The sequence below is a fragment of the Lytechinus pictus genome, chromosome 2, assembly GCF_037042905.1.
Source record: "Lytechinus pictus isolate F3 Inbred chromosome 2, Lp3.0, whole genome shotgun sequence".
NCBI lineage: Eukaryota > Metazoa > Echinodermata > Echinoidea > Temnopleuroida > Toxopneustidae > Lytechinus > Lytechinus pictus.
In genome coordinates, this window is record NC_087246.1 from 39,781,779 (window position 1) to 39,925,957 (window position 144,179).

Consider the following 144,179-nt stretch of genomic DNA (forward strand, 5'->3'; position numbering starts at 1 on the left):
TCTTGATCATCGTTTACACGTAAGATCATGACAGAGACATTGTTCGCCAGCTCACCTCTGGCGTACGCTTGCTGCGACTAGGGATTGTTCCGCTCAGCGGACATCCATCGCAGCCTAGCCTTACGGGCCCTCTCGGCGATGGTGGCTTCAGCCAAACCACCGCCCACCTCTCCCGCCGCGGGCACTGCACCCTCAGGCGGGTGTTTTATTTAGTACGGGAGAAAAGGGATCCGCTGTCTATCACACTTATTATGTCGTGATGCGTGCCGCGTATTTCTCCGACACGCCCGTTTGAGCTGCTTTGACCAGACTGTTCTATTCTACATAGACAGCAGGTCCGTGGCATTTTCTTATTAACAGGATGGCACTCAGTCGCTTTTCTCGACACATCGACTGCCTTACGAGTGGTTTACTTCAACCTTACTCTCTGTCGTTCCATGTCCTTATCGGACTGCTGGAAAAGTCCTGCCACAGCTCTCTATCAGAATTCTGCAGATGTTCTGCCCTCACGCATTTGAGACAGATATCAAATTCTGGGCGCCTTCTCCCACGCGGGGGCTTCTGAGATATCTCGCATTCCTTACGTTTGCATGGTTGCGGCTTGGCTTAAATTATTAAGCCGGTGACTTGACCGTGGCTTTTATTAGCCCCGCTGTCGCCTTCTCAGATTGATTGATTGATCACTTACTGAACCGTACAAGTTTCAGTCTTCCGATCACGATTCTTGTCTAAATTTTCAACAAAATCGGATCGTTTTTTGATCATCGGCAATTATCATCCCTCCGGTTACGGATGATTAATACCTTCAATCCGAATCTTACAACCTCTTAAGTTCTTCTCAAACGTTGAGCTTGTATGGCTTAGTCCGTCATGGCACCTGTCGGTCGTTCTTGACGCTTGACTACATGTAACTCCCTCTTGGGTCGGTATTCAGGGTATCTTTTGTCTGTCTATCAGTCGAGATCCCTCCTGTATCTGTTTATATATAACCATTTACAGTACAAAGCTTTGCATACTTATGCATCGCTCCCGGACCGTTGCCGGGATTGGCTTAGATTAGGTGTGACTTCTAACCCTCGTCTTTGTTTGCCATTCTTCAGACAATTCCCAATTATGTGAAGTTGGTTGTTTTGTTGCGCGAGCCGTTTGCGGCAGCTTCTCGAGACATCTTTTCACGCTGGATTGTTGAAACGATCAAGTCAGTTGGTGATGATGTTCTCCTTCTGACACTAGGCCGAGGGCCGATGATACTTTAGTATCTTTCTTCTTGGGCTCTTTCTATCTTGAGGACCGCCTTTTTGGTGGCAACATGTCTTGCGTGCAGGCTCATGAGAGGAAATGGACGCCAAACTGCGCGATGATCTTGGGATAGTGCGTTCATAGGGAGATGCAGCGCGCGCGCAGGAAAATTGTGTACTGTATATTCGGCGTGCTGGTTCATCGTAATCAACAAGCAAATCAAATGAGTATATCCAGTTATCTCGTAAATAAGAAAATAAACCTAAGTATTTTCATAATTTTATCTCGGTATAAATTTTTTCTTGCGTAACTATAGATGAAACGCAACAGAACAGTGCCTGCGTAGACATACCCATCGCGTATCTGGGTATTGCAACGCAGATGATGTGCTTGCGCCCAAGTTACTTTAAGGAAAAAATAAAATAAACTTAAAAGAGGGTAGGGGCTATTTTATCTCCGCGACGTTGATTTCACCAATATTTCTAGGTGAATTAACCCCAAATGTTGACATGAAAATGAAGAAAAATTATATATTTATTGAGAATAACACCTTAACTTTATTCCTGTACAATCAGAGAGTATTTCATAAGACTTGTCTTGACTAATATTGTCTTTGAAATGATGCGATATATACTTCGAAAAAAGATGAGAGTATTGTCCATTTTGTTAAAAAGAAATCTCTGTAAAGATGCGCAAGCGTATTTGAAGTCAGTATATTGACACAATCTCACCCTTTTGCCCGGCTCCTGGCGGAATAGATTTCAATTGGTTGAGTGACACGAGAGAGCTATAAAAGCGCGTTTCTAATTGGATATTGATTAAAAAGTAGGTGTGTCTTACAAAGATAAAATGAAGATAAAATTGTTCTCAGAATACCAATTCGGAGAGATTTTAAAGGTATTTTATCTCACTGATTTTAACGGAGATAAAATATTTCATTTTATCTCAGATAAAATGGATCTCAGAATACCACCCCTGATCATCTTTGCCTCAACACAAAGCAAATTTGTATAGCTAATATGCTCTCATCCAATCAGAATCACAATTTCAGTAGCCTATGATAGTATCTTGTAACTAAACCACTTACAGGTTTTCTTAATCTACTCTCATTATATTTCTTGTGTTTTAAAGCTACTTGTAAGATTGATTACTTTTACCCTAGACCATTGATATATGATTTGGGCTCATCAGAATCTGCTCTCATCATGTCTAATATCCAATTGTTAAGTTGTAAAGCTAGCGTCAATCACTTTCTCACAGTCCTTAATATAGGTGATTAAGGCTTTTTTAAAGAATCTATTCTATTCTCATTATGTTTCATATGTTTTCTCCTCAGGTTGTAAAGCTTATGACTGCCCTCCACATCAAGCTAGCATCAATCACGTTCCCACAGACCCGTACAGGAACAATGAGAGCCATTAGAACACTAGCCTCTACACATCTAGAACCTGTCCTTAATACACTTATCAGATTCCCACTTCCATATGACCAGTAAGTAGAGATAGACACCATTCTCATTACGCTTTCTAAAACTAGTTTACTGGAAACCGGTTCAGGAAACCAGTTTTGGAAGATCGCTTTGCTGGCGTTTTCATTTGATCACCCGAAAGTGGTTTTCAAAATCACTTCACGTAAAGCGATCTTGTTGCTATGGAAATGCTCTCATTGGGGTGACACGTTTCACGTGAAATTCGAAACCGCAGCGTAGGCATTCTACTCCTGTCGTGTGGAGTAGCGCGCTCAAAATGTGTGGGGATCGCTTCCCGAAGAACGGTTTTGTCCTCACTTTTACTAAAACCAGTTTAAGGAGGCAAAGCGATCTTGAAAACAGCATCGCTAGGTGGTTTTATGAACTGGTTTGGAAGAATGCTTCCAAGATCTCTTCGTCCGTTCTCATTACACGTTAAACTAGTTTCCACTAAACTAGTTTCCAGTAAACTAGTTTTAGGAAGGTAGTGAGAACGGTGTCATTGACTAATAGTGTTTACTTTTAAAGTGTACTAACCAGAATCCAGCAGACACGGCTTTCAAGATGCTTATTAAACATGTTAGATAGATCATTGCTCAATTTTTTATTTCACTTTTGCAATAGAAGTTCAATCAGGATACTTTTACTCAGAGTTACATGTATTGCTATAAGATAATTCTTGAAACCTTCTTGCAAGCATATTACCTTGTTTCCAGGTGTAGGTGAGGGTGCATGTGTGTGTTTGTTCCTGAAAATGTACAAAAGTTGTTGTAAAAAATCAAATCATTGAAGCAAATTATTTTCTGCCTTTGATAATCAATACTTTGACAGATCTCACAACAAAATATTTAGAAAACAAATGAAACAATACACAATGCGGTGAATGCTAACTGTAACAAAAATAATGAACATTTGAGCTGAATTTATCAAGTAATATCATAATGTTGCAAAATGTTCATAAATTTGCATAGTTAATTAATTACACATAAAAATAACAAGTTTTCACAAGTGATACACATTATATATGCAGGATTTGCATTATTCACATGATCCATGAAAATGAGAGCTAATATTAGAGAGAATCTTGTAGAAATAAGATCATTAATGGTCGATTTGGCAGCTATTTTGTTTATGCAAATTACATGTACATGTAGGTGGTCAAAACATGAGAAATCAGCTTGGAAACAGGTCAAATCAGATTCAGCACATAGGAATTGTGTAAAATCGTCTAGTTCCCAACTTTTACCTCCAAATGGCAACATAATTTTATACAGGCCTCTTTTTTCAAAATAGCTCTGGTCTATATGAAATAACTTTTACTCAAAGTCACTACTGTAAGATAATTCTTTACACCTTTGCTCGAAAGAATGATATATTAATGAAAATCATAATTTACTGTCAATAAGTGGGATATATTCATTTGATTCGCTAGTTCATTACGATTAACTTGCACGCTGAATAAAAGTACAGTGTACACAATTTTCCTGCACGCGCGTGCTGCATCTCCCTATGTACGCACTATCCTGAATCTGACGGTTCGTTTCCTCACAGACAGGTTGCTCCTGCGTGACGCGGGAGTTGGTCCGACGCTTCCTTTATTCTTGATAATTCTTTGTAATTCTTGACTTGCTCCTTTTTGCTTCGTCTTGAATTGAATTTATTTTTATTCCTCCTCTCCACAGAGGACAGGTAGGAGCATCGTCCTTTGTTTCTTCTCAAACTTGTTTTCAACCTTGTTGTTCTTGTTTTGAGTTGGTTGATTGTTCCCTTTGTTTTTCAATCAACCTTTTAGTCCCATTGTTCTTTTAATTAATTAATTAAATTCTTATTCATTTATGAATTTTGATTAATTCTTTTGTCCTGAAATTTTTTTTAAAAGACTTATTGTTAAAAAAAACAATTTCTCTCAAATATTTTGGGAAGCCTCGAGCCCTGTTCTTTTAATTAGCGTTTATTGTTCTCGCTAATTAGTGTTTCGACTTTCCAGTTTAAAGAAAGTAATTTTTTTACTTCTTTCTTTCAGAGCAGCTGCCTTCCTCCTGATACTTGTTTCTTTTTCGACTTTTTGTCAAAAAAAAAAACCTTGTGTTTTTCTTTCTTAGCTGATCTCCTACACTTCGTCTTGGACTTAGACGTTTTCTGTTTAAATTAAATCACGATAAATAAATTTTAAAAAAATTGTTTTTTTCTTTCACTTAATCTTCTTATTTTGTCGTCTCGGACTCAATATTTAAGAAGTTGGTCCTGTTTATTAATTACCTGAGTTATTAATATTATTATTAATAAATTCTGAAAGGGACCTTGGTTTGTCTACCTTTCTTGCCCACCCCCATCCACCCTTTCTCTGTTTTCGCCCCTCCTTTTGTTCTTTCAGGTTAAGAACTTACCAGGTAGATGAGCTCTTTCGACTCATCTCTTGATGACTCCAAGCCTGCCGCTGGGAAGATCCAGACATGGTATTTCGTTCCCGCAATTAGCGGCAGTGAGTATGAGGGCAAGAGAGTGAGACCTTTTGCGTAGGGCTCTATAAAAGGTGGAACCTAGGATGCTCGCCCGTTTTGCGAGCAGATCTTTCTTTCTTATTCTTGTGCCGTTTGCTAGGCGTCGTAACTTACATGTTACACCAGAACGCCCCCGAGCATCACAGATTTCTATCCTCATGCTCCCCATCAGCTAAAACCGCCGTGTCAAGCACCGGGCAGGTAAAGCAGACACTCGCCATCTCACACCTCGGAGAGTCGCCGGCAATTTCATTGATTCGCCGGCTCACGCACCTGCAAGGGAAATCCCAGCTTATATGCAGGTGTTACCGACATATGGGCGTTGCCCCCACTATGTCACCTGACTCCCGATAACTGAAGGTCAGGCGTCGCAACTCTCGGGTTGCTTCACACGCCAACGAGCAGTGCGGGTCAGTTCCCTCACGCTCCCTGTCAGCTTCAGCCGCCGTGCTAAGCACCGTGCGGTTCAAGCAGATACGTGCCATCTCCAGCCGGCCCTTTATTGAATCGCTGGCATGCTAAACTACACTGTGTCCCCTGTTACTATGCAGGTGCTTCCGACATACTGCTCTCAGCCCCAACATGCTGGTAAGCTCTTGGTAACCGATGGCTGGGCGTTGCATCCTTACAGGTTACATCAATAGGTCCCCGAGCATGACAGGTTCTTATCCTCATGTTCTCTGTCATTCTCCGGCCGGCTTATCAGCAGTCTCACACCAGCCGCCGGCTTTTTCTATGAAATCGCCGGCCCGTTCACCTGCACGGGTTATCTCTCGCAATGTACAGGTGCTGCCGACATGTGGGTCTCATCCCCAGCAAGTCGGCAAGCCTCTGAATTTTGTTGGTTGGACGTTGCAGCCGCTTTTGTTGCTTCTATCGGTTTAATCGTTGGTGGTGGGCATTGAGTGGATTGAGATTTCTCCCGCCAGCCCGCACTCTGGGGAGCCGTCGGCGAGTCTTCTGAATCTCTGGCCCGCTCACCTGCATGGGTATCCCCCATTAATATGCAGGTGCATCCGATTTTCTGAATTCGCCCTCTACATCGAGTCTGACCAGGCATAGGTCACAGCGACTGCTCTTTCAGCGGGAACTCCCTCTAATCTACCCCCGGGGCGGGCCCGTAGATTGGAGGTAAGAATTTCTTACATACTGCATGACATCCTTCTCTCGTGAGAATTTTGCACTACTTTCGAGAGGGCTACCTATCACGCCAGGCGACGGGACCGTTTTTTGGCTTGAACCTCACTTTCTATACGAAAGTTAGGGTGCCCTCTCTTTACTTTTAATTCCTACTCTCTCCATGTAAGGTTAGAGTCAGGGCTAGTATAGACACCCGTTTGCGTTGATTGCGTTGGTGAGTCTCGACTTTGGACTTATATTAGCCCTGTCTTGCCTTCTTGGATTATTTTAATGATCATCTACTGAACCGTACAAGGTTCAGTCCTTCCGATCGCAATTCTTGTCGGATTTTGCGACAAAGTAGGATCGTTTATTGATCATTGGCGATTATCATTCCACCGGTTTCGGTTGATTAATACCCCAATTCGAATCTTACAAGACTTTTGAGTTTTTCTTCTCAAACGTCTAGCTCGTATGGTTTAGTCCGTCATGGTGCCTGTCGGTCATTCTTGACGCTTGATTACTCCTTCTTACGTTGGTATTCAGGGCATATTTTGCCTGTTTATCAGCCGAGATCCCCCCTTGTATCAGTTTTTTTGTAACCATATACAGCGCGTCCCCCAAAAAATGTCCCTCTGAACTCTGATATGCAGCTAAATTATGTTCTAACTTCTATAAAAATTCCATTGGTCTCGCTTCAGTGGTTTTGAATACACAGTCTATTATGTAACAGTGGTGCTTTACAGCCCATTCCAAGTTTGCATGCATGCAGCACTGCTGTGTGTTCTGCACTTTTTAGGATATCAACCCCCTTTGAACATTCTGACCAAGGAATTCTCTGATCTGACCAGGGAAATCTCCATGATCTAACCAGGCTCATCAAATCACAACCTTGAGCATGTTGAGAAGGGCAAAAACAGTATTTGACAGTTCATTTCATGTTTGATAACAGGAGATGCACAATGATTAAGACTACAGGTCATGTCTGTTTCATGCCTAATTCATGCCTAATACTGCATTTTAGTTAATAAGTTACTGTGGTCGAGTTAATTCAATGTAACTTTTTAAAACAAAAGTCAAATTTTTCTCTGGTAAAGTTTCTTTTTGCAAAGAGTGATTAACTTGTGGATTCCCCTTTATTTTTCAGCTTATTTTACTCATCCATCGTTCATATTTCTTTTCAAGTTGGTGCACTGATTCCCCTTCAATTATCAAACAAACTTTATTTTTTATGTTTCTTGCCCTTCTGAACATGCCCAAATTTATGATTTGATGAGCCTGGATATGATTAGGGAACTGTCCCTGCTCAGGTCCTGGACGTAAAAATGGGGGTTAATATGCCATAGACAATGCAGAAATGCTTCAAACTTGAAATGGGCTAAAATGCACCACTGTTACGTAACAGAGTGTGTATTCAAAACCGCTGAAGCACGACCAATGAAATTTTCATAGAAGTTAGATCATGAAATGAGCTTTCTACTTATGAACATTTATTTGAGAATACTAGCACATTTTAGAAATAATTCAGCCAGCCCTATGTCAGAGGGACATTTTTTGGGACGCGCTGTATGTAGCTTTGCATTCTAATGCATTGCTCCCGGACGTTTGACGGTTTGGCTTAGAATTCGCGTGTCTCCCACGCCTTATTATCTAGAACCAGTCGTTCGCACGTGGTCCATTGGAGTTCCTTAACTTCTGGTAATATGATCTGGTGTCCAGGTCCTTGAAATGGTTTTTTGATCTAACAACTCCGACCAGTTGTTTGTAATGTTGCAGGAGCCGTTTGCGGCAGCTTCCCGGGACATCATTTCACGCTGGATTGTTAATACGATCAAGTCAGCTGGTGTTGATGCTCTCCTTACTGACACTAGGCCGAGGGCCCACGATACTAGAAGTATCGCTACTTCTTGGGCTCTTTTCAATGGAGTCGCCTTAGACAACATCTTGAGAGCCGCCTTTTGGCGCTCTCTTAATTCCTTTTCTTCCTTTTACTTAAAGGACATTCCTTCTGGTGAGGCCTTATTTGCCTCCTCTGCCCTTAAGGCAGCGGCCTCCGTGTCTTCATCTCCCTAATTTTTGCGCACTGTTCCTTTTTCTTCGACATGAGTCCGTGTTGGTCTAGCAAATCAAATGAATATATCCCAGTTATTGACAGTAAATTATGAAAATACTTACCGTTATTGTCTTATTAACTGGAAATATTCATTTGAACCCTCCCTCTGGCCCCTCGCCTTGTTTGCATGGCAACATGTCTTGTGTTCAGGCTCATAAGAGGAAATGGATGCCAATTTGCGTGATGATCTTGGGATAGTACGTATGTAGGGAGATGCAGCGCGTGCGCAGGAAAAATTGTGTACTTTTATTCGGCCCGCAAGTTAATCGTAATGAACTAGCAAATCAAATGAATATATCCAGTTATCTCGTAAATAAGAAAATAACGGTAAGTATGTTAATATTTTCACAGTCGGGGGGGGGGGGGGGGGCACTCACATACATGTATATTGGTGGTACAGGGACGTGCTGCTTTGATGACCCCCTTTTTCAGACCTAATTTTTAGTTCTTTAGATACTCTGAATGACAAAATTTCCATTCAGAAGCCACCCGCCCCGCTCGCAAACCCCCGTTAAGAAACATCTCAGTTCCCTAGCCCTGCCAAAATTGTCCAGCTTGAGCACCGCGTGCAAGAGCTGCACGCATGGCTTCACAACCGTTAACAACTCCCTCCGCTAGCAGCTCCATGCGGCTAACGGCCACATATACATGCACAGCGCTAGCGTGCACCGTACCTACTTTACCGCAATCCCGTTCCGTAGACCCTGTTTTTCACACACAGCAGTATATATTTAGTTCCCAAGACCCTGTATTTTACACTTGTGGTCAGTTCCTTAGACCCCCATTTCAGGGTTTTGTGAGGCACACCCCCATCAAAATATAATTTGAGTGCCCCCCTGTGTTTCACACACATCTATAGGCATATGGTTATATACCGATTATTGTTAGCGTATAAACCTCATCAAACAATACGCAGTCTTTGCAGCACATAATTCTGCTCAAATTTAATTCTTTTTTCAAATGACATTTTATATTTGTCTTTTGGGCATTTTTAATTCCAGACATGTTTCTCCCCATAAATAAATTTTCATGAACCACCTTAGTATATCATGCATGATATACCGATTCTTTTATTTGCCAGACACATCATAGAGTGTTGGCGTACATTAGCCTGTGATGGCAGTCTTCTGCAGGCCGTCTATGATAGATGTTTGGATATGATGGCTCGTAATGTACACGTTGATGAGAAGATAGATCCTAAATCCAAGAAAATCCTCTCCAAGGTTGCCAATTTGAGGCCGTTAACTGTAAGTATAGATATTACTTTACTTTCCTCAAAATGTATTCTATTTTAACCCTAAAAGGACTGGGCTATTTGAGATGTATAGAGGACATCTGATCTCCGCAGCTGTTTGCGTGATTGCACCAAAAAAAAAAAAAATGTACATTCTATTCAACATAAGATAAAAGCCAGTGTAAATTTTTTTTTAAAGATTGATTTTTAATCATTATTAATTGATAAAATGTGCAAATTTATTCACGGAAAACATTATTTGCAAATTTTAAACCCAATATCACGTAAGAAATTTCTTGTCAGAAGTCATCTTTGCATTCTTATAGGTTTTAACAAAGAAAACTTGCCAAAGCCAAATTTTTCCAATGTATTTCTTTGTTATATGTATTTCTTTGTTTTTGTCTCGCCCACCGGAGGTGAAGGCGAGACTTAGGGATCCAAATGTCGTCCGTCCGTCGTCCGTCACAAACCTTATGACACATAACTCCGCAACCGTAAGTCACTTTTCAACCAAATTTGGATGGTAGATGGACTTGGGGGATATGCTGCAGTCGGAGGTCACATGGTAAGGTCAAAGGTCATTTTCAGGTCAACGTCAAAGTTAACATGCAAGATTCTCTTATGATACCTAACTCCGCAACCGTAAGTCACTTTTCAACCAAACTTGGATGGTAGATGGACTTAGGGGACCTGCATGTTATGCTGCAGTTGGAGGTCACATGGTAAGGTCAAAGGTCATTTTCAGGTCAACGTTAAAGTTTACATGCAAGACTCTCTTATGACACCTAACTCCGCAACTGTATGTCACTTTTCAACCAAACTTGGATGTTAGATGGACTTAGGGGACCTGCATGTTATGCTGCAGTCGGAGGTCACATGGTAAGGTCAAAGGTTATTTTCAGGTCAACGTTAAAGTTTCCGTGCAAGACTCTTATGACGCATAACTCTGCAACCGTAAATCACTTTTCAACCAAACTTGGATGGTAGATGGACTTGGGGGACCTGCATGTTATGCTGCAGTCGGAGGTCACATGGTAAGGTCAAAGGTCATTTTCAGGTCAACGTTAAAGTTTCCGTGCAAGACTCTCTTATGACACCTTACTCTGCAACCGTAAATCACTTTTCAACCAAACTTGGATGGTTAGATGGACTTGGGGGACCTGCATGTTATGCTGCAGTCGGAGGTCACATGGTATGGTCAAAGTTCATTTTGAGGTCAACATTAAAGTTTATGTGCAAGACTCTTATGACAAGTGTTATTCCATCCCAGTCATTTCACAATGAAGTTTTGATACAATATCTGTTGCGTGCCCTCGCATATCAAGATATTTCTGGTTATTTTCATAAGTGGGCGAGACACAAAATCGCTTTTGCCTTGTTTATCTCATGTTTTCAATGTTTTTTTAAATGAAAATTATTACTGGCCATTTAACAACTAAATTTAGCCAAAAATTAATTAAGCAGACCAATTAGAATAAACAGCAATCACCCTTTTATGAATTTTCATCTCCCATTGTCTTTTTACACAAAGTATGAAAATGAGTCATTATCAGAATGACATTGTCTCTTAAATGTCATGTGGTGTTGCGATTCCGTTGCAGAAATGGTCTCAAAAGTTGCGCGAGATAAAAAAAAAGTCGTGTAAATTTCATGCGCTATCTTTGTCTGTTCTGGAAAGTGTCTAAGGGGGTAGGGATAATCAGTTACTAATGAGTGAAACAAAATATAGTTAAGTATTGAGTGTAATAATTGTGTATGTTGTGGATATTGATATCATGTCTGTAGATCCTTTAAATAAAATGAGGGCAAGAATTAGGTTTCATGCATGAGATTCAATCAAGCAATTAGTTGGCCTTAATTTTTGAATTGTGGTAATTTCACCTGACTGCAGAGAAGGTTTTTGGTAAGCACCAGAGGATAACCTAGGGAGGTTTTCAAGTCGAAGCACTGCTTAACCAAGTGAATTACCTAGCATTTGTAAAGCATTTTACTTAATCAAGACAAATGTAAGTAAAATGCTTGCTAATAACCATTGTGATGTCGCATTGACTAAGCCACAAGGTATGTGGTATCTACCTATCTAGCTATGTTTGACTACATTAAAGTGCCCAAATATCGGACGGTTCCGAGTAGTGGACAAAAATGACTTCAACTTTCTCCCTTACTACTACAGGGACCCGCACTAGACTTGCATGCATGTCATACATGAACTTACCTTCTATTGAACTGTATACACAATACACCCAGGTTGCAGCTCAAAAAAAATATTCCAGGGGTAAAATCCATGATTTTGACTTCCAAAGATTCTTATGACCCTTGCTAATTTTGGACTCCAAAAGATTGATGACCAAAAAAATCTTGGAAGGGGGAAGCGATTTTTTCTCTGGAAATATCGCCATCGCAAAAAAAAATCTGCAATGGCTGACATGGGGTTTCCCCATGGCAGGAAATTCGACACCCTTCCAAATATCAGGCATTTCGGCTGATTGAATGGGAAATGCGTGCTGTTAACGCGCTCGCTTTTCAGAATGAAGTCGCGCGCAGCTGAGCAAAGAGGTCCGATTGGTAAGTAAATGATTAGTATTTATACCTTGGTCACATTTGCTCTACGGCGGCCGTACGGCGAGTCGAAAACAGCCGTTTTAACATTTTATGTACGAGCTACATATAGGTGGTTTGTATAAAAATGAATAAAACGGCTGTTTTCAACTCGCCGTACGGCTGCCGTAGAGCAAATGTGACCGAGGTATTAACGATTTCTATATCAAAATTATTAATAGTAATATTCAAAATCGGCATTTGAAATAAGTTGTTTTCTCAACAATCAAGCAATTATTTTAGGGTATAGAGCGCAATTTAAATTGCCAAAACTGAACGCGGTGCACAACTTTACTCGTCCGATATTTGGAAACTGCGTCCAATATTTGGCTAAAAACAAGCTTCTGGTAGTAACTTAATAATTTTCGTTTAAAATATTTTTTTCAATTCTATCTATTTATGACATTAAATATTCAACATTTGTACCACGGAAATACACATGATTTTTGTTTGATTCAATGATTGTATTTTTGTTTTGGTCCAATTATGCTTAAGTGTCCCATATTTGGGCACTTTACTCTATGTATGTTGTGAATGGCACACTTGTGCCAGACTTAAGCCAGGCAGGAACTGGCTTAGACTGATGTAAAATAATTAGCAAAAAGAGACAATTGAATATAAACAAAGATGATTAGCAGAATACTGAGTAAAATACTGGCCCTGGTACATGTAGTCAGGATCAATACCACAACAACAAAGGATGCTGGCATACTGGCATGCTGTTAAAGGTCAAGTCCACCCCAGAAAAATGTTGATTTGAATAAATAGAGAAAAATCAAACTAGCAAAATGCTGAAGATTTCATCAAAATCGGATGTAAACTAAGAAAGTTATCACATTTTAAAGTTTTGCTTATTTTGCACAAAACAGTGATATGCACAACTCAAATGAGACAGTCGATGATGTCTCCCACTCACTATTTCTTTTGTTTTTTATTGTTTGAATTATACAATATTTCATTTTTTATAGATTTGACAATAAGGACCAACTTGACTGAACCATATAGTATTAAACAATACTCATTCCACATGTGGAATTAATCGTTGTTTCACTTGACAATGAGGCGAAAAATAGAATATTCCCTATTTCATATAATAAAATACAAAAGAAATAGTGAGTGGATGACGTCATCAGTCTCCTCATTTGCATATCCACCAGGATGTGCATATAACTATTTTGTGAAATTATGCAAAACTTTTAAGTGTCATAACTTTCTTATTTTATATCCAATTTTGATGAAATTTTCAGTGTTATGCCTGTTGGATTTTTCTCTTTTTATTCAAGTCAACTTTTTGTTGGGGTGGACTTGTCCTTTAATGAGGGTTTGGATTCTGAGACCATTCCTGTACTGATGGAGCTATCCCACTTCCATTTATCCTTACGTTAGAATTGTTGCAGTGGGTCCATATTTTTCATGTCTTTGGTTCATTTCTTCTTCATCAGGTCGTATCAGCTCTGACTGAAACATTCCAAGTGGAGGAATCAGAAGATGTTGTTTCTGATAACTTTCCAAGGTTGTTCTCGTCTCTACTGATCTACATTGGCTCCTGTGTGGGTAAAGTCAAACCTCCATCCCTCAAAGCTGATCAGATCCAACAACAAGAGATTGTCAATGCGAAAGATGTGAAAGCATTCAACAAGGCCCTGGCTGTTATCTGCCCAAGCTTGTGAGTCATGTAGTATATGCACATCTTTGTGTAGGGAATGAAGATTGATTGAATAGTGCATTGGTTTTACTCTTTCCAAAACATATCCTTATTTTCATGGTGAACATGCTCAGAGATAATTTGGAGATTTAGATCGTATAGATGAGAATGACACTCAGTCAACACAATCGAGAGACCTGTTGACTACTGGTGAAACTTTTTTTTTATCATACTCAATATGTACAATGTAAGGCTATGGGAAGTCAGCCCCTTGTCTAATGGTGATGATAATTAAAGAAATGCCTCATGTGTGTAAAAAAATAGTGTACGCAAGTGCATTTTTCTTGGATATTGGATGATGTGAGAAACACAAATTTCTCGTCCTCAATTTCTGAGTTTTGTCTCGCCCACTAGAGGTGAAGGCAAGACTTAGGGATCCAAATGTCGTCCGTCCGTTCGTCACAAACATTATGACACATAACTCCGCAACCATAAGTCACTTTTCAACCAATCTTGGGTGGTAGATGAACTTGGGGGACCTGCATGTAATGCTGCAGTCGGAGGTCACATAGTAAGGTCAAAGGTCATTTTGAGGTCAACATTAAAGTTTACATGCAAGACTCTCTTATGACACATAACTCCGCAATCGTAAGTCACTTTTCACCCAAACTTGGGTTGTAGATGTACTTAGGAGATCTGCATATAATTGTGTTCGGAGGTCGCATGGTAAGGCCAGAGTTCATTTTGAGGTCAACATTTAAGTTTACATGCAAGACTCTTATGACAAATGTTATTCCATCCCAGTTATTTCACAATGACGTTTTGATAAAATTCTGGTGCGTGCCCTCGCAAATCACAATTTTCTGGTTATTTTCATAAGTGGGCAAGACACAAAATTGCTTATGCCTTGTTATTTATTAGAGGTGTTGGTAGAATTGATGGTTGTGATGGTGGTGGTGGTGATGATGATGATGATTATGTTGATGATGCTGATAATGATGATAATGGTAGCAATGATGGTGCTGATTTGATTGTTTTGAAGATAATGTTTAATGTAGAAATGATTGTATATGTAGAAACCAAAATCAATGAACAAAGTAAGAATATGAATAGACAATGAGCCTGTACATTGTGATATTCTTATCTACTGCATGTTTCTTGTATATCATCAATTTCACTTTTCTCCTACAAATCTATTAAATTGTTCCATGTATTTTATTTCTATTCCTGATTAGCTTGGCCACTGAATCTATAAAGTGTCTGCTAGCACGAGGGCCTAATTCTGCCGATCTGATGGAGCTACTTAGTAAGGAGGGAGTATGGACTAAACTGCAAGAAGAGGAAGAGTATGAGGATGGGGTACAGATACTTGGGAGGTATGTTAACTAAGAGAGTCATTCAATTTCAATTGATATATAGTTTGGTTTGTTGGTTGATATGCAGCATATTCTTCTCAAATAATAGTTACGACATATTTTTTATTATATCCCTTACTGAAAATGTGTTGCTTTCTGATTGGTTAAGAGCGCTTCACGTGATTTATCATAATTTCACTAGAAAAATGAAATTCATCGAAGATCAAAATATAAACAAACAAAAAAGTAAGTCCCCCCTTACAAACATCCATAATTTCCAAACCACTGGTGGTTTTTAATATATTTTTACATGAGCGTGTAGGTGATTTTATAAGCTACCCTCTTAGTGAATGTTACGTACATATTTTATGTTATGCTTCAGTGAGCACCGGCAAAATGCAAAATTGTCTCTTTAAAAGTCACAAGCAAAATATCATGTCTGTAATTCCAGTTTATTGGAGCAAATTCCACATTCTCATCATGAAAAATACTCAAATGGCTTGTAAAAGGTACTTTCTTAAAGACAATACAACTTTTTGCTAAATTTCATGGTTGAATAAACAAGGTCAAACTTTGCTATTATTGGAATTTTTACACATTTCTTTTGATGAAAATGATCGAATATGATGACAATTATTTTTGGAAGAGTATCTTTAACAATATTCATCATTTCACGGCTCAATGAACATTTAATGAAAACAAATAAAATACGATTTTCAAATATTATTGGCAAGTAATGCTTCAATTTGGTACAGTAACTGAAATTATCTTTTCTCATCCTTTTTTGTTACATGTATGTTCATGACCAATTAACATGTTTCAATGAATAAAAGGTGTTTAATTAAACATTCACGCTTGAATGAACATGTGGAATGTGATTAGCTTTTTTTTACATTATTGGAAAAATGAAAATGCTAACTATGGATATCTGTCACAAACCTTCTTGCATAGTTAGCTTGATTGGATTTTTATGAAAATCCTGATATTTAATGCTTCATTGAGCACACAATATTAGAAAATTATGCGAATGAGAAGAAATTTCAAGGCCTTGGCCCCACTCTGTGCCGTATCGAATGCTTATTTGAGTGTGCGAGCCCTTTGGATAGTGTCACTCTGAAGTCATGTGCGAAGTTTCATGAGAAAACTATTGGCAGAAGTAACAAAACCATCTATGAAACAAACCCTTATTTCACCTTTGTTTTGACTTAATTGTGTACACTATGGGTGCATATTTTTTAGAATAAGTAACTCCTATTCAATATGGTGGAACCTTTTTTCAAAGCTATCGTTAGCAGTATCATTTGGCAGTAATGTTCATCAACCTATGGGCAGAATTCTATGCAAAAATGAAAAACGATTTGTTTGTTTATGGATGAGTGAGCACGCCTCAAAGGGGGAAAAGAGGCATTTTTAATGTCATAGACTCATTTTGGGGGGTTATAAAGTGAATAATGGGGGCAAACTCGGTTTCAAATGTAACTTAATTGGTGTTGTTTTTATCATCTATAATTTTTATCACCACACACTTTCCGAACTTTTTACACGGTCATGTTTGAGCGAGCACACTCGAAAACTTAAGGAATTAATACTCTTTTTACTTCAAAATTGTATTCTTTTCCTAACAATTTCTCAGGATCAGTTGAATATATGGACAAATCAGTAGTGGATCCAGAATTTGAAAGTAGGGAGGTGCCGAGATATTGGGGAAGGGGAGCCACTAACATTTTCCAATTATAACATGTTTTAACAAGTTACAGAGGATACTACCATAAACCCCTATGAGAGGATACGTCACAAAAAAATGTGCTCACTCAACCATGAACATACGTTATCAAAATTTTGTGTGAAGTGGCTAAATGATGGATAGTAAAACAATGTTAACACCATAAAATTCACCCAAAAAACAACCTTTGCCCAACTTTGTATTTACGCAATCTGAAAAACAATTTTTAATTCAATCTTTGATTACTCATGCATGACCCAACCGATCAATCTTATTTTCCCCCAGGAGTTGCTTAATAAGTGTAAGAACCACCTACAAAATATTATATCTCAAAATTATTCCATTCAAAAGTTACAGCATTTTGATTTAGGGGGGACTTACTTTTTTTGTTGTGTAGGCCTATATTTTGTGACGTCAGAGTAGAATAGTTTTTAAAAACTATTTTGCGTCTGACTGAGAACCACACAATCACTTGGGCACAGCGCTCGACTGGCTGCCTCCACCGGGCAAGTCTAGTGATGCAACAGCGCTGACGCTTTATCAGGGGTCCGCTGAGAGCAGCGCAGTTAGCACAGGTAAAAATGCAATGCTATCTGCATCACAAACTCTCCAATAACTAAATGTCAATGTGAAATCGCGTTTTGCTTGTTTATAATGAATCTGTATGCTAAAAATGAAATTAATGATGGCCATCATTCGATCATCTAATAATTTGGGCTGCTTCATTTTAGTTCAGCAGGGTTAGTTTACAACCTTCACAACCGTTAAGTGGAATTATTAGAAGATTGATCTCAGCAGCCGCAGCGCAACACCAAACCACCCTGAGTGATGCTTGGGAGCCGGCGCAGTCTATTCAGGAACCGGCTAGCTTAGAATGATAAGCCAGTTTTGCTTAAATTAGATCTAAGCTGATCTATATTCTGTCCAGATCATGCAGATGGCATACCCGCCAACCCATACGATTAATCATATTTTGGAGCATTTGTTAAGATTTTTTATATTAAAAAATTGTAGCAATACGATTTTTAACATTGGAGGGAAAAAAATTCACATATTTTAGCACTCAAACGCTTTTAGCATTGCCTTATGTATTTGTGATGCACTGCAATGCTTTAAAGACACTTTTGAGTGAGCATGTATGTGCATTCAGCATGAAAATCGTATCTAGCACATCTCACATGTTTTCCATTGTGATCTCATGAGTGCGCGGTGAGGTTGCTTGTTCCATGAGACAGCCTCTCGCTGAAGCACTGGGCTGTTGGGCCTGGCTGGCCGCTGGTTAGAAATGCAGTGTGATGTCTAGGGGCCGGGATCGTAAGCTTTCAGCGGTGAAGTTTCGACTTAAAATATATTTCTAAGAAATAAAAGGTATTGAATCCAAATCTAGATCACCAATAGAAGGCCTCACAAGAGATAGCCTATGCCTCAAAATAACTCTCTTTTTTTTAAGTGTGCAGGTAAAAAAAAAATCACAGTTTACTAGTATGATATCAATCAATAGTAATACACTGAATGTGTTGCTACATGTACTTTGAGCCAAAATCAGTAAGTTTCACAATATGTTTAAGTGTTGTGATTATTTTTGTCTTGCCTGCATAGCAGAGCGAGACTATAGGCGCCGCTTTTCCGACGGCGGCGGCGTCGTCAACATTGAAATCTTAACCAAGGTTAAGTTTTTGAAATGTCATCATAACTTAGAAAGTATATGGACCTAGTTCATGAAACTTGGACATAAGGGTAATCAAGTATTATTGAACATCCTGCCTGAGTTTCAGGTCACATGACCAAGGTCAAAGGTCATTTACGGTCAATGAACTTTAGACCATGTTGGGGGAATCAATATCGAAATCTTAACCAAGGTTAAGTTTTTGAAATGTTGTCATAACTTCGAAAGTATATGGACCTAGTTCATAAAACGTAGACATAAGGGTAATAGTGTATCACTGAAGATCCTGCCTGAGTTTCAGGTCACATGATTAAGGTCAAAGGTCACTTACGGTCAACGAACTTTGGCCATGTTAGGGTTATTTGAGGAATTGTCATCATATCTTTAAAAGTTTATGGATCTAGTTCATAAAACTTGAACATAAGAGCAACCATGTATCCCTGAATATCATGTGCGAGTTTCAGGTCATATGACCAAGGTCAAAGGTCACTTAGGGTCAACGAACTTTGGCCATGTTAGGGTTATTTGAGGAATTGTCATCATAACTTTGAAATTTTATGGATCTAGTTCATGAAACATGGACATAAGAGCAATCAAGTATCCTTAAACATCCTGTGCGAGTTTCAGGTCACATGACCAAGGTCAAAGGTCATTTAGGGTCAACAAACTTTGTTAATGTTAGGGGTATTTGTGGAATTGTCATCATAACTTTAAAAGTCGACGGATCTAGTTCATGAAACTTGGACATAAGAGCAGCAGTGTATCCCTGAATACCCTGTATGCATTTCAGGAACATGGCCAAGATCATAGATCATTTAAAGGTCAATGAACTCTGGTTGTGTTGGGAGTATGTGTTGAATTGGCATCATAACTAAGGAAGTTTATGGATCTAGCTAATGAAACATCGACATAAGGATAATCAAGTATGAATGATTGTTTTGCACATGTCTTAGGTCACATGATCATGGTCAAAGGTCATCTTGGGTCAATGGGCATAATATTTTATTATCATATTAGTGTTTTCTTCTGTGAATAATATTCATTAGCTATTTTCAAAGGAAGCACTGCTGCTATATCGCATTGCGTAATGCAGGCGAGACTGCCAGAGGCGTTCCACTTGTTGTCAATATTCATTTATTTATATTTTCTAAATCATTTTTACATTATCAATGGATAATTGTGAAAATGAGAAATCATAATTGCACAAACTGTGTATTTATACTGCTTTCTAGTGATAACTAGTAGAAATGAAAGTAAAAGGGTAAATTAGATTTTGTTTTATGATGTCTAAATCTATACAAAACTTAGACAGGAATAACTGTCGTTTCTGGGGATTTAGTCAACAATTTCTAACATTTTACTATAATCCCCATTCACCTACGGTAGTGTGTTAGTGCGAGCCTGCATGGGTAATCTGGTCGGCAATTCGGAGGACGGGTTTTGTCCAGATTTTAATTTCATTTAGATTCTAAATGACATTATATTATCTTGAATGCGAAGGCCCACTATTTTCGTTAGACTCTAATCTTTCTTTTGAAACTATGTAAGTTCTATAAAATATCGAAAATATACTTTACCGATGAGTTATTCCCCGGGTTATTCCTTATTTTTTAAATTTTCTGCTGGAGAGGAAAAAATGGCAGCCTTCAACGAGTTGTGCTTTTATCAAGGCTTTCCGATTAAATTGTCGATATCCTGGCCAATCAATGCGAGCGACAAGTTCCGAATGCACGCACATCCACAAGCGCAAAGCAGCGGCACAAATCGCGATATATAGCGACTGGTAAATACGTCTGTAAGGATGATGACGTCATCAAAGATGGCAACTTACGTTGACCAACGAAAGGACCAAATATGACAATGTTTTGATCATCATTTGAAAGGAATTAGCGTTAACTGCGGTCTAAGGTGCGATATTTCTGAATTTTAAACATTTTTTCGTTAATATGGACGTGATTTCTTTTTCATAATGTGACATTTATGTACAAAAAACGATCGGAATATCGGTTTTCCGCCGAATGTTAGATCTAACGTTACTGCTAATACGTTGTCTGTACGTACGGGCCTCCAAGCTCTTCAGTCTATGTATTGGTGAGTGAGCCAACGCAGTTCAGTGGAACAACCAAAATACAGAGACTGAAGCTTTTTGTCTATACAAAACTATGCTTTTGTCTTGTTAAGGACAACATTTTTGCTCACTCGCTATGCTTGCTTGCTGCTGTTTATAAATTTTGGTCCTTTTTTTTGGCACGTTGTTGACCATCACAGAAAAAAGTTGGGAATCGCGCGATCAGAGTAGGATTTTCAATTTCTGAATGTTGGCAGGTATTAGATGGGCCAATTAGGATTAGATTACCAATATTTTTCATTTAAACTTTAATATGGAAGGGATATAAAACAAATATACTGGGCATTTCTTTCGAAAGTATAGTGGAAGTATTCATCCTTGGTTGGTCCAGCAATGTTACTAAATAGTAATTGCCGAACAAACCGCGGATAACTCAAACCTGGTATATTTGTATAATATGTTTGGTTTTAGATTACATCTGAAATAAGAAATTCTAAATCGTTGAATATTTTCAAAAGTAGATATTGTAAAGTTCGATTGGATGAAATTGACATTGTGAAAGATCCTTAGGTACTAAACTGGTGTACATTTTCTTTTTGTTTTGTTTGTTTCTACATGTTTGTTCTTTTTATTGTGTCTCATTTACAATTTTAAGAATATCATATTTTATAATTCTTTCATGGGTCGGCCTATTCATAAGGGCAGTTCCTTTCTGGTCACTATCTACTTTGCGACATTTTCTTTTCCTGCATTGCTATATATGTTGTACTATATTGTTTCATTGGTTTTTTTTTTTACTATTGTAATGCTGTCATGTCCTTTTATTGCAAAGTAAAATAAATGTGAATTTGAAAGTATAATCTTGAGAAGCTCCAAATATTTTCTCTTCATATACAGTGCGTATCAAAAAAAGTTTACACTTTGAAAAAGACCTGGGAATTGAAAAATATACAACATGTTGGTAATTTTTTCACATTTATTCTTGGGTTTGGGTCTCATCTATCCAATGGAAGTAAAAGTTTTGACAGAATGTTACACTTGAGTGAGCACTGTCCATTTTTGTAAAGCTCGCAGAAATCTGTTTGCGCAGAAATGCTCGTTTTCACGCTGTGTCAAGGGGAAAGGGCGAAATAAAATTTACCCTAGCTAAATTCCACGTGTTCTTCATGATTAAGGTCTACTTTTATTCGCATATTATTTCAAAGTTCTGCGCAAATCATTTTTCACTAACTTTTCAAAAAGAAGTGGTGCTCACTCAAGCGGAAATATTTTTCGACAATTATATCATCATTTGCTTAAATGGATCTGTACGAATGTTAAAATGTGGAAAAATCTTCAGGATATTACAATTGTATAATTTTACAGGATTTTTTCTAAGTGTAAACTTTTTTTTGATACGCACTGTATAATTCTCAAGAAAAGGCCAGTATTTTTAGAACTTCATGAATTTCCTTATTAATCAAGAAACATTCCTATTAACTTTACATGTGTAAATTCTCATTCTCTTTTCAAAGTGGCTATGCCTATGGCTTTGAATAACAGATACTGATTTCAAATTTAAACCCAAAAAATAAAGATACAATTTAAGAACTTGCAAGGATTATTTTACAGACGATTAGCAGCTTGTTAATTTATGAAATGTTGAGGGGATGTGAAAGCGGAAATGTGTAATCACAGATCTTTTGCTTCATAAAGGGCTGTGGCAGAGTACAGAGGCAACTACATCCCTCGGATCATTGGAGCTGTCTCTCCAAACCTCAACAGTCTGTTTGATACACAAAGAATTGTTACAACAGCTTTCTTAGCTGAGGTATGTTAGGAAGCATTCTTTCATTCCCTTCTTGTCCTTCAGATTTATTTGTTTTTCTTTGCTTTGAAAAAAATGAAAAGAAATGTCTTATGTATCATTGTTGTACCTTAAGTATCTTGAAGAAAAAGATTGATTTAGTGTATGCATCTTGAATGAAATATTTGTATTTACTTCTTTGGTAGAAACCTACATGTAGTTATTACTTTTCCTGTTGGTCCGTTAGTCTGTTACAAAACTGTTAAAAGTTATTGCTCAACCTGCGCTGTCTAATTGTTTAATACCTGCATCAATTATGTTCATTCTTTATAGACATATGATTCATAGGTACTACCCCACATGTGTGCCTATGAGGAAGATGGGGTCAAAGGTCATTTAGGGTTCAAAAGGTCAAATGGTTTGAGGTCTTGTCCATCCTTTTTGTCTCGCCTGCATACCAGAGCGAGACTAGAGGCACCGCTCTTCCAACTGCGGCGGCATCGTCAACATTGAAATCTTAACCCAAGGTTAAGTTTGTGAAATGACATCATAACTTAGAAAGTATATATGGACCTAGTTCATGAAACTTGGACATAAGGGTAATCAAGTATTGCTGAACATCCTGTCTGAGTTTCAGGTCACGTGACCAAGGTCAAATGTCATTTAGGGTCAATGAACTTAGACCATGTTGGGTGAATCAACATCGAAATCTTAACCTAAGGTTAAGTTTTTGAAATGTCATCAAAACTTGAAAAGTATATGGACCTAGTTCATGAAACTTGGACATAAGGGTAATGAAGTATTACTAAACATCCTGCTCGAGTTTCAGGTCATATGACCAAGGTCAAAGGTCACTTAGTGTCAATGAACTGTGGCCATGTTGGGGGTATTTGTTGAATTACCATCATAACTTTAAAAAAGTTTATGGATCTAGTTCATAAGACTTGGACTTAAGAGTAATCAAGTATCACTGAACATCCAGTGTGAGTCTCAGGTCACATGACCAAGGTCAAAGGTCAAGAAGATCAATGAACTTTGGCCATGTTGGGGGTACTTGTTGAATTGCCATCATAACTTTGAAAGTTTGTGGATATAGTTCATGAAATGTGGACACATGGGTAATCAAGTACCACTGATCATCTTGCAAAAGTCTTAGGTCACATGATCAAGGTCAAATGTTATTTAGGGTCAATGAATGTAGTATTATATTACTATATATATGGTGTTTTGGTGAATTATTTAACTAGCTATACCCAAGGAAAAGTGATAATCATAAGGCTAACAGAAAAGTGAAGACAGTGCAAAATGTTTCACAAAACCTGCATTTTGCAAATGCATTTTCAGAGGATAGCTATGCACCAGATACCAGTGCATTTAAAAAATGGCACTGGTGAACATGGACCCCATCTAACTTTTTTTTAAATCTTACAATGCAAATCCTACAATACAAATTGCATAGATCTGAATCCCCCTAGCTATAAGAGGTCTGTGATGATATTCAAATATGATTTTTTCATCATGGATCTATAACATCTTCTTCATAGGCCCTATGTCAAATTGGGTAAAGAAAACCCCAAATCCGTCAATTTCTCTCATCGACCAATTTGAACAAAATAAAGGGGTTAATTTAATTTTAGACATTCACAAACCATATTAATTAGGAATCAGTAACCTCCATTCAGAATGAAAGAGCACTCAGAGTTCTTTTCATGTGATCCCAAACTTTGAGACATGATAGAATGATAATGAAACTACCTATTTCAATGAATAACAGAAAATTCACCAATCCGATTAAAATGACATTTTTGGCTGTTTTCTCAGTTGCGGAGCATACGACTTATTTGTTGTTTTGAAACGGCGGGTGACATATGGCTTGTGAAATTAAAAGAAAAAAAATTAACCCCTTTATTTTTTTTGTTCTAATTTGTCCCCGTTGGGAGAAATTTTGGGATTTTGAGGTTTTGTTTACCCAATCCGATGTGGGGCCTATGATAAAGTCGTTGGAGGTCTTATAGTAATCCCCCAATCAAAAGTAAATTTTAGTTGCGTAAACTTGGGGCTCTGATTAAAACACTTACGGTGCCACTGAGTGCATGTTTCTATGCTGCAGGAATACTGCCATTAATTTGACTGTATAGACTTACTACAGTGCAAGGTTTCCTGATGCTAACTTAACTTTGCATTTGCATATTGTCTAAAGTACAGTGACCGTCAAATTTAACTATGACTGTTAAATGAAAAATGATTTGGCTAAAGCAAGGGCAAGGGTTGATCAATCCATGATGATCACATCTTCCAAGTTTAACAGTGCCGGTCAGCAGGGCACTTGATATAGGCGTAAGTCAGATCTAGGCCATTTTCATTTCCAGCATATGCAATTTTTCATACATGCATGTCTTGAATAAAATTATCAAATTCCAATTATTGCACAAATCCCAGCACAGCCTAGCTACAGGCACAGCTCTCACTCACCATCACAACAACCACTGCAAGTGCAACCAGGCTGAGTGCAACTTGCAGTGACAAAGTTGCACGCCAGTGCAACACAAATACCTCCAAAACAACATTTGGCTTACCTCCTGCAACCATCAAGTGCACCATCGAGACTATTCTTTAAAACATAAAATGAGGGAAAAAAGGTGGACAGTGAAGAAAAGGAGTGGAAAGCTTGGTCAGAGACCAGGGTTTTGCGAATCATCTTCCTGAAGCTCGGGCTTGCCTGCTCGCGTGTGCTGGTTGATCCCCCAAATCTCCCCAGTCACTTTTAGTGATAGGACCAGTAGTGGAACCATATGAAAAAGCAAGGATCATCGTATTGATGCAGTCAAGTAAAGCGCTTCACCGATGCCACGATCTGTAAATCATCAAATTGACATTTTTGCATGGGAGATCTTAAGGCTGAGTTCAGTTAGAACTACACTGCATGCCTTTTGCGTGAAGCATCGGACAAACTGTGGGTTTGCCTCGCAGGCTTGAACTTGAATGGTGATTGATGAGGAACGCGAAAAAAATAGACAAAGAAACCACGGCTATGTTGTGTGTCCAGCTGCGGATCGTGTGTCCCGACCGAGAAGGAGGGTGAAGAGGGTGTGCGGAAAAAGCCTTTGAGGGAAAAGCTTGGTCGATTAAGAGAATTAATATTTTTAGTCATTTTCAAAGTCAACACTGCTATATTGAATCATGTAATGCAGGCGAGACTGCCAGAGGCACTCCACTTGTTTTTGTTCAACTTACTCTCATTTCTCTATTTCTTCATCAATTTTGATCACACTTGGCTCTAATGATCCTTAGGTAATACCATGTGTGTGTTCATGAGAATGATAGAGTCAAAGGTCATCTAGGAGTCAGAAGGTCATATTGCATATTTTATAGATCATGAAATCAGGTGAGACTCATGGTTCGCAAACCACCTTGTTTAAATGACAATACTCGGTTGTTGTATTTTATGACAGTTTAAATTTCCAGAACATTTAACAAATACATGTTGATCTAGACTTCTGCTCATGTTTTTCATTCAGAAGTACAGTGTTCTTTTAATGAGCATTGATGCAGATTTACATCTAAAGACAGTTGAAAATTAATTTGTTATCCCCCAGCTGATCAATCAGAGATGTGCTGGCGATATCTCTCAAGTTGAGATCATCATGAATAATCTCCTTGGTAGGCTTGTTGATGGCAATGCTGTTGTTCGTAAGCTTTGCATCAGGGGTCTTGGTAACATAGCAAGTCTTGGATCTGATCAGGTACGTCCCTTTTAATCTACCTTTAACTCTTCGCACGCTGAATTAATTTTGGGGGGATAATAGTGACAATTGTTTCCATGTTATTTTCTATAATTCAAGATTTCCATATTGCACCATTGATACTTATCATTATTATACAGATGTAATCCAAGAACTATTGCCTTTTATTAGCTTATCTAATTTGAAGGTAGGGGAGAAAACTAATTATTACGATTGTTGAATTTAACGAATGTGCAAGATTGCAACATCAGCGTGCAAAGGGTTAAAAAAGACTTTATTATTTTTTTTTGGGGGGGGGATGATAAATCAGGATTTAGTGGGTTGGTACGTTGGATGATGGGGACTTAGTTGGGTTGGGACTTGGATATGAAAACAATGTATTGAATTTTTGCTGAATCCTATGATGTGCTTCATATGGATGAAGTCATATTTTAATACAAAATAAAGGGTCTCTACCCATTTAGCTAATGATTTCTTCCCCACATTGATTTGTGTTATAGCGCAACTACAGATTATAGTACTTATAAGGTAAAATGAAGATAAAATTTCAGTTGTGAAGACATGTAATCTCCTTCAGCAAGTGAATAATCCACATAGAGCTGCACTCCAGGATTAATTCTTTGAAATACTTGCACTTTGTTTTTTAGGTAGCCTTGCTTAAGCTGGGACTTTAACATGCAGTGCTTTGAAAATGTATTTATTAAGTGCTGTATAAATTGTTACATATTATGTTTATTGAGTTGTATCTTGATTGTACTTCTCCCACTTGGTTTCCTTATATCTCACAAGGTCCAGAAGTATTCTACGACTGTGTTATCCTCTATGATGGCTGGTATGGATGATAAAGATGACCCAGAGGATAGCATCACCTTGGAAGCCATGTCTGGTCTAACTCGCATCCTTATGGAGATCTCAGAGAGCAACGTTAGACCTATCCTTATCAATGTAACTTTGCGCATTAGACCTTGCTTTGAAAAGGTGAGCACAGTACTTGAAACTTGATGTGATTGTATCTTTGGCATCTCATATAGGAACTTATATGGTAAGGTCTTCTAAGTGCACCGGGGAGGGGGGGGGGGGTCACTCTCCACATGGCCTGCTACGCACCCGTGTCCAGAAAAAGCGTCGAAAAGGGTCCCGTTTCAGGCACTCGGGCATCTTTGGCAAAAAGGGTTGCATTTCAGCACCATTCGCTGGTAAATCGCCTATTAGGGAGCCTTTTCTCTCCAAGTCATTTAGGGTTGCGAATTTGGTTATGAAGATTACACCATTTAGGGGTGCCAATTTCATTTGGGCAAATTTGAGGAGACCCAGGAGCAGACCTAAGCTATAAACACTATGAAGGGTGTGATTTTAAGGGATACAAAATAATCCTTGCACACGCCGGCCAGCGCCAGCGCAGCACTTATGAAAGTTACCCCCTACAGTCCTAGCTAGTCTCTTACACCTGGCTCTATACTAGGCAGCATGCGTTACCTATACCACATGCCCACAGTTATCAAATTAATTGATTTCGATGTTTAGGCCTTTTAGGGTATCAAATTAGGGCATTTCCCTGTTCATGCCACTTAGGATGGCTTTTCTCATGGGTTACGCCATTTAGGGTGCATTTCTGAGGTTGTCGGACACGGGTGGGTAGCAGTCCATGTGGAGAGTGACCTCCCGGGAAGTCTGTGCAGTGCCCCTTGTATGCGCATACGCACATATGTGCGAATCTAGTAAAAGAAAATATGTGACCACCACAAACTTTACAGGTGCAATTATAGAAAGGTATTCATTTAAAATGGTGGAATAACAGTGAATTTCAGCTATTTCATGTGACGACCTCAAAATCCAGCCTTATCGTGTGTAAAGTCAATGGGTGCGTAGACATGGGGCATCATTTTTTTTGGTTCAGTCTGAAAATGACCGGCAGAGGTTTTTTGCAAGAAAATTGTTTATTCCTTTCAAATTTTTATTAGATATTTGGCACAATCAACTGAATTTTTTTTTGAAAAAATCATGATTAGTCAGACTGTTAGGTGTGCAGACATGCCCCCCCCCCCTTCATACTAGGAAGATTTATAAAATGACCCGTTAGAAGTAGTGCCATGAGTACAGAAATGGTAATAGGTAGACATAACAATTTGTATGATACAGTAAAATATGCTGTGGTGAATACAAGTAAAAACCAACCCATTGTCTGTATAACATATAGGAGGTAACAGGGGCTGCAAAACTCTGATGAAACTGGATATTTATTTATTATTGACAAGTCAGATTGGAGAAAAGAATCTTGTATTCTTTCTAAGCTTGTTTATATCAGATTTCTTATTTCATTCTTGTAAGTGGCCATCAAGTTTCATCATACAATATGGAGTTATTAAACTCTCTTTCAAAGAAAATCAACAAGATATTTTCTTACTCTGTCCCTTTCTGAACTTTGTTGACCAAATATCCAGAATTATTCAGTGGAATTATTGTGGATTTTAGCTAATGCATTTTCGGTGATTGGATATTCAAATTATGAGATACACTGTTGTTAGGTCTCATTTTCATTCATGTGTTCAAGTACAGTTTTAATGTAAATTTAGATTAAATGTTTTAATGTTAATTTAGATTAAATGTTATGTACATTGTAGATTAGATAGTTCTAAATTTTATTTTGACTGATTTCTGTTGTAAATTGTACCTTCTGTTTCAGAACCACATTTTAGTTCCTTGTACTTCTCCAATAAGTCTGAGGTGTTTTTCCACAATGGCATTGATTAACAAATGAAAAATAATTAATAAATAAGTAAACAAATTTTATGAATGCATATAAGTTATTTTCTAGTAACTTTGCCATCCAATGTTATCTTTCATGAAATACTTGATCTTGATTGGCTGGTAAGCATTGTTATTATGGAAGTTACCATTTACTTTTATCCTGAAGTCTTAAGTAGACAATCAGACTTTATAATGAATTGTATATTTTTCCTTTGTCAAGAGTCTGTATGAGTGTAATCATTACACCAACATGATGTACCATAAACCATGTGCATTCCTCTCTCTCCCTCTACTTAATATAGGACCGTGCTTCAGTAAGAGCAGCATCCTTTACTCTGTTTGGTAACCTGAGTCGGTTTGGTGATGGTCCATCAAGAGATCCATTCCTGGAGCAGATCCACACAAATTTTGTTAGTCTACTGCTTCACCTTAATGATGAAGATGATGACGTTAAGAAGGTATGAGAAGATTGATTGATCAATAAGTCTTACAATAACTGAAGAATTGTTTGACAGATCAACTTCAAACTTTATGGAAGTATACTTGTAGAAGTGAAAATTACCATGCGGTCATATGTCACAGAGGTCATTATATGCCTGCAAATATCTCATTCTTGTGATAACGAAGAACTTTTGAAGGTCCAACTTAGCTCATGTGTGCATACTTTGAGTGGGGATTGTCTGATTTACATTTTTTGGTCAAAGTTCAAAAGTCAAAGGTCACAGAAACCATATATATGTACCAGGTGAGGGAAAAAAACTGACACCTCACAAATTCCCAATCTAAGGAGAAAGTATGTCATTCAACGCATAATCATTATATATAGCTGGAAAGAGTATCTTCTTCCAAATAATTCGATACCCTATTTATGTGGTATGTCTTCACGTTTGGATAATCAGGAGGTATTCTTTGCAGTGATGTACATGTAAGTTTTGATTTGCGCATTTTGATTCCCATTTTCAATGAAATTAATTTGAAAATTGATACTAAAAACTGTTTATTTAAACAATTAAAATGTAAATTACAGAAAATGTGTTTTGAAATGGATTTTAATACAACCCTTGTAGGATTATGACATCATTGATATATGGATTCATTCATTGCAGTCTTGCCTTACTTTGGTGCAAATCAAAATTCAAAATTTTACATCACTGCAAAGAATATGTATACATAAATAAAGTTGAGATCAAAGGGTACATGGAGAGGGCCGTAGCAAGATCAAAACCTTTTCTTCAAGCTTTTGGGCATATGTACTTCATCATAATCTAAACCAATATACAAAATACAAAATATACTATTAACAATGATAAATGCAATGTATTTAAAGAAGATGAGTAAATATAGATGCATTAATAATAACTAATTATTTATATAAGGTAATGTTGAGTCAATATGTAACGTAGTATAAATTTACAGTTACCGTAAGGTCCGTAAATACAGTGTATTACTAACATTAAGGTTAAGTGTGAAGTGAGGTCAGGTGTGAGGGTGAGTTTATTAGAGGGTGAAGAGGGTCGTTTATTGGTCGGCATTTATACCACGTGGTCTTGATGTTTTGATTTGTGTATCCAATTAGATTCCCTCTTCATGATGGTGTCATGTCACTCGCAATCACCCTGTAGCAGAACACTTCAATCAAGCCATCTTTGTTGCTGCATCATTAGACACGAACTTGTGTCTTTTGAAGTTGAAGAAAGGCACTTGTTTGAAATGAAGATGATTGTCAAAACAGAAAGTTACCAAAAGCCAGGCTTGAACATTGATATGTCATGGCTCACAAATTACACCTTCTTTTGGGGTACACTAACATAATTTGTTTTGGAAATAATTAGATTACTACATTGTTTACATCATCTTTATTCCTGATGTGTTTGCTATGACATCATAGTACATAATATGACATTATTCATTATGATGTCCTGCACACTTGTGACGTCCCACAAAAAGCGCTAATAATGCACCACTCCTCCTTTTTCAAACCTAATGCATTGTGACGTCTATATGTCATCTGATTATTATTCATGTTTTGAGCCAAATGCATCTCCATGGCAATGCGCCTAGAAATACAGGCTAGTTGTACACGGAATCGCATATCTTTCTTGTCAGTCACTTGAGAAAGACGATAGGACATCGTCAAAATTTGTGCATCAAATAAACTTATATGTTGGAATAAAGCATGAATGTGTTTACCTTGTTTTTATCAGATATATATATATGTATATATATATATGTATGTATATATATATATATATATATATATATATATATAATTAATTCAGTTCATTGGAGTATTGGAAAGTGCTCAATACCATGGTGTAGAGCAGGTAGAATGTTGAACGTTTCTTAGATCTGCTACCCTGGGTTTCACGCGTAAAGCGATCTTCAGGCAGCCTGTTAATGGACAACAGACTGCTGTTGTTGGACAAACAGACCAATATGAAAATGTCTTGTTCTCACAATAACCAAATAATCCTTACAGTGATCTTCCTAAACCTGGCTCTTTGGAGTGTTAGTGATCTGATAAGATTTGGGGTCACACAGTCAAACGTCAAAGACCACATAGGACAATATTTGCAATGTTAGAAGTTGGATGTGTAATATATTATTGATCTGGCAATGGTGGAGGCATAAACTGACTGACAGTTGAGAATCCAGATCTAGTTTCAAATCTTATTTAAAATGTTTGTCTCTTAAAGTGATGGTAATATCAATTGAAATAATTATTATTTGGTTTTCTTTTTTCAGTCTTGCAAATTTGCTCTAAGACAGTTTGGTCCTTTGATGGGGTCTAGTGCAATGAATGATATGTTCCAGAAGCATCTACTTGAGGACAGAAAACTCAACTATGGAGAATTCATGTATGACCTCTCTAAAGTCATTGTAAGTATCCATGGTAACAATCAGTTCGTGTATAGAATCTCTTTTTATTATTAAAATAAACTCATATCACCTTTATCATCCAGTATGTCATGCATGTGTACTACGTATTCGGCCATGTAAATTGACTCACAAAAATGCGGTATCAACAGATCAATCATTATTAGCATTAAGTATGTCTAGACACTGACATCCTTTTGTTTGCTTTCTGATTTCATTAATATGCATCAAATAGTGCTCTGTATACTTTTGCCTGATATTTCGTTAAAAGAACTTCTGAAATAATGATTTCCAAACTCTTTTAAGTTACAGGGTTGGCTGATTTAAATCACTACAATTTTTGTTTAAATCATTGATTTAAATCACTTCCATTGAAACATGTACGAATGATTGACAATTTTTTTTTTTTGAGGCAGTTTTATTTTTTTGATATCAAAACATGAATAAATCTTATCTACTCAGAGCAATTGAAATCAAGTTAGTAAAATTGGGTTATTCTTGCAAAACCAAATGTACATGTAGCCTATAAGTTGTTAACACTTAGACCCCCTACTCCACTAAGTGGACTTACAACATATTCCCTGTAATTTTTTTTGGATAGTAAATAAAGTTCTTGTTTCTATGTCAAAATCCAAGAGTGTGTTTAGAGGACAGTTTTTGTCTCACCTGCATAGCAGAGCGAGACTATAGGTGCCGCTTTTCCGATGGTGGCGGCGGTGTTGTCGTCAACATCAAATCTTAACCCAAGGTTAAGTTTTTGAAATAACATCATAACTTAGAAAGTATATGGCCCTAGTTCATGAAACTTGGACATAAGGGTGATCAAGTATTGCTGAACATCCTGCCAGAGTTTTAGTTCACATGACCAAGGTCAAAGGTCATTTAGGGTCAATGAACTTTGACCATGTTGGGGTATTTGTTGAATTACCTTGTAACTTTGAAAGTTAATGGATCTAGTTCAGTATCGCTGAATATCCTGTGCGAGTTTAACATTTTATGGATCCAGTTCATAAAACGTGGACAAGAGTGATCAAGTATCAGTGAATGTCCTGTGCGAGTTTCAGGTCACATGACCAAGGTTGAAGGTCATTTATGGTCGAACTTTGGCCATGTTGTAGGTAATTGTTGAATTGCCATCATAACTTTGAAAGTTTATGGTTATAGTTAATGAAATGTGGACATAGATGTAATCCAGTATAATTGCTCATCTTGCACAAGTCGTAGTTTTTAAGTCAATGCTTTGAAACAGTCGAAGAGTTCCAACTATGGCCTAAATAACAAAGGAGGTTGTTATAAAGAAACACAAAAATAAATGCAGTTTTCTTTAACATGTGATCTTCAGACCTTGACTTGAAAATAAAAAAAGTTTCACTTTGGAGAATGTGAGTCTCAGAATCATGGAATTCTTCCAAAGATGCTGATCCTAATTTCATGTGAAGAGCTTTGAATAGGAACACCAACTATCCAGCATTAAAGGTCAAGTCCACCCCAGAAAAATGTTGATTTGAATAAATAGAGAAAGATCAAACTAGCACATCACTGAAAATTTCATCAAAATCGGATGTAAAATAAGAAAGTTATGACATTTTAAAGTTTCGATTATTTTTCACAAAATAGTGATATGCACAACTGAGTGACATCCAAATGAGATAGTCGATGATGTCCTTCACTCACTATTTCTTTTGTTTTTTATTGTTTGAATTATACAATATTTCATTTTTTACGAATTTGACAATAAGGACCAACTTGACTGAACCATTTAGTATTAAACAATGCTAATTCCACATGTTCAGGGAGGAATTAATCGTTGTTTCACTTGGCAATGAGGAGAAAATTAGAATATTTCATATTTTATATAATAAAATACAAAAGAAATAGTGAGTGGATGACCTCATCAGTCTCCTCATTTGCATACAGACCAGGATGTGCATATAACTGTTTTGTGAAATTTAGCGAAACTTTAAAATGTCATAACTTTCTTATTTTACATCCGATTTTGATAAAACTTTCAGTGTAATGTTTGTTGGATTTTTCTCTTTTTATTCAAATCAACTTTTTGCTGGAGTGGACTTGTCCTTTAACTGTACCAAGACAGTTCACCAACTTGGATTGAACCAGTCAGTTGGAGCTCTCTACATCAGAGGATGCAGACACAGCATAAATTTTCAGCATCTTTGTGATGTTGATATTTTCTATAAATTCTATTTGACTTGATTTAGCTAAGAATTATTTTTGGAGTGTAATGTATGATTTTAAAGTTTATGTCAGTGTAAAGGATTATATTTTTGGTGTTTGTGCTTTGTTCTAAAAAATTGATTTAAAAAAATCCAATTTAAATTTTAAAAAATCTGATTTAAATCAAATAAATCCGATTTTTTTAATTAAAAACAATAAAAAATTGCTAACCCTTTTAAGTTGCCAGAATTACAACCTGTCCAGATATGCAACAACTGTGTATAATAGTTAAAATGTTTCTAGTGAAAAAAACCCACAGAAATTAAAATATTGCACTGTTCCCATAGATATGTTTAAAAGCAATAGTTAATAATTTTCTTTACAATAAATCAGTTCATAATTAAGAAATTAATGCTGTTATAAAGAGTAAGAATGAAAATACAATTATTTACCCATATTGAAATATACCATACTAATGATGTTGATCCAATTATCATCCTTCTTTCAGATTGTTGACTTACTTCAGAAAGTGAATTTCTATGTGATGGGTAACGTTTCATTCTTCCGTAGTGCTTGGCCAGATATTAGAGCTAATGCTGCTATGTGTGTTGGATTCCTCCTTGGAAACCTACCTAGAGATAATCATAGTCTTATCAGCAAGGATCATGTCTGCGGAGGTATGTCTGTCATAGATCCATGATGAATTTATAGAAAAGTGTAGCCATGTATTCATCTGAAACCTATTTGCTTGCTAATGTACTTCTTAGTGTGTTAGTAGTCCAAAGTTTTAAATATGTATAATGTGGGAGGATTCACCTTACACTTGCAATAATCACCCTTACAGCCTCCCTCCACTTTGCACAATTTAGTGTATCCTCCTACTTTAAAGAAGAAATATATTGTACTGTCGGAGTTTACTCTTCCGAATCACTAACTCATATGAGAAACACCAAGAGAAAAACCTCACAATATCTATAAATGTCATAAAAACTGTAGACACATGTCTTGTGATTTGCAATTTACAAGTTTATTTTCAAATTTATTTTCAAGTTTATTTTCAAATCCTATTTTTTTCTCTGTGTATGGATACATCATTCAAGAAATTTGGTGGATGTTTGTTCACCAAAATGTTATCATCGCCAAATGTTGAGCATGTAAATTAGCTTCCTCTATTTTCCCTTTTCTATCAGAAATATGCAAATTCAAAGTTCTATTACATAGTAATGTGGGTTTCGTTATCTTTACATTTTGCAGCTTTGATTCAACTTCTTAAAGATCCAGAGCCCTCTGTAAGAGTCAAAGCAGCTGAAGCCATGAGTCTTCTCTTTAACTTCTAGACAAAATTGGTACTTATGATATGATCTTCTTATGTATTTATCTGAGCAATACTTTCATGGAGTACTCTTGATTCCCCTTCATCATTCAGCAAACATATATATATCATTTCTTTCAGTACATGGTGAATTAGCAATTAAAAAACATGGGGATGTGACTTTGAAAGTAGGTATTGAAAGGGAGCTTGTGAGCTTGCTGTGTCATATGAATACTTCCTTATTGCATCTCATTGTTGAGTTTACAACTTGGGATTTGGGATAAAAATTGTACATAGTTATTCCTGCAGCAGCATGAATCAATGTGTGATGCTAGCTTCTGAAGCAAGTGCAGTATACTAGTAAAACTAATCATTTTACATGAGATATGTCATGCAGTTAGTCATATGTATGGTAGACTAATTATTACCGGTAGCAAAGTCACAATTTTTTTTATTGACTTTAATGAAGTTGTTATTTATTTCCATCATAATATGATGGGCAAAGCATATTTTGCTTGTAGTTTTGGTTTATATACAGACAGATCTCTTGATATATTACAGCTTATAAAGCAACAGAATGAACTAACAAACCTGTTGGTCCATTATTTAATACTTGCATGATCAGATGAATGATTATAAATAAAATTTGTATCTGTTTTAAAGTGCTGATGTCAGATATGCGTGATGAATGGACTTTGGATTTTATATTCAATCAAGAAAGATAGGGTTTTCAAAATGTATTTAAGTTTAAAAAATATTTATAGTAATTGATATAAATGTTAATAGGCTGCCGTAGGATTACTTTTACAAAATTGCATTTTGTAAATAAATGAGTCATTTCCAATTAAGAAATAAAAACAGTAGGAACCAACTGATCATAAACATCAAAGTTCTGTTTCAAGTCATTTTCCTGCATGAAACTGAAAAGAAGGAAATTTCTGTTATCCTATTAAAAAGAAACAAATTGCTTTAAGTTTTGTGAAGTTGTATTGAAGTTAGTGCGTAAGAAGTGCAGGTTTTTTAAATCGTTGGGCAGAATCTTGGGGGGGGGGGGGACTCTTTGACATGACATCCTATTTTTTAAAAGGTTTCATGACATGTGATAATTTATTTTAGATCAGTAGATAATTATATCCACAAGTTTGATACTGGATGTCCATTGAAAGGTTCTCATGCTCTGATTCTTTCTTAAGTCATAATAGATCAATTGCATGAAGGAGATTTCCTGGGGGGGGGGGGGTCACTCTCCACATGGCCTGCTATGCACCCGCGTCCAGAGAAAGGGTCCCGTGTCAGGCACTCGGGCGGCGTCGATGTCTTTGGCAAAAAGGGTTGCATTTCAGCACCATTCGCTGGTAAATCGCCTCTTAGGGTAGCTTTTTCTCTCTCTCCACGCCATTTAGGGTTACTAATTTGGTTATGAAGATTATGCCATTTGAGTAGATCTATGCCATTTTTAGGGTTGCAAATTTGAGGAGACACGGGAGCAGACCTATAAACACCATGAAGTGATCACGCCGGCCAGCACAGCACTTATGAGAGTTATCCCCGTACAGTCCTAGCTAGTCTCTTACACCCGGCTCTATACTAGGCAGCTATGTGCAGCATAGCACGCGTTACCTATACCACATGCCCACAGGTTGCAGAGGATGCTTTGCTCTATATTGCTAATGTAACTGTTCTGGGCCTGTATGAAGCGACTATGCTTGGCTTGCAAGGATACAAGTCGGTATTTGTCGTGCCTGCATATCGCATGCACTCGACCCATTTATTAATACACGTCTCTATAATATAGGAGAAATTGATTATGTTGGTATTGCTGGGTTTTTGTTTTTGTCTTTTTGTTTGATTCATATATTGATTTGTTTTTCATTATCAATAAAAAAAAGAAGATACAGGTTTAATGTAAACTAGATCTATGTATTTTTCAACACATTAACTGGTAAGGATTCAATTTTTTCAAGTTTTGATAAAATTTGTAAAAACAAACAGTAAGTGATGCATCACATCAGTCAAGGCATTTTCACTTGCATTCATTAATTTAGGCTAAAAGATGGCCATTCATTGTGGCTAAGAGAGGTGTCCTGTTGGGAGTAATCATGTTCGCCTTAATTTCAATAACTTCAAAAATTGAATTTGTTGTATTTAAAGGAGAATGAAACCCTTGAAACCAGCTGAATCCATATCAAAGAGAAAAATCAAAGAAACATATTGTTGAAAGTTTGAGGAAGATTGAATGAATAATAAGAAAGTTATGAGCGTTCGAATATTGAGATCACTAGTGCCATGTAGATCCTCCCAACGGCAATGCGACCAAGATCTGTGATATCACACACGTACAACTCCCTCATTACTTTAGTACTTATTTCACTTATATTCTCACTTTTATAGAGTCTATCACAAGGTGAGGTGTTCTCTTTATGAGATGACAAGTACAGAGGTTTCACAACATTATATCATTGATGAATCGTTTGTCATATGATTAGAATGAGCAAAAAGAGATGTTTTGGGGTATATTTTCAGTGTCCAAATGGGAGAGTTGTACGTGTGTGACATCACAGATCTTGGTCGCATTGCCAATGGGAGGATCTCCATAGCATTAGTGATCTCGACATTCAAATGCTCATAACTCTTTTATTGCTAGTCCTATTTTTCTCAAAGTTTTGTTGATCTTATTCTTTGATTTTTCTGCTTTCACAAAAGCTAACTTGCTCCAAGAGTTTCATTCTCCTTTAACATCAATTAAACATCACTCATCAATTTAGATGTTTACGCCACTTAGGGTATCAAATTAGGGGATTTCCCTGTTCACGCCACTTAGGGTGGCTTTTCTCATGGGTTACGCCATTTAGGGTTGCAAATTTAGTTAATGAAGTTACGCCACCTAGGGTGCATTTCTGAGGTTGTTTGACACGGGTGGGTAGCAGTCCATGTGGAGAGTGATTTCTACGCTTTTAGAGTATGTGCGCGCCATGCGCGACTGCGAGGTAACAATTTACGACACAATCGCTTAGCAAGGATTACATGTCCTTCGCTAAGTTCGTGAATAACTTGAAATCAGAAGTAGTGGTAAGCAAACAGGCATATAAATTGTTCCAAATAATAACTTGAATTACACATTGTACAGCCTGAGGTAATAATGATATTGACTGGCTCTTCTTTCAGGAAACATCAAATATATCGCCCTTAGAAGAACCATATTGCCCTTGTCTAAAGACTCAGGACGATATGATTCTGTTACAGGTGACATATTTGATGTTCCCCTCAAGGCCAGCCAATATTATATAATTGCCCATGTGTCATGAGGTCACCTACTTTTGCATTACATGGTGATTTTTGCTTTTGCATCACCTTTTTAACTTCAAATGTCTCTATCTCACTAAGTATACACCCTATGATATTAAAAGTATGTATTTTCTGAGAGGAAATTTCTCAATAAATCCAAGTATGCACTCAGAAATAGCATTAGGTGTAAGGTATTCGTGTTATATTGTGTTGAATAGAAAAATATGAATAATATTAAAAAAAATTATGTACAGTAGTCAGACTGTCCTAACAATGTTTAATTTTATTGGGTTTATGGTCAAGAAATAACTTCAAAATCAACCAGAACTTAGGCAAATTTTTATCCATAAAAATTAAAGAAATGTAACTATTGTGTGTGTTTTTTTGCCTGCATTACCATTACATGGTGGGTATATGGTGCCAGGTAAAAATGGGAGGGGTAAAAATGGCAGAGATAATGATGGCAGAGGTAAAAAAATGGCAGAGGTAAAAATGGCAAGGGTAAAAATGGCAGAGGTAAAAATGGCAGAGGTAAAGATGACATGCTACATCAACAAGGAAAAGAGAGAGCCTCTCGACGACGAAATTAGTTATATGAACTAAATACATATCATTTGTGTTGTATTTCATCATTATTACGTTGTTATTAGGTCTATAATTTATCATTGATATGATCATTAAACTCAAACATTTTCTTGCCAAAAATGATTTCAATTAGTGACTGATGAAAGGATCTATCTTGGCCTGTTTGAAAGTAGAACAGCGCTTCACATGCATACCCAATGATTTTTAATGTAAACACCAATGGGCGCTGCCATTAACCCACTGAAATAGACAAGTTCGAGATTACTTAAAACCATTTGCATAACTTGGAGATCAGAAAAATAACAAACATTCTGTAATAAAAGTAATTTTCTTTATTTCCACATCATAATGGATCCGAATAGATATTGATATGATACGTATATAGTTTAATGTAAATGATGAAATTAAAAGGGGCAATTATAGCAATTATTGTTCCTTGTTTTAGAGTAATACCTCATTGCAGCTAGTCCAAGTGGATGTCAGGTTCCCAAACTAGTTTCTATGTTAACGGTTACCGCATGAATTTGGAAATGTGTAGCGAATCGAAATTATGGGTGTTTCTTAGGTACCATTCTATCAACATATTTTGAAGGGGAAGTTGTAAAAATAACAGAAAAAATACATTGGTGAAGGTTTGAGGAAAATCCATCAAAGATTAAGAAAGTTATTAGAAGTTTAAGTTTTTGATCTGACGTAAAATTTTAGCACCTGCCATTTTTACCTGTGCCATTTTACCTGTGCCATTTTTAATTCTGCCATTATTACCTGTGCCATTTTTACCTGTGCCATTTTTACCTCTGCTACTTTTACTTCTGCTATTATTACCTCTGCCATTTTACCTATGCCATTATTACCTCTGCCATTTTTACACCAAACCGGGAATATCTGATTTAAGGTATAAAACAATTTAAAAGAAATTATAACATTAGTCCAAGTAATTCTTCTAAGATTCTTCACATATTGTATGTCTGAATGTCTCTGGCCTGCGTCATTTGACCTTTAAGATCTGTAACAAAACCAAGTATCACTTCCATCTTACAGAATAGTAGAAATCACATTTTCTGTTTTTTAAACTAAAGCTACATTGAAATTATGAATAACTGAAGAAAATATCTGTCAATATGGAAGAAATGTTGTGAAAAGTGAATTAAAAAAAAATGTGTTTGACCTTGTTTTTTTCATTTACATGACAGTGACATTGCCAAACTTATTTTTCAATCAATTAATGGTAAAAAAATGTTCTAGCTTTAGTTTGATAACAAATTTGTACTTGGAAGTCAAGCTTTTACAAAAACATTAGCATTTTACTCAAATAGCACAAAATATTGAGAATCCCCATTGACTTTGTACAGATTGCACCACTTCCGGCACCACTGGTGCTCCTTCTTTAAAAAAGTGTAACTCAAGTTCTTTCTTTATTCTAGTGCAATGAAACTTTCTACATTATTAGCCAATGAATTCAGCTTTAAAATGATACCAAACTGGTTGGCAGAGCTACTTTGGTTTTGAAAATATTTAGGAATGACTAAAAAAATTAACCAAAATATGATACAGCACCACCCTTTTTGGTAGGAGACCTCATGACACATTGCCAATTACATTTTAATTTAGATTACCTGTATGTCTGCATCAGTTGTCAAATAAATGTTAATGCATTGTTTGTGTAGTAATCATGAATTGTGAACAGTTTGTGGTTTATACATTTGTAAAAAAATACTGTAGAGCAAAATTCAAATATTGTGATAGAAGTTTCAGATATAAGATTTGATGATAAGCAGTCGAGCTTTAACACAAAATAAACATCCTTTTATTATTTCTGTTTCTCGTATAAACATATCTTGCTGATATAGAGTACCGAAGCAATGACATCAGTTGCCATGGCGGCCTGGTACTAAACAAATCACTCATATCGCTCTATAGCATGTGTTTCCTATGAAAACTGCAGTTATGACTCTCAGAAAGATCAACCAGGGACAAAACACATCACCATTTTTGCAAATACCAATGTGTATTGACGATCGTCAGCTGCGACTCTGATTAGAATTAGGTTCGTTGTCATGACATTGTGATGTCACACTTCGGTACTCTATTTTTTCTTTCTCTCCGGTGCATATTTGCCTGAGATATCCAATTTGTTTTCAGTTTATATACTTCATGCACTTGTACTATTTTGTTAATGTTTTTTTTTTATCTGATATACTCGTAGGTAAGAAATCTTTGTATTTTCTTGTATCCTGCATTATTTTTCAACTTTGCACATTTTCTGTACAGTGGGTTGCAATTCTATCCAAACTGAGAAACATGATGTGAAATTGGACTTGGATTTCAGACCACCAATTTTAATCTTAAAAATGTCTTCATAATGTTCCTATTGTTTTCTCTTTTTTGTACAGCTTTATGTTGATGAAAAAAAGTTATTTAGTGCAATTCTATTCCTTCTAAATTTCCATTGTAGTTATATATAACAATATAGAGAGTTCTAAGGATTGAAAATATCGCATGAAACATTTCAAAATGTCTGCCAAGGAGTTTAGTTTTATACTCATATAATTAGATATTTAAATATCAATATATTTTTATTTTTTACTTGGCAGGATATACATTCTGTATTAAAGCATGGGATAAGTTAAATATATTATTGTTTAGACGTTTAGATATTGTTAAATTGATTATTTCAGTAGAATTACATTCCAGCTTTGTGTAGTGAATATTGTGATATTATTCAGAGGATGTAGCCAAAAATCTGTATTTTAGCTGTTTAGTTCGCATTTCAACACTTGGTCTTATGTCATCATGTTTGTAAAGAATCTCTGATTATATTTCAAATTAGGAACAAATCTTTTCATTTTAGAATTTTTAAATAAAATCATGGGCAACACCGGCGTATTGGCTCACGTTTGGTAGAGCGTCTAGGTCGGGAGTTCAAGCATCAGCCGCGTCGGCATAAAGATGGATGATTTTAAGTATTTACTAGTAGGTACATATACATTTCAAGAAAAGACTTTCTATATAAGGAAAGCTCTTGCATGGAATGCATGTAATAAGCTGCATTTGATTTGGAAATCAAATATTTCTCTCCCTGTTTAGGGCATGTGTAGAAAGTATCCTTTTGTTTGGTTCAGAAACATGGGCAATCAAGAGGTCCTTGAAAGACTAGATGGCACATATATTTGACTTTCAATGACGGTACAAAATATTAGTTAGAGAGATCACAAAACAAAAGATGAAATTTATGGAGATCTTCCACCTATCTCCACCACGGTATTTAAACATAGTATGAGATTTGCTGGTCACTGTTTCCGTAGTGAGAAGGAAGTTATTTCTGATGTTCCTTTGTTGCGCCTCCCTCATAAAACCAGAGGGCAGAAACCTTTAAATTTTGTTGATTGCATATGAGGTTCAAAGGCATTTATATGGTGCCATCTACATGTATCTAGAAATGTTCTATTCTGATATGCACAAGATATCTTAGTACGCAGCAAGAAAAGTTTTTAAGTCAATACTGTACTTGCTTAAGGGGGCGTTGTGGCCTCGTGGTTCAGACTTTCATTCGCGGGGAGGGGGGGGGGGCACTTCCATTGACGAGTGGATATCATGCGTGACCATGGGGTTTCGAAAAGCACCTTGAACCTTGAAGAGTAATCAAACTAGCATAATGCTGAAAATTTCATCAAAATCGGATGTAAAATAAGAAAGTTATGACATTTTAAATTTTGCTTAGTTTTCACAAAACAGTGATATGCACAACTCAAATGAGACAGTCGATGTCCCTCACTATTTCTTTTGTTTTTTATTGTTTGAATTATACACTATTTCATTTTTTTTTATAGATTTGACAATAAGCACCAACTTGACTGAATCATATAGTATTATACAATGCTCATTCCACATATTCAGGGAGGATTGTTTCACTTGACAATGAGGAGAAAAATAGGATATTCCCTATCTGATATAATAAAATACAAAAGAAATAGTGAGTGGATGACGTCATCAGTCTCATTTGCATACCCACGAGGATGTGCATATAACTGTTTTGTGAAATTAAGCAAAACTTTAAAATGTCATAACTTTCTTATTTTACATCCGATTTTGATGAAATTTTCAGTGTTATGCTTGTTGGATTCTTCTCTTTTTATTCAAATCACCTTTTTGTTGGGGTTGACTTGTCCTTTAACTCATTATGACTACTTGTATTTTAAATCTAGCCATACCAGCATGTGTTTGTAACAATTTTAGGAGATTCAGAAATGCAATTGTGGCAATTATATAATTTTCGGTGCTTTTAGGACATTCATCAGTCATTTGTGCAGACCAAATGGTAAAATTGTTTATTTCCTTGACTCTGAAAATTGATTCTGAATGATGATCAATGATAATTTTTCCAGTTTCATCATGAACTTGTACTTATTAGAGAAAAATTCATGTATGAAATAAAGTGTATATTGATATGTCAACATTATTCAATACACTGCACTAGAAAGCAGATGTGTTTAATAATTTCTATGTGAAGAGTATATGTGTAGATTGCTAATCAAATAAAATCCAGCCAGTAAAAAGTATCAATCATTGTTATTTTTATTCATTCATTGCTGTTTACATAAACTAGATTTGGTGGAGGTATTGTTTTAATGATCATCTGTGTAAATTGTATACCCCATGCTACTTGGGACAAATAGATGTCTTTATACCCTACATAGATTATATACTGTATTGTGATTGGTTATAGAATAGAACAGTAATTGTTTATTGGCAATACATGATTGGCAGCCAGTGGCTGAAATATACATATACATGTAGGATTGGATGTAAAACAAATTGGATGTAAAATAAGAAAGTTATGACATTTTAAAGTTTTTTTATATAAAAAAAAACAGTTATATGCACATTCTGGTGGGTATGCAAATGAGGAGACTGATGACATCATCCACTCACTATTTCTTTTGTAGTTTATTATATGAAATAGGGAATATTCTATTTTTCTCATTGTCAAGTGAAACAATTAATTCCTCCCTGAACATGTTGAGTATTGTTTAATACTATATGATTCAGTCAAGTTGGCCCTTATTGTCAAATCTATAAAAAATGAAATATTGTATAATTCAAACAATAAATAACAAAAGAAATAGTGAGGGACATCATCGACTGTCTCATTTGAGTTGTTCATATCACTGTTTTGTGAAAAATATTAAAGCGAAAATTTAAATGTCATAACTTTCTTAGTTTACATCCGATTTTGATGAAATCTTCAGTGGTTTGCTAGTTTGATATTTCTCTATTTATTCAAATCAACATTTATCTGGGATGGACTTGACCTTTAAAAATGTGCATAAATAAGCATATTTAATGAGTTTCAAAATTCTGTGTAGAAGTTTTGAATCCCCCACCTAGTGCTATCATAAAAACAAACAGAATTTTAATCGGACTTGAAATGACAAAAAAGCATTTTGAAATTGTGGACGGACGACAGACGGACGCCATGCATAAGCTCATGAGCTAAAACCCAGTGGTGCCCGGGCGAAATTGGCTAAAACTTGCCGCCCGTTCGCTGAGCCCCTGAGCAGGCTAATTTTGTGGGTTGTGACCTAAGCCAACTCAATTTATATGGAATAAGAACTATGTAATTATTCATTTATTCATTTACAAAAAAGAACTGATTTGCAATCCTTTATTACACAAATGCAATAAATTTATACATGACAAGAAAGCCATCAAACATTACAAGTTTACCTCACAACATTTTATATGTTCAGATAAATGTTATAGCTGTCTAAATAAAGAGTATTATACCACACAGAAGGGTTCACTGCTAAAATAATACAACACACAGAGGGATTACGGGTCAATGCACAAAGAGTTAATGAGTACTCATGTTAATATTTTATATTACGAAAATCCGGGTTCTAAAATTGTCTACAATTCTATTAGGCCAATTCAAGAACTTATAGAACCGGAACTATATTAATAAACACACAATGTGATAAATTCTGTCACAATAACATACAATAATTTACCATTATATAATTAATTAAAACTCTTTTTTATGATATATTTGTAAATCAATAAGTTATATTCATAGAGCTATTAATAATTTATGTTCATATAGAGCTATATCAAATCAATAATTTACATTCATATGACAATATCTAAATCAATAACTTACATACTTAGAATTACATCTAAAATCAATACTTTACATTCATAGGATTTATCCAAATAATGTTATTTGTTTATTAATATATTAGGATACACACTACAGTATTAAGTGTAAACTAGTTATTTGAGGTATTATACTCTGTACATTAAGACAAACTACAAGATGACCGATAAGAATACAAACCAACATCAGTAGACGCACAAAATTTAAATACAAATTGGTTGTAACTGCAATGATCACACTAATGTTTGAATGTAAATGAACACACGATCTCCGTGAATTATATTAACACTTATTCTATTAACACTTATATCACTTATATCTACAAGGCTCTACATCAGAATCAGATGTTCATTCATATATTACATCCATATGATTGATTCATTTTCAGCATTATTACCTACAAATTATTAAAAGGCAAGTGCATTTATCTTTATAACATGTGGAACGCCTCTGGCAGTCTCGCCTGCATAATTAGCACTGCTGGTATATCAAATCGCGTAATGAAAACAAGAAAACACTTATATGATAATAAAATACTATTTTCATTTACCCTACATGACCTTTGACCATGTGACCTCAGACGAGCAAAACTCGATTACCCATATGTCTATGTTTCATGAACTACATGTGTAGATCCATAAACTTTCCAAGTTATGCCAATTCAACAAATACCCCCAACACGGCCAAAGTTCATTGACCCTAAATGACCTTTGATTTTGGTCATGTGACCTGAAACACACACAAGATATTCAGGGATACATGGTTACTCTTATGTCCCAAGTTTCTATGAACTAGATCTATACACAACAAAAAAAGTAAGTCCCCCTAAATCAAATTGCTGTAACTTTTGAACAGAATAATTTTGAGATATATTTTGTAGGTGTTTTTTTACATTCATTAAGCAACTCCTGGGGCAAAATGAGATTGATCGGTTGAGTCATTCATGAGTAATCAAAGATTGAATTAAAAATGACAATTTTTGAAAGTCACAAGAGTCGTTTTTCAGATTGTGTATATACAAAGTTGGGCAGAGGTTATTTTTAGGTGAATTTTATGGTGTTTATGCTGTTTTACTATCCATTTAGCCACTCCACACAATATTTTGATATCGTATGTTTATGGTTGAGAGAGCATAATGTTTTGTGACCTATCATCATAGGGGTTTTCGAATGTGCTTGCTCAACCATGAAAATGTAAAAAGTTCGGAAAGTGTGTGGTGTTAAAAATGATGATAAAACACCAATTAATCACTTTATTACCCCTCAAAATGAGTCTGTGACATTGAAAATGCCCCCTTTCCCACTTTGATACGTGCTCACTCATCCATAAATGAACAAAACAATTTCATTTTCGCACATAATTCTGCCCATAGGTTGATGAACATTACTGCTAAATAACATTGCTAAAGACCGCCTTGAAAAAAAGTTCCACTATATTGAATAAGGGGTTACTTATTCTTAAACATACGCACCCATAGTTTTCACAATGTCTATGAGAGAGCAAGTCATATAAAATTGAAATAAGGGTTTTTTCTTGGACGGTTTTTGTTACTTCTGCCGAAAGTTTATTCATGAAACTTTGCACATGGCTTCAGAGTGACCCTATCTAAAAGGCGCGCACACCAAAATAATCATTCGATACGGCACAGAGTGGGGCCAAGACCTTGAAATTTCTTCTCACTTGCATAATTTTTTAATGTGTGCTCACTGAAGCATTAGACATCGGGATTTTTATAAAAATAAAATCAAATGAACTATGCAAGGAGGTTTGTGACAGATATCCATAGTTACCAATTGCATTTTTTCCAATAACGTTAAAAAGAGCTAATCACATGCCACATGTTAATTCAAGCGTGAATGTTTAATTAAACGCCTTTGATTCATTGAAGCATGTTAATTGGTCATGAACACAACGAAAAAAGTTGAGAAAAGATAATTTCAGTTACCAAAATGAAACTATACTTGCCTATGATATTTGAAAATCATAATTTTTGTTTTCATTAAATGTTCATTGACCCGTAAAACAATGAATATTGTTGAAGATACTCTTCCCAAAATTAACTGTCATCATATTCGATCATTTTTATTGATAGAAAAGTGTAAAAAAATCAAATTATAGCAAATTTTGACTTGTGTTTATTCAACCATGAAATTTAGCTCAAAAAGTTGTATTGTCTTTCAAAAAGTACCTTTTAAAAGCCTTCTGACTATTTTTCAGGAGGAGAATGTGGAATTCGTTCCAATAAAGTAGAATCAAAGTCATGATATTTGGCTTGTGAATTTTGAAAAGTGACAATTTTTCCTTCTGGCGGTGCTCACTGAAGCATGACATAAAATACGTCCATAACATTTACTCAGAGGGTAGCTTATAAAATGACCTACACGCTCATGTAAAATATATTGAAAACTTGCATTGGTTTGGAAATTATGGATGTTTGTTTAAGGGGGACTTACTTTCTTTGTTGTGTATATGAACTTTTAAAGTTATTACAATTCCACAAATAACCCCAACATTTTCAAAGTTTGTTGACCCTAAATGACCTTTGACCTTGGTCATGTGACCTGAAACTCGCACAGGATGTTCAGGGATACATAATTTCTCTTATCAACTAGATCCATAAAATTTCAAAGTTATGACGATTCCACAAATACCCCAACATGGTCAAAGTTTGTTGACCCTAAGTGATCTTTGACCTTGGTCATGTGACCTGAAACTTAGGCAGGATCTTCAATGATACACTGGGTGATTTCAAGTCCGGTGTTGGCCTTGAAATTTGGATTGCTTCCCCGAGCTCAAAAACTTACTCAGAGTTTGTAAAACTGATCCAGATCACATTATTGACAGCTCAACAACTAGGTCTAGTGAGTGACTTTTCGGGACCATCTTATGTTTGTTGTTATAATTGTGCCAACTGACCTAACACCAACAACAAAAGGTCAACACTGAACTTGAAATCACCCACTATCACTCTAATGTCCAAGTTTCATGAACTAGGTCCATATACTTTGAAAGTTATGACGACATTTCAAAAACTTAACCTTGGTTAAGATTTCGTATTGATTCCCCAAACATGGTCTAAGTTCATTGACCCTAAATGACCTTTGACCTTGGTCATTTGACCTGAAACTCAGGCAAGATGTTCAGTAATACTTGTGATTACCCTTATGTCCAAGTTTCATGAACTAGGTCCATACACTTTCTAAGTTATGATGGCAATCCCTCAAAAAATCCCAACATGGCCAAAATTTGTTGACTGTAAGTGACCTTTGACCTTAATCATGTGACTTGAAACTCAAGCAGGATGTTCGTTAATACTTGATTACCCTTATGTCTAAGTTTCATGTACTAGGTCCATATAATTTCTAAGTTATGATGACATTTCAAAAACTTAACCTTGGTTAAGATTTCAATGTTTACGACGCTGCCGTCGGAAAAGTGGCACCTATAGTCTCGCTCTGCTGTGCAGGCGAGACAAAAATTACTTCATATAACTTTTTAAATCCTTGATGGATTTTTCTCAAACCTTTACTAACTTCTTTGTTATCTTTCTATGTTACAATTAACATTTTTTTTTGTCAGGGTGAACTTCCCTTTAATAGCAATCATTACCTTTATTGTTAATTTAATGATTATCTTTAATTTTATCAAAAAGAAGGCTCTTTTACATCAAATAGTAAGATAATCAATAAACACTAACTCAACATTTAAAGTTTCATGACTCTTGCACAATTTCCAAGAATGCAAAATTGGAAAGATCTAGAATATAATACTGAAAATCCTATATTCTCAAATTAGGATTCACTTGTACCGTGGTACAAAACCATGGATTATGCAAATTTCTTGTATTATCGCACTTCCCTTTTAGCGCCCTTTGCCAATTAAAAGTGCCCATTTAATTGAATTTTTTCAAGTGTACACATACTACACGATAAAATAAGCATAAGTATGCACAAAAATCTGCATAGTCCACTTGCAAAATCTTTGCACAAACAGTCAGGCATACCCCTGTTCAAGATTAATTGAAAAGTTTTCACAAAAAAATCTCAAAAAAAAAAAAAAATCACAAAATCTTATATAACTGAACTTTGATGACAATGTGTCATCCATCCCTTTAAGTTTGTGAGAATGAGTCTCATTCAAGTTTCTTTGGCAGTGCAGTTGATGAATGACATGACTTTTGTCATCAGGTCTGTTTTTTTATCTTTTGATGAAACATTAATACCTTTCTCCTTTAACCAGGCTACAAGTGTGATGCTGTTGACCTTGGAAAGCTATCAAAATGAAATTTGTAAAAATACATAATTACAGTCATGTACACTAGAGTATTCTTATATACAAATAGCTTAATATGTCAAAACAATTTCCAATAACTCATTTCTGTATCTTTGACCTCCGAGTAGTAATGTTATGAGGTCTGTTTCATTACATTGCAGTAGAATACATTATATCATAATAAATGTGCTATATGAATTGTCTATAATGTAATTATCATTTTATCATTCATTTAACTGCATTTAGCATGCAGTTCAATTCAATGAATTTATTGTAATCTCAGTAAAAAAAAAAAAAAAAACTAAATACAATTACAAATAGAAATTTACTAAGAAATGCATTAACAGAAATCCTCCAAATTTATCCAATAGAATGAACTTATCAATTGAGAGTATGAGTGAACTAGCTATGGGAAAGTTCTATCACAGGCTAGTCTCCAAAATGATTACTAGTATTGTAAAATAATTGAGTCTTTAAGAAAAAAAACAAAAAAAAACAATTACTATTATCAATCAAATTAAAGCTCTTCCCATAATTATGAAATTATATTTTATTCATAAACAGGTTTTTTAATACAAGGAATAAAATCTATCATAAATCAATGAGCCCATCTCTGTACAATGTATGTAATCAACTATCCGTTTTACTGAAGCTTCACATGTAGTTTTAAAGCAAAGAAAATATTTCCAACCTTCAACATTTATGACCTTACCTGATCATTTTGAGCCATCAGTTGAACGTTAATGTTCTCTTGAACCTTTGGTTTGGTACGTGGCTTGGACTTCTTGGCATCTACAGCATCTTCATAATCCTATCATTTATTGTTATAAAAAAACAAGAATTAGTATTAACCCTAATAAGACGGGGGGGCTGATTCAGCCCCACCTTGACATTTTTCGCGATAAATCCGCCGCACCAATTTTTTTTACCGCGTTGCTTGCTGACTTTTTACTTTCAAGTCTCGCGCAACTTTTGAGACCAAAATTGCGACCCCCCGGTACGCGGTTATAAAATTACACAACATTTCGTACAGTGCATCCAAACCCAAAGTTGCTCTTAAACGTGAATTCATCTACAAATCCAATGCAAATAGTGTTTTTAGCCAAAATTCATAAATGTATCATTATTTTTCCTTTTACTGAATTGTTTATGATCAAATAAAGTCCCTGACAGTTTCCATTGAAAAAACAATGAAAAAAAGAATTTGATCTTACCAATTTGTAGATTATGCCATGGGTAACGCGCGTGCCAATTTTTTTCACGATCATAAAGGGGGGGGGCTGAATCAGCCCCTCCCCAGTCTTCTTAGGTGTAAAAATAGCCCAGTCTATTTAGGGTTAATAAATAAAATAAAAAAATGAAACAATTTCAAAGATTTCATGTTATTCAATGTTACTTTAACAAACTTCAAGAATTGGTATGTGAGCCTGTTAAAAATACAATATTGTATCACCAATATTCAATTAAATTGAAATTTAATAATATGTTGTAAAAGTAGTAGGCATTCGTTCTATTAATCGATTCCCTTGTTATATGCACTTTATGCTATTTTCTTCATTGCTTTGTATATTTGGAATGAATTGATAGAATAACATTTCACTTATATAGAAATTTGTTATCGTATCATTTAAAGTATTAAAACTAAATGTCACAATCGTAATTTTTTAAATCATGCATGCTAGCTATTGTAGAGAGACCCAACTTGATGGGTAGTTCTTAAACAGCTATTTACAATAAAAATATTTTTACCTTAGCTTTCCTTTTCTTGGCATGTTTGTTTGAGCTAGCAGTTAACAGAGGATGATTGGGTGTGGACATTTCTTTGGATGAAGATGTGTTACTTGGTCCAAAATGAAGTGCCTGTCTTGCAGCAGGTTGATGACTGCTGGTTGAGCTGGAAGGGAATGGTTGTTGCTTTGGAACATGCTGCGTTGGAGGGATGATGTCTTCACAGGGTATCAGATCAATGGTTGACAGATTGGTTAAAGGTTTGTGGGTGGGTGTGGTTGAGGCTCTGGACAGGAATGCAGATGGTGTCACTGATCTTAGTTTGTGAGGGGTGAATGAAGGCTTGATCTTTGGTCCTTGTGGTGTTTGATACCGGCTTGCATTATCCAGCAGAGATGAGCGAGATGGTTTGGGGTTGAAAATTGGCACAAGAGGCCTTGGTGCAGCAGGAGGATGAGCCACTTCAGATTCTTCCCTTCTCAAAAATCTTGGAACAATCCCTGACTGGATATTTTCCACATTCTGGGGGAGTTTTGGCATCTGCTGTAACAGAGGTGGTGGTAAGTTTCTTGATTGTCCTGCAGCACCAAAACGCTTGCCTCCTTCCTTCCGATAAGCCGGCATACAGGCATGATGAGGAGAGCTGTTGGTATCCTGCTCCGACTGGTTCCGAAGCTCAGCAGCCAAAGAGAATATAGTGTGGTTTAAATTTCTAGCTGACTTTGGAGCTGACTGTGGTTCTTTCTTTCCAGGAGCAACCATTCTTGTAACTGGGGTCACATTTTGACTCAAGTGATATATTCCACTGTTTGCTGGTGATGTGTAAGGATGTGTAGGAGTACAGAATAAACCTTGATGACTAGGAGAACCCTGCACTGACATGGAGTGATTGCTTATGGCAGCATATGGTGACTGCCTGGGACTCTGATGATTATGCTGATGTCTTGAAGGAGTCACTTTTGTGTTGCTCCCATATGGCAATGGACACTGTGGACTAGATTCTTTACAAGCGTTCTGCCGGCCATCTTGAGATAAAGTCCCATCATGTGGGTATCCAAACTGACTTGGTGGAAGGGCCGGTATGACAGGGGACATAGTCTCTGGCATCTTTAGGACATAGCCTGAGATGCATTTGATGTTTGCTGGTTGTCCAGTCAGTGGTCTATAAGGAGATACCTGCGGCTGTGCGTTGAATGGTTGACCCCTGTTCTCACTGACAGTTACTAGAATACGAGCAGGGATTCTCTGCGGTACATTATACTTCCTATCGATAAGAGTCATGCTTGAATGGCCCTTGGACTCAATCTGTTTTAATACAGAAATCAACAAATGAATTGGTTGGATCTTAAGTGTCAGTTGGTTATTTGACTGACTTCCAAAATGTGATTACATATCATATACAGAACATTACAGTATATCATATACAAATATTTGTTACATGCATTTTGACTTGATATTCTTACCATGGCCAAAGCTCCAGTAAACACAAATCTAACTTAATTACTACACCCATAGGACCTACAACAAATGGACATTCAACAAGTCCCATCCTTTGAAATAAGCATGGTGGCCGCTAATCCTTTTATCAGCATGCCAGCTGACACTCCTCATGCTTTCCGTAAAATCACGCTGTCACTGACAGATACAAGAAATCATTTGAGTGCCACTGCTCAAATTGCGATTCTGTTTGTACATAATAAGCGCTTCCAAAAGCAATAGACACAGTAGCGAACACTAGCGTTACAAACTCATTGCCAAATTGCATCAAAATGATCATAGAAACAAGAAAACAGCCTTCCACTTCTGGATTTTCAAAGTACATTGCAAACAGCCACACACAGAACTCATTGCTATCACTGGGTGGATTTGAATATACAGTGCGTCCCCCCAAAAAAAAACTATACACTTTTGAAATGGCTGCCAAATAAAAAATATAAATTGGGGGGAAAGACTTGTATACATATGTGACCTACCACCCCAAAAGTTGAAACCACCAATAAGTCGCCAGGTAAGGTTCTCTGTAAATAGCCAAAATAGTAATTTAGTCTCCATAAAACGAAAATAGAAAAATAGCTTATTTGAAAGAGCAATGATTTTTCTTCATACTGTAAAAATTTGAAGTCATGAAGTTGAATAAAAGAAAAGTTACAAGAGTTTCTTGGACACTACTTTTTCAGACTGCTTGGAATTTTCACTGGGATTACACAGTATGCACATCTCATGCTTGAGTGAACCCCAAACTTCAAACCTTGTTTTCTCCTTACTTTTTAAGCTCTTGCTGAATTTACTCTACAGTCAATCAAATACTTGTAATGGTTATTGTTTGTCAATTTAACATATCATAAATCATTTTAAAGCTTAGGAAATGAATTTTCAAGCTCAATAAAAATCTAAATATTCATTTGGGTCAACTTATTGTTGGTTTGGGGATGGCAGGTCACACGTGGAAAGCCAATAAAGTCAACTTTCAAATGACACCAAAAAGTTGAAAAACTATTCATGCTTGAGCGAGCACTGTCCACTGAAACAAAGGGTATGAAAATTAGGCTGGGCCGAATTAGCCTTCCAATTTCTTTCAGGTTTTTGAACTTGTAAAGTTGAGGTTTTTGTGATGAATTAATGATCAATTGTGATCAATTTGTTGTTTGAGAAAATATCATGAGTTATTAAATTGAAATTTGATGCATGAGTGATCAGCAATTTTTAGTGCATTTTGACTTTATAATGTGGATCTCAGCAATGTGTTCATAAGAGTCAGGACTCAAGAGAATAGGGGGTAAGATAGGACTTAAGTAGGTGAAGTAAGTTGATGGGATAAAGGTCAACAGAACATTTAGCAACCCTTCCCTCTCCATCTCTACCCCCTTGACTTCTCTCCTCCTGAGAGACTGAGCTTGGCTAGGCTGGGCAGGAATTAGCCTTACAATTTTTTGAGAGGTTAGTCCTTTGGAACTTGCAAAGCTAAGGGTGTTATGCTAAATTAATGAGTGAGATAAGTTTTGGTTTCTTAGTTGAATTGAAATTTAATGCATGAGCGAAGAAGAATTGTAATTTTAGTGTAGCATATTCATCTTGTGGACCTCGGCAGTGTGTTTGTGAGAGTCAGAGTAATGTGATGCTACCTGTTACAAGCAAGAGGGCGAGATATGGTAAAACTTGGTAAAAAGGGCATTCCTCTCCTTTGCGTCCTTTTACAAATTAAGTTATATTTACCCCCCCCCCCCTCCACTCTCTGGGTCCCTCTCTCTCTCTCTCACTTCCTGGATTGTAGCCTATTCAAACTTAACTGCTAAGTGACCGGTGGCTGATGGTCAGTTTTATTTTCATTGAATGATTACCAAGAAATTGACTGATTATTATTTATGAAATAATTTATTGAAAAAACTGAATGCTTGATTGATCACATTGATTGCACATTGAACGAGTTGATTTATTGATAAATTGTTGATAGGAAAAAGTTGATGCCCCAATTCAGACTTTATCATTAATTCAACAATCTGCTCTGGACTTCATGCATACATGACAATAGCAATCAGTCTCTCAACAAGAGGGGAGGGCGGGAGGGGGCTAAATGTTCTGTTGACCCTTATTCCATCAACCTACTTCTCCCACTTAAGTCCTATCTCACCCCCTATTCTCCCGACTCACATGAACACATTGCTGAGATCCACATGATAAAGTTGAAATGCTGCCCAAAAAAGTGTAATTTGTGTTCACTCACGCATTTAAGTTCAATTTAATAATTTACGAAATTTGCTTAGACAACCAAAACTGGTCACGGTTGATCATCAATTTATCACAACGCCCTAAACTTTGCAAGTTCCACAGGATTTGCCTCTCAAAACTGACATAAATTGGAAGGCTAATTCCAGCCCAGCCTAATTTTCATACCCTTTGTTTCATTGGTGAACACATTGCTGAGATCCACATGATAAAGTTGAAATGCTGCCCAAAAAAGTGTAATTTGTGTTCACTCATGCATTTAAGTTCAATTTAATAATTTACAAAATTTGCTTAAACAACCAAAACTGGTCACGGTTGATCATCAATTTATCACAACGCCCTAAACTTTGCAAGTTCCACAGGATTTGCCTCTCAAAACTGACATAAATTGGAAGGCTAATTCCAGCCCAGCCTAATTTTCATACCCTTTGTTTCATTGGTCAGTGTTTGCTCAAGCAAGAATAGTTTTCCAACTTTTTGGTGTCATTTGAAAGTTGACTTTATTGGCTTCCATATATGTGTTTTCCTCAAAAGTGATATATTTTTTATTTGGAAGCCATTTCAAAAGTGTATAGTTTTTTGGGGGACCCACTGTATTACTATTAACAACAAAATTGCAGCGAAATTTTATTGGAGAAAAGGGTGGGAATTAAAAGGTGAAATTCATCATTCTAGAAGAAAGTCGCACTTACCTTTGCTCGAAAGGTGACAGAAATATTGGTGTAAAATTTTCAGGATTGACGGAATTTAACAGGAATTTTGCACAATATCCCTACCCTAAAATTATGAACTGAAAACCGGAAGTAAATAGTTCATTGCATTGTTGGTTACATAATGCAGTAACTTTCCCAAGCACGTGATAGATCAGAGGTAGAACATGATCGTCTCTGGTCGAAAGAGCTGGGGCCAGTGATAACATATTGACGATCATTGTTTCAAACTAGTCTTGGGTAAACACGCATCTCCGGCAAGGTCATAATAGCAGCATAAAGAGAGAGTTTACTGTGTGACAACATGCAAAAACAGGTGGTGGCCATAACATGCTCTCATTGAATATGCATTTGTTGTAGGTCCATGCTACATCTAATGCAAACAATGAATTGCTAATTAAAGTATAATCTTGACATGCAACAAAATGAAATAGAACATCTTGAAATGAATTTTTGTTACAGCTAAAATAAAAGCAACAAGACAAGAGAACATTTAGTATAAGCAAAGTCAGACATCCGAGTAAATCCTAAAGATCAGTTATATTGCTTATATTATTTTTTTTTAATTAATGTGATTTGTATCAATCTGGCAGTATACTACATAGAATAGCTGACCAAATCTATTACCATGAGATGATCGCTAAAAAAATTCTCCAGAAGTAGATCTTTAGCTACTTACATAACCCTTGGCCGAGTTCATAGTGACTGCTGTGTATTGAGGCTTCCTTGTAACTTCTAAAGGGGTCTGACACATGTGTGGCATCTTCTTTTTTATATCTGTCAAGAACGCCTGTAGGACTGGGGTAGAATCCACTCTAGGTACTGGCCTTGGCTCAATCTTCCTGATACAGAATTCTGGGTAACTAGATATATATTCTTTGTCAAGGATAATTTATGATATCATTCCAATTCCTTTCAATCCCTGAGATTTCATGATTAACTTTCAATAGGGCATACTTGCAGGTAAAAAATTAAATAAATTACAATATGATAATTAACATCACTCTTCTCAGAGAATTACACTGGCTCCCTGTCCGTTCCCGGATTGTATTCAAGCTTCTAGTTTTTGCACACAACTGTTTTTATAAAATTGCCCCGTCCTGTTTACTCGATTTAGTATCATATTACCAGCCATCCCGAAATTTTAGATCAAGCTCAAAAGCATTATTCATTGTTCCCTCTGTCTTTACAAAGTCATATGGTGAGCGTGCTTTTACTCATGCCTCTGCTGTCCTATGGAATGCTTTACCTAATTCAATGAGACATCAAAGTGATTTATGTAGGTTCAGGAGATCCCTTAAAACATATCTATTCAATGCATAAAATACCAACTTTGAACTAATGGTTCAATATAAATATCTTGATTACTTTATTCTTACCTTACACTATTTCTTCTTTAAGCGCATAGGGACATGCTATGCTATGTGTGATGCGCTATACAAGAATTGAGCATTATTATTATCAATAATAGATAAGCTGTCGAGCCCAGGTGCTGAGAACATTTGAAGATAGTCTGATCAGATCTCTTTAAACTTTCAAATAGGAGTGGGCTGTAAATGGTACCACCCATATTTTCGAGACACTGGCACCTTTGTTTTCCCACTGAAATATCCCTAAGGGTCGAAAAGGTCCAGATTGATTGTCATCTCAATGCTAAATAGGTACCTTCATGTTGATGTATAATACTTTGTGACTGGTAATGGTTACATCTCATTTTCCTCCAGAACTTTGAGATCGAGCAGGCAGAACATGGCATATTTTGTTGTACAACGTCATATGACTAACGTATGATAGTTTCCGTTCCTAGACCAGTTTTATTTGAAACAATTAATACAGTCAAAAAAAAAAAAACACATTCAATGTTGAAAGTAACCATGTTCTTGTACTATAAAGCTTTGACTACTGATATTTGTAATATATACACAACAAAAAAAGTAAGTCCCCCCTTGAACAAACATCAATAATTTCCGAACCAATGCGAGTTTTTGATATATTTTTACATGAGCGTGTAGGAAATTTTATAAGCTACCATCCGAGTAAATGTTGTGGACATATTTTACGTCATACTTCAGTGAGCACCGTCAGAAGGCAAAAATGTCACTTTTCGAAAGTCACAAGCCAAATATCATGACTTTGATTCCATTTTAATGGAACTGATTCCGCATTCTCATCATGAAAAATAGTCAGAAGGCTTGTAAAAGGTACTTTCTAAAAGACGATACAACTTTTTTGGCTAAATTTCACGGTTGAATAAACACAAGTCCAAATTTGCTGTAATTGGAGTTTTTACACATTTTTATCAATAAAAATGATAGAATATGATGACAATTATTTTTGGGAAGAGTATCTTCAACAATATTCATCATTTCACGATTCAATGAACATTTATTGAAAACAAAAAATACGATTTTCAAATATCATAGGCAAGTATTGTTTCATTTTGGGAACTGAAACTGATCTTTTATCAACTTTTTTGTTATGTTCATGACCAATTAACATGCTTCAATGATTCAAAGGCGTTTAATTAAACATTCACGCTTGAATGAACATGTGGAATGTGATTAGCTCTTTTTTACGTTATTGGAAAAAATGCAGTTTGTAACTATGGATATCTGTCACAAACCTCCTTGCATGGTTCATTTGATTTGATTTTTATGAAAATCCCGATGTTTAATGCATCAGTGAGCACACGATATTCGAAAATTATGCAAATGAGAAGAAAGTTCAAGGCCTTGGCCCCACTCTGTGCCGTATCAAATTGTTATTTTGGTGTGCGCGCCTTTTGGATAGTGTTACTCTGAAGCCATGTGCGAAGTTTCATGAAATAACTGTCGGCAGAAGTAACAAAAACCGTCCATGAAACAAACCCTTATTTCATATTTGTTAAAATTTTGACTTCATCTCTCATAGACTTGTGTACATTATGGATGCATATGTTAAGAATAAGTAACCCCTTATTCAATATGGTGGAAGTTTTTTCAAGGCTGTCTTTAGCAATGTCATTTGGCAGTAATGTTTATCAACCTATGGGCAGAATTCTGTGCAAAAATGAAATCGATTTGTTTATTCATGGATGAGTGAGCACGCATCAAAGTGGGAAAATGGGTATTTTCAATGTCACAGACTCATTTTAAAGGGTAATAAGGTGAATATTGGGGGCAAATTCGGTTTCAAATGTGACTTTAATTGCTGTTGTTTTTATCATCCATCATTTCTATCACCACACACTTTCCGAACTTTAAACATTTTCACGGTTGAGAGAGCACATTCGAAAACTTAGGAATGAATACTCTTTATACTGCATAAATGTATTCTTTTCCTAACAATTTCCCATGATGAGTTTAATTTATGGACAAATCAGGGGTGGATCCAGAATTTAAAATGGGGGAGGAGCCTATAATCGGGGGAGCCACCAACATTTTCAAATGTTAATGTAACCTAACAAGTTGTAGAGGATACTACCAAAACCCCCTATGATGATACGTCACAATACAGGGGCCGCGGAACGGTTTTCAGAGTATGGGGGAGGGACTTAGCCAAAAGTGTGGGGGGGGGGAGGCTGGCCATGCAAAAAACACAATCGTATGGCCATTTTTACATTTTTGTACATGCGTTTGGAAAAAAGTGGGGGGTCCCCAGCCCCCTCCCCCCCTATCCCGCTTCTGCGGCCCCTGCAATATTGTGCTCACTCAACCATGAACATACGATATCAAAATTGTGTGTGGAGTGGCTAAATGATGGATAGTAAAATGGCATTAACACCATAAAATTCACCTAACAATAACTTTTGCCCAACTTTGTATTTGCAAAATCTGAAAAACGACTCTTGTGACTTTCAAAAATGGTCATTTTTAATTCAATCTTTAATTACTCATGCATGACTCAACCGATCAATCTCATTTTTCCCTAGGAGTTGTTTAATGAGTGTAGAAAACCACCTACGAAATATCATATCTCAAAATAATTCCGTTCAAAAGTTACAGCAATTTGATTTAGGGGGGACTTACTTTTTTTGTTGTGTATATATACAGTTTGAGAAAGCAAATCTTTAGTATTATCGGGTCCGGAATCGATTTTGATTTGCAATAGGGTCTGCGTACATATAGTATAAACTAGCAGGCTAGCATTGTCTGCTACATAAACCAAATGAGCGAACAAGACTGAAACTAACCATTATGAGTTACCATTGGATGGCAAAGTCATCATAATGGTAACTTTTATGCAACGGGGCGCAGAATAGCTACAGTGTAAATGCCATAATGTGGGGTTGACTGCTTGTTGAACTCGTATTGTCTAATATCCAAGAACCACAAGATGATGAAATCTATTATTTTGGCTGAAAGGCTTTAAAAATTTTAATTGGTAAATTTAGATAAAATCACCTTTTAACTCCACAAATAATGGTTCACACATTAAGTACTACTTTTAGGAAAAACAAATTGCCTGTTCCAAAAAACATATGAATAGAGACAAGAACCAGAGAAAGGACCACCACATAAAGAAGTTGTGGCCAAAACTATCATATGGGGGGGGGGGGGGGCGCGTTTCCGTTTTACACCCTGGCGAAGGCATTTTCCGGAAAAATAGCCACAAAGCGACTAGTGAAGAGTCTACGTCTACGTTTGTTTACATAATCAGCTGGGCGCGCGATCCAAAAGTCCGCACCGAAGATATCCGCAGAACATACGTGCAAATGCAGCTGAGCTTATAGACCAAAAGCTTCAGTCTCTGTATTTTGGTTGTTCCGCTGAACTATATACCGGTACGTTGGCTTCATGATTTTTTTTACTTTATCGCACATGATCGTTTATATGAATGAAAACGAATAATAGCTAAAATATTGAAAAATAAAACACATAATTACTTGTTTTCATATTATATCTATCCTTATATCTATCATATCTGTCTATCCACTATCTATGTTATAAATCAATCTATGGTACTACATGATATATCTATCTGTTAATTTGTCTATCTACTCTGTCTCTCTCATTCTCTATCTACCTATCTATCTGTCTATCCATCTAACATCTATCTCTCAAATTCTCTATCTATCCATCTGTCTCTCTTTTATTTCTCTCTATCCATCTGTTAATCTACTCATGTGCAATATCAACACTGCTTCGACTTCCTTCGGGAGTCTATTTCCTCAGCTCTACTTTTCCCTTTTTTGTGCTCGATTCGATTCAATTACTACTTTATTTACTTGTTACCATTGTTAAATGTCTTGTATTGCATAATGAGTTTTTTTCTTCTGAAGGTTGCCTCCTATTCTCTTTCAAATTCCACCTCTTGCTTTCCCTTCTCTTTAATTGTCTTATCCCAATTTCTTTCCCTTCTCTCACCTCTTTCTTCTTAATCTTTCATTCCGCTTTTTTCTTCTTTGGTGACACTTTACTTTTGGCCTTTTGTATTTATTTATGATACATTTATTTTTTATCTGTATGAAGTTTTATTGTATTTGATATTTATTTATGTTTACTTTATATTTTGTTATGATTCTATTTGTATGTAAACATTCACTTATTTCAGTCTTTGACTGCTTGTGATTGTATTTTGATAGTTTTTATTGCAATAAAATCCAATATATATATATATATATATATATATATATATATATATATATATATATATATATATATATCTCAAATTATCTCTATCTATCCATCTGTCTGTCTTTTTCTCTCTCTCTGTTTCTCTCTATCCGTCTATCTATCTCTCGAATTCTCTCTATCCATCTGTCTGTCTGTCTCTCAAATTCTCTCTCTCTATCTATCTATCCATCTGTCTGTCTTTTTCTCTCTATCCGTCTATGTATCTATCTCTCAAATTATATATCTATCTATCTATCTATCTATCTATGTAACTACAGTATCTATCTATTAATCTTCTCTGTCTCCCTCTCTCTCTATCTATCCATCTGTCTTTCTCTAGTTCTCTCTCTCTCTATCAATCTATCTATCTATCTTCTATCTATCTATCTATCTATCTATCTATCTATATGTAACTGCAGTATCTATCGATCTGTTAATTTGTCGCTCTTCTCTGTCTCTCTCATTCTTTATCTATCTAACATCTATCTATCTCTCAAATTCTCTATCTCTCTCTCCCCCTCTCTCTATCTATCTATCCACCTTTCTGTCTTTCTCTCTCTATCTATCTTCTATCTATTTATTTATCTATCTCTCAAATTCTATCTCTATCTATCTATGTAACTACAGTATCTATCTATCTGTTAATCTTCTCTGTCTCTCTCATTCTTTATCTATCTCTCTCCCTCTATCTATCTATCTATCTATTTATCTATCTATCTATCTATCTATCTATCTATCTATCTATCTATCTATCTATCTATCTATCTATCTATCTATCTATCTATCTATCTATCTATCTATCTATCTATCTATCTATCTATCTATCTATCTATCTATCCATCTGTCTTGTTTTCTCTCCCCCTCTATTTCTCTTTTTCCGTCCATATATATCTATCTATCTATAACATCTCTCCCTCTCTCAAGTTCTCTCCCCCATCTATCTATCTTCTATCTATTTATCTATCTATGTAACTATACAGTATCTATCTATCTGTTAATTTATCTATCTTCTCTGTCTCTCTCATTCTTTATCTATCTATCTAACATCTATCTATCTCTCAGATTCTCTATCTCTCTCTCTCTTTCTCTCTCTATCTATCCATCTGTCTGTCTTTTTTTCTCTCTCTCTATTTCTCTTTATCCGTCCATATATCTATCTATCTATCTATCTATCTATCTATCTATCTATCTATAACATCTCTCCATCTCTCAAGTTCTCTCCCCCATCTATCTATCTATCTATATATCCATCTCTCTGTCTTTCTCTCTCTCTCTCTACTTCTATCTATCTATTTATCTATCTATCTATCTATGTCTCTATCTATTTATCAGTCTTCTATATCTATCTTTCGGCATCTAAGTGTATCAATCCATCAAACTTCAATTTTCTTTCTATTATATGTATCTGTTTATTTTTATTTTGTCTGTCATTCTATTCATTTAGTTAATAATTTATATTTAGAAAAAAAAAACTTTTTCATAACTTTTCATAAAAAAACGTAACTGCAAAAGCATGTTCGGATTTCACTCATATGACTGCTCTCTGTACATGAAGTGCCGAGGAACTCTATGCTCTGATCAGTAACCGTGCAGATTGCATGCGGTGGCGTGGGGCTCGCCTGTGTCGCACGCTGCAACCAGCGACGTGTGTAGACTCTTCACTAGTCGCTTTGTGGCTATTTTTGCGGAAAATGCCTTCGCCAGGGTGTAAAACGGAAACGCGCATGGGGGGGGGGGGGGGAAGGTGGTTTGGCGGCCATTTTGGATTTTAACCTGGGGCCTAATGCACGAAAGGGTCTTTCCAAGGACCGTCTTTCGTCTCGCCCATCTTTTACGATGCGCTGTATGCGGGATATTTCTGAAATGTATGATAAACAAATAAAATTTATTAGCAAGCATTTAAATCAATTTGCATACAATTTCATGATACATCACATCATTTTATAAACAAAGATTTGTTTACTTTAACGGATGAATAAAACATGTTTGCAGGTAATTTATTTAAAATGCGTTTCACATAGCGCATCATAATAAATGGGCGACACGAAAGACGGTTCTTGCAAAGACCCTTTCGTGCAATCGGCCCCTGGCACACTTTTTTCTCAGACCCGAGACAAAAAATAATGTCATCTTACTTTGAGATACATTACAGTGAATAAATAAACAACTGTTGCCACATTAAATGACAAAACAAGTACTTTTGACCCATGCATAGCCCACTCCTATTTAAAACAGTGATTCTCCTAGATCTGCGCATGTACAAAAAAGTATTAGTTGCCCCAGCCCCAGGCCAGCATGCACCGAGCCTGGCGATATTTCGTTTTATATTCCGCACTGCATGTACTCAATAAAGTTAAATTCCCTTGATGGTGTACTCCTTATGGTGTACATGTATGTCTATACTTGTGCATGCACGCATGTGATTTAGTGTAGTAAAAGTACAGAATTGCTCGTCACAGACTTGTGATCACGTACATGTATGTCGGCTTTACCTTTATTGGGTTTATTAGTGCATCTTCCACACCTCTCTCAAATCAAACCATAAACACATAGTATATTGCCATGGTGCAAAAAGTACATCCTTTAGAAAGCATTTTAGTCTTTTCACACCCTCGCAAATTGGACCGTAAACACATAGCTTAATTTCCTAGCGAAATAAATATCCCCTTTTTTCAGTATTTTATTGTTTTTGACAACTTTATCATGTTACATATGTAACATGCCCAATCTTGAACAAGAATGTCGCTATAAGGCGAGCATATATTATGCCCTCAAGTAACACGGAAAATTGAGTTATTGGTCAAGCAAGAAAAGTGGAAGGTGGCGGCTTAAATTCACCTTTGACCTTCTGAAAGCATGTCACTTTGACCTTGACCTATTGACCTCAAAATCAATAGAATTCCTGGGATCCATGCTAGTATCATACACACCAAATTATATGAGCCGAGGTTAAGTTAAACTGAAGTTATCGAGTTTACAAAGACTTCAGAAGGGTAAGATGAAAACATGTCACTGTGACCTTGACCTTTGGACCGCATAATCAATAGGCTTCCTGGGATATATGCTAGTATCATACTCACCACATCATATGAGCCTAGGTTAGTTAACTAAAGTTATCATGTTTACAAAGACTTCAGAAGGGAAAGATTAAAACACGTCACTGTGACCTTGACCTTTTGACCGCAAAATCGATAGGCTTCCTGGGATCCATGCTAGTGTCGTGTTGGGATCGGTAATTATAATTTAGAAGGGAAGCGTAGTGAAGAAACTTTGGAGGAAGTTATACAGTTCAAATTCACAGGGTATTTAATCATCAGTTAGAGTTGACAATTAACAATTTGAAGTACATGAAGATTCAGAGTAATAATAATAATAATCCGTTTTTTATATAGCGCTTCATACATCGGAACGACGTGTCTAAGCGCTTTACAGATATATTATTACCCCGGTCATCGGATTCAATCAGTCATTCCCGCACACAATGTGTGCACATCCTCCACTCCCTGGGGAGTATTCCAGTCAGTCGCCGGTGAGGCGCACACAGTACTGGACAAGCTACAATGACTTTCACATCCTACCGGGTACCCATTTAGCACCTGGGTGGAGAGTGGCAAAGTGTGGATTAACGCCTTGCCAAAGAACGCCAGACCGCGGTGGGATTCGAACACACGACCCTCTGTTTACAAGGCGAGAGTCAGAACCACTACACCACGGCTCCTCCATATCAGGAGACGATGAATAAAGTAATTTCGAAGTATCAGATTGAGATTGTGAAGTTAAATTAATACTGAATGGACGTCTAAGTCTTGAAGTCAGTCATTCTATCTGGATGAGTGTGGGTCTAGTATTCTATTGTATCTCTAATAATCAAGAAGTCTTATTTATATCAGTTTAAGGTGGGGTTGATCTAAACTTGATTTGATTGGTCTACAGGTAACTGTCTATCAAACTTTCTCTGGTATAAGGGGTGTGGTGATGCTCTGTGCAAGTGACTGGGGCTGGAAGTGTGAGTCATACTTCTTAGAACTTATGTTCCTTGAAGTTACCTGACGTCACTGAGGGTTGGTATTTTTATGGTCAAGGTTTAGGAGTTAAATGGTATTGGGGGTTTGGGATTCTTAGATGACATTGGGCCTTTGGGGGAGTTTGTAAACAAGTGAAGGTGAATGACTGAAAGGATAACAGAAAGTTAAATACATACTACATAACACTAGTATCATACTTACCAAATTATGTGAATTGGGGGGGGGGAACCTAGGTCAAGTCGAACTGAAGTTATCACGTTTACAAGGAAAAGTTAAGAGATGGACAGACAGATGGACACCAAGCGTGATACCATAATACGTCCAGTCTAGGACGAGCGTATAAAAATGATGCAAGGCCTCCCATCATTTGACCTATTGACCCCTAGATGACCTTTGACCTAATCATCTTCATTACCACAAATGTAGTATTACCCAAGGACTATTTGGACTAAGTATAAAAACAATTGATGCAGAAGTAAAGAAATGCGAGCAAGTTAAGGACGTTCCACAGTTAAAGTGAAATCCATGTCATTTTCACCAAACTTTGCACATAGATAATTTAGAACCTTAATATTCGAAATATGCAAAAATTAACATAGGTCCATGTGCTTGATTTTTTGCTATAGAACTTCAAAGTTCACCCAAATTGATGTTCTTAAGAATTGCTCATTCAAAAGAATTTGGCATTTTTAGACCGCCCAAGATTACTACAATGAGTTTAAACCTGTATTACTCAGTCAAAATACATGAAAAAGTCATCAAATTTCGCAAGAGAGTTAATAATTGTATCGTTAGAATGAAGAATATATCTATAGTGCTATTTGTTTGCAATTTTAAGTCTAACAGCACTGTCAGTTCTTAAAAATGGCGTAAAAGATAACAAAATCCCAATCTAAAAAATGTGAAATTTCAGTAACAAACTACAAAAGTACAATAAATGCTGCACTTTATTCAAAATCCATGTCATTTAAACAAAAATTTGTAGAGTTGTAGAGAAAGGTATACCTAAGAGGAACAAACATTAAAAAATAGGAGTTCATGTGCTTGTTTTTAAACTATCAGTATTTTTATTAGAGCAAATGTGCTTTTTAAAACACCAAAAATGCGCCGAATGCTTTGTATCTATGTGAAGAAAAAATCAAAACCACTCTACCATTTATTCAAACTCGGGGTAATATTCGTGATTCTTGGCAGCACTGCAGAGTAAAGTATTTTGAAATTGTAGAAATTTTTTTTTTGAATGGTCCATGGAATAATTCCATTTTTTAGCTTCATGAAATAAAGCATCAGATCTGCAGTTAAAGTGCAGAAGATGAGAAAAATCAGCACATACCCGCAGCTAATTAATCACCTGTTCATCCATTGTGACGTCAGCGCGCAGAGTGTAAACTATGCGCAGATCATAATGCGCACAAACATAACTGTGGAACGTCCTTAAACAAAAAAATTAACGCTTGTAAAATAGGAAAAGTGATTACTTGGTCTCCATCGAACTTTGTTCAGGGGGGAAAAAGGCATTATAACTTGAAGACCTTATCAGAATAGTCAATATAATCCTTGTCTGTGATGCATATTTTATAGTCAAATAAACTTTATACATTCTATCAATCATAAAGGATACGTGAATATGGTATGTGGTATTGCAGGAAAGTAGATGTTGATGTAGACTATTCCCTCTCCATTCTCTGGTAATCTATAGCCATACTACAATATTCACAATCACCAGAACAAAATTGAAGCTTTTACAAAACTAATATATACGATAATGAAATTTTTTTTAAATGTACTTGTACAGATGTTTACAAATAATGAAAATTGCATCACATACTACAAAATTTTGTGAATTGTAAAACAGGCTCTGATTTCATCTGGAATTTCAATTATTCTAGAGTTATTCTATGATTTTGGTATTTCAATATGAAGCAGAAAAATAAAATTAAAAAAATAAACGTGAAACTTGAGTTTTGTTTATTACAAAATGAAGAGATATATACATGTATATATATATTCTAAAATGCATTGTAACAGACTACAATGTGATACAGAGGAACAGAATGGACTTACATTGTTTTTCCAGTACTTCCTTAGATCAGCATATGATTTGAATGGACTGGAGGCTGGTATATGATGCATGAGACTGACTACTTTCCCTTTCTTCATACTGTAAAATGAGGTAATTAATCACTGTCAGGGATGTTGATCCATTTTTCAGATGGGGGGGGGGGGGGCAAAATCATGAGACATAAATCAACAATACAAAGGCCCTTGAACGCACAACACAAACTCACCCTCACATGCATATTATATATATATATATATTAAATATTTATATATATATATATACATGTATATATATATATATATATATATATATATATATATATATATATATATATGTATATATATATATATATTTAGCAAAATACAAGGTGAATAAAACAACCGTGGATAGAAAAGTTGATCAAATTTTCGCCCATAGGGCTTCATCAGGAAATGATGAATTTATTAGTCAACAGCACCAAGAAACGCAGTGCGCAAAACGCTAAGCGTAAAAAACAACGCGCTAAGAGGTAAGACGCGAAGCGCAACAGTACAAAAGAAAAGAGAGAGAAAAAAAGAAAAAAAGAAAGAAAGGGGAAGGGAAAAAAAGAAGAAGAAGAAGAAAGCCGGGGAGACAAAAGGAAGAGAGAAAAGGGAAAAGGAAAACGACTAGAAAAAAAGGAGAGAGGGAGAGAAGGGGGCAGAAATAGAGGACAGCTGGGGAGAAAGAAGTAAGAGAAGAAAAAAGAGAAAAAAAATAAAAAAAGAAAGAAAAAGAAGAAAAAGAAAGGGAAGGACAACAGAAAGAAAGGAAGAAAACAAGAAAGGGAAGCAAAGAGAGAGAGAGAGAGAGGGGGAGAAAAGAAATCAAACCACGGGAAAGGAGTGGAAAGACACATTCATTCCATCAGGTTGGAGAGAGCCGAGAGAGTGGATGAGGCATTCCTCCTTCTCTTTCCTTATCCCATCTGAACGAAAACCAGTCAGAAGAACGCACACCTTGAAGTACCCGATGTTATGGTCAGGTTGGGTAAAATGATGGGCTACCGGCAACCCTGCTGACTTGATCCTGATGGAGCGAAGATGTTCGGTCACTCTGTCAGCAAGTCTCCTCTTCGTTTCTCCGATGTAGATCTCCTTGCACTTGGAGCAGTAGATGCAATATATGCAATCCTTGGTGACACATGTGAAAGAGCCGTGGATATGCCAAGTACCCTTTGGTCCGGATATCTCTGACACTGATGAAATGACCCCACACGTGTTGCAGCGAGGTCTACTACATGGTTTGCTTCCGACACCACATGTAGCATTGATCGGAGTGAGCTCGGATTTCACGAGGAGCTGGCGTAGGTTCTTGTCCTTCCGGAACGAAGTCAGAGGGGGTTCGGAGAAAATTTCCGTAGTGGCAGGATGCTCGGTTAAGATGTGAAAGTTATCCCTCACGGACTTGGCAAGGCGTTCACTAGTGGGATGGTAAGTGACGACTAACTGAATCCTTCCTGAAACCCGATTCTGCTGCTTGGGCCGAAAGAAATCCGCACGTGTTGATGTCTCAACCCTCTTAGCTGCCTTAGCCAGGATCTCATCCGGGTATCCATTACGTCAAACCCCCGTTTGGAGAAAGACCGCAGTTCAGATTGCAAACTGCGGTTCTATACCCCATTTTGCGTTTGGAAATCCCAAAATCATTTCCAAGCCCAGGGGGCCGTTTCATAAAGCTGCTCGTAAGTTAAGAGCGACTTTAAGAACGACTGGTGATCCTTTCTCGCGCGCTAGATCTTCGCCAATGGTGTGTACCATTTACCGCAAGACAGGATCACCAGTCGCTTTTTATTTACGAACAGCTTTATGAAACACACGCCTGATCAATCCCGCTAGGCCAGGTAATCCCCGCTGTCTCAATTTTACCTCCACAGGCCAGATTATGAGCGTTGAGCCAAGGACGAAATGATAAACAACAGCTGTGCTATTACGTAAGACTTCTCTGCCTGTAGTAGGACCTTCGGAATGAAATTATTGTATTCGATATTTAATCACGTTTTCAAATGCATATTGTATTCAGAAATCCAATGTTAGTCCATTTTCAAGTTCGAACGAAGAAAATCGACCTCGAAATAAGGAAAGTAAGTGAATTAAAATGACGGCATGCTTTGCTCGGGCTGTTGTGTTATCTTCGGACCAGAAACAGGTGTTTTGATACTTAAATTGCTTGCTTGGGGCAGTTATGGTTTGTCGTACTTGGAGAAGAGAATTGATTGAGGGAATCTGGGGTATAGTGTTTCCAAATGAAAGGTTTTCGTCATGTCCTCGTTGCTTGAAGAAAAGTTGCATTTCATCTGCTCGTTGGTTGTAGTCATCTTCCTCTGAACAAATACGACGGATGCGAGAAAGTTGAGAGAAGGGAATGGAATTCTTGCATGCAGGAGGATGTGAAGATGCGTAGTTCAGGTAAGCATGGGAATCAGTAGGCTTGTAATGCACTGACGTGGTGATACCCGAGCCTTCGATTGTGACTTTGAGGTCCAAGAAAGCCACACTGGCGTCTGACACTTCGTTGGTAAGTTGAACTGAAGGATGCATGTTGCCAAGTCTGTCAATGAATTCCATAACTTCATCCTTGGATGACACTGCGATTCCAAGATAATAATCAATATATCTTCGTAGAAGCAGGCGAGGTTTGGGCCCTTCGTAATTGGACAAGAACCTGCTTTCGATGTATCCCATGAACAGGCAAGCATAAGAAGGTCCCATCTTAACGCCCTTCTTCTGTTTGTAGTATTTACCACTGAAGCTGAATGCTGAACGTGTGAGAACGAGGTCAGTCAAGCGCACTATAGTGTCCTTGTCAGGTCTGTTAGCTGATTGATGACTCCGTAGAAAGAAACGAATAGCATTGAGGCCATCTGATCGGGGGATGATGGTATAGAGAGACTTGACATCTAAAGTGAAAAGAAACTTCTCTCCGTGCTCTGGGAGTGTGATAGTCTCAAGAGTCCGGATCATCTCTGACGAGTCTCTTACGTAGGTCGGAAGACCCTTCACAATAGGAGAGAAGATACTATCCAAATACTTATCGTAGAAACAATCGGGCGCCCAGGATTTCCCACCTTATGTATTTTAGGAAGCATATAAAAATGGCGGATTTGGGATTCCTCTGAAGGAGATGCTTGGCTTCCTTGGGTAGCTTCTGGCTGTCAATGAGAGATGTAACAGTTTCCTTCACGTCTAGCTGACGTATATATTTATATATACATCAGGATCACAAACATTGCTAAGAATGTTCAATATATTCTAAATCTGTGTTTAAGGCAATTTTTTTTGTCTTCTTTCGTTGTTCATAATGCGCCTTAATGCCCTCTACCTTCGTCTTTATGTGTGTATTATGACGGAATTAACCCATTCATTGACTTTGTAAGATGTAGGCATATATGTATATATATATATATATATATATATATAAATAAATATATATATATATATATATATATATTGAAGATTCTTAGCAATTTTTGAGATCCTGAACAAGATGAGTATGTAACTAAATAATTACTGCAAGCGCGAGCATGATTTTGTTTAATATACGTTCTGGGCCTGAAAAGGGACATTTTATGGACTGTTTGCAGTAGTTATCCATGAAGACAAAACATAATTCAACAATCAAATAATGAGAGAGCGAAGCGCGTGCAGAATTTTTTGTAATTCCGACCTAAAAACTTGAAATTCTAGGCACTTTTTGTATTCATGAACCAGATACTTATCTAACTAAATAATTGATGCGAGCACAAAGCGCGAGCGGAAAAAAATGACAGACCTAAAAATGGGACACTCAATGTTTTGGAAATCATAAAAGGATGGGCAAAATTGGGTATCTTCCTACATTAAAGGACAAGTCCACCCCAACAAAAAGTTGATTTGAAAAAAAGGAGAAAAATCCATCAAGCAAAACACTGAAAATTTCATCAAAATCGGATGTAAAATAAGAAAGTTATGACATTTCAAAGTTTCGCTTAATTTCACAAAAAATTTATATGCACATCCTGGTCGGTATGCAAATTGGCAGACTGATGACGTCACCCACTCACTATTTCTTTTGTATTTTATTATATGAAATATTCTAATTTTCTCCTCCTTGTCAAGTGAAATAAAGTTTTATTTCTCCCTGAACATGTGGAATTACCATTATTTTAACAGTTTATGGTTAAATTAAGTTGGTCCTTATTGTCAAATCTGTAAAAAAATGTAATATTGTATTATTCAAACAATAAAAAACAAAAGAAATAGTTAGTGATGGACATCATCGACTCTCTCATTTGCATATCGCTGAGTTGTGCATTTAACTGTTTTGTGAAAAATAAGCGAAACTTTAAAATGTCTTAACTTTCTTATTTTACATCCGATTTCAATGAAATTTGCAGCGTTATGTTTGTTTGATTTTTCTCTATTGATTCAAATCAACAATTTTCAGGGGTGGACTTGACCTTTTATAATGCGACCTGGATTCTGGGGATTCTAATTACATTTCTTTTATTATGAAAGTCAATGATACAAGCGCGAAGCACGAGCTGAAAAAAAAAATTCCCATCTAAAGGGTCAATTTATGCACTATTTTAAGTGGATAGTGGATATATTATTATTATCTTATTTATTTATTGACAATCGATGAGTACTGTGCAGCGCCAGTTGGTCGCTCTCACAGGCTCCTGCATTTTGTTGATTTTTTCACCATTTATATTTGATTTTATATCATCAAATTGGTGTCAGTGGATTTCTAATGATCTTAAGCCTAAGATAATGTTACACAGAAGGATGGAGAATCTTGCATTTTTGGGCTGTTTTTGCTGTCAATTTTGTATCAGATTTCCATCACTGTGCAGAGTACTACACACAGCTATTCATGCTATTTTCAGCCAGAAGGGACTATTCAAGCTGTGCACTCAAGGAAGACTGTACTTGGACATGAAAAGGGCCACTCTATTGTTCCTGTTTTGGGACCCTTTCACTGTACCACCATGGCCCTGGGTTTGAGACTCATTCAATATTCTGCTGTATTCCTACATGGATTGAGTCCCTATTACTACAGCCCATTTGAATGTGAACTGGAAAATTAAGTCTGCATTCGAATAGTCTCTGAACCTGCGCCGTGAACCATGTCCGATGCACTAGTACGTTGAGCCACAAACTACGTATCATCAACCAAGCTCCCGTTATTGGAAGTACGGGAAAAGAAGATGGAGAAAGCGTGGAAAAAGGGGCGGTAGTAAAATTGATTGCGGCAATCTTATCCCTGTTGCCAATGCCCAAAACAGACTCTCAGTACAACAGCAGCCAGTTCGTCAACCGGAACTGGTGCGGATCCCTTTACAGGCTCATGGCAACGGAAGTGTCTCAGATAGGCAACCTCAACAACTGTGGATCAAGATCTGTCACTGGAACGCACGTTCAATGAACAATAAAACAACTGCAATCTGTGACTTTATTATGGATAATGATATAATGATTATCACAGAGTCGTGGTTGAAAGGTGATTCCTGTGATGACACAATTATTGCAGATGTTAATGCCACTTTACCGAACTATCAAGTATTACATGTCCATCGTCAATCTCGTGGTGGTGGTATATGCATTGTCTTTCGGTCCAGCTTGAAGATCACCATGAATGAAACATGGAACTTCAAGACTTTTGAACTTATGGACATGAATGTTCGGACCTCTTCGTCTGTGGTTTTTAGAATCTGTGCCATCTATAGACCTCCACCGTCAGCTAGGAATAAACTTACCTTTGAAGGTTTCCTCCGTGACTTCTCGTTACTCCTTGAATCGGTTGCTGTTGATGCTCACCAGTCATTGTTAATTGGCGATTTTAACATCTAGGTTGACAGTTCCAGCAGTAAGGACGCCAATGTATTTCGAGATATATTGCACTCTGCTGCTCTTGTCAACCATATAAAATATCCGACGCACCAGGCGGGCCGTACGATTGACTTGGTGATTACACGCAAGGACGGACTTCCACTCATTAGCACCGACTGTATCTCTGGTCTCCCTTCTGACCACAGTGCTGTAATCTGCACTCTAGATCTAGCTCGAGCGAAGCCATATAAGAAACAAATGAAATGTCGCAAGCTTAGAGACATCAATATGGAACGTTTTGCTGCAGATCTGAGAAATTCGCTTGGTGAGCTTCAAGATGCAGCTTACCCGTCAGATCTCGCTGTGCAGTACCATCAAACAATCAAGGATCTGTTGGACAGACATGCTCCAGAAAAAAGCTCTCTTGTTTCCGTGAGACCCAATGCTCCTTGGTATGATGCAGATGTTAGAGACGCCAAACGTGCAAGGCGACGTGCCGAGCGGTGCTTGGCGAAAATGGACAATACCATCAACAGGAAACAGTATCGTGAGAAGTGTCGGTCATATAACGAAACCTTAGTGAAGTCTAAGACCCGTCACATGCAAGGCGAGATTGAAAAAATGGATAACAAAGAATTGTTCCAGTGAATGAACAAGTACACTTCTCCACCTTCTCCAAATCTACCATCCCGTGATTCTGATAAGCAGCTGGCTAATGACTTCGGGTTGTTTTTCCATAGCAAGATCCAGAAGATCATGGATAAGCTTGACGGCCTACCAACTGCAGATGATGATGATGATGACATCGTACTACAAGCTACTTGTGATACAACATTTAATGAATTCCTCCCAGTGACTTAGGATGAAATTCTGAAGGTTATCAATGGTAGCCCTTCGAAGTCATGCATGTTGGACCCTGCACCTACTTGGCTTATCAAACAGTGTATTGATGAGCTCTTACCTTTTATCACTAAGTTGATTAACTCCTCACTATCTTCTGGGATCGTTCCATCATTGTTTAAGATATCACACATCACTCCTATCTTAAAGAAGCCCCGGCTAGATGCTGAAAATTTCATAAACTATCGACCTACTGCAAATCAAATGTTCCTAGCCAAGGTTTTAGAACGGGTCGTGGCCTCTCAGATGCGTGCTTATCTCTCTGACTCAGATTTATTCCCCAAAATGCAAAAATCGGTATACCGAAGCGATCATTCAACTGAGACAGCACTACTGAAAGTGTACAATGATATCTTGCTCGCTCTGGATAAGGGTCATGAAGCCATATTGGTGCTACTTGACTACTCGGCAGCCTTCGATACGATTAACCATCAAAGAATTATTCAGTGCTTCCAAGAACGTTACCGCATCGGTGGTACGGTTTTGAATTGGCTTCAATCATACCTTGAAGATCGAAAGCACATCGTTGTTGTAAATGGATTTGAGTCCGATGCTTATCCTCTGGAGTGGGGGGTACCTCAAGGCTCCGTTATGGGGCCCTTGGACTTCATTCTATATACTGGCCCTCTTTCCGACCTCATCGCTGCTCATGAAGGTATAAATCACGTGCTATATGCTGATGATACTCAACTCTATGTGGTCATTCATCGTGATGAGCTGACTGTTGGCATCTCATCTATGGAAAAATGTGTGTAAGACATCAAAGTCTGGGCTGGCAAGAATAAGCTTCTGCTCAACGATGACAAGACTGAAATGGTTCACATTTCTTCACAATTTCCAAAGCGGAAAGATCGTGCATATTGATGGAGCTGTCATCAATCCTACTGAGTCAACCAGAGATCTTGGTGTCATAGTAGATGCCCGGGGGGGGGGGGGCACTCAGTATATAATGCATAGTGGGTATGTGCCGCGGAGGGGACCCCCATTTTTACACTCAAATTTCCGTTCCGAGGCATAGCATTTTTGTCTTATTGAGAAAAAGAACAAAGAAAGCCGCTCCAAAGCATAGCATTTTCTCCTTCTCGAGAAAAAAAGAAGAAAAAAAATCCGCTCCAGGGCTTCGCATATTTTCCGGTACGCCGTTCCGGTCGCAATTTTGGTGAAAAGCGGCCGCAGCTCGCTGTCCGACCATCGTCTCTGCGCTAGCGCGCCCGTCAGTCGTGCCGCCGGGCTAGCTGCATGCACGTTCCATAGGGATGCATACGCACTCGCACGCAGGCGACCCGTTCCAAGGACCCCCGTTTTCACAAACATTTGTAGTTCCGAAGCCCGTTCCGAGGACCCTCCTTTTTACAATTCGCCCGCTCCAAGGCCCCCGTTTTTTGTCTCGCCCGCGGCACACCCCTACCACTTTTTTGGTCGAGTGCCCCCCCCCCCGGGAGTAGATGACGCCTTAGACTTGAGGGAACATATTCGTAAGGTCTGCAGAGTGGCATCCTTTGGTATTTATAGAATCTGCAAACTTAGAAAGTATCTGAACCAGAGTTCCACCGAGCGCCTTGTCAACGCATTTGTAACTTCACATTTGGATTATTGCAACAGCTTTCTTGTCAGCCTACCAGCCTCCCATCTTACCCTTCTTCAACGAATTCAAAACACAGCTGCCCGTCTCATCACTCGCACGAGAAAGCACGATCACATCACTCCTGTCTTGCAAACACTACATTGTTAAATATCCCTCACAGAATTCAATTCAAAATACTTCTTCTCACATACAAGGTAATTCATAACCTTGCTCCATCATACCTAATCGATCTTATCTTACAAAGATATCCTAATAATTAATCTAATAAGCCTAATAAGAGCACAAAATTTGTTGAAAACTGGACAAGGAAAGAACACTGAAAAGAATTATATGCCTTTATGATGAGATTCCTGCGTAAATGTAGGGCCGACCTTAACAAAAGTTGCAATGATAGATGACATTATTTCCCACGCGAGAAATCATGATTTTGTACTGTACTACAGATGTAAGAACTAAATTTTATATTGTGTTTGGTTAATTTTCTGATTTCTGTGTAACATTACAATTTTATTTTATTTTTGCACTTACAGAATTATTGAAGGGGGGAAACAATATGCTTGCAACCCTCAAATTTTCATGGGGGGGGGGGGCGATCGCCACCCTTTCACCCCCCCCCCCATCGACGCCTCTGATCACTGTAGCTTGATACATATCTAGGGAAGATTTTTTTTCTTGTCAACCAACTTACTGATTTAAACTAGAACTATCACTAAAGCTGATTAATACCCTGCCCTATGCCATTGCCATGGCAACAGTTTCCAACACATGGAAAAAAAATGTCTTGCCCATCTTTACTCCAAGAGCTATGTGTGAGCAAAATGAGAATAAAGTGGTTAAAAACTAATGAAGTGGTTCGAACCGAAGATTTTTACCTAATTTGCGGCATATATGTTACCATGGCAACACAATTTCCGACACACACACAATATATTTGTCTCGCACATCTTTACTTCAAAACCAATGTGTGAGCCAAATTTTATGAGAAATTGTTGAAAATTGATGAAGTAATTAAAACTGCAATTTTTTAAACCACAATTTGGCCATGTCGTTACCATGGCAACATGACTTCTAACACACACACAAAAATATGCAGAGACTCCAACTCTCCCGCTTTTGGCAGGAGATCTTCCGCCGAAATCCCATTTTCGCAAAATCTCCCGTTCTCCCGCTTGAGATTTAATATCTCCAGCCCAGGCCCTGTGTCTCCCGTTTAAGATGTATTTTCTCCTGCTTAAAATGATCTTTCACCCGCCCAAACACCTTTTTAAAAACTGGAATCAAATTTTCATATCCAAGCTAGAGATATTCAAATTAAGTAGAATGTCAACGCTGCTAGTTGCATCATCCCTCCTAGAGGGCATCCTATATGGCCTATGTTGCATACCAAAGACAGCGCGCACCGCATGCTACTTTGGTAATAAAACGCACAGAGTGCCAACCAAAGGCCAAAAAAAAATCATGACCAAGAAAAAAAAAGAGAGAAAAGGGTGAAATATGATATCACTTTTTAATATAATGTCAAAATCTATTACAAATTTGGATTTCTGAAATAAAAATGTAGACATTTTTGCTCCTTTGCAATGTATTATTTTTAAAATCAATTTTACATGATAGCCATTTCTAGCCTCCTCATTATAGGCCAAGAGCATTAGGTTTAATATGGAAATTTCTGGTAACAAGCTGATTTTTTCAGGAAAGGTCCTGGAATGTGTCCAGAATAACATACTAAAAGTCCTCATAAATCCTCCATGGGAGTTTTCCGTAATCCAAGATGGCGTCCAAAATGGCCGCCATTCACAGAAAATGGGCATAACTCACTAATTATTCACACTAGACATCAAATTTCAGTGCATGTTTCATGGTTTAAAGAGGTAAAAAGATCTAGTGATATAGGTTAGAGTAAAAATGAGCAGACCAGGGTACCTAAAAATCCAAGATGGCGTCAAGTAATACATTGGGACAAGTTACAAGGACATTCAGTGGTCAAGTTTGTCCAAAAATCCAAGATGGCTTCGAAAAATGGAGTCTAAAATGGCTGTTTTTACTTACAAATGGACATAGTTCATTTGATATCTGCCCGAGATATATGATTTTGGTGTCTAATCCATGGTTTGAAAGGTCAAATAATACATTTGGACACGTTAAAAGGACATTCAGTGGTCAAGTATGTCCAAAAATCCAAGATGGCTTCCAAAAATGGAGTCTAAATTGACTGCTGTTACTGAAAAAATTGTCATACTTCATTAAAAATCCACCTGAGAGATATGATTGTGGTGTCTTTACTATGGTTTTAAGTGTCGAAATAATACATAAGCACAAGTAGAAAGGACAATCAGAGGTCTAGTACAGGTATGTCCAAAAATCCAAGATGGCTTCCAAAAAATGGAGTCTAAATTGACCACTGGTACTTTAAAAAAATACATACTTTATTTGATATCTGCCTGTGAGGTATGATTTCGGTTGTTTAAACCCATGGTCTAAAGAGCCAAAAGAAACATTGGGACAACTTACAAGGACAGTCAGTGGTCTAGTAAGCCAAAAATCTAAGATGGCTTCCAAAAAGGGAGTCTAAAATGACTGATGATTCTTAGAAAATAACATAATTAATTTTATATTCGCCTGAGAGATAATATTTGGGTGTCTATACTATAGTTTCAAGTGTCAAATAATACTTTGGGACAGCTTATGATGATATGCAATTGTCAATTTTCCTTCATAATCCAAGATGGCTTCCATAATGGCGTTTAATTCTCATCGCTTAAAAATAGTCATACTCAATATTCACCTGTGAGAAATAAATTTTGTTTCTGCACTATGGTTTGAAATGTCAAATATATATTAAGGACAAGTCGATCACAAGAATGTTCAGTTTTCCATTATACTGTATATGCAATTTGGTTCCCAAATTGAGCAAAAATGCCTGCTGTTGCCTACTCCTAAATCCTTAAGATTACTTTTCCTAAATGTATTTAAGCGTAGACACCACAATTATTCCTCACATGAGGATATTGTATGAATAATGATCATTTTTTTAAGTGATTGGAGTCATTTACACGCCATTTTGGATTTTTAGGAAAAATGGACAACTGCATTATCATTGTTAACAATCCCAAAATATTATTTGACCCTTCAAACTATGGTTTAGACACCAAAATCATATATATCAGGCAGATATTAAATTAACTATGCCCATTTGTAAGTCTCATAAGTAATTTTATTATTTGTTTAGGCGTCTCCTGTGCCTGGGAGGCGAAAAAGCAAACTGAATCACTATGATCCACAAGTCTCTCCTCCAGATATAACTGATTTATACTCCATTTTGGAAATTATCTTGGATTTCTGAACACACTGGACCATGGTCTAGACACCAAAAACATATTTTTTAGGTGTATATTAAACAAACTGTCAATTTTTAAATAACGGTAACCAATCATAAGCAATATACCCAATTTTTGGAAGCCATCTTGCAGTTTTTGGCATAATTGACCACTGTCTGCCTTTAACTAGTCCACATGTATTATTTGACCCTATAAACCATGGTTTAGACACCAAAATCTTATCTCCCATGCAGATATTAAATGAACTTTGTCAATTTGTATGTAACAGCGGCCATTTTAGACTCCATGTTTAGAAGCGGTCTTCAATTTTTAGACATACTGAACCTCTGACTGTCCTTTTTACTTGTGCTAATATATTATTCGACTCTTTAAATCATTGTTTAGACACCACAATTATATCTCTCACGTGGACTTTTAATGAAGTATGTTGATTTTTCAGTAACAGCGGTCAATTTAGACTCCATTTTTGGAAGCCATCTTGGATTTTTGGACATACCTGACAACTGAATGTCCTTTTAACTTGTCCAAATGTATTATTTGACCTTTCAAACCATGGTTTAGACACCAAAATCATATCTCTCAGGTGGATTTTTTAATGAAGTATGTCAATTTTTCAGTAACAGTGGTCAATTTAGACTCCATATTTGGAAACCATCTTGGATTTTTGGACAAACTTGACCACTGAATTTCCTTGTAACTTGTCCAAATGTATTATTTGACCTTTCAAACCATGGTTTAAACACCAAAATCATATATCTCAGGCAGATATTGAATGAACTATGTCCATTCGTAAGTAAAAACGGCAATTTTAGACTCCATTTTTGGAAGCCAGATGGATTTTCTGACATACTTGACCACTGACTGTCCTTGTAACTTGTCCCACTTTATTACTTGACCATTAAAACCATTGAATAGAAACAAAATTAAAGACATTGAAGGAAGTAATAGATGAATAGTGGATATTTAGGCTTTGGAAGCCATTTTGGACGCCATCTTGGATTTTTAGGTACCCTAGTCTGCTTATTTTCACTCTTACCTGTATCACTAGATCTTTTACCCTTTAAACCATGAAATATGCACCAAAATTTGATGTTTAGTGTGAATAATGAGTGAGTTATGTCAATTTTCTGTGAATGGCGGCCATTTTGGACGCCATCTTGGATTACGGAAAACCCCCACAGAGGATTTATGAGGACTTTTAGTATGTTATTCTAGACATTTTCCAGGACCTATCCTGAAAAAAATCAGCTTGTTACCAGAAATTTCCTTTCTTAAGCGTATTTTGGCCTAATGCTCTTGGCCTATTAGGCCACTGGTGCCATCATGTAATGAAAAATTAGCCGGAGATAGCACGAAACGAAAGGGCATCTAGAACCCTAAAGTTTCCTGGGCCCTTTTAGCGGACCCTGGCCGTAAGGGACTTTGCGCTCGTGATGTGCGCGCTTCGCGCGTCAAGTTGGGGTCTCCAGTTTGCTAGGGGATCCAGGCGGGAGAATCTCCAGATCAGAAGGTGCTTGGGGTTGGATTCTCTGAATATTGTCTTGCACATCAATACCAATGTGTGTGCTTCGCGCGTCAAGTTGGGGTCTCCAGTGTGCTAGGGGATCCAGGCGGGAGAATCTCCAGATCCGAAGGTGCTTGGGGTTGGATTCTCTGAATATGTCTTGCACATCAATACCAATGTGTGTGCCAAATTTCATGAGAACTGAGGAAGTACAGTACTTTGAAATGCAAGATTTTACCTTATTATTGATTGATTTCTATATACCCCTTCAAATTTCGTTTGGTAGGGGGTATAAAAAAATATATAAATAAACAATGATAATAAAGTAATATAATGATCAATTATGATAAAACAATGCTATAGTAGCAACTATTAAGCACAATGATAACAATGAGATCAACAACTTTTGCAGTAATGAAAATATAATAATTATGAAAACAAAAACAATAATGATAATATAATGAAAATCGTAACAAAAAATTATCAAAATAACATTATAGTAATTTAAATATTGAGAAAATTAATGATAGGAATAATAACAATGAAAATGAAAATGAACATAACACTATAATTTTATAAACAAGATGGTTCATGAACCACGAGTCATGCCTGATTTATCTTACATCTTCCTTTCCTTTCCTTTTCTATCATCTTTTCTTATTTGTTCTCGCTTGTAGAACTTTTGGGGGGCCAGTTCTATGCGGATCGGGTCCGGGGTAATGGCGGCACCTGGATTTAAATCATTGGGAGGGGGAAGCAACACAAATATTTTGCCTATTTCACAAAATAGAAGCGCGAGCTAATTTTCTTCTTTCAATGTAGACCCTATTGACTTAAAAGGGACCTGTTAAGGACTAGCTGTTTGCATTGGGTCATGAAGATATCTCATAAAATAAATAACGCAAGCACGAAGTGCTTAAAATTTTTGATATCCTGAGATAATAACCGACCGTTCAAAGCAATTTTTGTAATCATTAATTGGATGGCAATCTAATTAAACAATTGATGCGAGCGCGTAGCACAAGCTGAATTTTTTTTTTATTTATGAAAATAATGAATACGCAGGATGTGCAACTCGCTGAAACGAATAATGAAAACTCTAATCGCGAGAAGCATATTGACTTGAACATTGGATTTTTAAGCCCCATGTGAACACATAATTTACTTAAATCTCAGTCAACAGTTACCTACGCGCATTTTGAATTTCATAGAATGACCTGAAAGTTTTATGTTAGTAACAAAAATTGTTGGGAGCTAACAGTGAAATTTTCAAAATTTAAAGAACAAAAATGCTGTTTTGGAGCACTTTGCAACTTTAGTAGGATGCTTATGACAACATTTACTATACATGTTTTCATTTTTCAAAATTTCAGGGGGGATGGGGGCAACCACTGGGGTAAATGCCCCCCGTGTTTCCCCCCTTGGTGCCGCTACTTGTCTGGGGCAAAGCCCCAGGAATATTGTGATATTTTTAAACATTGCAGATGGCAAAATGGGTTAACTTTGATTTAATTATGCTTGGTTTTATTTTCATGCTGTATTAGTAATTTATATCTTTTAGCTAGTTTGCATTCTTACAATTACTTTGTTTTATACGACGTTAATATTTATGTCTTACATAAAAGCGCATAGAGAGAGCTATCATGCACATCAATCCTTATCATTATTATTAGCCCTACGTCCACATTTCATGAACTATATCCATAAACTTTAAAAGTAATGATGGCAATTCAACGATTACCCCCAATGTGGCTAAAGTTCTTTGACCTTGAAGGGATGGTTCAGGCTGGAGATATTTATATCTCAATAAATAGAATAAAATTCACAAAGCAAAATGCTGAAAATTTGATCGAAATTGGATAACAAATAACAAAGTTATTAAATTTTAAAGATTTGCATTATTTCGGTAACAGTTCTAGGCATGTCTTTATGAATATTCATTAGGTGGGCTGATGTCATATCCCCACTTGTTCTTTTGTATTTTATTATATGAAATTAGGTTTATCAAAAAATTTTCTACCAAGAACTAAAACAATTGGACTGACAACTGATTAAGTGCATTAGTAATTGATTGCCGCAACTTATTTCATCATAATGGAGACACATCATTATCACATGTATGAAAAAACGAAACATTTATGATTTCATGTAATAACATAAGAAAAGGGAAAGTGGGGATGTGACATCATCAGCCAACCAAATGAATATTTATGACGATGTGCATATACCTTACTGTTTTCACAAAATATTGACAAACTTTAAAATTCAATAACTTCGTTATTTGTTATCCAATTTTGATGAAATTTTCTGCATTTTGCTCTGTGAATTTTACTCTATTTGTTTAGATATAAATATTTTCAGCCCAAACCATCCCTTTAAATGACCTTTGATCTTGATCATGTGACTTGAAACTTGCACAGGATGTTAAGTGATATTTGATTACTAATATGTCCAAATTCTATGATCTAGATCCATAAACTTTGAAAAGTTACGATGGTAATTCAACAAATACCCCCATCATCGCTAAAGTTCACTGACCCTAAATGACCCTTGACCTTGGTCATGTGACTTGAAACTCAGAAGGATGTTCAGTAATACTTCATTTTTCCTAATGCACAAGTTTCATAGGTCTATATACTTTTTAGGTTATGATTACATTTCAAAAGTTTGACCTTTGGTTAAGATTTTGATGTTGATTCCTCCAACATGGTCTAAGTCCATTGACTCTAAATGACCTTTGACCTTGGTCATGTGACCTGAAACTCAGGCTCATCGTTTAAACCAAGAGTGATAAATAAAGAAATCTTCAAAAAGGATGAACATGACCTCATATCATTTTACCTTTTCACCCTTACATGACCTTTGACCCCATCATTCTCAAGGGGTCACATGTGGTATTACCCAGTTATCATATGTATGGACATAATTGATGCACAAGTAAAGAAATGGAAGAAAGTTGAACAAAAACTAATATTTTGGAACGGATTAACAATAAAAGTGATGAGGTCTCTGCCGAACTTCGTTCAGGCAAGACTACCAAGTCTATCTTCATTAGATGTGAAAACACTGCATATAAATATCATCTCTCCCACCAAAAAGCAAAGTATAAATCACTTGAAAAACGGATATGGATGCATATAAGGTGATTGTTGATTAAACTTGTGCTTTAATATGGTTTACCTCATTTAGTAACAACTACCAGCAGAATATTTGAAATAAAATTGTCTGTATCAATGTTTCAGTTTATCTTGCAATCATTCTTCCTTTCATTTAATCATCACCTTTATCTCTATCATGACCACCATCATCTCTATAGTTTTCATCTTCACCATTGTCACCATCTTCTTCATCCTTATCATCTCTATCTTCATTATGAACTGATGATTTCCGTATGAAAATATACCCACTCTGCTGTATAGTATTAATCAATTCAATGAGCTTGAATGCGAGGTTGTCATTTTCCCCTTATGATGACAATCCTTCTGCTAATTGTAAATGTTGTAATATTTTGGTAGTGCTTTATTTTTTGTGTGTGTTGAATATTTTTAGTACCCTTTAACTATGATTCATGCAAAAACAGTAAACAATATTACTTTTTGTAGTTATGTTATAAAAAAAGGTTTTATACGAATCGATATGAATGTAAATGTATGCAGAAGCGAAAAATAAAGCAAATCAAATCAAACATGCATTTCACAATTAACGTGTGAATTTGAATTCATTACACAACTTGTTTTTAAAATCTTCACCTCGGGAGTACATAGCACCACTTATCATCTACACCATATTCTGAGATCATGTAATTGATATCCGTCAGGAAATGATTGATAATAGAAGGACACACACCAAAATCTTGCAGCTGTTTGGTAGAAATTATTTTTTTAAAGAGAAAAAGAAAATATCTGGGTAATTATTCCAGAACCCATGATTCTATAGTAATAGAGAGTTATTATTATTTCTTCATAGACATTCTCTATACCACAAGATTTGTTCTTCTTTATGACCAATTATGTTATTCGCTTCATTTGCAATAAAGTAAAAAATACAATCAAACATGCCATTTCCCCTTTAATATATAAACTGTAAAAAAATGTATAATTTTGTTATATAGTTCAAAACATTGTTTGAATGTAAGATATGTTCCATCATTTTAATCTTATTTCAACTGTAACCAAAATGTAAAAGTCCTACAATATCAGATTGACATAAAGAATTATTTACCAGCTTGAGCAAGAGTTTCATATCTTCATAAGACTTAACAATGGTAAGATTAAATAAATGACAATTCACAAGACTTACTGTGCAATGCGGCATCTTGACAGTTAGAGGCTTAACTGCAAAGCATATTTCATCATCTGTTACATTTGTTTCAAGGTCTATCAAGAAAAAGTTTAGATGATTTTGATCAACACTTCTCATAATAGACAAGAATCAATATCACAATATCACCTGTCAATATCATTAACAAATTCCTCTTTTCTCAATGTATGACTAAATTCCATAGTTGTGTCAGTTTCACATTTTTCAAATAATGCCATTTAGAATTTACAGAACTAAATAAATGCCTTTTTCAAAACAAAAAGTCTTGTTGATGCTCAGTATTTATGTGGCTGGATTAAATTTACATTTTCTTTCTATAAGCCAGTTCGTAGTTCCTTTCTGCTCATGATCAAAATATTCTACGCATGATCAGAGGAAGGTCATTTGTACTAAAGTGACATGGTGGTTTAAAATCTAATGAGATAAGCACCAACTTTGATGTCTTGATTATTCATATATTCTTTTGAATTGTGGTTTTTCATTTACATCCACAAAAAACAACAATGCGTCCACGAACGACTGGTATTTCACAGTTTGCCAAGTACATTGTGCAATATGCTATGATATGCATTCAAAGTAGGAATGCAACAAATACCTTCATAAAGTGTTTATTGGTGTGCTATTCTAGTCACCTGGTCTATTCAATTTCTTCATCCTGCTATGTAAGGCAAGCTTACGTAATATCTTGCTTTGAAATCTGCCTATCATAATGAAAGAAATGAAAGGTCATTTGACAAAAATTGTCCCTGAAGTAACTACGAACTGGTCTATTATTTAGGAGTCAGTTTGATACTCACTGATAGCACCAAGTATTCCAGTACTGGTGATGAAATCCCTGCCCTGGATGTAATACTCTCCAACTTTGTTCCACAAAGGAGCCAGCTTAGCCTTAATTGTATATGTGAAGCAGGCTTGAAACACTGCTGGAATCACCCGGATAGGATTACCTACCTAGAGATAGAATTTAACATAGCAAATATTCCAAGAATTTACAGTAAAATAATCATTCTAAGTTGAGACTTGACTTGTAATGTTTTACTTTATAAAGTGATGCTGAACAAGGGCAAATATATAACAGTGTCAGGTGTGACTCATTTCTTTCTTTGACAGACATCTCTCAGTTATTTTTGCTAGTTAACCTATTAGCATTCTTTGATTCCTTTGTTGCAAGCCCAACTTAGGAGAGCTCTACAGTTTGGCTTGATATGCAAATTAACCTCTATATAAAATGTGTGTTGGCTTGAGCGATTGTGAATGGAATGTGTGAGCTGATGTGTGGAGGAGGATATAGTGTGAAGGGTTGCCATATTTGTATAGCTTGGGCAAGCACTGTGCCTATTGACTTTTGGAGAGGACATGTGTCTTCCTTTTGGCCTGTATTCACAAGTCAAGTTGTAAGTTGAACTAGAATTTTAATTCGACATGAGGACGAATTAGGTGATCTGTCTCTGATTTTCATGATCACGAATACAATCACCATGTTTATTGAGATCAATATGATCATCATGATGAAAACTGAACTTTTCTTACGAAAAGAATGTGTTGAATACTCCTGCAAAAGAGGGAAATGAGAAAGCTGTGTGAAAAAGTGTAGGTCATACACATATTGTACATGTACATATTGTACATTAAAAGGGATTTTAATCTCTTTAATTGTCCAATGTTTTATTTCATATACATTGTACTGGTCATAGAGGACCATTTGTGAAATGTTGGAAAGAAAAAAAAAAATTCTCATGTTCACCCCTGGGCTCGAACCGTGGACCCTAAGGACACAAGTCTGCCTTACCAATTGAGCTACACTATTTCCCATAAACTTTGCACATAAGCAACTTAAGAGGATCTCAAATCCAATTTTGCAAGAGAAATATGGGCATGATCCCAGCATCTGATCGGAAAATGTTATTATCTCAGCTACAACATACTCATAGCTCAAAGAAAACCGACAAGAAAAAAAATGGAGATATGGCTCGCGAAATAGAGGAATGTAAAATCCAGTTTTGAGAGAAAGTCATTTCCCACAGAGATTGCACACAAAATGAGTGAAAATGACATGCCTCAATAACTTGCTTGGCATTTTTCAGGATGATCCATTCCTTTGAAAATTGGCCAATATTTTCGGAGTTACAGTCACATTTGCATAACTATGATGACATCATAAGTAGCAAAATGGGAATTTTGAGTTTCGACGCCATTTTGATGATGTCATGATAACATTTCGGGTCAAATGTGACATGAAATCATATCTACCATCCATACTCTATTCGAATATGAAAAAAAAATGGGGGTCAACGTACTTCCTGAAGAACTATAATGAATTTTGTATAGGCATGTTTTTGCACATATATTGTCTATGGTTAGTGCACGCACGCGCTGTAAACTTTGATGGAGGCTAATTAATAATAATAATAATAATAGGCATTTATATAGCGCCATCTATCTAGAAATATTCTATTCCGAGGCGCATTATTATTATTACCCCAGCTTTAGCTCGAGCTGCCTTTCAGCGCTCATGCATTCAAGGAATTAATCCTGCCGGGTACCCATTCACCTCACCTGGGTTGAGTGCAGCACAATGTGGATAACTTTCTTTCTGAAGGAAATTACGCCATGGCTGGGATTCGAACCCATGACCCTCTGTTTCAAAGTCAGAAGACTTATCCACTGGGCCACAATGCTCCATAATTCCGTTATTACTTGTGGTAGAAGGTTGATCAAGGCATTAAATTGTTCAGAATTATATTATATGTGCATTGATATGAAAAAAATGACAATCCTATGTTGTATAGTGCCGTTACGCACGAGAACGCGTGCGTAACCTTGCGCGCGCAAATTTTTGAATTGCTTAAAATGACCTGATTCATACTCTACTTTGGTCAAAAAGTGATTTTGAGCATTTTAAAATTTTGACAAACGCATACGCGCACGTCGTAACCTTTACATGACCTTTGATGACATGGACAGTTGACCCTTGACCTGAAGTTAATGTGATGTAAATATGGTTAATTTTTAAAATTAATGAAGATATGATTATGTGATTTTACAAAATGGCGTCTAGATGACGTCGTGATGACCTTTTGACCTTGAACCTGTTTCGTACACATAACTGATAATATTTTGAAGAAAATTGAAGATTTTGAGATTTTAGTGGAACAAGAAAAGGGTGAAAAAATAAAAAATAAATAATAAAGAAAAAGAAAATTCATACGAAATTGATAGTTGATCTGTCAATTGACAGATCACCTTATTATACCCTTGTATTTCTTCCAATGTCATTGAATGATAGACCTGATAGAGAGCAAAGATACAAATGCTGTTTGAAATGTGTATTCTGAATATCGAAATCTTAATTCACTGTTTTATTTTAATTTGTCCTTATTTGCAGTGGATAAAATATATTGCTGTTTAAACATATTATGAATAATCATTACCGTGGTATGATTAATAACATCCTGTTGTATTATGATGAATAATGAAATTTGTAAAAGGAAAAGTTACTGTTACACGCAAACATTGGTTATGATTTACAGGTAGCTCTTATTAATGAGGATATCATCTCAAATTCGGTCACACCCTTTGAGTCTTAGCTTGACACAGGAGCCCGGGGGGGCCAGTCAAATATATTGCTGTACACACGCGTGACCAAAAAAAAAAAGTTTAAAGGGGTGTTTTTTCAGTTTTGGACGCGGTCCGCGCGTGGACTCGTTGAGGGTATCAAAAACACTGATTTTCAAGAAAAAGGGTGGTTTTGAAAGACTGGTCAATGGTCAATCCAAGGTCAAACGTATTTAGGGTATCTTTTTCCCCAAAGCTTTTTTTTTAGACAAGCCAAACGTGTTTAGAGTATGTTTTTTTTCCCCAAGCTTTTTCCCCCGAGGTCATATTTTGGCAACAACTTGTTTAGGGGCCAAAATGTGTAAATAAAGCCCGCGAAAAACTTGTTTAGGGGGATATTTTGCACACAGAGAAAAACTCGTTGAGGGGGTGTTTGGAAATTCCTTGGTCATGCGTGTGTACAGCAATATATTTGGGTTCAGGAGACGCTTTGGTGAGGCCTCTTTTTTGTGGCAGCAACATTAGAAATTGTGAATTGATCACCTGCTACCTCAGTGAAACGGCAGAGGACTTAAGCTACTTCTTTGTGAATCTACTTATTGAGACTTGGTGACAGTTGTTCACACTTGGGCCAGCGCTCCAAACATGAAAGTCAACCGTGCATTCTTCAAGACCGCGTTCTCTTGTACATCATGGCCGAACTCTGATTCTTCAGTCCTCAATGCCTCCCCTAGATTTCATGAACTCCTATGGGATGACGTAGCCTTGAGGACTACGTGATGATATTTTGAAAATATTTTTACAATTTACATCACTGAGCCTTGACACAGTCCCCATACGTGCCTAAGCGAGACATGTACCCACAGATGGATTTCCCTAGGAAATCCATCTTTAGACCTAGAAATCGCGTACATTTGTTGTATATTATTTATCTATACACCTTCATACGCCTAACTAATGCGTATAAAGGTGCAAAAAATCTGTATAAATATAAAAAATAAGAGGTTTCTTACCAGACCGATCTCGTGTAAATCCCTCAATCCATTTGTAAACACCACAAATACATGTACAATAGGCTTGACCCTTGAACCGCTTCGATATGACTTAGCATCGATGAGCTATGTAATTATATAATTATATTTGTATAATTATTTACAATCATCATTCAAATTTTATTATTTAATAAATAATAATTTTAATCTATGAATTGTTCTTCAAAACGGCACTTCGTAACATAGCTCATTGAAGCTATGTCATATCGAAGCGATTCAAGCGGTTCAAGTGATTTCTAGGTCTAAAGATGGATTTCCTAGGGAAATCCATCCGTGTGTACATGTCTCTCTTAGGTACGTATGGGGACTGTGTCAAGGCTCAGTGATGTAAAAGTATATGTAAAAATATTTTTAAATATCATCACGGAGTCCTCAAGGCTAGAGGTGACGTATGTTCGTTATTGTTATACTCTGATAGTTCTCTCATCAACATCTTCATGGAGATGGTGACAACCGTTAATTTCTGAACTTACACTTCCAATCTAAATTTCAACCGTATGTTCATGAACTCACCTTCTGGGACCTTGTCACTGAATTTTACTGACACTTATACAGTTGACTTTATTTTCTAAATATTGGCCAATATGCATGTAGTCATAAGTAATCTTTGACATTTTAATACTGTGATATATGTTATTTGAGCAAGTTGATGCACTAATTAATATAATATTGGTTATTTGAATAATTTGATACATTGGAAGTTTGAATAATTTGACATTCAATTAATTTGATATTCGGTGTGCAACCAATTTGATGTGAGATGTTTGATATTGGATTGATTGGATAAGTGTTAAATGTGATAAGATTCCACAAGTCATTGATTAAAAAGGGAAGTCAAACCATTTAAAAGTATCTTATAAGTTTCTTTTGTTGAAGTTCTTGGCTCAAACCTGACAAACAGCAATTGGTGTAGAAGGAATATCTGATGGACCATTGGTTACATTTGAAGTAACACCAAATAGAATATCACCCTGGAACTTTTAAAAACTTTACATTTCAGTATAATTTTTAGTTTAAAACTGTCCTTACTTTTTTTTTATCAAATATTAATCTAAACTTATGTGTAGATCTACCTGTAAGTTCATCTTCTGACATCTTTCTTGGAGCTTGCCTGATTGCCAGAACTCAGAAGTGATGATCACATAAATGCAGCCTTCATCTTGTAGTGATGGTGAGGCCAAGACATTAGATTCTGTAAATATCAGTTCCCTTAAGTAAAAAAAAAAAGAAAAAAGAAATGAGCTTACTAGCATTATGAGCAGAATGTAAAAGAAAGATCTAGGAGCCTAATGCTTTTTTATCATCTCCTTTACCCTCTTTCTCTCTCTGGTATGTGTACGGTATGTAGCTCAACAGGCGAGTATGGAAAACAAATGAAAGCAAACCTTTGACAATGACTTTCAGACCAAGACTATTTTGGGTCTGAAATTAATAATGTTGGTTTATTATGATTGACTATAAAGTTCCTGATGCCTAAATATGGTTCACAATCAACTTTGTTTATAAATTTCAGTTTTGTTTTATAGATCTAGACATCATGTAGAGTGTAGACCCTAATCAGTTTTCTCCAACTGCACTTTCACCAGTCTAACTTATAACTTAAGTATAAACCGTCGTCAATACACTAAGTTAGAGTCTGACATTTCTACCAAGATAAGACTACATCTAGACTGTATTTGGTCTAACTTAAAAGTTAGGATCTTGACAATGTCTAACTTAAATTACAGGGTGATCAAATCTACTTTACTTGACTTTAGACCTAAATGTAAGTTAGATCTAACGTTAGACCTAATCTAGATAGACTGTGGTGAAGATGTTGATCTAATGCTAGTCATAGGTCTAACATTAGACAGAAATATAGACCAATCTGTGGTCCAACATGAGATAGACCCAACAAGTTAGATCTAGCCCCAAGTCAGCATTATCTTGGTTTAAGTCACCAGTCCATTCACTGCCATTTATTTCATCAGCGCTGGTGACTTCTTTCCTCTCCCACTGACTTTGTAGTGCACACACACAAGAAGAAGGGTGACTATTTTCACAATAACTTAAGGCCCCTAAGTCTAACGAGTAGAGGCCCTAACTTAGTTAAAACGTTATATAATAATAGCTACTCCCATGGGCGCTAGATCGTGCTGTTGGGCATGTGCAAAAATGTCAATGCTTGAGTTGGCCCCAAGTATTCTTGCATATTTTGAGTGGTTCGTTTAGTTATGTTTAGAGGTATCTTCACATTTTTCTGGCAGCCGCGTTGATGGTCTACCAATGTGACATGCTTCCACAGCTCCTCTGGGAAGCCAAACACAGTCCCAGGGCAGTATAAAGCCTATTTTGGCCACTAGCCTACACTACAGTAATGAGTGTATAGACTAATGAGGGACCATTTTTTCTGTGTTTTTTGGCACATAAACACAATCTTATTTTGAAACTTTTTCAGAAGTTATAGGGGATTTCTGTAACCTTTATAATTTTCTTATGTATGACTTGAATATTATTTCTATGTGTTTTTTATGACAATTTAAGAGTTTTCTAAATTTTGTGGTCCTACCTATAAGGCCTAATAACTTTCTACTCTAGGACTCTAGGGAATAATTTTATCAATAGGGTGTCTAACGTTAAGAATCTAGATCTAGACTACCTCAAGTGATGTTCGTGTAGGCTCCACTCCACTTCAGTCTTCACTACCGCTACACTATGCTCCACCTACATGTACCCCAACCTCAAGGTCCAAATCTCGCTCTGATACTCCAAGTGACAAAGGTGGGATTTTATCGGGGGAAAATGTAAAAGTCATGCGACATCACGATCTATAAAAACAATTAAAAACTAATATTCCTACTTTTCATAAAGTTTCACTTCATTTCCATTGGTCTATCAGTCTCAAAATTGGTGATTTAGAGCCAGTAACATTTTCTGCACAAATATTAATTCACTGCCAATTCCAAAATATCGCAAATGCAAACTGCGCATGCGCGAAAATTGCAGCTCAATTCATGAATATTCATGAGTAGGATTATACATCGAATTCTGATGCAAATGAAAAACGATCTCAATTAGTCCTACTCATGAATATTCATGAATTGAGCTGCAATTTCCGCGCATGCGCAGTTTATGTTTGCGATGTTTTGGAATCGGCAGTGAATTAATACGTGTGCGGAAAATGTTACTGGCTCTAAATCACCAATTTTGAGACTGATACTGATAGAAGCATGGAAAAGAAGTGAAACTTTGTGAAAAGTAAGAATATTAATTAGTTTTGTTTTTAAAGATTACATTTTATTTGTAAATAACTACTATTATATAAAATATCATTTCTAATTATTTATATATAATTCCAAGTAATACTTCATTATTTGTAAATAATAATAGTTCGACATTCCATTATTTATAAATAATGATTATTTGTTTTTCATTATTTATAAATAATGATTATTTGTTTTTCATTATTTATAAATAATGATTATTTGTTTTTCATTATTTACAAATAATGATTATTTGTTTTTCATTGTTTTTCATTATTAATAAATAATGATTATTTGTTTTTCATTATTTATAAATAATGATTATTTGTTTTTTATTATTTATAAATAATGACACTACATACTTCATCATTTATAAATAATGACACTACATACTTCATTATTTATAAATAATAATTATTTATTAACAATGCCAGTGCACATTTCTTTATTTATAAATAATTTGTTGAGTTTTCCATTATTTGTTAAATAATGATTATTTGTTAAATAATGAAAACGTCTACTTCATTATTTATGAATAATTTTTTCGAGTGCACCATTATTCTCATTATTTATAAATAATCATTATTTAATGTTCGAGTTTTCCATTATTTATAAATAAAGATTATTTGTTAAATAATGAATTATCTACCTCATTATTTATAAATAATGAAAATTCATCATGTTTCATTATTTATAAATAACAATTTTGTTTCAATATCCCATTATTTATAAATAATCATTATTTATAAACAATTTTTACAGTTTGCCATTATATACAAATAATCATTATTTATATACAAATAACCATTATTTATAAATAATGGAAAACTCGCTACAACATGCAAATGTGGGGATCGCCCATGATATGAATATTCATGATGTGATTTCCTTTTTCGTGATTTTTCTTCACAAATTTTTGTCCATTTCCTCTTCATAATGACATTTCTTGAAGCAATTTTCTAGGGATATGGTCTGATTGTAATATTCTTCATTTTCTATATAACTTCGTCTTCGTAGAAATATCAAAAAGTGTAATTTTATACGATTTTTCCTACAGTTCACAATCCCCATAGGCGCACATGTATTTCACCTTTTCCATCGTAGGGACAACCGGTGAATCGACGGAGTGCTCTTCATCGAAATACTACGTTGGTTGGTCCCCGGAAGTGGCGGGCGGAATTTAGCCTGAATCCTCGATGGAACTGGATCAAGTGCATATGAGCTGAGAGAGTGAAATATCAGTGTACGTGCATCAGGCCCTTCTACTTTTTATAAATATTTCTTGTTGCTTTTTTTGTTAAGTTAATTTTTCCTGGTGTAGAGATAAGTTTCAGTTCTAATAATGCACCTCAAATACATTTTGGAGTGTCTGTTTGAGGCGTTTGGGGCGATTTCACCCTGGCCCCAAAATGCTTGCAACGACAATACGGGGGCATGATGACCCCTAAATTTTAAAAACTTATTTTTCTATTGAAAATTATCACAAAATTCACCAAAAGTGTGCACGAAAGCCTTCGTATTTCACTTTTAAAACTCCAAAAAGTGCCCAAATGACAAGCTTGGTCGCTTCGCTGTGTCGCTTTCAACTTGAGAACGTTTACGCGTCTGCTCCCCCCCCCCCCCCCCCCCCCTCCTCCGAAAGAAATTCTGTATACGGCCATGCTATAAAGAGCCTGGCACATTGATTTATGTATACTTTCATTTTCATTATTTTTATCTCATTATCATCATGGCCTTACGCAGAATTTTTTCCGGCGGGGGGGGGGGGGGGGGGGAGCATGACGCGTGTAAACTTTCTCAAAAAAATATTGAAAGCGTGACAGCCACGTGACCAAGCCCAAATGACAAGCTTGGTCGCTTCGCTGTCTCGCTTTCAACTTGAGAACGTTTACGCGCGTCTGCCCCCACCCCCCGAAAGAAATTCTGTGAACGGCCATGCTCAAAAGAGCATATGGCACATTGATTCATGTATACTTTCATTTTCATTATTTTTATCACATTATCATCATGGCCTTACGCAGAATTTTTACCGGGGGGGGGGGGGGGGGGAGCAGCTAGGACGCGCGTAAAGTTTTTCAAAAAAATCTTGAAAGCGAGACAGCGATGCGACCAAGCTCAAATGACAAGCTTGGTCGCTTCGCTTTTTCAAGATTTTTTTGAGAAAGTTTATGCGCGTCCTGCTCCCCCAACCCCCCCCCCCGGAAAAAATTCTGCGTAAGGCCATGATGATAATGAGATAAAAATAATGAAAATGAAGTATACATAAATCAATGTGCTAGGCTCTTTAGAGCATGGCCGTATACAGAATTTATTTCGGAGGAGGGGGGGGGGGGGGGGGAGCAGACGCGTAAACGTTCTCAAGTTGAAAGCGACACAGCGAAGCGACCAAGCTTGTCATTTGGGCACTTTTTGGAGTTTTAAAAGTGAAATACGAAGGCTTTGGTGCACACTTTTGGTGAATTTTGTGATAATTTTCAATAGAAAGATAAGTTTTTAGGAAAAATAAACTTAACAAAAAAAGCAATAAGAAATATTTATAAAAAGTAGAAGGGCCTGATGCACGTACACTGATATTTCACTCTCTCAGCTCATATGCACTTGATCCACTTCCATCGAGGGTTCTGGCTAAATTCCGCCCGCCACTTCCGGGGACCAACCAACGTAGTATTTCGATGAAGAGCACTCCGTCGATTCACCGGTTGTCCTACGATGGAAAAGGTGAAATACACGCGCGCCTATGGGGATTGTGAACTGTAGGAAAAATCGTATAAAATTACACTTTTTGATATTTCTACGAAGACAAAGTTATATAGAAAATGAAGGATATTACAATCAGACCATATCCCTAGAAAATTGCTTCAAGAAATGTCATTATGAAGAGGAAATGGACAAAAATTTGTGAAGAAAAATCACGAAAAAGGAAATCGCATCATGAATATTCATATCATGGGCGGTCCCCACATTTGCATGCTATAGCGAGTTTTCCATTATTTATAAATAATGGTTATTTGTATATAAATAATGATTATTTGTATATAATGGCATACTGTAAAAATTGTTTATAAATAATGATTATTTATAAATAATGGGATATTGAAACAAAATTGTTATTTATAAATAATGAAACATGATGAATTTTCATTATTTATAAATAATGAGGTAGATAATTCATTATTTCACAAATAATCTTTATTCATAAATAATGGAAAACTCGACCATTAAAGGGGAACCCAGCCTTGGCCATAAAATGTTGTGTTGGGAAGGAGAAAAATAAATTGAACAGAATGGTGAAAGCCTGAAAGAAATCGGACAAGCAATAAGAAAGTTATAGCTGCTTTAAAATTGAGATCACTAATACTATGTAGACTTCAAATTGGCAACTGGGTAAGTAAATTATGACAAGGGGCAAGGACAACTTTCCCATAGGCCATGTACTTTATTATCAGGGATTTGTGGTTTTCTCCTAAGTACCCATTCCCCTGGGGCAGTAATCTAAATATAACCCAGGTAGTATATTGTTTTATGTCCTCATGAAAGAAAAATATAATTTGAAATAAAACTTGGGAAAAATGACATTTTAGCCATAATATGTATTGGAGTACATGGAAGAGTAGTCCTTGCCTTATCACTATGACATCCCATATGCGGCCAATTTGAAGTCTCCATGGGTATAGTGATTACCCATATTTACAACTTTTAAAAATTCATAACTTTCTTGTTGTTTGTCCAATATTGTTCAAACTTTCACCTATCAACTTGTCTAATTTTTCTTTTCCTTATAAAAACAAGTTTTTAGGGTTGGATTCCCCTTTAAATAATGATTATTTATAAATATTGAGAATAATGGTGCACTCGAAAAAATTATTTATAAATAATGAAGTAGACGTTTTCATTATTTATAAATAAAGAAATGTGCACTGGCATTGTTAATAAATAATTATTATTTATAAATAATAGAAAACTTATTTATAAATAATGGAAAAACGAATTGCAATTATTTATAAATAATGAAGTATGTAAAGTCATTATTTATAAATAATGAAAAACAAAAATCATTATTTATAAATAATAAAAAACAAATAATCATTATTTATAAATAATGAAAAACAAATAATCATTATTTATATATAATGAAAAACAAATAATCATTATTTATAAATAATGAAAAACAAATAATCATTATTTGTAAATAATGAAAAACAAATAATCATTATTTATAAATAATGAAAAACAAATAATCATTATTTATAAATAATGGAATGTCGAACTATTATTATTTACAAATAATGAAGTATTACTTGGAATTATATATAAATAATTAGAAATGCTATTTTATATAATAGTTATTTACAAATAAAATGTAAATTATATATAAATAATAGTTATCATTTAATAAATAATGATTATATAACAAATGTTCTATATAATAGTGGCACAATCGGCGCCTCATACTTTTGGACCTTGAAGGCTTGAGGTTCGGGTAGGTGTAACTTAGTGTAGTGTAGCGTTAGTGGAGTGGAGCTTATTACGAACATCACTCGAGGTAGATCTAGACTAGATATCTAGACCTAGATTTTATAGACCTCTAAAATACTGTGACAATTTTTCATATTTATGAACATTTCCCAAAATTTAAAAATTGATAGGGGCCTAACATTAAGCCCAACTAAGTAGATCTACTATGGACGAGATGTCCGACTTGGTGACTTAGATCTAAATGAAAAATAGCATATGAAGCAATCTTGTATTATTAGATCTAGATTTAGTTAGATTAGATCTCGACTAATTTTAGACTTAAAAGTCTAGACTCTACACCCCCGGGGGGGGGGGGCACTCGACCAAAAAAGTGGTGGGGGTGTGCCGCTGGCGAGACAAAAAACTGGGGCCTTGGAGCGGGCTTATTGTAAAAAGGAGGGTCCTCGGAACGGGCTTCAGAACTACAAATGTTTGTGAAAACGGGGGTCCTTGCCTGCGTGCGAGTGCGTATGCATCCCTATGAAACGTGCATGCAGCTGGGCTGCGGCACGACTGCCGGGCGCGCTAGCGCAGAGGCGATGGTCAGACAGCGAGCTGTGGCCGCTTTTCACCAAATTTGCGACCGGAACGGCGTAACGGAAAATATGCGAAGCCCTGAGCGGATTTTTTTTCTCGAGAAGAAGAAAATGCTATGCTTTGGAGCGGCTTTCTTTGTTCTTTTTCTCAATAAGACAAAAATGCTATGCCTCGGAACGGAAATTTGAGTGTAAAAATGGGGGTCCCCTCCGCGGCACATACCCACTATGCATTATATACTGAGTGCCCCCCCCCCCCCCCCCCGGTCTACACCCAACAGTTTCTATCGTTAACTTGTTAGACAGGAATAGATCTAGATCTGTCGTTTCTGGGGATTTATTTAGAGTCTAATTAGAACTAGATCTATAACAATTTCTGACATTTTTACTATCAGAAGCCAACGCAGTTCAGCGAACAACCGACTGAAGCTTTTGGTCTAAGTTAGCTAGCCTTACAGTTAGGCCTACAGTCCTGGGCCTACTAACTTGTACTAGGCTCTAGTCAATGTTAGTTTGTTGACTGTTGTGTTGAAAAAAAAAACAGAATTTGAATCTATATAGGCCTACATTGATTTATAACAGTTAACGTTAGGCCTAACGTTAACCCTGGGAGCTCCGGCCCACTTAAAATTGGGGGAAAATAAATTATGCACTTGACTTATATAATATTAACTTATATCTTCCTCAATTAATGAATTATATGGATGAAAAAATTGAAGGTCTTTGTGACACAGAATCCTGACATTGAGGCACATAACTGGACATTCAAAAAAAGGAAAAGTTAGACCTCCATCCATGTCGCGTTCTTTCTCGGTATCGATCAGCCATTTTGTTTTCAATTTTGAAAGGAGAACGAACGAGACAGAACTTTTCCTTTTTTCGAGGGTCCAGTTGGTGCCTCGATGACGATGTCAGGATTCTGTGTCACGATAGACCTTCAATCCATAATTGGGTTACAGCCCGATAGACCGCGGGTCCGATAGACCGCGGGTCCGATAGTCCGCGGGTCCGATAGACCGCGGGTCCGATAGTCCGCGGGTCCGATAGACCGCGGGTCCGATAGTCCGCGGGTCCGATAGACCGCGGGTCCGATAGACCGCGGGTCCGATAGTCCTCGGGTCCGATAGTCCGCGGTGTGTGTAAAATTATGGTCAGGATATAGTGAGATCCAATGCCATCAAGAGGTCAAAAGGCCAATGATACGAGTCCATGGGGTTCTATAACGATGACCCAAAGGACAATCGCCCCCTGACATCTACTTCAAGGAAAATATTATCCCCATATTTTTATCGTCAGGGACTGTTACCCCCCCCCCCGGAAATTTACCCTCTAGACGCCATACGGAGCCTCTAAAATGCCATCGACTTGACGACATGGCGAGATAATTTATCTTGCCATGTCGACTTAATAAGCTTATTAGGTCCGCATGGCGCGATACGTTATCCTGCCACTTATAATATGTCAACATGGCGAGATATTTTATCTTGCCAAGTCGACTTAAATAAGTTACATGTCAACATAGCGATATATCGGGATTCTCGCCGGGACTTGTACACTTCATATCTCGCCATGTGGACATATCGACTTGACAAGAAAGAATATATCGCTATGTCGAAATAATAAGCGTATTAATTACTTAGGCGGCGGAAGCGGGGGGGGGGGGGGGGGGGAACCTTTCCCTCTAAATTTCAGGTGGGGGACGGTCCCCCTAGATTTTTAGTTGAGAACCTTTTTTTTTGCTTGTCAATTTGTTTTCTACGTCCCCCTGTTACACCCACAAATGTAATAATCGCCCACAAATGTAATAACGCCCACAAATGTAATAACACTTTACCCACAAATGTAATAACGCCCACAAATGTAATAACACTTTACCCACAAATGTAATAATTTCAACCACAAATGTAATAATGCACTTTACCCACAAATGTAATAATTTTTGATCGCCCACAAATGTAATAATGACTTTACCCACAAATGTAATAAATTTGAAGGGAGTTTTGGCGAATCTGTTCTAAACTAAAATCCTATAGTAATGCTTTCATATAGCACAAAAGTGCAAAGTCTTTTGTCCAAACCCGGTTAATTAAACATTATAGTACAAGTCCAAAGTCTTTTTCCAGACCCGGTTAATTCAAAGATTATAATGCAAGTCCAAAGTCTTTTTTCCAGACCCAGTTAATTCAAAAATTATAATGCAAGTCAAAAGTCTTTTTTCCAGACCCGGTTGTTCCAAAAATTATAATATACGTCCAAAGTCTTTTTTCCAGACCTGGCTGTTTCAAAAATTATAAAATACGTCCAAAGTCTTTTTTCCAGACCCGGCTGTTTCAAAAATTATAAAATACGTCCAAAGTCTTTTTTCCAGACCCGGCTGTTTCAAAAATTATAATATACGTCCAAAGTCTTTTTTCCAGACCCGGCTGTTTCAAAAATTATAAAATACGTCCAAAGTCTTTTTTCCAGACCCGGCTGTTTCAAAAATTATAAAATACGTCCAAAGTCTTTTTTCCAGACCCGGTAGTTTAAAAAAAAAAAAAAATTAAACATAAGTCCAAACTAAGATACGATAATGATATTCTAGTGGAATAAAATGAGAATCGAGCTTAGTCTTTTCTCCAGACCCAGTTAATTAAAACTGGTGGAAAAGTAACAAAGACCCCAACTCTCTTGTAAATGTTAAATAACATGGAAATATAGCGTAGTCTTTCATCTAGACCAAGATCTTTCAAATAAGAAATGATGAATAATAATAATAAATTAGTATTAATTAAAAAAAAGCAAACAAAGACCCACGATCCTCTTTATGATAAAAAACATGGAAATATAGCGTAGTCTTTCCTCCAGACCCAGTTATAAAAGTAATTTAAAACACAACAACAACAACAACAAAACAAAGACCCTGCAATCTTATCAACATTGAATAGCATGGAAATATGATGTAGTCTTTCCTCCAGATCCAATTATTTCAAAATAACCAAAATCATTAAAAAAGAATAACAGAATCTAAGGCCCAACTATCCTTCAAACTAAGAACCTTCAATAAATAAAAGTTTAGAGAGTTTTCTTTATTCCAGACCTTGTCATTTCAAAAATAAGATAAATGAAATCCTCATAACTAAGACTCAATCATATTCTTGTGCCTGTTCAACATGAATAAGATGATTGGGGGAGTATTTCATCAACATTTATGTCCGACAAGTTGTCAGATCGGACAACTGTTCTTGATGTTGATTGGCTAAGAAGCAGTGCTACCATGCAGTGTCGTATAAAACGTCAGACAACTCCTTTCATGAAATGCTCCCCGGGCTCTAAGTTTTGATGTTGTTTTTTTTATTATAATTTTCTTTGCCTGGAAGAAAAAATGAATGTTTAATTACATCATTTATTACAGGATGTTAGGCTGGAAGAGGGTTAATTTTTTTTTGTTCTGTTTTTTTTAAATAATAAACTGGTCTGGTCAAATTAACTATGCGTTATCACAAGGGTTTTATAGTTTGGAAGATGCTGGGGTCTAAGTTTTAAGATTAATGTTTTGCTTAATTTGTATTTTAAAGAGAACTGGGTGAGGGGTAAAGACAACACTCTGAGCCCATATTTGTTTATCTTTTAAATAACCGGGTCTAGACGAAAGACTAAGCATAATACTCGTGTTATTCAACAAGAATAAGAATATGACAAAGTCTTTTGTTTTTAAGATTGTTTAAATCATTTTTAAACTACTGGGTCTGGAATAAAGACAACGCTCTAAACATGTGCTTTTCTACATGCATGGTCTTAATTTGGAGGATTGATGGCTCTAAGATTCGTTTTGGGGGGTTGGGTTTTATTGATTTTTTATTCTTGATATAATTGTGTCTGGAGGAAAGTCGATCTTCGACAATCGGTCTTCATGTTATTCCACAGTAATTAGATTATTGGGTATTCGTTTTAGAATATTTGTAACAACTATTTTATTTTTTTTTCAAATAATAACCAAGTCTGGAGAAAGGATGTTTGCTTTACCCATGCATTATTACAATGTTTTGTAGGGTCGTAGTATTATTAAAAAAAACTGGGTGTGGGGTAAAGACATATTTTTTTTACTGGGTGAAACTTTGGAAAAGTGGTCTTAGATTTGAAGTTTTTTAATTCATTTTTTAATAGCCGGGTCTGGAGGAAAGACTTTGGACTTATATTGTAATTGTTTAATTATCCGGGTCTGGAAAAAAGACTTTGCACTTTTGTGCTATATGAACGCATTGCTATAGGGTTTAGTTTTTAGTTTTAAGTAACTGGGTCTGGAGAAAAGACTACGCTTGATTCTCAATTTACTCTTAGCGCATATATTCACAATATATGCCATATAAGTTGAAACAACAACAAAGACATTAATTCCACTAGTTTTAATTAACTGGGTCTGGAGAAAAGACTAAGCTCGATTCTCATTTTTATTCCACTGGAATATCATTATTGTATCTTAGTATGGACTTATATTTAATTTTTTTAATAAACGGGTCTGGAAAAAGACTTTGGACTTGCATTAAAATTTCGAATTAACCGGGTCTGAAAAAAAGACTTTGGACGTATATTATAATTTTTGAAACAACCGGGTCTGGAAAAAAGGCTTTGGACGTATATTATAATTTTTTAAACAACCTGGTCTCGAAAAAAGACTTTGTACTTATATTATAATTTTTGAAACGACCGGGTCTGAAAAAAAAGACTTTGGACTTATATTATAATTTTTGAAACAACCGGGTCTGAAAAAAAAAGACTTTGGATTTATATTACAATTTTTGTAACAACCGGGTCTAGAAAAAAGACTTTGGACGCATATTATAATTTTTTTAACAACCGGGTCTGGAAAAAAGACTTTGGACGTATATTATAATATTTGAAACAACTGGGTCTGGAAAAAAGACTTTGGACTTATATTATAATTTTTGAATTAACCGGGTCTGAAAAAAAGACTTTGGACTTGCATTATAATCTTTGAATTAACCGGGTCTGGAAAAAGACTTTGGACTTGTACTATAATGTTTAATTAACCGGGTTTGGACAAAAGACTTTGCACTTTTGTGCTATATGAAAGCATTACTATAGGATTTTAGTTTAGAACGGATTCACCAAAAATCCCTTCAAATTTATTACATTTGTGGGTAAAGTCATTATTACATTTGTGGGCGATCAAAAATTATTACATTTGTGGGTAAAGTGCATTATTACATTTGTGGGTGAAATTATTACATTTGTGGGTAAAGTGTTATTACATTTGTGGGCGTTATTACATTTGTGGGTAAAGTGTTATTACATTTGTGGGCGTTATTACATTTGTGGGCGTTATTACATTTGTGGGTGCAACACCCCCCCCCTAAATTGAGGTGGACCCCCCTAAAATCTTTTTGTCCCCCCCCCTAATTTTGGTTGATAACCTTTTTTTTCTTGTCAAAAAATTTTGGTGGTACTTCCTATAAATTTTGGTTGACTTGCTTGTCAAATTTTTTACCTGTGTCCATCCCAAAATGTCAGGTGGACCCCCCTAATTTTTTTTGCCTTCCGCCGCCAATGATTAATTAAGACATGGCAAGATGGCATTTTCAAGGCTCCGTACTAGGGATAATTATCCGGGGTAATTGTCTGGAGGGTAAATTTCCGGGGGGGGGGGGTATCAGTCCCCGGCGGTAAAAATATGGGGATAATATTTTCCTTGAAGTAGTTGTCAGGGGGTGACTGCCCTAATTGGGTTATTGTTATAGAACCCAGGCGCGGATCCAGGATTTCGTGGGGAAGGGGGGGGGGCAAATTTGACCTGATTTTTGGCGCCCATATGTGTATTTTCGATAAAAAGCGCCCACTCCCTCCCGGGAAGGCTAAATTAAGTGCCTTAAATGGGTTTTGAATTATCTTATAATCACATTAAAAAAAATTAAGACCACTTTTTTATGTGTTCTTGAAAAAAAAAATCCATAAATATATAATGTAATATCAATGGGAGCGCGAAGCACGAGTGATTTTTTTTTTTTTTTTGGGGGGGGGGGGGTTCAATTTGGTTTAACTTCTAACCAGAGTAGGCCCTACTAGAATATTGTGTGAACGGGAGCTGTAGTTTCTGTACTGTTGTGTTAGAATACCCTTCAATAATATTAATGATAACCTCTTGGGAATAATGCAATCTCGAAGCAATCGACTAATTCTCCTCATCAGTGGCGTATTTATTCAGCATGGGTGCACGGGGGGGGGGGGGGGGGTGGCGAGGGCACCGAGTTAAAAAAAATAAATGAAATGGGGGGGGGGTAGACGTCAAAGAAAATCTGAGATTTCATTCTTAAAAACAAATTGAGGTATCTCACAAGGCCTAAATAAATAATGAGAACGCGAAGCGCGATCTTTTTTTAAATAGATTTTTCATGTATTATATCCTGAAAGCCTAAGTCAGGGGCGGACCCAGCTTCCGCCAATAGGGTGAGGGGCCATTTTTTCACCCATATTTTTCCCGATCGGCCGCTCAAAGTTGATTTTTTGGTTGTTTCTTTGAAGGGGTTGTCCCAGTGCCGTAATGAGCCAACAATTTCGAGGGGGCTCGATATGGTGTATCGCATAAAATTCATAAGAAGTTGCCAGTGAGCGAAGCGAGCAAGCAAATATCCTGACATTTTTATTACAAAAATACAAGGTTGTGATAGATTTTGATATAATATTTGGAAAATAATATTATATTTCATCCTAATCCCTTTCCTTTTCTCTCTATTTTTTCTTAGTCTTGATTCTCTCTATTTTTTTAACAGTCATTTCCTAGCTTTACTTTATAAGCAACTTAAATGTGTAATAATCTCTTAAGCCCTATGTAATCTAAAAATGAAATTTCATGTATTTTGTCCTGAAAATTGAACATTTTGGGCAATGTTTGTGAACCTGAACAGGACGCGTATGTAACTAGATAATTACCACGAGCGCGAAGCGCGAGCAGAAATGTTAAATATTCGTTCTGGCCTGGTCGAAAAGGGACCAGTTAAGGATGTTTTGCAGTTAGCCATTAAGACGATACACATTTCAACGATTAAATAATGCGAGCGCGAAGCGCGAGCTGAACATTTTTGATATTCCAACCTAAAAAGATGAGATTTCAAATCCCCCAATGGGACATTCGATTCATGTTTGTCAATCATGAAAAAGGATGGGTAATTTTTTGTATCTTCCTATAATAATAATGCGAGCGCAAAGCGCGAGCTGAACATTTTTGATATTCCAACCTAAAAAGATGAGATTTCAAATCCCCCAATGGGACATTCGATTCATGTTTGTCAATCATGAAAAAGGATGGGTAATTTTTGGTATCTCCCTACAATAATAATGCGAGCGCAAAGCGCGAGCTGAACATTTTTGATATTCCAACCTAAAAAGATGAGATTTCAAATCCCCCAATTGGACATTCGATTCATGTTTGTCAATCATGAAAAAGGATGGGTAATTTTTGGTATCTCCCTACAATAATAATGCGAGCGCAAAGCGCGAGCAGAAAATTTTGGATATTCTGATTTGAAACTGGATAATTTTAGCACGTTTTGAATAAGATCAAGCTTTGTATCTCAAAAAACATGCGTGCACGTGTTTTAGAGTTAGACAGAATCCTGGCAATCTGAATACATTTCATTCTTCATCATAAAAATCAATAATGCGAGCGCAGAGCCCGAGCTGAAAATAATATTTGAAATTCCGAAATGAAAAGGATCAATTTAAGCACTGTTTACAGCACTGTGTATATAGGGAAATTTGATAGCACTATATAAATAATGCGAGCGCGAAGCGGGAGCTGATATTTTATTATTTATTTGACCTAGGATCGAGACATTTTAGGCCTAAGGACATTTTGTCATCATATAAGAATGATGACTATCTTCTATTTTTTTTCCTAAAACTTGTTGATATTTATTTCTGAAAAAGGGACAATTTAGTTATTATGAATTCATACAAATCTTATTTCATATTTATTAATCTGTTAAGCCTAATGAGTGTGTGAAATTTGTTGACAGTGCATGAGGCCTGAAAACTGGATATTTTAAGTATTTTTGTAATCATAAATAGGATTCATTGGTTGATATATTTTTAGCAAATAATGCGAGCGCAAATTGCGATCCGGAATTTTTTAATGGGGGGATTTAAGTAGTTTGTTATAGAATTAATATATAGGTATACATAACTCACCAATCAAAATGCGAGCGCGCAGCGCTAGCTCATAGGCCTTTATTATTTTTTTTACAATTGAGACACCTGAAAAGGTATATTTAGAGAATCTTACATGAAATATAAAAAGACAATAGGTAGGCCTACTTGGCAAATAGTGCGAGCGCACAAAATGTTGCAAATGTTGATTCAAACCATAAAACGGACATTTTCCAGAGCACTTAAAAACATAAATTGGTAAATAAAACAAAATAATGAAAGGTCAATGTCCGAGCTGATTTTATTTTTGTATATTGATATCAAAACTTGATATTTTAAACTACATATCAGCCTATTGAGCAAGATATGTATCTCATTGAACAGGCAATGCGAGCGCGATGCGCGAGCGAAACTTTAATATCGTGACAATAAATATTTTTAAAAATTGTTTTCCAAGTCTTCTCCTGACCTTATTTTATTCACTCGTCTTCCTCCTTTTATGTTTTGTCTTCTTTTTTCTCCTTTCTTTCCCCCTTTTTTTCTTTCCCCGTTTTTCACAATTTATTTGCTCTGTCAATAGGGGGGGGGGGGGGGGGAGGTTGCCCTCGGGCCGCCTCAATCCGCCTTTGTTAGTAGTTGTTATGATGAACACGATGCATATCTATTAAGAAATGAATGCGACCGCGAAGCGCTAGCTGAAAACTTTTATAATGATGAAATGAAAAATACATTTTCAGTTGTCAGGTTAGAATATCAAATATTTTCAGCTTGTGCTTCTCGTTCGCATAAAAAACTGTAAGGTCGGGATGCGTATATAACTAAACAATGTATTGATGCCAGCGCGAAGCGCGAGCTCAATTTTGTATATACTGACTTAAGAAGGACTAAGGTATAATTCCTATTCTAATTGCTTGTCCTTTTTCTCTTCCTTTTTTCTGTTTCTTACCCCTTTTTTGCGCCACCATGGGGGGGGGGGGGCAAAATCTTTGCCCCCTAGATCGGCCTATGTATGTTGACTTGAAAAACACTAACACTTACATGTGGGATTGAAGCAGAGGATGAATACCTCGTTAATCAAATATTGCGAGCGCGTAGCGCGAGCTGAATTTGATAATAACCATTTTTTGTGACCCTGAACAGTGTATCTTTCTCGCTAAACAGACTTAAAACTCGAAAACATTGTTTTTTCTGTTATCGTAAAAACGGGATATTTTAATTTAGCCGCATTAATTCAAGTTTTTTGGGCAGGACATACATTTCACTATAAACAGGCAATACGAGCAATGTTGCACCCCCGGTCGAAAATGAATTTGCATGAAGCCCCCTACTAAAGTTCAAGGTCAATTTGGCGCCCTCGGTTGAACATAAACTTGGCGCCCCCATTTGAAATATAACTTTGTCCTCCCTCCCCCTCTCTGAAACATGTATTTGACGCATTATGGTCAAAATTCAAATTAGCGCTCCCCAAGTTCGAACATCAATTTGGTGCCCCGCTAGATCGAACATCAATTCAGCGCCCCATAGTTCGAACGTCATTTTGGCGCCATCAAATCGACGTCCAGGTCAACATCTCCCTCTTCCGTTTCCCATCTCCTTTTCTTTCTTTTTTCTTTCTCTTATCCTCATTCCCCTTCCTTCCTTTCTCTTTCTTTCCCCCTCTTCTTTTCCCCCTTTTCTTCTCTTTCCCCCCATCTTTTCTTTCCCCCTTTTCTTCTCTTTTTCTGTCTTTTCTTTCCCTCTTTTCCTCTCTCTCTTTTCTCGTTTTTCCTCTCTTCCCCCTTACTCTCTCTTTTTTCTTCTCTTTTCCTCTCTTCTTCTCTCTCTCTCTTTTCTTATCTTTCTTCCCATCTTCCTCTCTCTTTAAATATCATTCTCTTCCTCTTTTTTTCGTCTTCTTTTCCCCCTTTTCCTTATTCTGTTCTTTTCTTTCTTTTTCCTCTTCCACTTTTTTCTCTTTCCCCCTTTACTTCTCCCTTTTTCTTTTTCTTTCCTTTCCCTCTTTTTTCTCTTTTAATCTTTTTTCTTCTCTCCCTCCCCTTCCTCCCTCTCTCTCTTTCTTCTCTACTTTTCCCCTCTTCCTCTCTCTCTCTTTTTTCTTATCTTTCTTCCCATCTTTCTCTCTATTTAAATATTCTTCTCTTCCTTCCTCTTTTTTTTCTTCTTTTTCCTACTTTTCCTTTCTCCTTTTTTTTCTTCTTTTCCTTTTCCCTCCTCTTTTTTTACTCTTCTTTCCCCTTTTCTTCTCCATTTTTTTCTTTGTCTTTCCTTTCCCCTTTTTCTTATCTTTTTTTCTTCTCTTCCTTTCTCCTTCTTACACTCTTTTCTATTCTCTTCTTTTCCCATCTTCCTTTTTTTTTATTCTCTCCCTTTTCCACTCTTCCCCCCTCTTTTTGAGCTGGGGGTGGGGGGGGGGGTGAGGCAGTTCCCCCTCGGCCCCCCACGGATCCGCACCTGATAGAACCCCATGGCTTCGTATCATTTGACCTTTGGACCTCTCGATGACATTTGATATATCTGATCATAATTTTACACACACTGCGGACTATCGGACCCGCGGTCTATCGGACCCGCGGACTATCGGACCCGCGGTCTATCGGACCCGCGGTCTTACGGACCCGCGGTCTATCGGACCCGCGGTCTTACGGACCCGCGGTCTATCGGACCCGCGGTCTATCGGGATGTCCCCCATAATTGAGGTAGGCCTAAGTGCATAATTGATTTTTCCCCTTTTATTTGGGGTGCTATTGCGACCCCATTCTGGAGAGTACCCGCTGCCTAATTACAGTACACGAACGAGTCCTGTGCTCGGGCCGGAGCTCGAGCCCAGCTAGGCCTAGGCCTCTCGGTTAGCCTAACAACATTACCTCGAGCGATGTTCGTGCAGTCTCCACTCCACTTCACTACCGCTCCGCTACGCGCAGCGGCCGGGCGGTAGTGAAGCGGAGTGGAGCCTGCACAAACTATCGCTCGAGGTAGCCTAACGTTAGATCTATTCTAACGTTGGATTTATTACCTGCACTTCAGAGTAGGCTTGGAGTTAGACTGGCCAACTTCATTTGTATCCCGGGAAATATGAATGCCTTGCAAAGAACCTGGACTAGTAACATTACAATTTTCAAGCCGACACACAACTGAGCAGAGGAGACTGAAGTCTGGAACTTTTGCAAAGAAGATCGAGGAACCTCCTGCTGTGTTGTGCACCGGCATTTTGCAACTTCTATTGCTCCAGCTTCCGGCTCGCTTGGCTGCGGGCTTTAGTTCGAGTCTTTAATTGAGTCTGTCAATTTGAACTGTGTTTAAATATTACCGGTATTACCCGGTAGCTCTGTCTACGTCTACTCTGACTGAGTACGGTACAGATAAATGTCGGCGTGATTCATTGCTCAGCTCCATGGCCGGTGTAGCGGTCCTTAGCTTAGCGGCGAATCCGTTGCATGCGTGGGGCCTGGTGACGTGACAGATCTATACGGTACCGGTACCAAAGATACGGTACGGTACTACTAGGCACACAATAATATGCGCCGGTAGCGCGTTTCCGTTTTACACCCTGGCGAAGGCATTTTCCGGAAAAATAGCCACAAAGCGACTAGTGAAGAGTCTACGTCTACGTTTGTTTACATAATCAGCTGGGCGCGCGATCCAAAAGTCCGCACCGAAGATATCCGCAGAACATACGTGCAAATGCAGCTGAGCTTATAGACCAAAAGCTTCAGTCTCTGTATTTTGGTTGTTCCGCTGAACTATATACGTTGGCTTCATGATTTTTTTTTTACTTTATCGCACATGATCGTTTATATGAATGAAAACGAATAATAGCTAAAATATTGAAAAATAAAACACATAATTACCTTTTTTCATATTATATCTATCCTTATATCTATCATATCTGTCTATCCACTATCTATCTTATAAATCAATCTATGGAACTACATGATATATCTATCTGTTAATTTGTCTATCTACTCTGTCTCTCTCATTCTATATCTACCTATCTATCTATCTATCCATCTAACATCTATCTCTCAAATTCTCTATCTATACATCTGTCTCTCTTTTATTTCTCTCTATCCATCTATTAATCTACTCATGTGCAATATCAACACTGCCTCGACTTCCTTCGGGAGTCTAATTCCTCAGCTCTACTTTTCCCTTTTTTGTGCTCGATTCGATTCAATTACTACTTTATTTACTTGTTACCATTGTTAAATGTCTTGTATTGCATAATGAGTTTTTTTTCTTCTAAAGGTTGCCTCCTATTCTCTTTCAAATTCCCCCTCTTGCTTTCCCTTCTCTTTGTCTTATCCCAATTTCTTTCCCTTCTCTCACCTCTTTCTTCTTAATCTTTCATTCCGCTTTTTTCTTCTTTGGTGACACTTTGTATTACTTTTGGCCCTTTGTATTTATTTATGATACATTTCTTTTTCATCTGTATGAATTTGTATTGTATTTGATATTTATTTATAATGTTTACTTTATATTTTGTTATGATTCTATTTGTATGTAAACATTCACTTATTTCAGTCTTTGATCTCAAATTCTCTCTATCTATCCATCTGTCTGTCTTTTTCTCTCTATCCGTCTATATATCTATCTCTCAAATTATATCTATATAGATCTATCTATCTATCTATCTATCTATCTATCTATCTATCTATTTATCTATCTATCTATGTAACTACAGTATCTATCTATATGTTAATCTTCTCTGTCTCTCATTCTTTATCTATCTAACATCTATCTATCCATCTGTCTTTCTCTAGTTCTCTAGTTCTCTCTCTATCAATCTATCTATCTATATGTAACTGCAGTATCTATCTATCTGTTAATTTGTCGCTCTTCTCTGTCTCTCTCATTCTTTATCTATCTAACATCTATCTATATCTCTCAATTCTCTATCTCTCTCTCCCCCTCTCTCTATCTATCTATCCATCTTTCTGTCTTTCTCTCTCTCTATCTATCTATCTTCTATCTATCTATCTTTAAATCTATCTCTCAAATTCTATCTCTATCTATCTATGTAACTACAGTATCTATCTATCTATCTGTTAATCTTCTCTGTCTCTCTCATTCTTTATCTATCTATCTATCCATCTGTCTTGTTTTCTCTCTTTCGGCTATTTCCGTCCATATATATATCTATCTATCTATAACATCTCTCCCTCTCTCAAGGTCTCTCCCCATCTATCTATCTATCTTCTATCTATTTATCTATCTATGTAACTACAGTATCTATCTATCTGTTAATTTGTCTATCTTCTCTGTCTCTCTCATTCTTTATCTATCTATCTAATATATATCTCTCAGATTCTCTCTCTCTCTATCTATCCATCTGTCTGTCTTTTTTTCTCTCTCTCTATTTCTCTTTATCCGTCCATATATCTATCTATCAATCTATCTATCTATCTATCTATCTATCTATCTATCTATCTATCTATCTATAGCATCTCTCCATCTCTCAAGTTCTCTCCCCCCCCATATCTATCTATCTATCTATCTATCCATCTCTCTGTCTTTCTCTCTCTCTCTCTACTTCTATCTATCTATCTATGTCTCTATCTATTTATCAGTCTTCTATATCTATCTAAGTGAATCCATCAAACTTCAATTTTCTTTTTATTGTATGTATCTGTTTATTTTTATTTTGTCTGTCATTCTATTCATTTAGTTAATAATTTATATTTAGAAAAAAAACTTTTTCTTAACTTTTCATAAAAAAAACCTAACTGCAAAAGCATGTTCGGATTTCACTCACATGACTGCTCTCTGTACATGAAATGCTCTGATCAGTAACTGTGCAGATTGCATGCGGTGGTGTGGGACTCGCCTGTGTCGCACGCTGCAACCAGCGACGTGTGTAGACTCTTCACTAGTCGCTTTGTGGCTATTTTTGCGGAAAATGCCTTCGCCAGGGTGTAAAACGGAAACGCGCTCGCCGCGATGGTCGCCAAAAAATTGGGCCGGGTACTATGAGGCGCCGAATGTACCAATATTATATAGAACAATTATTTGTTATATAATCATTATTTATTAAATAATAACTATTATTTATATATAATTTACATTTTATTTGTAAATAACTACTATTATATAAAATATCATTTCTAATTATTTATATATAATTCCAAGTAATACTTCATTATTTGTAAATAATAATAGTTCGACATTCCATTATTTATAAATAATGATTATTTGTTTTTCATTATTTATAGATAATGATTATTTGTTTTTCATTATTTGTAAATAATAATAGTTCGACATTCCATTATTTATAAATAATGATTATTTGTTTTTCATTATTTATAAATAATGATTATTTGTTTTTCATTATTTATAAATAATGATTATTTGTTTTTCATTATTTACAAATAACGATTATTTGTTTTTCATTATTTATAAATAATGATTATTTGTTTTTCATTATTTATAAATAATGATTATTTGTTTTTCATTATTTACAAATAATGATTATTTGTTTTTCATTATTTATAAATAATGATTATTTGTTTTTCATTATTTATAAATAATGATTATTTGTTTTTCATTATTTATAAATAATTTGTTGAGTTTTCCATTATTTATAAATAATGATTATTTGTTAACTAATGAAAACGTCTACTTCATTATTTATAAATAATTTTTTCGAGTGCACCATTATTCTCATTATTTATAAATAATCATTATTTAATGTTCGAGGTTTCCATTATTTATAAATAAAGATTATTTGTTAAATAATGAAACATCTACTTCATTATTTATAAATAATAATTTTGTTTCAATATCCCATTATTTATAAATAATCATTATTTATAAACAATTTTTACAGTTTGCCATTATATACAAATAATCATTATTTATATACAAATAACCATTATTTATTAAATAATGCCATTATTTATTAAATAATGCCATTATTTATTAAATAATGCCATTATTTATTAAATAATGGAAAACTCGCTATAACATGCAAATGTGGGACCGCCCATGATATGAATATTCATGATGCGATTTCCTTTTTTGTGATTTTTCTTCACAAATTGTTGTCCATTTCCTCTTCATAATGACATTTCTTGAAGCAATTTTCTAGGGATATGGTCTGATTGTAATATTCTTCATTTTCTATATAACTTCGTCTTCGTAGAAATATCAAAAAGTGTAATTTTATACGATTTTTCCTACAGTTCACAATCCCCATAGGCGCGCGTGTATCGTAGGGACAACCGGTGAATCTACGGAGTGCTCTTCATCGAAATACTACGTTGGTTGGTCCCCGGAAGTGGCGGGCGGAATTTAGCCCGAATCCTCGATGGAAGTCGATCAAGTGCATATGAGCTGAGAGAGTGAAATATCAGTGTACTTGTACAGGCCCTTCTACTTTTTGATAAATATTTCTTGTTGCTTTTTTTGTTAAGTTAATTTTTCCTGGTGTAGAGATAAGTTTCAGTTCTAATAATGCACTTCAAATACATTTTGGAGTGTCTGTTTGAGGCGTTTGGGGCGATTTCACCCTGGCCCCAAAATGCTCGCAACGACAATACAGGGGCATGATGACCCCTAAATTTTTAAAAACTTATTTTTCTATTGAAAATTATCACAAAATTCACCAAAAGTGTGCACGAAAGCCTTCGTATTTCACTTTTAAAACTCCAAAAAGTGCCCAAATGACAAGCTTGGTTGCTTCGCTGTGTCGCTTTCAACTTGAGAAAGCTTACGCGTCTGCTTCCCCCCCCCCCCCTCCTCCGAAAGAAATTCTGTATACGGCCATGCTCTAAAGACATTGATTTATGTATACTTTATTTTCATTATTTTTATCTCATTATCATCATGGCCTTACGCAGAATTTTTTCCGGGGGGGGGGGGGGGGGGGGGTGGGGGGAGCAGGACGCGCATAAACTTTCTCATAAAAATCTTGAAAAAGCGAAGCGACCAAGCTTGTCATTTGAGCTTGGTCGCGTCGCTGTCTCGCTTTCAAGATTTTTTTGAGAAACTTTACGTGCGTCCTAGCTGCTCCCCCCCCCCCCCCCGGTAAAAATTCTGTGTAAGGCCATGATGATAATGTGATAAAAATAATGAAAATGAAAAGTACATATAAATCAATGTGCCATATGCTCTTTTGAGCATGGCCGTTCACAGAATTTCTTTCGTCGGAGGGGGGGGGGGGGAGCAGACGCGTAAACGTTCTCAAGTTGAAAGCGACACAGCGAAGCGACCAATTAAGCTTGTCATTTGGGCACTTTTGGAGTTTTAAAAGTGAAATACGAAGGCTTTCGTGCACACTTTTGGTGAATTTTGTGATAATTTTCAATAGAAAAATAAGTTTTTAAAAATTTAGGGGTCATCATGCCCCCGTATTGTCGTTGCGAGCATTTTGGGTCCAGGGTGAAATCGCCCCAAACGCCTCAAACAGACACTCCAAAATGTATTTTAAGTGCATTATTAGAACTGAAACTTATCTCTACACCAGGAAAAATTAACTTAACAAAAAAAGCAACAAGAAATATTTATAAAAAGTAGAAGGGCCTCTACAAGTACACTGATATTTCACTCTCTCAGCTCATATGCACTTGATCGACTTCCATCGAGGATTCTGGTGATTCGGGCTAAATTCCGCCCGCCACTTCCGGGGACCAACCAACGTAGTATTTCGATGAAGAGCACTCCGTCGATTCACCGGCTGTCCCTACCGTACACGCGCGCCTATGGGGATTGTGAACTGTAGGAAAAATCGTATAAAATTACACTTTTTGATATTTCTACGAAGACGAAGTTATAAAGAAAATGAAGAATATTACAATCAGACCATATCCCTAGAAAATTGCTTCAAGAAATGTCATTATGAAGAGGAAATGGACAAAAATTTGTGAAGAAAAATCACGAAAAAGGAAATCGCATCATGTATATTTATATCATGGGCAGTCCCACATTTGCATGTTATAGCGAGTTTTCCATTATTTAATAAATAATGGCATTATTTAATAAATAATGGCATTATTTAATAAATAATGGCATTATTTAATAAATAATGGTTATTTGTATATAAATAATGATTATTTGTATATAATGGCAAACTGTAAAAATTGTTTATAAATAATGATTATTTATAAATAATGGGATATTGAAACCAAATTATTATTTATAAATAATGAAGTAGATATTTCATTATTTAACAAATAATCTTTATTTATAAATAATGGAAAACTCGAACATTAAATAATGATTATTTATAAATAATGAGAATAATGGTGCACTCGAAAAAATTATTTATAAATAATGAAGTAGACGTTTTCATTATTTAACAAATAATCATTATTTATAAATAATGGAAAACTCAACAAATTATTTATAAATAATGAAAAACAAATAATCATTATTTATAAATAATGAAAAACAAATAATCATTATTTGTAAATAATGAAAAACAAATAATCATTATTTATAAATAATGAAAAACAAATAATCATTATTTATAAATAATGAAAAACAAATAATCATTATTTATAAATAATGAAAAACAAATCATCATTATTTATAAATAATGAAAAACAAATAATCATTACTTATAAATAATGAAAAACAAATAATCATTATTTATAAATAATGAAAAACAAATAATCATTATTTGTAAATAATGAAAAACAAATAATCATTATTTATAAATAATGAAAAACAAATAATCATTATTTATAAATAATGGAATGTCGAACTATTATTATTTACAAATAATGAAGTATTACTTGGAATTATATATAAATAATTAGAAATGATATTTTATATAATAGTAGTTATTTACAAATAAAATGTAAATTATATATAAATAATAGTTATTATTTAATAAATAATGATTATATAACAAATAATTGTTCTATATAATATTGGTACATTCGGCGCCTCATAGGGTACCGGTACCGGCGGTCCAAAAGTAAACGGCTAGCCGCTTAGACCGCCTTAGTACCGCCAGTATCAAACGGCTACAGTAGTCGATCCTCGATCGGGCCCGCCAGATCCAAATTACTGGTTCAAATTTTGGCCGAAACGATAGGAGAGCCGCCTTTTATGGCCACATTTATAAAATCTATTGAACTTAAGGTAGTAATGATTATTTACTTTGATAAATGTTTCAAAATATATTTAATTTCAAAATTTTCAATATAATCATACAAGTAACAAATGATGATTTGTATAATTCTGTTTAAACCCCTTTTTTAAACATATATGTTTTAGAAATATCATTATTGTCAAAATAATTTGCAAAAAAAAGTACTGTAAAATACTAATAATAAAAGAAAATATACGAAAATAATAGAACCATATGCCTTAATTCTGTTTCCCTTTCCCTCTTTTAATTTCTTTATTATCATATATATTATTTCCTATTGTTTCTATATATACATACCTTCTTTCGATCCCTTTATTCTATTTCCCTTTTATACCATTCACCTTATAATTCTAATTCCTTCCTCCTATATACTTTTGGTCACTGCGTAGTACCGATTTGATGATATTTTTAAGAAATGAAAGTCACACTATAAGCAATTAATTGATGATGAGACTTAATTGACCTTTTGCGACCATCTTCTCCGTTGGAAAGTCCGCTAATTGAGCGCTATGAGATTTTTCAGAATACGAATTAAGTCTCTTAATTACTTAATTAAGTCTAATTCGCGCGGTCATAATCAACACCCCTGGTCCCCTGCTAAATAAGGAAAGGGTCGATCACTTTAGTGACTTTTCAGAATGGCCAAAATGCCAATTTACCGCTAATTATATAAGCTTTCAGAATACCGCCCCTTAATTAATTTATTATTATATTATTATCATTATTAGTAACTTTTATTACCATGATCACCGTACAACATTATCATTCGTTTCATAATTATAAAAGCGCTCCTCGATCGCAATTTCCGTATATTTGGCAAACATGCAGCGATTGACCGAACTGTGCGAAGTCGTGTGGTCTGTGTTAGGCTGGGCCATTATTCCTGGGGAACATAAATTGCCCTATAATTAAGTCTATTGCTAGATTAACTAGATGACAGTAATTTGTTTATGAAATAAACTATAGGCGTACACATAAAGATAGCGGAGCAGCTTCTATTTCTAGTTATGTTAACATCAGTATTGACATATTTGGAGAAAAAAAAATTCTAGCTGACCAATTAGCCTACAATAAATAGTGACAGTAATTTTCTCTTATTCTCTGCCTTCCCTCAATATACTCTGCGCTAACGAATTGATGTGCTATTAATATTACTATAAAATCTTAGGCTAGGCAGGCGCGGATCCAGAGTTGAAATTTTACGGGTTGGTACAGCACTGGCGGATCCAGGGGGGGGGGGGGCACATCCGGCCCGTAAAATGTAAATGTAATGTAATGTAAAAATGCCATTAAAACAGAACTTTGCCCGCCCTTTTGTAAGTGAAGACCTTTTTTTTTTGCTTGTCAAGTTTTTTCGGGATCGACCGTCAAAGTTAAATAAAAAATAAAAGCCACATGGGAGATTATAAATGATTTCATAGGCAAACAATAAAAAACATTACCTAAAGATAATTTCACGGTTCATGATGTTGCAAAAATCGGAAGATGTATAGCTGTATACCTTATATCAATTTTTTGTTAACATAGGACCCTCATTGGCAAACCAACTTTACAGACCAAATCAAAATTTTGCAAAGATTCTTCCCACACCCACCGATTCTTTGTTATTCTTTAAGCCCACAAATTTTCAGGAAATAATTGAAATAACAAATCATCTCAAATCTAGCGAATCTCAAGGGCATGTTAGAATAAGCACTTTCCTTCTTAAAGACATCATACATTATTATTATTGCATCTCCTTTGAGTCACATTTTTAATCTATCGATCAGCACCGACCAATGTCCTGATCCCCTGCTAAGGTAAATCCTGTTTTAAAAAAAGACAATCCACATGAAATAACTAATTACAGGCCAATATCTATTCTTCCCAGCATATCCAAAATATTAGAAAAAAATATTTCCTAGACTTTACACGTTCCTAGATGCTTTTCATTTTCTAAATTCAAACCAATGGATTCAGGATAGGACATTCAACAGACCAGGCTTTAGTACATATTTACGATAAAATTACAAATGCAATGGCAAAATTAAATAAAGAACATAATAGGAGTATTCATGGACCTAAGCAAAGCATTTGATACTCTCGACCACAAAATTTTACTTTAAAAACTTGAAAATATTATGGAGTTAGAGGAATTGCATTATCATGGTTTGAGAGTTATTTATCAGATAGAAAACAATATGTAATTCACAATAATATTTCTTCTAACCTTCAATCAATAACATGTGGAGTTCCACAAGGGTCAATATTGGCCCCTTGCTTTTCTTAATGTATATTAATGATTTGACTTATGTAACACCTTTGTTATCATTTGTATTATTTGCAGATGACACAAACATTTTTTGCTCGCATAATAGTTTAGAAACATTAGTAGATACAATTAATCGTGAATTGCCAAAATTATCTATATGGTTTAAGTGTAACAAGCTTTCACTTAATATAGAGAAAACAAACTTTATGTATTTCAAACATACAAATTCACATATTGCTGAATTTCCTTACAATATAATCATAGACAATACTCCTCTGAAAACAAAAAAAAAGGAAACACAATTTTTAGGTGTTACAATAGATGAAAATGTAAATTGGAACAAACACATACGTTGCATATATACAGTATCTCGAGAAACGTCGGTGTACTTTACAAAATGAAAAACATTATTCCATAAACTACCCTTATAATTTTACCCTATATATCATACTGCAATATAGTTTTGGCAACCTGCATGTGCAAAAAGTAAAATTAACACAATATACAGGGGCGGATCCAGCTTTCGCCAATAGGGGGGGGGGGGGGGCGAATAAAAAATTTACCCATATTTTCCCCGATCTGCCGCCCGGGTCTGCCGCTCAAAGTAGACATTTATTTGTTTCTTTAAAGGGGTATTCCTAACAGTCACTTCTTAGCTTTATTCTCACAAAACATAAATACATAAAATATAAGCCCTAATTGAATAGTACGAGCGCGAGCTAATTTGTTACGGAAATTTCATGTATTTTGTCCTGAAAATTGAACATTCTGAGCAATGATTGTGATCGTGAGCAAGCTGTGTATGTAACTAAATAATTACTGCGAGCGCGAATCGCTAGCAGAAATTTTTAATACACGTTCTGGCCCAGGCTGATGGAAAACAGACCGTAAGAACTGTTTGCAGTTACCCATGAAAACGATACATATTTCAACAATCAAATAATGCGAGCGCGAAGCGTGAGCTGAAAATTCATGACATTTTGACCTAAAAATTGGACATTCTAAGCACTTTTTGTAATCATATACAGAATAGGTATATAACTAAACATTAAATGATGACTATTTTTTTTTCTACATTAATAATGCGAGCGCGAAGCGCGTGAGGAAAATTTTTGATATTCAGATGAAACTGGATAATTCGAGCACGTTTTGAATAAAGAAAAAACTAGAATCTGCATGCATTCTAGATACATTTTTGTTAATGAAAATCAATAAAGCGCAAGCGCGAGCTGAAAAAAAATTGAAGGCGTTCTGAAGAGGGTCAAGTTAAGCACTATTTCAAGCATCGTAGGAAAATTGTGAAGTGGATATGGATCCAGGGCCGTAGCTAGAGGGGGGTATGGGGGGTGTGACACCCCCCCCCCCAACATTCATGGCAGTCGGCAAAATCATGTACCAGTTGGCAAAATGGAGGATAGGGGAGAAAAAGAAAGAGGCAAAGAAAGGAAGAGAAAAAAGAAAGGAGAGAGGGGGAGAGAAAGAAAAAAAAAAGAAAAAAAATAGGGGTACTAACTTCGAAGAAGGTTACGACTTATAGAGTAAAGACAACCAGTTGGCAAATCCAAGTCCATGTAGCCAGGCTTAGAGCCCTACTAGTCAGCAAAATACAAAGGACAAAACAGATGGAGCTATAATAACACACAAAGTAAGCCCCCGGTCCTCCCCCAATATAAACAAGCTTGTGAGTTTGCAAATTATACCACAATTAATGACGGTTTTAACAAACACATTAGTTTTGTAAAATTAGAGGCAAGACTAGGTAAAGAAATACGGGGTGGGATTAATTTCAAAGGTTTAAGTTGAATAATCAAAGCCAAAGTATAGTTGGCAAATTATAAAGTGGGCCTATAAAAGTGGCAGAACACTATGCGCTCTATCAGTCAGCAAAGTGATGTACAAGTACTGCCCCGTTTCAGATCTGAAAAGAACAGAACACAAGACTTAAAAAACTGGTAACTCTGCAGTTGGCAAATTCATGAAGACAAGTCTACAACTGGTAGACTTGTCTACAAGTTTGCAGTTCGCAAAAAACACAAAATTGGTCTACTCTAAGTTATTTTTATATTTTCCGACGACTATAGCGCCCATATGTTGATTGTTGTATAATGTCGCCCTCTGCGGTAGAAGCTATGTAGCTTCGTCTGTTATATTGTGTTCAATAAAATGGTCCCTGTCGCCAGCCTTAACGTCAACTAAGTTCGTCCGTTGTTCTCATTTAATGGCGTGGTGGCAGCTGCGAGACGACAGCCATGTCCATTGATGTCTATAGATGGGATCTCGCCCAAATACAGTGGGGACGGGCGTCCGGCAAATCCTTTGCCGTGGATGATTTGGACGACGATATGGTGAGCGGCAGTATCCCCTTCGTGGTCGGTCCCACTCACTGGTTTCATTGCTGGTTTCAGTGTTGTGAGGGGCTAACGCAGCAGCTCCAACTTCGTGGCCGACTTAACGAGAGATCGACGCAGTGATCTCATCCCCCAACCCCCTTCATGTGAGTGACTTGAAGTTTGTCAACGTTACACTCTCTGTCTAGCTGTTCCTGTTTGTATATTATACTGTCACTACTGTGCCCACAAGTTTCTTCATCAACCACCAGGCACCAGTCGCAGATGCCTAGGACTAGGTGTTGTCCAAGTAATTATAGGGCGAGATGTGTATATGATGCTGTGGCCGTGTGTACACCACTCGGACATGTATGCGAGCAGCTCCCCGACACTGGCAGTACCCGTCTGATATGACGTGTGGCAGTCTGTTGTCTTCATGTTCCTTGTATCCAATCTACTTCTTTCTTGATGCACCCGCCAAGTTTCATCACCCACCAGATGCGGTCTACGCTACGTGCCACCGGTCCAAGTAAATATAGGGCGAGATGTGTATATGATGCTGTGGCTGCGTGTGCCTCACACGGACATGTATGCGAGCAGCTCCCCGACCCTGGCTTTGCAGCCCCTCTGATGTGGCGTGTGGCAGCCTTTCCTGATGTTCTTCAATCTACTTTCGTCCTGTCCTGTCACCTCTGTCTTCGCATCCTGTCCTTGTCCAGTCCTACAGTCAGTGTCTTCAGTCTAATCCATCACTGAGCGAGCCATGATGTTGTCCACTATCCGGTTGAGCAGTCCTGGGGTGTTCAGCGTCAAAGGCCTCCCTCGTTCCCAAGACTACGCTGCGCAGTTTCCCTCGCTCCATCACACGAAGCGATGTGTGGGTTGCTGTCGACCTCTGCACAGCTTACTTGGCTACTGAAGTGTCCTACCTACTGTTTATGTACATGTATCTCCGTCTTGTTTTCATCTTAACTTTTTTCAGCATCATTTTCATCATCGTTTAAATAGATCTTTGTGAAACCCATTGATCAGCAATTTAGAATCTAAATGGTGTCAACCTGTATCTTTTGAACTGTATTTTTTATTTTTAACTTTATGTGGACTTTATTGGTTTGTGTTTAAGATAATTGTGAAAGAAAACAATGTTTGTGCTTCTTTTTTTAATGTACTTTTTGCCACTTTAATGCGTGCCACTGGCTCATTGATTGTTTTTGTTGATTTTTTTATTGTACAGGAGTGGACGTCCAGATTGGTTTATTGCTTAGCTGATAATTTATCCATACACTGTACTTGTCATTAATGTTTATTTGTAGAATTTTTATTACTTGTGCAGTAGTTTATTCATTGCTAACTGGCTGTGTATTTTGGTATTACCAACGCACTGTAACGTTCAGGGAAATAATAGGTGAAATTGGAAATAGATTAAATACATGTAGTAAATTTAATTTGTTTGGATGATGATTACTTGTTAAAGTTTAGGAAGGAGGAATAAGGGAAATTAGATATGGTTTGAACATTGTTATTATTGTTGAAAACAATTACTTTTTAAAGTTACGTAGAAAAGAAAAGCGAAATTAGAAATGATTGTTTTAGTTAATGAGAACATAATTACATGTATTTTACTTATTTAACCTTTGTTATTATGCATGCATATAGAAAAGGACATCATTGTAGTTGTGATGTTTAGTTTACTTTATTTATGATATTGTTATTGTTTACAGCTCACAAATGGGAGAATAGATTTGTGGTTAATCACAGGCTATGGAATGAGTGAAGAGGTGGTAGAAAATTAATGATGGTAATGTTATATGAATGACAAATGTTCTTCCAAGAAGAATGGTAAAGTGGATAATACTTTATGTATTTTTGGTTAACATCGTATTGAGTTTATAGACTAGTAGATAAAGGAAGTGTAAGGAAGCAAGTTGAAATAATGTTAGTTAATCCTGATTGTATTTTAGAGTGTACATAATGTTGATTAGTGTAGAAGGGAAAAGAAGTTAGTTATGTATGATGATGTATATTGAGTCAGTTTAAGTAATGACTTGAATAAGGAAAGAAGTTGGTAAGAAGCAGTGAGAGTAAGACAATGATGTGTTTATGTTAATGACCAATCTCAAAGTTTTAGTAAACATTGTGATACATACTATTCATGTACCAGTAAGTATAATGATAACAGTACTATTATGTGTCATTGGCTTTATATACCATATGCTACATGTAGATACCAGTAAAGGGTTAGAATGGTTTTGATTTTGATGAATACTGATGTAATCTTAAAAATTATGTTGAATTTTATAGTAGTTGGGTAACGTAGGCAATTATTTGAATGCATATTACACTCTGGTAATATTTTTGGGTTTTATTTCCCATAGGCCCAGTTAGGCCAGTTAAGTTGTTGTGTTTTTATTATTGCTTTAAGAAGCATTGTTATACAGTTTTCATTGGTAGAACAGTTATTAGTTTATGTTTTGTGATTTAACTTTGAGCTATTTCATGTTACTGCTTCATTTTTTGGGACCTTGGTTTCATTAGCTAGTACATCAAATTAATGTTTAGTTACTTTAACCAGTCTTCATTATAATGATCAGGGTTTTGTGCTAATTTCTGTTAGTGTAATTTGATGTGACACACGATAAAAGTTGGAGTTTTATTTGATGCTTGACTTTTTCAAATTTAATTTTAGGATAATTGGGAATAAATTATGTAACACTGTTTTTTTTATTTTAAAGATTGCAAATACAGTGTAATATGTTTTGTGTATTTTGATAGTCAATCTCCATGCATGTGAATTTATGAACACTATTTGATTTGTCTTATTTTCGTTAGCAAAATTACTTTTTGTTTTTCATAATTGATTTTACTTACTTTTGCATATGTACTGTATTGAGAGACATTTGATGCAAATATCATATTGGCAAGTTTTAGCTGCCTTTGTTTTATTTTTGTTATGACTTAGATACACCTAGCATGTATGTTTGTGTTGTTTTTAGTCACTTTCTACATGTGCATTGAACATTTCTTTTGCAATTTGCTTGAACAGCAGGTGGTTTCAGAAGTCAATGTATTGTTTTTATGTGACAATCATGTAGTTTGCATAGAGAGACTTTGGAAGTAGCGAGCAGGATAATTGATGACAAGTTAGGTAGCGATGAAGAATAGATTATTATAATTGATGACAAGTTAGGTTATATCCAGTTGGATATGATTGGTACCTAAAGTGAGAATGATATTTGTTTTAAAGCATTGTTTTGCAATATAGTTAATTACTTATCTGTGTTACAGACATGCTAATGATTGATAGTGTCTCTGGAAGAGATTCATGGTTTTTACGCCTGTCACATTTACAATGTGTTAATTTGCAACTTGCATTTACATGTATTTTGTATAATTGTGTTTAATGAAAGAGGAAGAAGAAAGAAAAAGTGATCACGCCCATATGTTGATTGTTGTATAATGTCGCCCTCTGCGGTAGAAGCTATGTAGCTTCGTCTGTTATATTGTGTTCAATAAAATGGTCCCTGTCGCCAGCCTTAACGTCAACTAAGTTCGTCCGTTGTTCTCATTTAATGGCGTAGAAACAAACATAATCGCTTACAGCGCCCTAAAATGGTAGAAAACAAGAAACACATTGGATATCAAGTTGCAAATGCACCAAAAAATCCATTTGAAGCTGTAAAAAGGAAATCTATCCGTACCAGTGCCAATAATGTTCTATTTTGATCCAAAATGTTTATGTTTACAGTACAAATATCTTTGTATATCTTTGTATAATTTACCTTAAAGTATTCACCAAATGCCACTAATTCAATTCTAAAAATTCAAAATCTTTTAGCATGTGATTATTGTAGGGGGGGGGGGAGCACATCCCCCATCAGACTCCCCCTGTGCTCACGTTGGCGCTGTCACGCCAAATTTAGTTGGCAAATTTAGCTGGTACACCCCCCAACAAAATGCTTCTGGCTACGGCCATGTTTTATGGATCGTACTTATATGATGCGAGCGCGAAGCGCGAGCCGATTTGTTAAAAATTATTATTTAGACCAAGCACCCGGGGAAATTGTAAGGACATTTTGTCATCGTATGAAAATGACTTTTTTCCTATTCCTCTTCCTAATCGCGAGATGAAACTTGTCGATATCGATATTCCATTCTGAAAAAATTGACAATTTCATTATTAGGAATTTGTACTGTTATTTATCAATCTGATATTAATGACGGCTCGACATCTGTTGATATTAAGGCCTGAAAACAGGACATTTTAAGCATTTTTTTAAATACTGTTTTACACAGCCTACTTGCATGTGCACATATGGTAATCCTCCTATGCAGAGCTAATCGGCAGTTGATGGAGTGCAGTGCAGGAGACCCATCATCATGTGCAGGAGAATATCTTGATGCGCGCAGTTGCTGTAGCGTGGTTTACCTACATTTTGTGAACTAACAGAATGCGGTGCCACTGCAACTAGGTCTGGGATCGGGCCGGCCGTTACGATCGAGGCTGTAAATTAAACATGGGTATAATACTTTCTTCGTACTTTTCTTTCTGTTTTTCACCGTTTCTATCAAGTTAAAAGGACATTTTTTTTTGCCAAAAAATAGGGGGGGCGGGGTCGGCTCGGCCCCCCCCCCCCCCTTGGATCCGCGCCTCATATATTTATTACAGAAAAAAGCTATTCGAATTTGTACTGATTCGCAGTATTTTAGCACACCCATTATTCCATAAACTAAAGACTCGAATAGTATTTGACATAAATTCACTTCAAAGTCTACTGCTGATGTTCAAGTACATAAATAACATGCTTCCATCTTCATTCCATAATTTTTAAACAATGAACACATCTATTCATTCATAACCTACACGGAACTCTTCAAATTTTCACTTAATCAATCCCAAATTGCTAATTGCACATAGATTCATAAGACATCACGATCCCGATTTATGGAACTCTCTACCAGAGTCTATCAAAAAATATGCCTCTCTTTACTCATCTGCTTATAATGACAATCCTCCTGCAAACTGTAATGTTAAAATTTTCTTTGTTGGTAGTAGATTATATTTGTTTTAGAATGACTTTTTTTTATTTTGTATTTTTTTCTTTATGAATCATACCAATTACCGATATATAATGTTTGTTACGTGGGCCCCTGATTTTTAGACCACCAATATGGGGGTGGGGGGCAGGCGGTCCCTTCGGCCCCTGCATCGCCAATGTATACATACAGACCCATTCGATACACAAATGTGTGTGCTACCTATGGATTTATTATGTGTCTATCAGTAGATTAATAGATTTATATCAGACCACATCGCCTACAGAGATACTGCATATGGCCAATTGCATATGGCCAATTATTAGTTCTACTATTTAATGTGGGTTGTAGTTTGGAGGATTCATTTGGCCCCGTATGGGTTTAATATGTCTCAATCTTGGCTTAGGCGATAAGCCACACCGCCCATATAGATACCACATGGAGCCTATATGGTTTTATTTCATGGGTTCTAGGTAGAACCCAGATGGGGCCAATATGGGTTTGATATGTTTCTATCTGGGCTCAGGCGATGAGACACATCGCCCATATAGATACCACATGGGGCCCATATGGTTTTATAATGTGGGTTCGTGGGATGTCTCTATCTGGGCTCAGGCGATAAACCACATCGCCCCTATAGATGGCGCATGGGGCCCATATGGTTTACTTATTTTTTGGTTTCAGGTAGGACCAATATATATGGCCCATATGGGTTTGATACGTTTCTTTCTGGGCTCAAACGATCCCATATACATACAAAATGGGGCCCATATGGTTTTACTTCGTAGGTTCTAGGTGGGAAGACCCATATAGGCCCCATATGGGTTAGATATGTCTCTATCTGGGATCAGGCGATAAGCCACATGCACCGCCCATATGGAAACAACATGGGGCCCATATGGTTTTATTATATGGATTCGTGGGAGGACCCATATGGGCCCCAAATGGGTTTTATATTTTTCTATCTGGGCTCAGTCGACCCAGAAATATGCCACTTCGCCCATATAGATACCACATGGGGCCCATATGGTTTTATTATGTGGGTTCTAGGTGGGAAAACCCATATGGGCCCCATATGGGTTTTATATGTTTCTATCTGGGCTCAGTCGATCCATAATTATGCCACTTCGCCCATATAGATACCACATGGGGCCCATATGGTTTTATTATGTGGGTTCTAGGTGGGAAAACCCATATGGGCCCCATATCGGTTTTATATGTTTCTATCTGGGCTCAGTCTATCCATAATTATGCCACTTTGCCCATATAGATACCACATGGGGCCCATATGGTTTTATTATATGGGTTCTAGGTGGGAAAACCCATATGGGCCCCATATGGGTTTTATATGTTTCTATCTGGGCTCAGTCGATCCATAATTATGCCACTTCGCCCATATAGATACCACATGGGGCCCATATGGTTTTATTATGTGGGTTCTAGGTGGGAAAACCCATATGGGCCCCATATGGGTTTTATATGTTTCTATCTGGGCTCAGTCGATCCATAATTATGCCACTTCGCCCATATAGATAGTACATGGGGCCCATATGGGTTATATATGTTTCTATCTGGGCTCAGTCGATCCATAATTATGCCACTTCGCCCATATAGATACCACATGGGGCCCATATGGTTTTATTATGTGGGTTCTAGGTGGGAAAACCCATATGGGCCCCACCATATGGGTTTTATATGTTCCTATATGGGCTCAGGTGATCCATAATTATGCCACTTCGCCCATATAGATACCACATGGGGCTCATATGGTTTTATTATGTGGGTTCTAGGTGGGAAAACCCATATAGGCCCCATATGGGTTTTATATGTTTCTATCTGGGATCAGGCGATAAGCCACATGCACCGCCCATATGGAAACAACATGGGGCCCATATGGTTTTATTATATGGATTCGTGGGAGGACCCATATGGGCCCCAAATGGGTTTTATATTTTTCTATCTGGGCTCAGTCGACCCAGAAATATGCCACTTCGCCCATATAGATACCACATGGGGCCCATATGGTTTTATTATGTGGGTTCTAGGTGGGAAAACCCATATGGGCCCCATATGGGTTTTATATGTTTCTATCTGGGCTCAGTCGATCCATAATTATGCCACTTCGCCCATATAGATACCACATGGGGCCCATATGGTTTTATTATGTGGGTTCTAGGTGGGAAAACCCATATGGGCCCCATATCGGTTTTATATGTTTCTATCTGGGCTCAGGCTATCCATAATTATGCCACTTTGCCCATATAGATACCACATGGGGCCCATATGGTTTTATTATATGGGTTCTAGGTGGGAAAACCCATATGGGCCCCATATGGGTTTTATATGTTTCTATCTGGGCTCAGTCGATCCATAATTATGCCACTTCGCCCATATAGATACCACATGGGGCCCATATGGTTTTATTATGTGGGTTCTAGGTGGGAAAACCCATATGGGTTTTATATGTTTCTATCTGGGCTCAGTCGATCCATAATTATGCCACTTCGCCCATATAGATAGCACATGGGGCCCATATGGGTTATATATGTTTCTATCTGGGCTCAGTCGATCCATAATTATGCCACTTCGCCCATATAGATACCACATGGGGCCCATATGGTTTTATTATGTGGGTTCTAGGTGGGAAAACCCATATGGGCCCCACCATATGGGTTTTATATGTTCCTATATGGGCTCAGGTGATCCATAATTATGCCACTTCGCCCATATAGATACCACATGGGGCTCATATGGTTTTATTATGTGGGTTCTAGGTGGGAAAACCCATATAGGCCCCATATGGGTTTTATATGTTTCTATATGGGCTCAGTCGATCCATAATTATGCCACTTCGCCCATATAGATACCATATATTTATCAATCAAACATGAAAATAAAGAACGGATTTTGTCAAAAGCTAGAATTATTTATGAAAGATATAGGTTTTTCTCATATTTGGGAAAACCTAAATACATTTTCTAAACGACATCAAGTTAAATCAGTGGGTACAGTTTCAGGAAGATAGATACTGGAAGAGAATTATTGTAGTAAACTGAGAACGTATATAAAGACCTTAAACGTAGGCCCTACATAGATAAATATTTATAACTAGACATTGATAATCTATAAGTTAGGAATTATTTGAAGATAAGAATTAGCAATAGTAAATTTATGACTGAACAAGGGCGACAAAAACAACTAGAAATCAATCAACGTACTCAGGCCCATCCTTAACCCTTAACGAGAAAAATTATGATAATAGGCCTATACAATAGTGCCGTCATTTAGAGAACTGAGCTAATCAGGTTACTTCTTGTACATCATGCAAATAAAAGTAATGATTACGATATAAGTAAAATTTATGTAACTAAATAATATGCGAAAGAACAAACAAGTCGACAGACAAGGCGTACAATTTGAACTCTTTATTCAACACGACCCGCGGCAGGTAGGAGATGCTACCGAAGTGCTTACAAAGCACGCAAAACAGTAAAAACACTTCAACAAGCCAAAGCGACCACAAGGTGGAGCTATTACATAAAATAAGCAACACACAATTAATGGCGTGATCACTTTCCCTTCTTCACTCCCTCTGGGGGGTATGATATAACAGAGATTGCAGTGACTCAGATAAAAAATTAAAGCTTGTAAGAGTGAGTTATAGCTGGTACAAGCATGGGGTAGTCATTACCACAATATTGAAAGGGAATATGACACAAGTGAAAAACGGTTTGTCCATGACAACCACCAGATAGGTACACCACCTATAAAGCAGGTGAAGAAGGGAATGCTTCACACAACATGTGTGTCTAAAACACAAGCAAAAAATGACAAAAAAAGGCATCGATAACCGTCATACTGGAAAATACTGCGACAACCATCTGTCACATCTTGAGCATAAGTCCAGAAAAGTAGACGTCACATATAAACGGGGCAAAGGGAGGGGGAGGGGGGTTGATTAGTCACAAATAAAGTCCTCAAAACGAGCTGGCATGCGTCGACGACGCTGGGGGCGTTGCAGCACAGGGGGGCTATTGGGTGGCGAGGGGAAAGCGCCGTCACACAAAGGGGTCGACAAAACAGGAGGGACCGGGGGAGGGGGATCCGGCTGGGTGGCATCAGGTGGAGAAGCAGTGATAACCTCGTCATCGTCGCTCTGTTGGGGATCCACGGGGTCCGATTGAGGCCGGGCAGGAAAACCAGGCACCTTCAGACAGTCTGATGTTTTCACACGATAAGATGAGTCACGGAGCTGGGAGCCAACAAACTTCCTGATATTGCACCATGCACCGTCAACAGAGCCGACAAGGTAGCGAGGGCGCGCCTGAGACTTGGTGCGATCACCACGAAGATAGACAAGGTCGCCGACTTCAATACCAACATCGCCCGGAAGGAGGCCGGACGGGGCCTTTGCACGTTCACTGTGGGGGTGGTTAGCCATACGCTGGTGATGCTGGCTGGCGATGAGTTCTTTGTCAGAAATGGGAATCTGAGCATGGGAGAACTGGTCGCGTTGAGTCCATATCTCACGTGCTGACAGGCCTCGCGAACGAAGACGGCTGTTTAGGCGGGCCGTGGCCAGAGACAATGTCAAAGGAGAGAGGGGCTCGCCGCGAGGAGCATGGCGGAGCAGCTCGTCCTGAAGCTCGCGTATGGCCTTCTCAGCAACCGGGTTCTTATTGGCATTCTTGGGGCGGCCGAGCTCGATGGATATGCCAAGCGAAGCAAGCTGGTGGTCATCACGTAAGGAGGAAAACCCAGGGGCAGGATTAGTCCGAACGACAGCATGGGGGCCATCGAGTGGATGAAGCTCAACACATAGACGAATCAGAGCTTCACAAAGAGTATCCCGGCGCTCATCAGCAATGAGGCAAGTAGCAGTGTATGCGGATACAGATTCACGGAGCATAAGGATCAACTGCTTTGCCTGCTTAAGAACATCTGCTGCGAAGTTAACACCGACAACTTCAGGGGGATCACCAGAGGACTGAGCAGCCATTGTAGAGGGAGCAGTGCGGAGAGAAGCACACTGGTGGCATCGATCAGTGACCTGCTTGATGGCGTGATCCATATCCAGGGCAAAGAAGTGCCTGTTGACAACGGATTTGAGCTGACTCTGTGATGGGTGATCAAGTTGGAGGTGAATGGATGTGAGGATACCAGCAAGGACGTTTCGAGGCACGATAATGCATTCACGTGGGGAAAGGAGGGGAACTTCTCTACGCACCACAAGGAGACCATCACGTGCTATTGTGGCAACGCGAAGATACCGCTTGACATCCTTGATGTCAGTCAACTTCTTGGATGGATGCGTCCCCTGATGGAGGTGGGCATGTGTGCGTCGAAGATCAGAACATTCAGCCTGGATGCTGTGCCAGGCAGACCGTGACGTGAAGGGGAGTTTCTCTCGGCCAGCAAGGACTTCACTTGGTGTGATCCGATGGACGACGGAATCTTCGGTTGTGTGGATGAACAAGCAAATCTGACACGAGGGATCAGCACAAGGAGCAGCATTATGACTAGCAAAGTCAGATGGGATGTTAACAGCACCAGCCAGGTGCTGGATGGAACACTGATACCTACTGACATTGGAGAGGAAGGTATACACCCGAGGACTTGCAGAGAACACACCACGACACAACTTCTCAAAGGCTTGGACACAGGGTTTGCTATCTGTGAGAATACATGAGCGGTGACGGGATTGAACCATATATGGGCCGAAATGAGTGCAAGCAGCCGAGATAGACAGGGCTTCGACTTCACAGGGTAACCATGTGATCTGCCGTCCGCGCAGTTTTGCACTGTAAAATCCAGCCAGATGAGGCTTGCCAGCCCTGGTAACGTACATCGTAGAGCCAATTCCATGGTTCCGGACAGCGCCATCCGTGACGATCCAAATCTGATCAGATGGATGGGGGAGTGTAATGGTACGAGGAGAGGAAAGGGCATCTCGACAAGCTTGGAAGGCATCGCGTAAGTCATCAGACCAGTCAATGCGGTCAGAAGAAGAACGACCAGCAACAACAGCATCTAAGGGGCTGAGCAACACAGCACAATGAGGAACAACTCGTGAAATCATCTTGTAGGCACCAATGAATGATCTCAAACCCTTGACAGTCTTGGGTAGGTCACAAGAGGCCAGGGCCGCGACACAGTGTGGGCTAGAGCAAAGAGTGCCCTGAGACCAGATCCAACCAAGAACGCCAGTTGATTTGGGGCAAACGACTGTCTTCTTAGGGGAAAGGCGAAGTCCAGCAGAACGGAGAGCATGTAAGACACGAGTCCAATTATCCAAGAGCTCATTGGGGGTATTCCCCCCACAGAACAAGTCATCGGCCAATTTGACAACCACACCTTCATGTAACAAATCACCAAGGACACGGCACATCAGCTCCTCAAGGGCTGTTTCTGATCCAGGCATTCCCATTGCTGACCTAGTGTATACCCTTACTCCGCGAAATGGAGTTGCCACGCCACAATATTTCATTGCGGCCTTTGCAAGGGGGATCTGATAAAAGGCACTGATAAGGTCTGAGGTAATAAGGTACCGCCATTGACCAATATAGCGAAGGGTTGAGTCAACGTCAGGTAAAAGGGATGGTTGTGGTTTGGAGTAACGTCCAACATCGGCAAAGGCTGTTACGAGTCTAAAACCACCATTGGGTTTCTTTACCAAGAAAGAAGGATTGAGGTACTCTACAGTAATGCCCACATCCTCTGGGCGGGCAAACACACCGACTTGTTCCAACTCATCAAATTTGTTTTGAAGTTCAACGAGGGATGGGCGGGCATACATGGGCAAGCGGCCCTTCCGCTGAGGAGGCTGGACCGGACCCATGTTCACCACCGCTTCAAATGGACCAGCAGAACCATTGTAACCCTTGAACGCAGGATCGAACACGTCATCAAACTCAGAATGGAGCATGGCAAAGTCCTGTCGTAAGCTAGGAGAGAGGATGCTATCCGGATCTAATGAGATAGCATCGGAGTGTTTACTAACTCTAGGCACGGAGGGCCGTGGCTTGACCGGCTCAGGTACAAGTGGGCCAGATTTAGTTGACTCATTAACATACACGGGCCTAACTTGACAAAAATGCTCGTTCTTGCGGAGAAGACGAGGCTCATCCGAAAGATTTGGGATACGAACTTTGCCTGCTACACTTGATATGATACAGGGATCAGGCCATGACTGGCAAGCGCTGGAAGGAACTTTCGAACTGACAACATGGGGTTCGAGGGCAACAGTCTCATGGGATAACAAATCAACAGGAAGTGTCAATTCAACAAAATCACCAGGCCATAGGACGGTGGACTGCGGAGGGGCACGAAGGACATGTGCCCGACGAACAGCATGTGACTTCTTTTTAGACAAGGGCTTAGAGCCATAAGTAATCACTAAGTCATCGCCGATGCATATTTGGCGTTTGGCAGGCCGAACAGAGACATCATTGAGTTCCATAAAGGGAGTCCCAGCGAGAACTTCAACATCCAATTCATGAACAACAAGACCCTCAAATACAAGTTGCTGAGATTCACGTGAGAAGGTGAGGCATGTTTCTCCTACTACTTCCAAGGGAGACACACCATCCGCCTGATGTGCAGACTGCGAACTAGGTTTTATTTCACCGCCAAGGGCTTGCACAGTTGCGGCACGAATCATGTTACCTGTGGCACCACTGTCCACCGTAATACGGGTGGTATGGTGCCCAAAAAAGGCATCAAAATACGGAGACTGGCGAATCTGTACTCGCATGGCAGAAGTTTGAGAATGCTGAGGATTCTCATCTGTGGGGCTGACAGCTGATGGAGCTCTTTCAGGCTCCTCGGAATCACTGTTGTCGTCAAAGTTCTCGTCTTCAAAGATATTGGCGACTTGTCGGGCTTTGGCTATGAAGCGACGATCTTGTTCTGGCAAATATGTACACTCGCTAAGGTAATGAGTATTGGGCCGGCGAGCCTCGCGGCAAAGAGGGCAGTATTTGTGAGGACGTGGTTTATCGGAATACTGTGGTTTCGTAGTGCGGCGTGGTTGAGCCTGAGTGGGAAACTTGCTCATGCGTCCCTTCCGCTGAGGGAAAGAGGCATTAGCACGCATAGCACGAGAGTTTTCGGAGGAGTGAATCTCATCGAGCAGGCTGTTGAGGGCTTGAGAAATCTCTGGCTTGAGAGATGAGAGAGATCGAGCGCGTAGCTCAGTGCCATACCTCTGCTTTACCAGATGAGGGAGATCAGCATGGATCAATTGTAACCATTGGAGGACTATGAAATTCTCAAGTGTAGGAGTCAACTCTTCATCTTCAGAAATCACTTCACCATGGTGAGATATACCACCATTAACCTTAAGGAGATTATCATCAACGAAGGCAAGGATTCTTTGATACAAATCCTCCGGGCGTTCATCCGCCTCTAGCTTCAAGCTTGATATTGCAAAAATCAAGGAAGTGGGCACCACTGCTTTGAAAGCCATAATGTAGCCTGATTTTGCCCCAAATATCAACTAGTGAACTAGAATCACGAATGATAGAATTGCGCGATATTATCAGGCAGTAATTCGCAATTTGCCCAAGCATTAGCTCCAACATGCTCGCTTTCTGTTGGGCAGACCTCCTGGTCTCTGACGGCTTGGAAAGTGGGTCACTAGACATACCACGTAGTGGGTCATATTTTGTTTTCTTATGCCACGTGAAATCGGCACCTAAGAATATGGCAAAATTGGGATCGAGAGTGAGGATGTAAATCAAATTCTGCTTCCAATTCTCAAAAGATGTAACGGATTCGTTTTTGGTGAGACGCCATTGTTTGGGTGCTCTGGGGGTAGCCATAGTTTTAGTGACACGTAACTGGATAGATGGGACTATGATAGATCTACCGTACCGTTAATTATGCCGAGCCGTGTTTGTGAGTGAAAGTTAGTACACTTACCCCAACAAGCTAGAGCTGGATGCCTGACTGCTAGGAAAGCACGAAGACCGTTTGGGCAGTGAAAAGGCTAGGATCCGTTTCCAAAGCTGCCACCACGAAAGAACAAACAAGTCGACAGACAAGGCGTACAATTTTAACTCTTTATTGAACACGACCCGCGGCAGGTAGGAGATGCTACCGAAGTGCTAACAAAGCACGCAAAACAGTAAAAACACTTCAACAAGCCAAAGCGACCACAAGGTGGCGCTATTACATAAAATAAGCAACACACAATTAATGGCGATGAGTAATTATAATGACGGACTATGATACATTCGTGTTAATAGATGACGCCATGGACGTGTTGTAATGACTTAATTGTAATATCTTGAAATCAGTAAGAGTTTAGCAAAATGTTTAATAATGTATTTTCTTTTCGAATGGACACATATTTTGGCGATTGCTTATATTTACTTGTTTATATATATATATATATCTCTGTTTTGCCACGTTCATTATTTATAATATTTGATGACAATCCTAAACTGTGGGTTTTATTTGAATAAATTGATTTGATTTGATTTGATTTGTAATTTCAATGTTCTTCAAAACATTTTTTCTTTGACCAACCGTGTTATTTTGTTTTGAAATCCTCCTAATATAGTGATTTACCCCCCCCCCCAAAAAAAAAAAACAACAACAACAAACAAACAAATAACAAACAAACAAATTAAACAAAACAAAACAAAAACATACACACATTTTGATAGTTTTTCTTCTTTTTATGAAATAATTCCCCGTGAAGTGATGAGTTAACCATTCCCCTGCACAATATCTAAAAAAGGCGAGTGCGAATTAGCGTGAGCAGATTTTTTCCACGATATAACGGCCTATATTGTTCCCAGCCCCCCCCCCCCGTCTTTTTCTTTAAAGCGCCATTTCCTTTCGGTTACATGCAAAGCCCGGTCTCTCTCTCTCCCACTTTATCTTTTCTCTTCTCCTGTCCACTCTTATTTTTTTTCCATTTCCTCTCCTTTTTGTTTTCCTCTCTTTTTCCTTTCCCCCGATGAAAATTGTATTGTATACGAATGTTATGAATGCAGACGAAGAATCGTACGTATAGTAGGTCCATGCTGAGATCCACGTGATAAAGTTATTATGCTGTACTAAAATTTGCAATTCATGATCACATCATGCATTAAATTTCAATTTGATAACTCATTAAATTTTCTCAAACAACAAACTGATCACAATTGATCATTAATTCTTTAAAAAACCCTCAACTTTGCAAGTTAAAAAAAAAATTGGAAGGCTAATTTCGGTCCAGCCTAACTTTCATACCCTTTGTTTCAGTGGGCAGTGCTCGCTCGAGCATGAATAGTTTTCCAACTTTTTGGTGTCATTTGAAAGTTGACTTTCTTTTTTTTTTCTCTTTCACCCATAACAGGGGCATTTATTTTCAACAAAAATTCATTTCATATACACATCGTTTTTAAACAAAACTCATAGATACATTTCCAAAGCAACAGGCAAATTATACATTTCTTTCTTTCTTCTTTTCCTCAGAATCTTATTGATATCTAATCTTAATTTCAATTCTCTGACAAAAGTAAACCATAATTTATTTTCTCTTTCTTCTTTTCTATGTAAGTTTCTAAAAATTAACATCTTATAAATACTCCAAAGTGCTATTGTTATAATATCATCAATCTTCTTTTCTTTGTAATTTTTCAACAAAATATCGACATGAAAACAAAGGTCTACGTCATACACATTTTTAATCATTATGAATAAATTATAAAAGAAATGCCTATTCAAACTACAATACAAAAAAGCATGTATTAAATCTTCTTTGATATTACAAACTTCACATTTATCATCATTGTCCAATTGCCATAAAAACAACATCCTCTTCGTAGGAATTAAGTTATACAACAATTTTAAATTGAATTGTTTCAATTTGTTTTCCCCTATATTTTTCAAATTTCTCTGAAAGACATTCTTCCAATTTATAGGGCTATCGGCAAAGTCAGCCCAATATGTAGGAGCGTCGTTTGTTTTGTCATGTGTTAATAAAATGTAGCTGGAACAGAACTTAAGTTGTTTGTCTTTTCCCTTCAGTGGTATTTTTGGAATGTCCAACGTAATACCATCTGTTAAATCATTCAACCATATTTTCGGTATCGCCCTTTGTAGTTTAGAATAATCAAACAGGGCTCTTGCTTTTGTTTTCTCGGATTCAAAATATTCTTTCAGTTTCGTAAGAGATACAAATTTTCCTTCGATACAAATATCTTTCAGAAAAATTATTTTGCTAGCGTACCAATCTCTATAGAAAAATGGTTGATTATGATATACAATATATTTATTATACCATAGAATCTGTGTGTTCGATAACAAATCATCTTTTTTTGTGGATTCTTTCAAGTGTGACCATGATTTTATAATCTCAACATAAAATTTTGGCAATTTGTTAACAAACCATTTTTCTATCATGTGATTATCCATAGTACAGTTAAGAACTAGTCTGACACCCCCTACTGATTCCAAATTCAATAAAGCAAAATCTTTCCAATAACCACTTGTATCGTCAACTATTCTCGCCAACCATTTCAATCTGAAACTCTGTATTAATTTCTGAATGTCGATCATTCTAATACCACCATCCTCATATTCCTTTACAATTGTCATTCTCTTAACTTTGTCAACTTTCGCGTTCCATAAAAAATGGTAAATTATCTTCTCCAGTTTCTTTACTATCTGGTGAGGAACTGGACAAAACATAATTAAATGAATTATTTGACTTACAAGTAGAGTCTTGATAATAAGGACTCTTCCTATAATTGTAAGATCTCTTTTCCTCCAATTGTCCACGATTCTCTGTATCTTTTGTAATTTGGTTTCCCAGTTCAATTTCACAACCTTATCCAGGTCATGGTCTATATGAACTCCTAAATATTTAATACAACCTTTCGTCCACTTCAAACCATATTTATCAAAATTCCAATAAGTTTCCGTAGAGCCTAACCATTTCAGCATTGTTTTGTCTTTATTAACAACCGGCCCGGCCACATGTCCAAATTCATCTAATTCTTCCATAATATATTGCATAGACGATTTCTCTCTCAAAAACACAGATGTATCGTCTGCATATTGTAAGATTTTTAATTCTGTTCTTTTGTTGTGTCCAAATAGAATTCCTTTAATTTTGTAATTTCTTCTGATTCTTTCTGCTAGGGTTTCTACCACCAAGATAAACAACATTGCCGATAGGGGGCAGCCTTGTCTTATGCCTCTACAGATCTGAAATGTTTGCGTTCTCCAACCATTGATTAGTATCGAACTCTCCACTTTTTCATACATTAATTTAACCCAACATCGGAAGTCTTCGCCGAAATTAAAATGACTCAAACAGCTTTCAATAAAATCAAATTCCACGGAGTCGAATGCCTTCCGAAAGTCAACTAACATTAAGGCACCTTCTAAATTGTACTTTTTCATGTAATCAAAAACATCTTGCGTAAGTCTAATATTAAAACCACTCATTCTGTTTTTTATGTAACCTACCTGATTTTCATGAACAAGTTTTGATAACACTTTATGTAACCTGTTTGATAAGGCAGCTGCCATTATTTTGTAGTCGTAATTTAACAAGGTTATTGGCCTCCAGTTATTCAAATCTTCAATCTGTCCTTTTTTTGTGAATCAACGTAATAATTCCTAACCGTTGGGTTTTTGACATAACCTTATTACTAAAATTTTCATTTAGAGCATTGACCAACATAAATTCAATATCATCCCAAAACTCGAAAAAGAATTCGACGGGTAAACCGTCTGCTCCCGGACTTTTGTTTTTGCTCATCTTAAAAGCAGCAATTCGACATTCTGAATATGTTAATAGTCCTTCACATTTTTCTTTGTCTGTTTCATTTAACTTATTTACAACGGAACCTACAAAATATCTTTCAATATCTTCTTTTCGTATATGTTTACTGGCGTATAGTTCTTTGTAAAAAGAAACAACCTCATTTAGAATCTGTACTCGTTTCGTAATAATCTTATTATCTTTTCGTATTTTAGTTATATTTCTTTTTTGGGCGTTTTTCTTTTCTAGACTCAGAAAATATTTTGTATTCTTTTCGCCCTTTTCTAGCCATTTGATTCTAGCTCGTACACTTGCTGCTTTACAATCTCTTTTATACAGTCTATCTAAATCACTTTTAATACAGAGGTACTCTTTTCTAGTCACATCATCAATGTTACCTTGTTCATCAATTTTCCTAGTTATCTTAGCAAATCTTTCTTCTAAGCTTGTCTTTGATTCTTTTGATTTATGCTTCTTTCCAATACAGTATGTTTGTGTAAATTCACGACATCTAATCTTTGTAAGTTCCCATCTTTCAGAGAAACTAAGATTCATATTTTCAATGTTTCTAATAATTTTTCTTACTTTACTTTTATACACATCATCTTTCAGAATATGCGTATTTAATTTCCAGAATCCTGGACCTTTCTCCACTTTACCTATCAACACCTTTAAAAAAATAGCGTTGTGGTCACAACGTACAGATGGACGTATATCACACATCATTATTTTTGCTTTCAGATTCTTATTTACCAGCCAATAATCAAGGCGTGATGCCAAATCTAAAGATACATTTCTCCAAGTAAACTGTCGTTTGTTTGGATTAAAACGTCTCCATATATCACATAAATCAAAATGTTTGATAATAGCTTTAAGATTTTGTGGTGTCTTATAATAAGTATTCGGATTTCTTTTCACGTCTTTAGTTGGGGAGAGGATGGAATTAAAGTCTCCACCTATTACTTATACCTTGGTCACATTTGATCTACGGCGGCCGTACGGCGAGTTGAAAACAGTCGTTTTAACATTTTTTGTACCAGCTGCATATAGGTGGTTTGAATTAAAATTAACAAAACGGCTGTTTTGGACTCGCCGTACGGCCGCCGTAGATCAAATGTGACCAAGGTATAACTCGCTATCTAGAGGTCTGTTCGACTCTATCCACCTATAAAGCTTTTTGAAGAATCGTTCTCTGTATTTCTTTTCTGTGGGTGCATAAATATTTACTATACATAGATTACAATTACTAATCATAATATTTAACATAATCATCCGTCCTTCTTGACCATAAATTATGTTATTGAAAGTTATTGGTAAATCTTTTGAAATAAGAATGGCGACTCCTCTGGCATGATTAGATCCATTTGAACAAAAAACTTGCCCTTTCCATTCATTTCGAATGATTTTCAAAATATTATCTGTCCAATAAGTTTCTTGTAATAACAATATGTCTGTTTTCTGATGCTTGCTAATTAACAGGATTGCGTCTCTTTTTTCTTTACTTCTGATACCTCTAACATTCAAACTAATCAAGTTGCAGTATTTGTTTTTTATTCCTGGCATAGGTGATTTATTTACACTATTTACACTCTGTTATTGTCAGAAATCGGAAGCAGCTTCCTATTTCTTTTTTGCTGGTTTGCTCCTGATTTTTTGTTTCCGCTTACCCTTGGCGAACTTTTTCCCATCCTTCGGTAGTTTGGGGGAATCTGCTGACATATCGGAGTACTCTTGCTCCTCATCTTCACGCGTATCAGCATCTTCAAACTCTTCGTCACTCTCTGAATCTCCTTGTGAATCATTTTCACGCACCTTTTCTGCTGAGATGAATTGAGTGATCTTTGCTTGGGCTCGAGGTATCTCGTTGCTACTTGATGCTTTGTTGCTCTGTACCTTACGATCACGCTGATTCATCTCAATCTCGCGTTCTAGCTCATTTCCATTGGAATTTCTCACTGAAGGCGTATCTATCTTCTTTTGTACAGGACCCGATGGTTTCGAAGTAGGGGCAACCGTATATTCGTTGTTCGGGTAATGGGTGAATCCATAGCCTTGTGACCAGGCTGGGAACACTTTCTGCAAACACATCTTGAAGCATGATGCCCCTGTGTTAGACACCTAGAACACAGGGTGGGGGCTTTGTCCTGCCCTTCATGGTAAATACGTGCTTTGAATCCACCCATATTCATGGCTCGCGACAGAGGCGTTGTGGGGGGTGCGATGAACAGCATTCGATCACCTGTGTAGCAGTCGGTCAGAAGACCATTTACTCTTAATTTCATCCTTTGCACTCTACTTAGCACTTTGCATTTCTTTTTTTCGATTTCGTTAGCAATTACTTCGTCTTTCACAGACAAAGGGATATCTTTCACTATGACTTTCAAAGATGTAGTAGGGTCATGGCGATTCTGGAAGGGGTTTGTGTCGTAGATGGGGGCAGACACTCCTCTTATGTTGAGTCCTGTAGATATCAGAGCAATTCTATCGACTCTATCTACAAAGTAGATCCTCCAGAGTCCTCCAATTTTCTGCAACCCTTTCAGGTTTTTTGTTGAGCCAAGATGTCTGTATATGGCTAGATATATTTCTTCATGCTGAAGCGGCTTTCCTTCGGGCACGTCTCTGTTCTTTAGGAAGACAGGCTTGACCCCGTTCTCCACGCCCGTACGACCCGTATCACGTGCCATTGTTTTGGTTGCGTCTGCATACGTGGCATCCGACGTAGCACCATACTCAACAGGCCGGGTTGAATCGTCACTTTCATACATGATATTCTTTCCACCTCTTTATCAATTTGCCTTTAACTAGTCCTATTCGAAGCTATTGTTCTAATGTTCTCAAATTTTCGGTCTTAAATTTGACTTACCAGTCTGCAAAAGTCAAAAATAACTATAAAATTCTCCAATTCCAGGGAAGACGTGTCTATATATTGATAATGACGAGCGCCCTCCTCTTTTGAAAGTTGACTTTCTTAGCTTTCCAGTCTCTCCCCCCCCCCCCCAAGTGATATATTTCTTTTATTCGGCAGCCATTTCAAAAGTGTATAGTGTTTTTTTTTTGGGACGCACTGTGTATCTGACATTCCATATCTGACCAGAAAAGGGTATCGTAGCCAGCTCATTTTAAAAATAAATCGCCATTTATGAAAATAACTATGGTGGGATCATTCATCAATTGAAACAGTAAAATCCCGGGGGGGGGGGGGGGCACTCGACCAAAAAAGTGGTAGGGGTGTGCCGCGGGCGAGGCAAAAAACGGGGGCCTTGGAGCGGGCTTATTGTAAAAAGGAGGGTCCTCGGAACGGGCTTCGGAACTACAAATGTTTGTGAAAACGGGGGTCCTCGGAACGGATCTCCGTATCTCTGTGAGTGCGTATGCATCCCTATGGAACGGGCAATCGTGCATGACGCAGCTAGCGCGGCCTCCGCTAGTCTAGTTCTAGACGATTTTAAACGAATCTATTTGCACCACGATATAATACGTTCTATTCCATGCGTACGCCCAGCCGAGTGTGCGCGCAAAACCGAGAACCTGTACTCCGAGGAAAAATCGTCTAGACCAGTTGCTCTGCGGTGACGTCACTCCCTCAGATTTTTGAGGGAAAGTCGTTAAAAGTGGACACGCCTCCCGTTCAGCCGCTAGTCTTTGTTAACAGCAGGGAAGATTACTCGGTTGAGAAATATGGTGTGATCTACCGATAAAATGAATATCAATTACCTAAGAAAGGACTTTTTGTTATAAATAATTGATAAAAGAAATCAAATTAAACACACAAAAACATCAGAAATGAATCGTATCGTGTATGTTTCCCCTGATACCTACAATAGGGTTTATAAGCGTAGACTATCGTATATGGATTACGGAATCAATCGGATCGCACAAAGCAGCACAACATAAGCCATAGATTTGTGTACTGTATCGTGCTGTTGTACCAGGGAGACTCCCTGGTTGTATTGTGTATTGTATACTGCGCGCGGTTTCCAAATTCAGTTTCTTGCTTGTTTACCAAATCAGCTATAGTGTGCATACAGGTCTTGATCACTTATCTTCGTTTTTTTTAATATGGTGTGATGGCGACGGAAAATGAACGTCATTCTATCAGAGATTCCATCCTGCATACATAGGCCTATGTCCAAACAGTTGGGAACAACGACTTTGAAGATCCAACAGAACAAAGTTCTCTCGAATTAAAAAGTTTCCTCCGAGGCCACGATGTCTTCTTGAGTGTTCCTACTATGGGAGGGTAGCAACTTTTTATCCTTCAAAATTGACCATCCCCCTTGATTTGGGTTAATTATGTAAGCTCTTCATGATGCCAGTTTAATTGAAGTCACATGGCCCCAAGTTTCTTTAAAAAAACAAGAAATTCTATATTTCCACATGTAAAATGACAATGACAATTTTACTAATTTCCTCATAAACTTGTTCCACAGAGTTGCTTCCTTTGTTCACATGGCAGTAATATGGCAAAGAAAAAATTGATTTTAATAAATAGAGAAAAATCAAACATGAATAATGCTGAAAATTTCATCAAAATCGGACGTAAAATAGGAAAGTTATGACATTTTAAAGTTTTGCTTATTTTTCACAAAACAGTTCTATACTCAACTCAGTGATTTGCAAATGAGAGAGTCGATGATGTCACTCACTCACTATTTCTTGTGTTTTTTATTGTTTGAATAATACAATATTTCAATTTGTACGAATTCGACAATTAGTACCCCTTTGCTCGAACCACAAAATGTGAGAATAATGGAATTACATGTGTTCAGGGAGGAATGAAACTTTGTTTCACAGACAACTTTGTTTCACAGACAACTTTGTTTCACAGACAATGACGAGAAAATCAAAATATTTCATATTTCATAAAATAAAATACAAAAGAAATAGTGAGTGAATGATGTCATCGGTCCCCTCATTTGCATACTGACTAAGATGTGCATATAACTGTTTTGAAAAATTAAGCGAAACTTAAAAATGTTATAACTTTCTTATTTTACATCCGATTTTGATGAAATTTTCAGAGTTATGTTTGTTTGATTTTTCTTTATCTATTCAAGTCAGCTTTTTGTTGAGGTGGACTTGTCCTTTAACTGGCAAGTTTGATCTGAAATGTACAGTTTTTTCATAGTATGGCTGACCAAACAATAATTGGCATTTGCAGTAGAACAAGAATACAGTAATTGTCTCCATTTTGCATATGTTGAAGTGGACTGAGTAAACTCTCTCTGGAACAAAAAAAATCATAAAGAACCATGAACTGAATGCGGTAAAACAAAACTCGAAACAAGTCGGTCATATTTGTACGTACAGTATATCACTTTAATAACTTTAATCTCGGTCAGTTTATGTATAACTATAACAACAACAACCTCCCAAATGTATTTAATTCAATGTTTCCAAAAAATCAATCCATTCACAACTATCCAACAAGGCGATTGGGTGAATTTCATTTACCACTTTTAAGAACGTTGCGGGCTCAGAACACATTTATATATGATGGACCAAAGTTATGGAACTCACTTCATAATGATATAACAAATGCAAAATCTTTGAACTCTTTTAAGACTAAATTCAAATTATCTATATTAAAACCTTATAATATACTCCCAAATTAAGTTTAATTCATCATCTCTGTCAAGTCATCATTATTACTTTAAACTACAATTAAAACATAAAA

At 36.8% G+C, this 144,179-nt stretch overlaps 2 protein-coding genes across 2 annotated transcripts; one reads left to right on the forward strand and one right to left on the reverse strand.

The window, feature by feature from the left end:
- Window positions 1–2,581: 2,581 nt before the first annotated feature.
- Window positions 2,582–38,873, forward strand: LOC129254235 (maestro heat-like repeat-containing protein family member 1). The gene is made up of 12 exons (XM_054892688.2): window positions 2,582–2,730; window positions 9,522–9,687; window positions 13,715–13,938; window positions 15,153–15,293; window positions 22,425–22,539; window positions 26,112–26,258; window positions 27,048–27,236; window positions 29,309–29,464; window positions 31,752–31,886; window positions 34,567–34,735; window positions 35,313–37,511; window positions 38,091–38,873. Exons 1-11 carry the CDS (start codon window positions 2,588–2,590, stop codon window positions 35,393–35,395), a joined length of 1,668 nt encoding a protein of 555 aa, XP_054748663.2. The 5' UTR covers window positions 2,582–2,587; the 3' UTR covers window positions 35,396–37,511; window positions 38,091–38,873.
- A 10,098-nt stretch (window positions 38,874–48,971) lies between these two features.
- Window positions 48,972–90,805, reverse strand: LOC129254234 (uncharacterized). Its single transcript, XM_054892685.2, has 9 exons — window positions 90,667–90,805; window positions 85,784–85,937; window positions 84,966–85,042; window positions 67,514–67,610; window positions 67,071–67,153; window positions 56,510–56,693; window positions 51,419–52,702; window positions 50,382–50,480; window positions 48,972–49,668 (listed from the first exon to the last, which is right to left on the reverse strand). The coding sequence occupies exons 4-9, from the start codon at window positions 67,607–67,609 to the stop codon at window positions 49,534–49,536; spliced, it is 1,881 nt and encodes a 626-aa protein (XP_054748660.2). The 5' UTR covers window position 67,610; window positions 84,966–85,042; window positions 85,784–85,937; window positions 90,667–90,805; the 3' UTR covers window positions 48,972–49,533.
- Between the last annotated feature and the right edge of the window lie 53,374 nt (window positions 90,806–144,179).

Coding starts and splice junctions, on each gene's coding strand:
- LOC129254235 (XM_054892688.2), top strand. CDS start 2,588: ATGACTGCCCTCCACATCAAGCTAGCATCAATCACGTTCCCACAGACC. Junction 9,688..13,714: donor CCAATTTGAGGCCGTTAACT/GTAAGTATAGAT, acceptor CTTCTTCATCAG/GTCGTATCAGCTCTGACTGA. Junction 31,887..34,566: donor ATGACCTCTCTAAAGTCATT/GTAAGTATCCAT, acceptor TCCTTCTTTCAG/ATTGTTGACTTACTTCAGAA.
- LOC129254234 (XM_054892685.2), bottom strand. CDS start 67,609: ATGAAGAAAGGGAAAGTAGTCAGTCTCATGCATCATATACCAGCCTCC. Junction 67,154..67,513: donor GGAAGTACTGGAAAAACAAT/GTAAGTCCATTC, acceptor TGAATATTGTAG/TATGGCTATAGATTACCAGA. Junction 56,694..67,070: donor ATACCACATACCATATTCAC/GTATCCTTTATG, acceptor ATATATATCTAG/TTACCCAGAATTCTGTATCA.